Raw genomic sequence first — 144,179 nt, forward strand, 5'->3', positions numbered from 1 at the left:
CTCCATAACCGTATGAACTGTTACCTCACTGACAACAACTTTCTCGATCCCCTACAGTCTAGCTTCCACCCACAACACTGCACTAAAACTGCCCTACCAAAACTCACCAATGACCTACTAACTGCTAAAACCAATGGCCAGTACTACATAGTCTTACCCTTGGACATTTCTGCTGCCTTTAACACAGTTGACCACCTACACCTCCTTAATAAACTCCACTCCCTTTGCCTCCATGACTCTGCTCTTTCCCGGTTCTCCTCCTACCTATCTCAGCACACTTTCAGTGTCACATACAACTCCCTCTCCTCTGCATTTCTTCCTCTTTCTGTTGGGCCCCGCCTATTCTCTCTCTATACCTCTTCCCTGGGCCAGTTGATAACCACCCATGGCTTCCAATACCACCTCTATGTTGACGACACCCAGATCTATCTCTTGACTCCTCAACTGACTTCCTCACCCCTTTAATCTCCTCACGTATTACAAACTTACTAAGTGACATACAGTTTCAGTATAAATGTCACATCAATTCCTCAAACTCAAGCTTTCTAAAATGGAGGCTGTAATATTTCCTCCTCCCCAATTCCCTTCCCATGACTTTGTCATTGAGATCAATGGCACAACCATTGGTCCCTCCACACACACCAGGGTGCTGGGTGTAATCTTGGACTCTGACCTCTGCTTCAGCCCACACATCCAAATACTGGCTAAATATTGCTAACGTACCTCTGCAACATTTCCAGAATTCGCCCCTTCCTGACTAGGGATGAGCTTCGAGTTCGAGTCGAACTCAGGTTCGACTCGAACATTGGCTGTTCGCAAGTTTGCCGAACAGCGAACAATTTGGGGTGTTCGCGGCAAATTCGAATGCCGCGGAACACCCTTTAAAAGTCTATGGGAGAAATCAAAAGTGCTAATTTTAAAGGCTAATATGCAAGTTATTACCCTACAAAGTGTTTGGGGACCTGGGTCCTGCCCCAGGGGACATGGATCAATGCAAAAAAAAGTTTTAAAAACGGCCGTTTTTTCAGGAGCAGTGATTTTAATAATGCTTAAAGTCAAACAATAAAAGTGTAATATCCCTTTAAATTTCGTACCTGGGGGTGTCTATAGCATGCCTGTAAAGGGGCACATGTTTTCTGTGTTTAGAACAGTCTGACAGCAAAATGACATTTTGAAGGAAAAAACTCATTTAAAACTACCCGCGGCTATTGCATTGCCGACAATACACATAGAAGTTCATTGATAAAAACGGCATGGGAATTCCCCAAAGGGGAACCCCGAACCAAAATTTAAAAAAAAAATGACGTAGGAGTCCCCCTAAATTCCATACCAGGCCCTTCAGGTCTGATATGGATATTAAGGGGAACCCCGGCCAAAATAAAAAAAAAAAAATGACGTGGGGTTCCCCCTAAATTCCATACCAGACCCTTCAGGTCTGGTATGGATTTTAAGGGGAACCCCACGCCAAAAAAAAAAAAAAAAAACGGCGTGGGGTCCCCCCAAAAATCCATACCAAACCCTTATCCGAGCACGCAACCTGGCAGGCCGCAGGAAAAGAGGGGGGGACGAGAGTGCGCCCCCCCCCTCCTGAACCGTACCAGGCCACATGCCCTCAACATTGGGAGGGTGCTTTGGGGTAGCCCCCCAAAACACCTTGTCCCCATGTTGATGAGGACAAGGGCCTCATCCCCACAACCCTGGCCGGTGGTTGTGGGGGTCTGCGGGCGGGGGGCTTATCGGAATCTGGAAGCCCCCTTTCACAAGGAGACCCCCAGATCCTGCCCCCCCCCCTGTGTGAAATGGTAAGGGGGTACTTACCCCTACCATTTCACTAAAAAACTGTCAAAAATGTTAAAAATGACAAGAGACAGTTTTTGACAATTCCTTTATTTAAATACTTTTTCTTTCTTCTATCTTCCTTCATCTTCTGGTTCTTCTGGTTCTTCTGGCTCTTCTGGTTCTTCCTCCGGCGTTCTCGTCCAGCATCTCCTCTGCGGCGTCTTCTATCTTCTTCTCCTCGGGCCGCTCCGCACCCATGGCATGGGGGGGAGGCTCCCACTCTTCTCTTCTTCTTTTCTTCTCTTCTTCTCTTCTTCATTTTCTTCTCCGGGCCGCTCCGCATCCATGCTGGCATGGAGGGAGGCTCCCGCTGTGTGACGGCGCTCCTCGTCTGACAGTTCTTAAATAACGGGGGGCGGGGCCACCCGGTAACCCTGCCCCCCTCTCACGCACGGTGACTTGACGGGACTTCCCTGTGACGTCACGGGGAATGCCACAGGAAAGTCCCGTCATGTCCCGTGAGTCAGAGGGGGGCGGGGTCACCGGGTGGCCCCGCCCCCCGTTATTTAAGAACTGTCAGACGAGGAGCGCCGTCACACAGCGGGAGCCTCCCTCTATGCCAGCATGGACGCGGAGCGGCCCGGAGAAGAAAATGAAGAAGAGAAGAAGAGAAGAAGAGAAGAAAAGAAGAAGAGAAGAGCGGGAGTTTCCCCCCATGCCATGGGTGCAGAGCGGCCCGAGGAGAAGAAGATAGAAGACGCCGCGGAGGAGATGCTGGACGAGAACGCCGGAGGAAGAACCAGAAGAGCCAGAGGAACCAGAAGATGAAGGAAGATAGAAGAAAGAAGAAGTATTTAAATAAAGGAATTGTCAAAAACTGTCTCTTGTCATTTTTAACATTTTTGACAGTTTTTTAGTGAAATGGTAGGGGTAAGTACCCCCTTACCATTTCACACAGGGGGGGGCCGGGATCTGGGGGTCCCCTTGTTAAAGGGGGCTTCCAGATTCCGATAAGCACCCCGCCCGCAGACCCCCACAACCACCGGCCAGGGTTGTGGGGATGAGGCCCTTGTCCTCATCAACATGGGGACAAGGTGTTTTGGGGGGCTACCCCAAAGCACCCTCCCAATGTTGAGGGCATGTGGCCTGGTACGGTTCAGGAGGGGGGGGCCGCACTCTTGTCCCCCCCTCTTTCCCTGCGGCCTGCCAGGTTGCGTGCTCGGATAAGGGCCTGGTATGGATTTTTGGGGGGACCCCACGCCGTTTTTTTTTTTTTTTTTTGGAGCGGGGTTCCCCTTAAAATCCATACCAGACCTGAAGGGTCTGGTATGGAATTTAGGGGGAACCCCACGTCATTTTTTTTTTAAATTTTGGCCGGGGTTCCCCTTAATATCCATACCAAACCTGAAGGGCCTGGTATGGAATTTAGGGGGACTCCCACGTCATTTTTTTTTTTAAATTTTGGTTCGGGGTCCCCCTTTGGGGAATTCCCATGCCGTTTTTATCAATGAACTTCTATGTGTATTGTCGGCAATGCAATAGCCGCGGGTAGTTTTAAATGAGTTTTTTCCTTCAAAATGTCATTTTGCTGTCAGACTGTTCTAAACACAGGAAACATGCGCCCCTTTACAGGCATACTATAGACACCCCCCAGGTACGAAATTTAAAGGGATATTACACTTTTATTGTTTGACTTTAAGCATTATTAAAATCACTGCTCCTGAAAAAACGGCCGTTTTTAAAACTTTTTTTTGCATTGATCCATGTCCCCTGGGGCAGGACCCAGGTCCCCAAACACTTTTTATGACAATAACTTGCATATTAGCCTTTAAAATTAGCACTTTTGATTATTCATGTTCGTGTCCCATAGACTTTAACGGTGTTCGCGTGTTCAAACGAACTTTTTTCCTGTTCGCATGTTCTGGTGCGAACCGAACAGGGGGGTGTTCGGCTCATCCCTATTCCTGACTAACGACACCACAAAACAAAATTATTCGCTCCTTGGTTATTTCCTGCCTTGACTACTGCAACTCCCTCCTCACTGGCCTACCTTTACTCAGGTCATCCCCCTTCAATCTACTACTTCCCTACTAACCAATTCGTGACTGTTGCTTCTCTCTGTCAATCTCTTCACTGGCTTCCACTACACCATCGTATAAAATTCAAAATGCTACCCTGTTTCCCCGAAAATAAGACCTAGCGTGATTGTCAGTGATGGCTGCAATATAAGCCCTACCCCCCAAATAAGCCCTACCCTGTTTCCCCAAAAATAAGCAGTACCCTGAAAATAAGACCTACAAGGACTTTAACTAGGGCTTATTTGGGGGGGTAGGGCTTATATTGCAGCCATCACCGACAATCACGCTAGGTCTTATTTTCGGGGAAACAGGGTAACCACAACATACAAGTCCATCCACAACATCGTCCTCTCTGCTCCTCCCAAGACCTCCTGCTCTCTAGTGCCCTTGTTACCTCCTCCCATGCTCGCCTCTAAGACTTCTCCAGATCCTCTCCCATCCTCTCCACAGTATGTCTGGTCAGCTCCTACCCTATCTGCCTTTAGGCGATCCTTGAAAACTTACTTATTCAGGGAAGCCTACCCCACCTCCACCTAAGAACTGTACCCTAGTCAGATCATCCCCTGCAGCTATTACCTTTTGTACCACCTCTCCCTCCCTTTAGAATGTATGGGCCATGAACAGGCCCTCCTATTCCTTTTGTATTGAACTGTATTGTAATTGTACTATCCCCCTTTACATTGTAAAGAGCTGCATAAACTGTTGGTGCTATATAAATCCTGTATAATAATAATAATTTTCAGACAAAAACTATACTGATTAAACGAAAATTGTATGATCTGGTATCTTATGAGAAAAAAAATTGTGTTTGTCCCTTTGGAAAATTTGGGACAAAATCTGTGTACTAACGATCAGATTATCGTACGATCACTTCGAAAGCAGTATTTTTTGTACGATTTTCTGATCATGTGTACTAGCTAACAAGTAGCCTGCTGTAAGTATGTTTAATGGTTTCCAGACGCAGGCATATATTTTAACCACTTGCCGACTGTAGGCCATCATATGACATCCAGTGGTTATACCTCTGATGATGCATGCAGCTACAGGCATCATCCCAGTATCAGAATTTTTATCCAGCGATTCCCAGTAAGACAGAAGTGATTTGAGGGTCCACCCCCCCCCACCGCCACCTTTCCTGGGCTCTCCCGTCTGATTGTGGAACCCAGGAGCACTGTGGCTGGTGGCATAGCACAGAGAGAGAGGAACTGATGTTGTTCCTCCTTCTCTGTGACCCTGGAAAAAGGGAGTGATGAGTATTTCGTCACATCCGGTTCTGCCTCTCTGTTTCCCTGGTTGGTAGTGGCCAGGAAAGCAGCCGATCAAACTGATCTGTGTCTGATTGGCTTCATTGGAGGCCAGAGGAGAGATTTGGAGTCGAATAGACCCTAGATCTCTCCATAAAGATGACTTACCACGGCCCATGCTGTCACAAGGGATGTTGTTCATCCATTGTGATAGCAATAAAGTTAATACAAAAAAAAAAAATCGGAGACTATGTAAAAAAAAAAAGTTTTAGATAAAATAAATAATAAAAATAATTTTAAAAAAATTGAAGGCTCCCCCGTGCCTATGAGCAAATGAAAATGCATGCGTAGGTCCTGCAGGCATGTGTAATTCTAATGTCAGACCTTCTCTGTAACTCTTAACTGGTAACCTGTAAAAATGCTTAAACGTCGCCTATGGAGAATTATAAGTACTGTCGTTTGGCTTCTTTCCACGGGCATATGCAATTTTAAAGCATGGCATGTTAGGTATCTATTTACTTGGTGTAAAATCATCTTTTACATTTTATCAACAAATCGGGCATTATATTGTATTTGTGGGCAATAAAATTCATTAAAGTTGATTTTTTCCAAAAAATGGGTTTAGAAAACAGCTGCGCAATTACCATGTGACATAAAAAATTAGCAAAACACATAATTTTCTTCTATGGACCTCTGCTTAAAATATATATATATATATATATATATATATATATATATATATATATATATATGTTTTGGGGTTTCCAAGGAATTTTCTAGCAAAAAAAAAAAAAAAAATGATTTTACATGTACGAAGTATCAGAATTGGCCCGGGAAGTAGTTAAACAATAACAACAACAACAATAATGTTTGACTGAAAAACTGAAGCATTCAGTGGGATAACAACAAATGTATTCACTCATTTTCCATCTATACATTTTGGGGATAGGAGAAAAAGTATAATGACCAGTTGGATTGACACCACGATTTCATCAAAATAAGGGGTACACAAAGATGCAGATACATGACATGATTTGGTGCCTGGGTTTCCTAACACTAGAATGTTGTTTGATGCCTATGACCAATGTTACACAGCTACTGTTCACATGAATGTCCTATAGAGAACAAAAATAATAAAAATAACATAAAGGTAAAGTGAATCACTTCTCCTTTTAAATGTTTTAGATACCCATGTAAAGGTTCATTTTACCTGTAGTTGACGTAATTTTGACCTACATTTGACCAGATTCAAGTGGGTTTTTCATTGCTATAGGCGCATGATGTATACAAATCCCAGCAAAACAGGCCCCTTAAGAAAACTTCTTCTGCATTGCAGAAGGGGTTTCTGAAGCATGCAATGGCTATATTAAAAACAGCAACAGCAAAAATGTTTATTTTAGTTTGGCTGGGATGCCCATGAATGCATTCAATAATTGGCTGCCTATACATTTTGGGCATCCTAATGTAGGAGAGCTCCATCTCCACCTCCCCCTTCCCATTGTGGGGAGCCCCAGCTTAAGTACTGCTGTCAGGTGGCTAATAGAGATGGGCTAGGGCGTTTTCAGGATCCCACCTGTCTGATCCCGCCAGGAAGCCGACACTGCAGTGAGACATCGGTCTGTGCAGCTGCAGTGAGACACCGGTCTGTGCAGCTGCGGATCGGGAAATGTCTCACTGCCTGTGATTAGCGGTGTGCAGTGTCAGCTTCCTGGTGGGATTCGGCAGGTGGGATCCAGAACATGCCCAAGCCCATTCCTAGTGGCTAATGGTGTCATGTTAACCTTTTCAGATTGTTTTATTACCAATCATGGGTGTGGAGCAGTTTGATAAGACACTAGAAAATAGAAATTACTGGCACCCACCCATAATTGAGACATCACTCGGATTAATCCTTTCTGTAAAAATGTAAATTTGATGTAGCAACATAAATATAAAAAATATAAATATTACTGCTTCCAGTTTCTTTTACAATTTACTAATGCAGATTATTTATTTTATGTAAGATGCAATAGTGTCTGATACTGAAGTTTTTATAGATTGATATGAAATTGTTTTCCCAATAGTGTGTGATAACTTTATATTTTACATACCAATAACACCACTCTCTAAGACCCCATACACACTATTAGATTTTATGAAGATTTTTGTCTTTGATTCACCAAAACCATATAATATGAGGTCAAACCTTGAGAGTCTCAATTTGTATGCAATCAGGCAGCCCCTTGCACTACATGGTTTTGGTAAATCTGAAGACAAAGATCTGCAAAAAATCTAATAGTATGTATGGGGCTTAAGTCAACAATGAGATATTGCTCTGAAATTCTTGAACTTCAGTTAAACATGTCAAAGTGCCTTGGATTTTTTAAGAACTGCTATTGGCATTGCATGCAGTGGCCAAAATCATCGTTGAAGAATGTTAATAAGCATATTTGCAATAATAATCAAAAGCTCCTATTAATAAGGTATTGCCTTTTCCAATTAAAACAGGAAAGTATTTAAGTTACACCCCACTGCATATAGCCAACTACAGAGTGGCATTACAGGAATGAAGAGACTATAGTTTCAGTACATCCAGTTTATAGATATGAGCAGATAACAGTACTTGTGCCTGGGTCACTGGCTATGAGTCATTCACTGACATGCAATTAGCTTCCTATTGTATTATCGTATTACAAATAGAACATAAAGGAATAATTATCTACTGCAAAGCCTATCAAAGACAAGATTATATGGCTTGGGCTTTGAGAGAAAGTTTTCCCATGAATATCTGACCTTTTCTTAGCTTGCCCTTGTTAATTTAGAGACCCTGACAGTAAATCCTGTAAGAACAAAATATATTGCTTTGTTTCCAAGTTTAAATTCTTCACTCACCTTCAGTGCTTACTTTCTTGAACTGTAGTTGCCTTGACAATTACATAGTTACCTAGATAATGTTACATAGTTAATAAGATAGAATAAAGACTGATGTCCATCAAGTTGAGTCTCTTACAATTCTAGCAGTTTTGGTCCAGAACATAGCCAAACACACCACTGAGCAAATGTTTCTTATTTTGCAATTGCCATTATACTTGCCACCTGATACACAGATAAACAGGCCCATGGGATTATTTTTAAGCAAATAATGTAGCTTAAGAAAACTGTGTAAATCCCTATAGATATTAGATTTTTCCATCCCACAGATTTCAGCACAGTCGGGTGATGACTGCCATGTTTATAGATGGGGACAATAGGGGAAAAGTCTCTGACCAGCTGGATTGGCCATGGTTTCACCAAAGTAAGGAGTGACAGAGATGCACAACACGAGTTGGTGGGTGGATTATTTCATAGTGCATAGTTTGATGCCTATGACCAACTTACAGCTACTGTTCAGATAAATGCCCCATAGAGATCAAACATATTAAAATTAACTTAAAGTGAATCACTTTTAAAGGTACAGTTTCCTTTAAGCATATATGTATATTAAATATAATAGCACAGATGTGGCAAGTTGGAACTTACACTTGAGGTATGAGCTACAGCTACTTGACAGAATCATATAAATGCAATCTCTAACTTGTGTTCTTCCTTGGGTTTAGAGGATGATGGAATTGTGTACACTGCAGAAGCTTCAAACAGGACAAGTAGATACATTTGATACACCTGAATAAAATATGACAACAGGACAATTTAAAGGTACAAAGTAAGGTTGCACCAATACCAGCATTGGTATCGGTGCTGATACTAAGCATTTACACGAGTATCGGATGGTACTCGTGCAAATACAGCGATATTAGAAACCGATACCTTCAGGTATGGTTCTTTCATCAGTCAGTGGGATTCCCCCGCTAACAGATGAAATGTACACAAAAGAATGCCCACAATTATCGGTTGTTAAGGAGCGGGGCTGTCGCGTCCTTAACAACTGATGATGTTTCAGCTGTCTCCCTCCTGCTCTTCTCCTTCTGCTTTCTATTGGCTGTAATTGCTTTTACCCTTTCCCTCACCAATCCCCATAAATTTTTCCCGCCCACCTATAAGGCCGCAATCAGGGGGATACAACCAGTAAGGGGCCTGGGTATTCCAGCCAGTAAGGGGCCATGGCAGCTGCCGTCAGATCGGGCCTGCAGCCAGGATGCAGAGGAGGGTGGAAAGGTGGGCGGATCCCACATGTGTGCAGGTCGAGGCGCGCTATTGGGCAGGCTCTGCTCTGGTCAGGTACCACAGTGTGCGCTGGGCTGTGCGGAGTGGGTGAGGCCAGTTGGTGCCAGTATAGGGCCCCATGGAGGAGAAGGTCAGGGTGGAGGAGTGCCCCCCTGCTCTTTTTTGCAGCTGCCACCGGAGATCCTGGTGGAGATGGGACACAGGCTCAGCTGCCCCTACTGGCACTGCTGGACAGGTGAGAGCTGGGAGAACTGCTGCTTCCCAAGGTGTGTGTGACACTGCCCCCACCTGTTCTGCTGCCCCCAACCTGTGACACTGCCTCTCACTTGTGACACTGCCTCCCACCTGTGACACTGCCTCTCACCTGTGACACTGCTCCCCACCTGTCCTGTTGCCCCCCACCTGTGAGACTTCCTCTCACGTGTGACACTGCCTCCCACCTGTGACACTGTCCCCCACCTGTGATGCTGCCTCCCACCTGTCATGCTGCCCCCCACCTGTAACATTGCCTCTAACCTGTGACACTGCCTCCCCACCTGTGACACTGCCTCCCACCTGTCCTGCTGCCTCCACCTGTGACACCGACCCCCACCTGTCCCACTGTCCCCCACCTGTGACACTGCCTCCCACCTGTGACACTCACCCCCACCTGTCCTGCTGCCTCCCACCTGTGAAACTGCCCCTCACCTGTGACACTGCCCCCCACTTGTGTCACTGCCCCCACCTGTCCCACTGCCCTCCACCTGTCACACTGTCCCCCACCTGTCCCACTGTCCCCCACCTGTGACACTGCCCCCCACCTGTCCTGCTCCCTCCCACCTGTAACATTGCCCCCACCTGTGACACTGCCCACCACCTTTACCACTGCCCCACACCCGTGACACTGCCCCACCTGTCCCACTGCCCACCACCTGTGACACTGCCCCCACCTGTCCCGCTGCCCCACACCTGTGACACTGCCCCCACCTTTCCCACTGACCCACACCTGTGACACTGCCCCCATCTGTCCCACTGCCCCCACCTGTGACACTGCCCCCCACCTGTGACACTCCCCCCAACTGTCCCGCTACCCCCACCTGTGACAATTCCTCCCACCTGTCCCACTGCCCTCCACCTGTGACACTGCCTCCCACCTGTCCCACTGCCCCCTTCTGTGACACTGCCTCCCACCTGTCCCTCTGCCCCCACTTGTGACACTGCCTCCCACCTGTCTCTCTGCCCCCAACCTGTGACACTGCCCCCCCACCTGTGACACTCCTCACCTATATACCATCACCTCTGTAATTATACCTCCCCATCTATATACCATCAACTCTGTATATATACCTCCCCCTCCCCCATCTATATACCATCACCTTTGTATATATTCCTCCCCCTCCCCAGTCGATATACCATCACCTCTATATATATATACCTTCCCATCTATATACCATCACACCTCTGTATATATACCTCCCCATCTATATACCATCACCTCTGTATATATACTGTACCTCCCAATCTATATACCATCACCTCTGTATATAGTGGCTAGTGAAGCAACTGATCAGACCGATCTGTGTGTGATCGCCTGCATTGGAGGCCAGTGGAGAGATTTGGGGTGTAGTAGACCCCAGATCTCTCCATAAAGAGGACCTTTCATGGCCCATGCTATTACAAGGGATTTTGTTCATCCCTTGTAATAGCAATAACATTGATCAAAAAAAAAAAAAAGTTAAAGGTACAGTGTCTAAAAAAAATGTAAATAAAAAAATAAATAAATTCAAAATAGGTAACAGTAATCGGTATCAGCGAGTACTTGAGGAAAAGTATCAGTACTTGTACTCGATCTTAAAAAACTGATATCGGTACAAACCTAGTGCAAAGCGAGTGCCCAAAGGTAGATAGTAAAACAAGGTCCCTACATCCCATATATTAATACACAAAGAAGGATCAGGATTTTCTCTGTGCCCCATGAACACATAAAACCAATATTGTAAAAAACATACATTTTTATTACAAAAGTAATTATAAAGTAGATTGATTACATTCAAGACAAAAATGCGTACATATTTAAAAGGAATGCTCCTCTGATATCCTGGGGCAGTGACCCTTTAAATACTGTATGTATCAAAAGCTCTTGTTAAGAGCACTCCATGGAGCTTCAAAATGTATATATTATAATGAGGGCATAACCCCAGGTACAGTTAATCCTCAACATGTTTCATGGCAAAGCAGATTCCTCAGGACTTTTGTAATAAATACCGGTATTGATGTTTTTAACAATATTGGTTTTATATGTTGTTGGAGCACCAAGAAAATCCTGATTGTTCTCTCTTCATCTTTATGTACAGGGACTCTTTGCCTTTTCAATCGTGCTCAATAAAAATAATAAATGTAATATTATACTGTGAAAAAGTAAGTGAATCCCTGACCTCAGGAGAAGGTTTTGCTCCTTTAGCAGAAATTACTTCTAGAAGGCAGTTGGAATAACTACTCAAAGTCTTTGACTCTGACTTGGGAGAATTTATGATAATGCATACTTTCTTGTGGGATGTTTGTGGGTTTCTTTGCATGAGCTGCCTGTTTCAAATCTCTCACAACATTTTTGTGTGATTAAATTTAGGGCTTTGATTAGGCCAGTCCATAACCCTTAATTTCTTCTTTTTGAGCCATCCTTGGTGGATTTGCTAGTGTGCTTTTCAGATCGCTATTGTGTTGATTCACGTCTAGTTTAACTTTAATTTTAAGATAGATTGCCTCTCATTTTGATCAAGTACACTTTGACATGATACAGAATTAATAATTGACTCAATGACTGCAAGCTGACCAGGCCCTGGAAAGCTAAAGCCCTACCACATCATTTCCATCTCTATGCTTCACAATTGGTTCTCCTGAAATGCTATTTGTGCCAAATGCCTACTACCTACATGCCTACTGTTACTGTGGTCAAACCACTCTATATTTAAATCGTCAGTCTCTAACACATTGTTCCAGAGATCCTAGTCTTTGTCTATCTACAAATGGCAAACTGTAGTGTGCAAGAGTTACCTTCAGACCCATGATGACATTTTTAGGTTCTTGAAGACTTTTTTCAGCTTCACATAGTCAGCTCTTGGGCTGAACTTGCTTGGATGGTCAGTTCTGGACAAATTGCCATCTGTTTAAAATCCACATTACTTGTAGATTCTTTTTCTTACAGTGGAATAATTGTTTGCAAATTACTTGGCAATCTTTTTAAATCCCTTGGCAGACTTATAGACACCAACAATCTTCTTTCTGAGGGCCTTAGGGAGCCCTTTTGTTTTGGCAGGATGAAACCACACTTGTCAATAATAAAGAGAATACCAGGCTCTTGGCATTTAAGGTTTAAATAAGACAAGGCTATACCTCCATACTCCTTAAAGTGTTACTAAACCCACAACAGCAAAATCAGTCTGTATATACAGTAAAGCATGCTTGTTATACTCACTGCGGAACCTAATGGATTAATCCTCTGCATTGTGTAAAAAGGCTGCTTGATCTTGTATGCACAGATCCTCCCCTCCCTGCACTGTCCGCCTGAACAAGTCCAGATAAGACAGAGCCTTTGGAGTCAGGCTGCACATGCTCAGCTTGGTGTGTAATGCTAGAGAGTTTTTTTTTCTTGGGAGAGTGCGTGTCATCAGCACAGGGCCAATCAGCACTATCCAAACATGTCCAGACAGAGGTTCAGGAGCTCTGCAGCCTCATAGGACAGCTCAGTGCAGTATGAAAACTCCTCCTACAAGCTTCACCAGGAACTGATAGAAATCAGAAGACTGCTACATACTGCTGATGAGAAAAGGTATTTAGCAGTTTTTATTTACTAAAATGTATTTCCATGTTCTGGGTGCTGTGGGAGATCAGATATAGTGAATGCAGTGTCCTGGGTTTAGTAACACTTTAAGGTTCTAATCACTGGCACCTAATCTGGAAGACTTGATTCTAATTTCATGGATTTACAGTCTTGATAAATGAAGGGGAGTACTTATTTCCCCCGTGTGAAATATCTGCATTTTCATAATTTATATTATGAGAATAAATACACTAATGTCAACTATATTTATCAACTTTATCTGTAGCCTTTATCAGGCTTAACAACCACTTTAAATAAAAAAAAACATTGTCATCATATGACTGGTGTGGCATTTTGTTCAATATTTTAAACACTTTAAACAATCTTTTTTTAAGATTTCTTTTCTTTTTTTATGATTATGATTTATGATTTTTTTAAAAAATACTTTCATCAGAGTAGTTAAATGTCACCATAGTGACAGTGTAATTTTTTTTACACTGTTACTGCTTATAACAGTGATGATCACTGTTTTAAGCAATCATTTTAACTGTCATGAGTAGTTTTCATTCATGACAGCTTTTTTTTTACTATTGTGATGCTGTGATTGCCTACAGCTAATCACATGGTTCAGGGTGCCATGTACCATGTGATAGCTGTGGGTCAATCACAGCATCACAACAGTAAGCAAGCTTTTATGAATGGAAGCCATTCATGACTGTTCTGCTTACATGTAATCAGGTGTTCGATATGATTGGTCATAGCGATCACATAATACATCTGGGTACCGAGCACGGTGATCCGCTGTGTCCACCAACACAGTGATCATGAAAGCGGTCCACTGCATGCCCCTAGGGGGTGCACAGAGCGCATGAGCTGAAGCACTGTACCAGTATGTCGCTTAGCCTGCAGTGGCCCACCGGCAGTAAATCTACTGTGGGTGGGCTGCAAGCAGTTAAGCTCTATGTGGTGTTAATGAACTGTACAATTCTCATTTGCAATGTCAGCAAAAACATATTCTGACATTACATCATTTAATTTTCTTTTATTGCTTGGTTTTAATATGACAGCAGCATCACCTCAAATGTATTCCTTATAACTAGAAGAAAATTGCTTTTTTAAGTAGTTTGGTGTCTTTTTTAACGTATCTGCTGCAGACAGCACTGTTGTGGTCTACAGCACCAGCCTGCAGAGTATCAGCTGGGGTAAAAATTCCAGCAATTCGAGGACCAAATTTATGAGGAATCTCATGACTTTGCACCAAAGAACACAATGGGAGCTACCTCAATAATACAGGTCAGCAGTAAGGTCCACACCCAGTGTCAGGTCAAGATCCATGAATATCCAAGGAAAAAAGCTGTGAACTCTTTCAGTAGCATAGGTTGCAGGCCCTGCCCTTTTGGCACCCTCTTCCTAATGAAGAGCGCAAGGGGGCCACCTCCTCTGCCTACCCTCATCCCTGCCTTGACTGTACTCCTTCTCTACTCATTCCTCACTTTCTGATTCTCTATCTACTGCAACATCTGTGGCCTCAAGAAATATAGAGGAAAGTCTGAAAAGGAGTGTGGTTGGCTTACCTTACAGTACATCAAGCAGGGAAGAGGGTCAGCGATGGGGTCACACTGTGTAGGGCCAAGTGTAGGATTCAATCTTGCTGTAAGTCCCCCAACCCCACCCTCCCACTTCCAGCACCATCCTTGACCAGGCAGGTGTCTCTACTGCAGCTGCTGAAGTGGAAGCAAAACTGCCTGCTTTACAGCTTCTCCCATTCTAGTTGATGGAGCTGACCTAATTACATATGTTCTTATGTCCTGTACTGCATCACAGTGACATGGACCCAGATTCTATTTTTGGTAATGCCTCTGTGTTGCTGGACCATGCATTCAGTGGTAGGGAACCAGTATTCCCCCAAACACCCAAGAGTCTCTGCAATGGCCCAGGCAAAGTGCTGCCTTGCCATTTTACAGCTGTTATGCCTGGGGGACAGGAGCTATTCTGTGTGACAATGACATCAACCTGCTGGCCAGCCTTCGACTGCAAATTTTCAGATGTGCATATCTTGTACGTGTCCTAAATCTGGTGATGCAGAACTTCCTGGTTAAGTACTCTGGGTTTTTTTGGATGTGTTGCAGCAGGCCAGAATAGTTTGTGGCCACTTTAGATGATCATATCCATTAAATGTTTACCTGGTCAAAATTCAGCAGCCCCTCATCAAAATACTGTAGTGACTATAGGTACAATATGTAAATACTTTGACTAGGCCACATTTTGAATAGGAATTACACCAACCTTTACAACAACGGGGTGAATTTGTGAAAAGCAGCATATTAAAAAGCTGATTAGAGGGTGCATGTTTCATTCTGTGGTCACATTGTTATAGTGATCACAATTGGGAATTAATTGAGTGTCCCAGTTAGAGCACTGGCTGAAAGTAGCCCAAGATGTGCCTTAGGTACTAGATGTATAGACAGAAATATGGTACAGACTTGCTCACATTATGTAACCAGTTTTCCAAGGCCAAAATTCAAGAGGGAGAAACCAGCCAGGTAAATAATTAAGGAATCAAAATCAGAATGCATTATTTCACAGAAAAATTCCAAAAATATTGGACAGATTGGATGAACACTATGTAGGCAGCTTTAGTGGGCTACAGTTTTAAGAGGGAGACACCAGGCTTAAATCATGAACTCAAAATTAAAGTGTATTACTTTAGTGAAGAAAGACAGGAAAATTGTTCAGCCCACCAAGTAAGGAGTTTTAGTAAGTTACAGTTTCATAGGGAGACACCAGGCAGGTTTATAATTTAGGAATTCAAGATTAAAGTGTTCTTATTCACAGAAAAAAAGCCAAAAATATTGTACTTATTCCATGCACAATATGTGAACAGTCTTAGTAGGCCATATTTTTAACAGGACAGACACTAGCCTGCTTTTAAATAAAGAATTGACATGAGTATATTTATTTTACTAATAAAATCCCCCAAAATATTGTAGTGACTTTGTGTACAGTATTTAACAATATTTACTAGGCCCAATGTTGAACATAAAAGACACTAGCCAGCTTTTAAGAAAAAGAAAAAAGAGTTTATATGTCACATACCTGGTAGGAGACTGAATTGAAGAGGTTGGTCTCTCTTGTATCTCCAGCTCAGGCCCCTCTGAAGGTGAAACAGATGGTGCATAAGGACAGGAGGAAAACCAGTGCTGACAAGTGTTTATAGCAGAACTTGAAGCCGGAGATGCAGGTTTGAGAAGTCAGGCAAGACATCAGGCCAGGAACAGATGTGATACATGCTGGACCAGCCGAGGCTAAAGAGGCACTCTGCATGTACTGCAGGTTCTGGAAGCATTGCTTGTTGAAGCTTTCAGCTGGCTTTTGCCAGGAACACACTGTGATGACTGCAGCAGTTATGAAGGGCAGCTGAAGCAGATACTCAGAAGCAGGAAGAATCCAAGTCGGAAGCAGGAGTGAGGTCACAGTGGTAGCCGAGGTCAGTAGCAGGCGGGCAACAAGGTGCAGAAGCATAGGCAGAAGCGTGGTCAGGAACGATGCCGAGGTCAGGAACGAAACCAAGGTCAGGAACAGGTGGGCAGAGGCACAAGCATAATCCAGGATCAGGTCAGAAACAAGCTGGGTCATCAACGGAAATCATATACAGGATACACTCGGGACACAAAAAAAGCTGAAGACCAGTCAGCACTGACAGTGAGCAAGATCATTCATTAAATAGCCCATATGGCACTAAAAACTGTGGACACGCTCCCACATTCCTTTGAGCAATGCGCCTATGTTCATTTCTCTGAGCAATGCTATGTGCAGACACATACAGTATCTATGCACCAGTCTGGAATTTCCTTACATTATAATTTTGCTAAAAAAAACCTAAATATTGTAGCAGCTTTGTCTATGGGATTTAATCACTTTAACTAGGCTGTGTTTTGAACAGGATGCACACCAGCCATTTTTATTTTTTAATAAAGAAATACATTCAGAGTGTATTTATGCCACCCGCCCCCCCCCCCCCCAAATATTGCAGTGACTATGTGCAGAATCTGTAAAACTTTGACTAGCTGCATTTTGACCTGGAGCCACAGCAGCCATTTTTAATCACGCAAATCCATATCATAGTGTATTTACTTCACCAAAAAACTCCCTTAAATATTGTCATGACTATGTGCACAGTATTTAAATATTTTATATAGCCAGCATTTTGAAAAGGATTACACTAGCCATTTGTAAATAAAATAATCAATAATAGAGTGTATTAATTTCACTGAAATATGTGCATAATATTGAAACACTCTGACAACAACCATTTTTAAATCAAGAAATCAAAAATTTAGTGTATTTATGTCAGTAAAAAGGTCCCAACCTATATTAGTGGCCACAGTATTTAAGTGCTTTGACTAGGTGACGTTTTGAACAGGATCCATACCAGCCATTTTAAAATCAAGAAATCAACATTAGAGTGTATTCATTTGGCTGAAAAAAATCCCCATAACATTATAGCGAGTACATGCACAGTATATTAAAAACTTTTACTATGGTGTATTTTGAACAGAACCCATACCAGACAGTTTTTAATCCAAAAATCAACATTAGTTAGTATTTTATTTCACTGAAAAAAACACACAATATTGTATTGACTACTGTACATGTACACTAAACACTTTCATTAGGTCCTTTTTTTATAACAGGACTGACATCAGCTAACTTTGAACAGAAAAAAAATCAACATTGGTGTATATTTATTCCCAAAGCCCCCAAAGCATTGTAGTGACTATGTTCACAGTATTTAAGCACAATACATTGTCAGCATTTAGCAACAACACCTAGCCCTTCTTCAAACAGTCTGTGATTTTTCACTACAGGCATATCCCACTTTTAAGTACACGATGGGACCAGAGCATGTATGTAAAACGAAAATTTACTTAAAGTGAAGCAATACTTTTCATTTCTCAATGCATGTACTGCATTGCAGTAGTCATTTACAGGCATAACTGATAAAAATAATGCATTGATAACTAAAATAAACACAATATTAAAAGAAAAATTGTAAGCTTACCCCATCTGATTGTTGTCGCAAGGCCTGAGCAGCTGAGAGAATTTATTGTAGTAGGAAGGGTAAAGGCATACAGGTATCTTCTGTTTCACTAGTCAAATCTTCAAAGGCAAGACACTTTCTTGCTGGTGAATTGGGTGTACTACAAGTAGAAATCAGAGTAGGAGCAAGACTTGATGGTGGTGTCAGAGCTGGAAATGGACTGTCAGTTGATGTTGATGGACTTTTAGAAAAGTAAGTGTCTATGGAGGTTTGAAGCGTAGCTCTCTTTTTCTCCCTGTAGATTTCTTTGTAACAGGCATAAGCCACTGAAATGTTAGCATTGACTTTGGAACTTCTTTCAAAATCCCTATGATGCTTTTCAAAAATAGCCATGGCGCTATCAAGATGACGGAAAGCTTTAAAGAGAATTTTTGTAGTTATGCCTTCAGGCTGTTCAATGATCTCAACCCCATCCTGCACATCTTCTTCTCTCTCCACTTAAAGTTCTAGAAGATCTTCATTGCTGAGGGGCTTAGTGTGGGAAGCAAGCAGTTCAGCAACATCTTCTGGCTCCACTTCCAGCTCTAACTGCCTTGCCATCTATACAATATTTTCTGTAACCGTAGCTACTTTATCTTCAAAGCCTTCGGAATCATCAACCAACTATGGGCATAGTAATTTGTTCCATGCCCTTTTCATTGTGGTTTCCTTTATGTTATTCCAAGCATCTCTTACATTTTTAATGCAATACAAGATGTTGTAGCTTTTCCATAGTTTTGATAGGATTTCTTTACCTGCTCCTTCTTCTTTGTCTATTGCTGCAATACACTTACTGAATGTTCTTTTTTAAGTAGTTTAACTTGAAGGAGGCAATGACACATTGATCCATTGGCTGCAGTAGCAAGGTGGTATTTGGTGGTAGGAATTGCACTCAAATATTAGGGTTCAGCTCATCTAGTGTTCAAGGGTGTCCAGGGGCATTATCAACAAGCAGCAAAATGTGGAAAGGGATATTGTTGTCCTTGCAATAGACTTTCACCTCTGGAACAAAGCAGGCGTCAAACCAATCTTCAAAAAGGGCTGCAGTTACCCATGCTTTTTTGTTAGCTCTCCAATGCACTGGAGGTCTAGTTTTAACGTAGTTCTTCAAAGCTCTTGGATTTTGCCATCTGTAAATTAGCAAAGGCTTTAGCTTTAAGGTACCAGAAGCATTGCCACCCAACAGAAGGGTTATTCTATCTTTAGCTGCCTTGTAGCCTGGCTGGTGAGCAACTGTGGGCCTCTATGGTGGCTGGCGGCACCTCTGGGCTGGCAGGACCTCTGGGCAATGCTGGGCTTGCTGGCTGGGGCCTCTGAGCTGGCTGGCAGGCACCTCTGGGCTGCTAGGCAATGCTGGGCTGGTTGGTGGGCACCTCTGGGCCGGCGGGCAATGCTGGGCTGGCTCACAGGAACTTTACCTCTTCTTGCTACAACTCCAGATGGCAGCTCTGCCTCTCTGCCGCTCTGCCTCTGGGCCGGCGGGCAATGCTGGGCTGGCTCACAGGAACTTTACCTCTTCTTGCTACAACTCCAGATGGCAGCTCTGCCTCTTCCTGCCTTGTAGCCTGGCTGGCGAGCAACTGTGGGCCTCTATGGTGGCTGGCGGCACCTCTGGGCTGGCAGGACCTCTGGGTAATGCTGGGCTTGCTGGCTGGGGCCTCTGAGTTGGCTGGCAGGCACCTCTGGGCTGCTAGGCAATGCTGGGCTGGCTGGTGGGCACCTCTGGGCCGGCAGGCAATGCTGGGCTGGCTCACAGGAACTTTACCTCTTCTTGCTACAACTCCAGATGGCAGCTCTGCCTCTTCCGGGTCATACTGCGGCTGCGTGGCGTGGGAATGTCTGTACTTGCGAGGCACTTTACGCGCACTCCCGGGCATGTCCGTACTCGCGAGTGTACGTAAAGTGAGTGTCCGTAAATCGGGGTATGCCTTCATATCTTCTCCAACACACACTGAACAAAGGCTGCTAAGAATCCTGAGGGAGCTGGCACATAAAAAAAACCCAGGATTGGCCCTTCTAAGCTACCTGACTACAATTTAGGAAGTGTATTGTTGGTAATTGTTTTGCTATAGACATGAACAGCTTCATTAGTTTGCCATTTTGTTAAATTATAAATTACTTTTGTGTGGGTCAAACTTGTGGTTGACCCAAAGCTCATCCCTACTGTGTATAAACAATTGCTTTAATATAAAAAATAAAATATTGTTTTATTGCTTTTTTATCTTTGTTACATCTCTGTACTGCTGATCCCCTGTTGTCTTTTTGTCTATGTCTGCATAAAATGTGTTGAGATGGCCATTTATGGTCTCACTTGGAAATCAGTGTGGCAATACAGGAGCACAAATGGAAGACAGGGACAAACTAAAACTTAAACAAACTGAAAACAAAACAGAGTGCTAAAAAAATGGCTTGTATGGCACTCGAAAACCTATGCAACAAGGTGACAATGCTGGAGCACAATTAGGAGACAGCGACAAACTGTTGTCACCCTATAACAAGACGTGGCTATGAAAGGATCATCCCCACCAGATTTTATTTTAACGAAAATACATTTTGAAATCGCATTAACATGTTAAAGCAGACAGAATATGAGGTTTTAGTGGATGTGTTTCCTGTATTCTTTACGTTAATTAAACCTTAGATTGTAAGTTCCATGAGGGCAGGGACTGATGTGAATGTAAAATACATATGTAAAGCACTGCGTTAATTGTCGGCACTATATAAGTACCTGAAATAAATATAAATAATACATAAAAAAAAAATGTAGTGCCTAGTTGCTATTTCTTTAGGTTACAATGGGGTACATTTTTTTTTTTTTACAAATAAATGGTTTTACCCTTTTGCTACTGCTGTAACAATTAGTTTTTTTATATTTTTACTCCTGACTGTCAGCTGTCACATAGAAGTAACACCCACCCCATCACTTTTATACATTTGTAACAGAACCTTTCCTGCCCCTCCTGGGTGCCTCCATGGTGGGTGTCAGGATGGAGACCAGTGAACATCATTTTGCTAAACTCCCCTGGGTAGTATGGGGTAGTATGAGAGCACTGAGTATTTCCATGTTCAGAGCTATCAAACCCCGGTGCCGTTTGACAATACCATTGTATCTTTCATCACTTGTAAATACTCATTCATATGAAAAAATGGCATATGACGTCATGGGGTATGGGTTTTTATATGTCTTTTAGCTTAGTGCATGTACATTTTTTTGCCAATGATTAAATATCTAATAAAATGTAAAAAATGAAAGCTACCATAAAAAGATCACATTATACCAAATAATAGTAGAGATCGCTTAACAGCTTGCCGATCAGAGAGTTTTACTGCGGCAGAATGGCGCGGCTGGTCAAAATGACGTTACCTTACGTTGCTTCGCCTTTTGGTCACTAGGGGTGAGCGCACGCCCGGAGTCAATGCGAGTGCCCAGCAGGGACAATGATCACCGGGCACCGGCGATCGCTCGTGACAGAGCGAGAACCGGTATCTGTGTGTGTAATCACACAAATCCCAGTTCTTTCAGGGAAATAGAGAGAGAGATTGTGTGTTCATACCAAGTATGAAAACTGATCTCTCTCTCCTCCTAGGCAGTCCCATCTCCCCTACAGTTAGAATACACCTAGGGAACACAGTTATCCCCTTGATCGCTCCCTAGTGTTAACCCCTTCCCTGCCAGTGACATTTATACAGTAATCAGTGCATTTTATAGCACTGATCGCTGTATAATTGTCAATGGTCCCAAAAATGTGTCAAAAGTGTGCAATTTGTCTGCCACAACATAGCAGTCCCGATAAAAATCTCAGCTCGCCGCCATTACTAGTAAAAAAAATAATAAAATAAAAATGCCATAAATGTATCCCCTATTTTGTAGACGCTATAACTTTTGCGCAAACCAATCAATATACATTTATTGTGATTTTTATTACCAAAAGAATGTAGAAGAATACATATCGGCCTAAACTGAGGAAAAAATTAGCTTTTTTTAAAAACAATTGGGGATAATTATAGCAAAAAGTACAAAATATTGTGTTTTTTTGTTTATAGCGCAAAAAATAAAAACTGCAGAGATGATCAAATATCACCAAAAGAAAGCTCTATTTGTGGGGTAAAAAAAAAGGACGTCAAATTTGTTTGGGTACAATGTCGCACGACTGCGCAATTGTCAGTTAAAGCAACGCAGTGCCGTTTTGCAAAGAATGGCCTGGTCATTGAGCAGCCAAGTGGTTAAACAATGTGGTTCCGGGGCTGAAGTGGTTAAACAATGCTATTAGTATCCTAACAAAGTACCGATTTATCTGTTTTATTTATGTAAACTAACAATTGCAATTTAAGTAAAGTATTTTCCTGTACTGTTTTATTAGGCTTTAAAGGATTGTTTCTCATTATTTGCTGAGTAAAGAAAAAAAAAAACAACACATGCACAATTGAATAACCGTGCCCTCTCTGCTTGTTGTAATCCGCCGATGTTACAGTCCAGACCTAGCCATGCGGTCACCATCACAAATTGATTCAGCCATCAATTGCAGCAGTCATTAAAACTGCTAGAAGTCCCAGCCAAGCTGATGAATTGCAGCTGAATGTGAAATGAGACTCTGAGTCCCTTTCCCACCATCTAATATCAAAGGCTATTGTGTTCCTGAAAAGTAAAGGTCGAAGGTTCAGCATGAAGTTCAACAATAGACGCAGCCAAATGAGAGGGCCCTATTCACACTGGCATTCCAAAGTACACTTGCTTGTAAGTGTACTTTCCATATTTTGTTATGATGTATTTACCGATTCTGCTACACTTACATAGCACACATTTGTACTTTTAAGATTCATGAAATGTCATTTTGGTAGATATTGTACATAATAAACTGAACAAGTCTCTTAGTTATATGCTTAAAGTGAACTATTCCTTTTAAATATAATAACAGATGTGATATACTGTTGATGTTGTTGTTATTCAAAGATGTATAAAATGTATATGTTGTTATTATTACATAATATATAGTACTGTAGCTTATATACAAACCGTTTCTTGCCTGATTCTATTTACATTACATATATTTTTACAAAGTGCACAAACACACATACATTTACAATAACTGTTTAGATCTAAGTGAATCTGATTTGCTCTAATAGGGGCACGCTCATATTATGGGATTTTAGCAATAAAAATAAATAAAGTAGGAAAATAAAATTCCCATTCTTAATTTTTGAAAAGCCAACAACAGACATAATCATGCTAATGTATTGTATGGTTAACCTGTCCTCTACTTTAAAGCTTGAAAGTGAAACATGATTCTTATGAGCTTAGTGCTAATTCGCCACTCAGGTCACCAGCTGCAAAAAAGGCATATATCTCCCAAATGGTGCCTGAGATATTCATTTTACCTACAGGTAAGCTTTATTATAAGCATACCTGTAAGTAAAAGGAACAAAGCGGAGTTTAATACCACTTTAATTTATCACAAGCATTGTGTTTTTACATTAAAACAATTCAGAAATAAGGTAGAATTCAAACACTGTTTGCATTTGGTCAATCAAGCTACTAGTTTGAGGCTGGATTCACACCTATGCAAATTGGATGTGTATTTCTCCGCATCCAATTCACATAGCAGGAGAATGTGACCAGCTCTCTATGGAGGAAGTTCACATATCTCCGGGGTGACTGCGGAGCATATTGTACAGAAACGCTGTGCGTCTTTAGCTCCATTTCAGGGCCAAATTCAGGCACAGATTAGGCCCTGATTCGTCCCTGAACCAGAGAATTGGGATGTACAGCGTTCCTGTATGATCCGCAGCCGGTTCCAGTGTGAACCGAGCCTTAAGGTCTAGGTGTTTTTTTTCACAAAATTGTAAATTTCAGAAATTATTTCTCACACACAGCATAGGGATACTCTTGAGTGTGGCAATGCCACATGTGTGAGACTTTTTCACAGCCTGGCCACATAGAGAGGCCCAACATCCGATTTGCACCTTTAGGCTTTCTAGAGGCATAAATTACACATCTAATTTCCTGACTACCTATTACATTTTGGAGGCTATGGACCACCAGGTCAATGGAAGGATCCATAAAATGACCACATTTTGGAAAGCAAACACCTAAGGTATTTTCTAGGAAACATTGAAAATGTAATTTTTTTTTGCAACAGGTTTTTGGAAAATATGGAAAGAAAATGAAAATGTATTATTTTACAGAAAGGTGTCAATTTGTAAGACATTTCTAAAACACAGCATAGGCATACTTAGAACGAATTATGCCTCAAAATACATTCTGCTGCTCCTCCTGAGTATGGCGATACCGCATGTGTAAGACCTTTTCAGTGTCTGGACTGATTATGTACCTGACATTGCAGCATTGTGCATCACAAAAATTGACCACCACTACATAGAAAGCAATGTACTGTAATGGTTGCTTCTGTATGAGCAGTGAATATTGCATAGTGTAGCTTCACTTACAGCAGTCCCTATTCCAAAAAGGCAAGCAGGTATACCTACTGGTACGTAGCTTCCCCCATGCTATGATCACTGGCCAGGATGTACAAGAGGCTAAACAAAGGGTAAGCAAAGGAGTACCTGTGGTTCCAGTAGTACAGTTGTCTGCAGAGGATGGGTCACTACTGTTGCTAGGCAGAGACATGGTCAGCAAACAGGCAAAAAGAGTTGTTTAGGCTGGAGGCATGAACATGGTCCATAAAGAGGCCAGGGTCAGTACAGGCAGAGAGGTGGTCAGCAAAAAAGCCAAAGGTTTGGTCCAGGCAGCAGTCAGAAACATCAGTCTAGGGAGCTCAGTCAAGTAAGACCTGGATACAGGGGTAGAGGCTTCTTCCCACCCAAAGCTCTACGAAACCTCTAGTGACCCCTGTGTTGTCTTCAATCTCACTACTACAGTGGCAGGGCCTTGCACTGACACAACAGGCAAAAGATCAGTCCAAGTGGCAGGTGAAAAACATGGTTTATTAACCAGCCAAAGTCAGTTCAGGTATCAGAAATTATAAATAGGCCAGTGTCATGTGGCAGGCAAGCATTAACAAGCATGAGCAATACTAGGCTCCTGTAGACTCACAGGATAGCTATCTGCCTGTACCTCCAATAAGGGCAGGCAGTTACTCGAGAGCAGGAAGATCAAGGAAATGCAAGAGCGCTCACCAGCGCCCTCACAGTTCATTGCAAAGTACAAACCATCAGCCGCAATGGCTGATGGTACTTGTAGTCTATTCCTTTACAAGAAACTATGAATGAATGATGTGTTCAAATTGTGACAGTGAGTGTGGGGAGATGATCATCAGCCCACTGTGACAGGGAGGGGGGGTTTGGGGGGGGGAGGGGGAGCATGCTGAATATGTTACACCCTAAATATGAGTGTAACATGTTCAGAAAGGTGAGCCTTTAAAGCTTAACATTTTTGACTTTAGATCCATGTGTAGCTGTACCTGTTTGACAAAGGTTGATCGGCAGATCAACGTTTGTTGAACAGGAATGTTCATAAAAAAAAAAAAATTTCACAGTGCATTCTGACAGCAGAGAGTCAATTGCCAGAATATAATGTTCTGGCAGGAGGGATTCCTCCATCCACCTCGTTTGTGTGACAGAGAAATGTTTTCTTTTTTCATTCAGCCTCCTGGCTGAAATTAAAAAAAAAAAAGATCATCTATGACCAGCATTAGATTAAGAAATCAACTATATTTTGAAAAAACAGGATGCTCATCCTTATGTTTTGTATAAAGAATAAGTATTTGTTTTTAAATTATGGAGACAGAACTAATTTGAATGTGCAACTCCCAACACAATGACGTTGGACGAGAACTTAAACTGCGTACAGGGTTCTTTACTGTTAGGGTACTTCCGGTCTCGGCCGCGATCGAAAGTAACAACACCTGGCTCCTCCCTGACTTGTTGTGTCACTGCTCATGTGACTTCACGAGATCACCCTTTGATGAAGTCACGTGAGCAGTGACACAACGTGTCAGTGAGGAGCTAGGTGTTGTTATTTCCGGTCGCGGCCAAAACTGGAAGTATCCGCTCTACAGCCATTTTCAGTGATTTTTAATGTAAGTTACTACTTACTGTATTTTGAATAAACCTTTTTTAAACTACTACACAATGGAGCCATCCCTCTTCTTTATAACATGCCCTCACTTCATCTACTGAGCCTGGAGACTGAATCCATTCTCTAAAAATATCCTGGTTTTGCTGAGGTGATTGCTGGAGGCTTCTTCTACTGCTTATCCAAGCTCAACTTGACCCATAGGGGTCTGTACTAGAGGTGAGAGGCTGGGGGAAATGAGTGGCGCACTTCAGATGGTAATAGGGATTGGATGAAGTGGACACCGATTGTTTTTTGGCACATGCACTTTTCTATCTATATGAACTATTATATGAAGATCTGGGTGTTTTTTATACCATTGGAGTTGGATCACGTTGCTTCTTGGATATTGCACTATATTTTTTTGTATGCACTTTATTAGATATTTGGACATTTACTGTTATTTATTCACTTAGTTGTGCTATTTATCCGCACTTTTGTTATATTTTGCACTTTATAACATTGCATCTAGCAATTTATATTAGCACTGTTCCTCACTGAAGATTTGCATTATACAGTGTTTTCATTATTGCAACACATCACTTTGGCAGTTAAGGATAGCCCTTAATATCTGTCTTTATATTTTCCTTCACCTTGTTATATTATTATTGCTTTTTTGTTTTTCACTTTATTGAAGATTGGTCATATTGTTGCGACACATTCTTGTTAGTTGCTGATTGTTTGTGTGTCATTTTTCCTTTTATGTTAGTTAGCGCCACATACCTATCTATATTTCTCTTTGCTTTGCCAGACTGAAATTTATATCATGTGTAAATTACCCAAAGGCACTGTGCATCTGCTTCAAAACATCACTCTGTTTTCATGCACTAAAATGCAAATGAGGCCTCATTTTTAGCTTATGTTACTAGTGAAGACCAGGATTCAAAGCTTTCTTTCCACGGTATAGCTCAACAGTTGCCATGGAAACAAAGATCTTGTTTATGCTGTGGCTAAGGCTGTGATTGCAGGTGGTTTACTGTAAACACACACACACACTCATTTTATTACAATAAATAGGAATCCACGTATTTATAATAAAAGGTAACTCCAGGCAAATCGTGATTAAGGCCCGGTTCACACTAGTCTAATGACAGACATTGCATGTGTTTCACACTGCATTGCTGTGCAGATCACATGCGATGTCTGTGCAATGCAATTTCAGCCATACAAATGCTGAAATCATTTTGCATTTGCATCAAAATGGTGCAGGACCCTCTTTTTTTGGTCCACGTGGAATCGGATCTCATCGGTGTTCACACCCATTTCACAGTTCACACTGCGATCTGCGAACCGATCTGGGGGTGTTGTTAACTTTACATTGACACCTGCAGCAGTTCGCAGATCTCAGTGTGAACGACGGTGCAATTCAGGTGCAATGCAGGAACCCACGCCGGATTCGCAGGGTACTCACATCGCACCAGTGTGAACCGAGCCTTACACATGTCTTGCACATTGCAAAACCTGGAGGGTGGGATGTATATTTCCTGGTTCAAGAATGCAGGTTCCTATGTCCCCTCCCCGCCTCCAGACTGCTCATTGGACAATGAATAAACATGAACACTTCTCTCCAATGAGCAGGTAGATGACCCAGTGGGCAGTGGCTTACTAAGTGGGTTGAGGTATGCTCAGGGTGCACACTTAGTGGGGGTGCTGATATGCTCAGGGTGTGTACTCACTGGGGGTGCTGGTATACTCAGAGTGCACACTCACTGGGGGTGCTGGTATGCTCAGGATGCGCACTCACTGGGGGGTACTAGTATGCTCAGGGTGCACACTCACTGGGGGTGCTGGTATGCTCAGGGTGCGCACTCACTGGGGGTGCTGGTATGCTCAGGGTGCGCACTCGCTGGGGGTACTGGTATGCTCAGGGTGCCGCACTGACTGGGGATACTGGTATGCTCAGGGTGCACACTCACTGGGGGTGCTGGTATGCTCAGGGTGCAAAGTATAAGCAGAAAAGTTAGTGCTACTACCCATACAACACATAGATAGCAGAGCTCCCAGGTGCTTGATCCACAGTCGCTGGCTGAGTAGATTAATGTGGAAAAAATGATCCGCACACCGGTTGCTGCTCTTAAAATTTCTTCATTTTATTGAATAGCCACAGTGGACAAACTTGCTGGGGGTACTGGTATGCTCAGGGTGCGCACTTACTGGGGGTGCTGGTATGCTCTTGGTGCGCACTCACTGGGGGTGCTGGCATGCCCAGGGTGCGCACTCACTAGGGTGCTGGTATGCTCATGGTATGCACTCACTGGGGGTGCTGGTATACTCAGGGTGCGCACTCACTGGGGGGTGCTGGTATGCTCTGGGTGCACACTCACTGGGGGATGCTGGTATGCTCTGGGTGCGCACTCACTGGGGGTGCTGGTATGCTCTGGGTGTGCACTCATTGGGGGTTGCTGGTATGCTCTGGGTGTGCACTCACTGGGGGTGCTGGTATGCTCTAGGTGCGCACTCCCTGGGGATGCTTGTATGCTCAAGGTGCGCACTCGCTCGGGGTACTGGCTTGTGAGTTGGTACTGGACCGGCAGCCCCAGAATCAGACTGCTGGTAAGAGCCATCGTTTTGCTTGTGTATGTGAATAGGCCACCGTGCACAGCACATATGAACACTGCACACAGCTACACCCGTGGCTACAGGATGAAGTGCAGGGACAGCCAGAAGGAACGTGGCCACATAGAGAAACATGGTACAGATTTTACCTGTTGGGGTATATTATAACCGTGTGCTGTACACTGATCAGCTCCAGCTCCAGGAGGGAGGGGGGTATAAGGTGCCTGTACTGGGAGGTTCTGTATTGTGGAGGGGGTATTTTCTGTATTGGGGGATCTGTACTGAAAGGGGAGGGGGTTCTGCTTCAAGGAGGGGGGTCTGTACTGGGGGGGTGAGGGGTGTCTAAATTGAGAGGTCAGTATTGGGGGGATTGTCTGTGCTGGGGAGTCTGTACTGGGGTGGGGGGGGTTTATACTACTGAGAGGTCTGTACTAAATGGGGGGTATCTGTACTGAGAAGTCTGTACTGGGCAGGAGGGGATGTTGTCTATACTAAAGGTCTGTACTGGGGTAAGGGTGTCCTTACTGCTTGACTGGGAGTTGGGGATCTAATAGCGTGGTCTCTGTTGTGGGGGAGCTGGTCTGTGCTGGGGGGGAGTCTGTACTGAGATGTCTGTGGGTTCAGTGGTCAGTATGTGCTGGGAGGGGTTAGTACTGGTTGGTTAGTCCATGCTAGGGATGGGGGAGTCTGTACTGAGGTGTTTGTGCTGGTGGGTCTATCTGTACTGAAAGGTCTGTGTTGGAGAAGCCAATCTGTGTTGGGAGGGAAGTCTGTACTTAGGGGTTTGTGCTGTGGGGGTTGGCCTGTGCTGGAAGGGGAATCTTTACTGAGGAGTTTGTACTGAGAGTCTGTACTAAGCGGGTAGGATGGGAGGGGGTATTTAGAGATGTTAGGAAAGATCTGTATTGTGGAGGATATGGGTGTGTGTGTGTGTGTATGTGTGTGTGTGTGTGTGTGTGTGTGTGTGGGGGGGGGGGGATCTGTACTGGCAAAAGTGGGTTATTTTGCTTGTACCCTGTAAAGTTGCCTGTGTGTTACATACTCCTGACCCCTGCAATATAGACATTCATTTATCAAAACAGAAGACAGAATTTGGAGCAACTGTGCATGGGGCAACCAGTCCGCTTCTTGCTTTCATTTTCAAAGCTCAACTGAACAAGCTGAAGATAGAAGCGGATTGGTTGCTATACACAGCTACTCCAATCCTGTTCCAGTTTTGATAAATTCTCCTCACTGTGTTTTACATATCATACTTCTATAACGTAAATTAGAGGTTTTTCAGCTGTATTGGCCACATCCCTATTGATTGAATATATTGAGGATTAAATTCCCCCATTGAGTGGGACTTTTAAGGCTTAAAAGATCATTTTAAAAAAGTATGCAAATATCATAAAAAAAAATTCACATAAAAAGATATCAATTCACAAGATACAATATACATATGGTTGTTTCAAATTGTACATGCAGAGATTATACATATCCAACACGTTTCAAAGTCAAATAGCTCCTTCTTAAGCAGTATGATGAATTCTATAGTAGAAATCATAACATATTAGAGCATTTAAAATGGCATAACATGTTACAAGGTGCAGACTTCATGCAGTGTACTTACAAGGTATTCTTAGTTGGTGAAACAAAAAGAGACCTCAAAAAGCAATTAAAAGCAGTCAGTTGCCATAATTTCCATCAGAAAACTGGTGCCCCAATCTGGGATGGACATAGGTGTGGTGGGGAGACCCTTAAGAACATCAGGGCCAGCCAGGTATGCACTGGGACCACCTATTGTCAACATAGGAAAGGAGATTAGGAACCATTGTAGTTTTTTACTCAACTGGTAAAGTATATGAATGTACAAGAACCAGGTCAGATGGAGACTTTATTCAAAGAGAATAATCAGCATGAACACAATCTTAGATATACCAAAGGATATCTATAAATGAAATAAATTAACATATGGGCAGAAGGGATGAGCCGAACACCCCCCGGTTCGGTTCATGGCAGAACATACGAACAGGCAGAAAATTTGTGCAAACACCATTAAAATCTATGGGACTCAAAAAATCTAAAATGCTAATTTTAAAGGCTAATATGCAAGTTATTGTCATAAAAAGTGTTTGGGGGCCTGGGTCCTGCTCCAGGGGACATGTATCATGAAAAATGGCCATTTTTCCTGGGGCATTGATTTTAATAATGGTGCATTTTTCCCGTGTTTAGAACAGTCCCTGCATAAAATGATATTTCTAAAGGGAAAAAAGTAATTTAAAACTGCTTGCGGCTGTAATGTAATGTTGCCCCCCAAGCCCATTACCAGGCCCTTTGGGTCTGGTATGGATATTAAGGTAAACCCTGCACACAAATTTAAAAAAAAAAGGCGTGGGGCCCCCAGGCCTTATATACTCTGAACAGCTGCAGGCAGTCCCTGCGTTACAAACAAGATAGGGACTGTAGGATTGTTCTTAAGTTGAATCTGTTTGTAATTTGGAACAGGTGCATTTTGTAAGTGTAGCTCCAGCCAAAAAATCTATTTTTAAGCTTTTTGGATAACATAGAGAAGGGTTATCATCACCCTTGTAACATTTGTTTTGCTGTCTGTGCCCCTGTTCAGAAGATTTCACCTCACTTCCTGTCCCAATGATAATTGGATTTTGAAAATTTTGGGTTATTAGGGAAACAAGGATTTGTGATAAAGCATCAGTGGAGACACCCATATTAACTCTTACAGGAAAGAATTTCCCTTCCTAGGGGTAGATTTCCTCTCACTTCCTGTTGTCTCCCTCTGTTTGTAAGTAGGAGTCATTTGTAAGTCGGATGTTTGAAAATAGGGGACCGCCTGTATATACTATACAGCCTGCTCTATACACTCTGTGGAAAATTGGGCGTTAGGTGTTGGTGGTACCAGAACACTTTAAGCCCTCACAGATACTCTTGTTGAGCGCAGGAACAAGCCCTGCTGTTAAATATTTGATCAAAGATTGTAATTACGCTCCCCTGTTAAACAGGGGCAGAAAAATTGGGCCTTTGGTGTTGGTGTGGTGGTGGTGTCACAACACTGTAATCCCTCACAGTTATGCCCTGTACACATGGTTGGATTTTCCGATAGAAAAAGTGCGATTGGATTGTGTTGTCGGAAATTCCGATCGATCGTGTGTGGGCTCCATCTGACTTTTTCCTTCGGAATTTCAGACATACAAAGTTTGAGAGCAGGATATAAAATTTTCAGACAACTAAATCCGATCATTTAAATTCCGATCGTGTGTACACAAATCCGATGCACAAAGTGCCACGCATGCTCAGAATAAATTAAGAGACGAAAGCTATTGGCTACTGCCCTGTTTATAGTCCCAACGTACGTGTTTTACGCCACCGCGTTCAGAACGATCAGATTTTCCGACAACTTTGTGCGGCCGTGTGTATGCAAGACAAGTTTGGCCCAAAATCCGTCGGAAAAAATCAGATGGATTTTGTTGTCGGAATGTCCGATCAAAGTCCGATCGTGTGTACAGGGCATTACTCTTGGTGGGTGCAGGAATGGGCCCTGCTGTGAAATATTAGATCAAAAATTGTAATTACACGCCCCTGTTAAACAGGGGCAGAAAAATTGGGTCTTAGGCAGTGGTGGTGGTGCCACAAAACTGTAACCCCTCACAGATTCTGTTGTTGAGTGCAGGAACGAGCCCTGCTGTGAAATATTAGAGCAAATATTGTAATTACACGCCCCTGTTAAACAGGGGCAGAAAAATTGGGCCTTAGGCGGTGGTTGTACAACACTGTAAAGCCTCACAGATACTCTTGTTGAGCACAGGAACGGGCCCTGCTGTGAAATATTAGAACAAATATTGTAATTACATGCCCCTGTTAAACAGGGGCAGAAAAAATGGGCCTTAGGCACTGGTGGTGGTGACACAACACTGCAACCCCTCACAGATACTCTAGTTGAGCGCAGGAAAGAGCCCTGCTGTTAAATATTTGACCAAAAGTTGTAATTACATGCCCCTGTTAAACGGGCAAAAAAATTGGGCCTTAGGCACTGGTGGTGGTGCCACAACACTGCAACCCCTCACAGATACTCTAGTTGAGCGCAAGAACGAGCCCTGCTGCAAAATATTACAGCAAAAATTGTAATTACACGCCCCTGTTAACCACTTAAACCCTGGACCATTTTGCTGGCCAAAGACCAGAGCATTTTTTGCGATTCGGCACTGCGTCGTTTTAACTGACAATTGCGCGGTCATGGGACGTGGCTCCCAAACAAAATTGACGTCCTTTTTTTCCCACAAATAGAGCTTTCTTTTGGTGGTATTTGATCACCTCTGCGGTTTTTATTTTTTGCTCTATAAACAAAAAAAGAGCGACAATATTGAAAAAATGCATTATTTTTTACTTTTTGCTATAATAAATATCCTCAAAAAATATTTTAAAAAAAATTTTTTTCCTCAGTTTAGGCCAATACGTATTCTTCTACATATTTTTGGTAATAAAAATCGCAGTAAGCGTTTATTGATTGGTTTGCGCAAAAGTTATAGCGTCTACAAAATAAGGGATAGTTTTATAGCATTTTAATTAATTTTTTTTTACTAGTAATGATGGTGATCAGCGATTTTTATCATGACTGTGACATTATGGCGGACATATCGGACAATTTTGACACATTTTTGGGACCATTGGCATTAATACAGCGATCAATGCTGAAAAATTGCATTGATTACTGTAAAAATGTCACTGGCAGTGAAGGGGTTAACCTCTAGGGGTTAAGTGTGTCCTAGGGGGTTAAGTGTGTCCTAGGGAGTGTTTCTAACAGTGGGGGGAGGGACTGTGTGTGACACTACACTGATCAATGCTCCCGATCACAGGGAGCAGAGATCAGTGACAGTGTCACTACGCAGAACGGGGAGATGCTTGTTTACATTAGCATCTCCCAGTTCTTCCTCACCGCGAGACGATAGCGGGTATCCCTGTGGACATCGGGTCCGTGGGACATGCGATCACTGTCACGGAGCTCCCGGCGGGTGCACGTGCCCACAAGCCGCCTCTTAAAGGGCAACGAACAGGTACATTAATCTGCCTGTATGTGCCCTTCTGCCACAGTATATCTGCGTGAGGCGGTCGGGAAGCGGTTAAACAGGGGCAGAAAAATTGGACCTTAGGCACTGGTGGTGGTGCCACAGCACTGCAACCCCTCACAGATAATCTAGTTGAGCGCAAGAACGAGCCCTGCTGTGAAATATTACAGCAAAAATTATAAAAAAATTATAATTATAATTTAATTAAACAGGGGCAGAAAAATTGGGCCTTAAGCATTGGTGGTGGTGCCCTGAAACAAAAATGTTCTTAGAAGCTATCAACATGAACATTGAGGAGGAATAAGATAGTCACTCAGCATAACAGGATAGGCAGTCTTCAAGGGATCTCACATTCATAGAAAAATTAATCGGTTACATCAGCATTAGGTGCTTGGTAGCTGGTGATCCAAGACTGATTCATTTTCATGAAAGTAAGACCGATCAACTGAGTCTGTGGACAGGCGCATTCTGTGATTGGTTACAAAGCCTCCAGCAGCACTGAATGTTCAGAAAGAATGCTGGATGCAAGACAGGCCAGTAGCTCAATTGCATATTGTGCAAGCTCTGGCCAGTGATCCATCCTCAACACCCAGTAACCCAGTGGGTTTTCGGTTGGCAAGGTCTCCAAGTCTGATCTTGCCCCTAGGTATTCCTGCACCATGTAAATCAGACACTGGCGATGGTTGCTGGAACCGATCAGACCTTGGGGCTGCGGACTAAAGAATTGTCTGAACGCATCGGTCAGACAGCCACCTTCTCCACCGCTCCTTCTGTGACTGACTGAAGCCTTAGCAACACGTTGTCCAGCACCAGGAAATTGTAACCTCCCAGGCTCTGGAAACGCATTGCACAAACCTTTCTTCAAGGCCTTCCGAAGATGTTTCATCCTCTGCTCCCTCCACGTGCTGAGGATGTACCGTGTCCATGACCAGCACTGTTGGCTGTAGACACAGAGCCTGCTTGCCCTCTTTTAGTGGCCGGTAAGCATCTGCCTCTCCTTGGTGGCCTTCCAGACATGCTGTAAAATTTTATTAGCAAAACACCACCTGAAGTTTACTAAAAAAAGTACACCAGGAATGGCCTGCAGTCAGATATAGGCTTGGCTAGACTAGAATGCAGTGGATATATATATGTAGGAGACTGTATATATATTTAATGCACTGCAGATCACTGAATCACCTGCCTGCCTGCCTGCCTGAAAGTATATTTGAAAACGTACACCAGGAATGGCCTGCAGTCAGATATAGGCTTGGCTAGACTAGAATGCAGTGGATATATATATGTAGGAGACTGTATATATATTTAATGCACTGCAGATCACTGAATTACCTGCCTGCCTGCCTGAAAGTGCATTTGAAAATGTACACCAGGAATGGCCTGCAGTCAGATTTAGGCTTGGCTAGACTGGCATGCAGTGGATATATATATGTAGGAGACTGTATATATATATTTAATGCACTGCAGATCACTGAATCACCTGCCTGCCTGCCTGAAAGTATATTTGAAAATGTACACTAGGAATGGCCTGCAGTCAGATATAGGCTTGGCTAGACTAGAATGCAGTGGATATATATATGTAGGAGACTGTATATATATTTTATGCACTGCAGCTCACTGAATCACCTGCCTACCTGACAGTATATTAGAAAAAGTACGCCAGGAACAGCCTGCAGTCAGATCTAGCTACACTGGATACAGTGGATGTATATATATACAAGACTGTATATATATATATATATATATATATATATTAAATGCACTGCAGCTAGCTGAATCACCTGCTTGCCTGAAGGATATTAGAAACAATACACAAGGAACGGACTGCAGTCAGATCTAGCTAAACTGGATACAGTGGATATATATATATATATATATATATATATATATATATACATATATATATGAGACTGACTGTATGTATATATATATTAAATACACTGCAGCTAACTGAATCACCTGCAGTCAGATCTAGCTAAGCTGGATACAGTGTGTATATATATATATATATATATATATATATATATATATATATATATATATATATATATATATCTGGATGTATATATATATATATATATATATATATATATATATATATATATATATATATATATACTAAATACACTGCAGCTAACTGAATCGCCTGCCTGCTTGAAATGACACTCTTTCTCGTTCAACGCCAGCAACACACTACACAGGGCCGACGTGCAGGCGGCCTTATATATTGTGGGGCGTGGATTTAACCCCCTGAGCCATAATTGGCCAAAGGCACCCTGCCTTTGGCCAGTTATGGCTCTCTTTGCTGTGATTGGCCAAAGCATGCGGGTCATGGTGCATGCTTGGCCAATCATCAGACAGCAATGCACTGTGATGTCGCAGTGCATTATGGGGTGTGATGCACTGCTCGAATTAGGCGCGAAAGCCCCATAATGTTCGTATTTCAACGAATGATGGCATCTCTAATACGCACATGCCAATTATCAGTTTTTTATTTCTGAAAAATAGTTTTATGTATATATTTTTCAAATTTTACTTCACCAACTTAGACTATTGTGTTCTGATCCATCACATATAATTGAACTAAAGGCTACCCCAAAGCACCCTCCCCATGTTGAGGGCATGTGGCCTGGTACAGTTCAGGAGGGGGGGCTCTCTCGTCCCCTCTCTTTTCCTGGGGCCTGCCAGGTTGCGTGCTTGGATAAGGGTCTGGTATGGATTTTTTGGGGGCCCCCACGCCATTTTTTTTTTTAATTTTGGCGCGGGGTTCCCCTTAAAATCCATACCAGACCTGAAGGGTCTGTATGGATTTTGAGGGGGACCCCACACCATTTTTTTTTAATTGGCACGGGGTTCCCCTTAATATCCATACCAGACCTGAAGGGCCTGGTATGGAATTTGGGGGGACCTCCACGCAATTATTTTTTTACATTTTGGTTTGAGGTTCCCCTTAATATTCATACCAGAACCAAAGGGCCTGGTAATGGACTAGGGGGATCTCCTGCTGTTTTTTTTAATGATTTTTCTCTGTATTGCTGGGACTGACAATATATTATAGCTGCAAGTACTTTTAAATGACTTTTTTTCCTTTAGAAATGTCATTTTGTGCAGGGACTGTTCTAAACACAGGAAAAATATGCCACTTTGCAGGCATACTATAGACCCCCCCCCCCCCCCCCCCCCCCCAGGTATGAAATTTAAAGGAATATTTTGTTTTTATTGTTTCACTTTTAGCATTATTAAAATCACTGCTCCCGAAAAACAGCCATTTTTAAACCTTTTTTTTGCATTGATACATGCTTCCTGGGGCAGGACCTGGGTCCCCAAACACTTTTTATGACAATAATTTGCATATAAGCCTTTAAAATGAACACTTTTGATTTTTCATGTTAATGTCCCATAGACTTTAACGGTGTTCGCGTGTTCGAACAATTTTTTTTCCTGTTCGCATGTTCTGCTGCGACCTGAACCGGAGGGTGTTCGGCTCATCCCTATCCAGAACCATAGGTCCTAGGAGACCCAAATTATTCTTCAGAACATCCAAACAACCAAAGTTCGGCCCAAACGTATGCTCGGATTGAACCGTTTGCCGATCCCTATTTATAATATACGTGTAATATAAATTTCTTTTGTTGAATGTAACATTCCCTAAAATTCAATACTAAGAGAAAATAGTCATAGGAATGTTCAATCCTCAGAGCTAAATAACATTTGACTAATATACAAAATAGCCTAACAACTAGAAGGGGTCTATTTATAAAAAAAAAATTGCAGTGAAAATATTTCGAGTATTCGCCAATTTCCCATATTTTGCTTAATATGTTTATTTCTATAATCATACGCTCCATGTAGTAGCCATAATGCCATATTTTCCTAACTTTTCCTCAGTCAGAAAATACCACATTATGACCACTAGATGCCTTTTATATAGAATGCTTTTGTACAAGCATTTAGGAATGTTTAACATTTTTTTTCTGCCAGAAAACTGTTCTTAAAAATGCAAACCAGAAGGGTTTTTTTTCTACCTTTAAATGCTGAGCTTAAAATATGCCTCTAAACATCCTAATGTGCATGGACACATAGGATAACACTGAGCTGCTTCTACGGGCAAAACATAAAACTCCCTTAGAAGCAGTGTGTTTTAAGCCTAGTGTGCATGAACCCCTAAATTTCTTAGAGAAAATGGCGAGGTCGGAAAAGTGTTTCTTTAGATATAATGCCACATCTAATAATCTGAACAAAAGAGAATAATTACCCCTAAGTGGACTTTAAAGGCATAAATATCTACACAACAAAATAAGAAATACACAAAGGATGTTGAAAATAATGAATATTTCTTGTACAAAATACAACATTAAAATTATGGACCCTAAGGACCAATGAAAAATGGTAATGTATACAAATCTGTAGTAGTGACACTAAAATAACAGCACACGATTAAATGTGGTTCTTTACCCAACGCGTTTCAGTTACATTCTTTCCTCAGGGGTGTTCTTCAAGAACTCACAAATGTGCATCTATAGTATTATTGAAAATATACAGTATGAGTACATGGAATACATATGAGACCATAAGCATATATAGAAAAGTACTTGTCACAGCCCATCTGAGTACCTGTCACAGCCCATCTGAGTACCTATCACCAGCTCATCAGAGTACCTGAATACCTGTCACCAGCCCATCAGAGTACCCGGGTACCTATCACCAGCCCATCAGAGTACCCGAGTACCTATCACCAGCCCATCAGAGTACCCAAATATCTATCTCCAGCCAATCAGAGTACCTGAGTAGCTATCTCCAGCCCATCAGAGTGAAAACTCACCATGCCTCCTACTAAATACCTTGGACTGTCTACTTTTCAAAAAGGGGTCATTTGGGGGGTATTTGTACTTTCCTGACATTTCAGGGCCTCAAGAAAAGAGGTTGTCGGTACACCAGGTGTGATCAATTTTCAATGATTTGCACCATAGCTTGTAGACTCTACAACTTTCACACAGACCAAATAATATAAATATTTGGTCTGTGTGAAAGTGTTTTTTTTTCAAAATTTTCGCTCTTTTTTCACTTATGTCACAAAAAAATAAAAAAACCCATTGGCGATTAAATACCACCAAAAGAAAATTCTATTCGTGTGAAAAAAATGATAAAAATTTTGTTTGGGTATAGTGGTGCATGACTGAGTAATTGGCACAGTGTGAGATCGCTGAAAGCTGAAAATTGGTCTGGACAGGAAGGGTGTATAAGTGCCCTGTATTGAAGTGGTTAAAGAGTGTTAAATAAACTGAACATAATTGTTCTATTAATAGCTGTCTTCATAACAAATCTGATTTTAATCCTAATCTTACCAATAATCATTATATTGAGGTGTTTAAAAAGGATACCCAATGAAATTTATAATGATAAGGAGAAAAGAGATTATAGTGCATTTCATATCAGGAATGGTCTTCCTTAGTTCCCCCTCCCCCACGTTTCTTTTTCTAAGCTCATTTCTGCTTTTATCTCTCTAATGCCTTTTGTCTCTTGATTTGTGCTGCTCTTCTCAAAATCATAAACCAGCTCCATTTTTATATATGGAGCAAAAAGAAATATCTGATACCCTCTGGCCATTGTTAGGTTGGTTATTTGACTGGTACCGTACTAAGGATTATAAGACTATTTTTTCATGCAGTTGTTTTAAGTTATGTTTGACCCACCTGCAATGTTTTCATCTTACGAAGATGTACTTTGTATGTTGCGATATCAGCACCTTGAGCCTTTTGTTCCTTTTTTGGATTTAACCTGGCACAATGTCCTGTTCCTTTTTTCTATATACCTTGTTTCAAAACTAATAAAAATCTTTGAAATGGAAAAACGGTCTGATAAAAAAGGACAAAAAGGAAAGTCATTCATCCTGCTGGGACAAAGACAGTGGGGCTGTGATATTGAAAATGTGTGATTACATAAAAGAAAAGGAAAGACTTGTGTCTAATAATAATATAAATAATTGAGAGGTCTACCTTCATTTACATATCTGAAGGGATTGAGAGGTTCTTATTAAAAAAAGGGGACAGATCTTAAGATACAGACTTAAAAAGGAGCTATATAGGTATTTCTAAATTCCTATTCTATCATCCTGGTTATATTTTGGGGCCTTGTGGTCAACATATGCTATTATCCAACATCAAGATGGAATGGTTCTCTTAGTGACAGAAGCCTGGAGAGGGTCAGGGATACTGCCTCTAATCCAGATCTCCTTTAATGGCAACATTAGAGGCTCTTGAGGCTGTTATGATGGATGAATCAATGGATAGATTGCCCAGGAAGGAGCCAACCCCCCTAAATGTACAGAGTGCGAAGAGCAGTGGTATTGCAGCTCTGGGGGAGGAACAGGCTATAGGGGTGTGCTGCATTTGATGAGGAACCTACCTTCAGAGATTTGTTTAGTGTGGTGCAAGTCCTCATTACTGGCTTTGACTACTCAGTTCCAGCATCTTAAAGAAGATGTGACCTTTTTGCGCCAGGATATGCAAACAGCTTGTGAATGCACATCCCCCTTCAGAAGATCGTGTTAGCTCTCTTCAGGATGAGCTTATACCTGGTAAGAAAGATCTTAAAGCTACATGTTTAGCAATCACTAGCCATACAGCTATAGGCTGCAGACAAAATATACAGTATATACTCGCGTATAAGTTGACTTTTTCAGCAAATTTTTTATGCTGAAAAAGCCCCTCTTGGCTTATACTCGAGTGAGGGTCCCCTGCTGTGTCATGCAGTCTTAACTGTTTGGCAGCTGTCCACTGTAATAAAGCCCCGCCTCCTTCTCGTCCATGATAGATGGAACACTGAACACTGATACAATGCTGGGAAACTGAATCAGTGTTCCTTCTATCACGAACAAGGAGGAGGCGGGGCTTAGTTACAGTGGACGGCCGCTGAACAGTTAAGACTGCAATTGCATGACACAGTGGGAGACACCCGCTGTTTGTAATCAAAGGTACAGGTGGGCACAGTGAGGCTGCAGATGGGCACAATGAGGCTACAAATGGGCACAGTGAGCCTGCAGATGGGCACAGTGAGGCTGCAAATGGGCACAGTGAGGGTGCAGATGGGCACAGTGAGGCTGAAAATGGGCACATTGAGGCTGCTGGGCACATTGAGGCTGCTGATGGGCACAATGAGGCTACAGATGGGCACAGTGAGGCTGCAGATGGGCACTGATAATACAGGTGGGCACAGTGAGGCTGCAAATGGGCACAGTGAGCCTGCAGATGGGCATAGTGAGGTTGCAAATGGGCACAGTGAGGCTGCAGATGGGCACAGTGAGGCTGCAAGAGGGCATTGTTTACTAGTAGCTGCTCCATTTCCCACCCTAGGCTTATACTTGAATCAATAAGTTTTCCCAGTTTTTTTGTGGTAAAATTAGGTGCTTCGGCTTATATTCGAGTCGGCTTATACTCAAGTATATATGGTATACAAATTTTGGGATTGCCTGAACATGCTAAAGTAAAAAATCCTGTTGTTTTTGTAGAACATTTGATAACAAAAATTGTATTCCATTTTTTGTGGTGGAGTAAGCACTTAGAATACCTGCTAGGTCTCCTCTCATTGGTGCTCCACCTAGATTGCTCATATTGAGACTCTTACATTATAGAGATAGAGACTGTGTTCTCTCCATGGCTCATACTCAAGAAAATATACAATTTATTGGCTTATGCCGCGTACACATGAGCAGACTTTTCGACCGGACTGGTCCAACGGACCGAATCCGGCAGACAATCCGACCGTGTGTGGGCTTCATCAGACCTTCAGCTGACTTTTTCTGATGAAAGTCTGACGGACTTTAGATTTGGAACATGCTTCAAATCTTAACGTCGTAACTCCATCGGACCCAGTTCCTATCGAAACCGGACGGACAAAAAAGCGACACATGCTCAGAAGCAAGTTCGAGACGGAAGCGCTCGGTCTGGTAAAACTAGTGTTTATATTGTAGCTAGCACTTTCCTCACGCTGCAAATTCTGTGATTGTTGAATGCAGCGCATTAATATAATTTATAATGCTAGAAGAACGAGGTTGTTTTGCTGCTCATATTCACACAGAGTTCTCAAAAACTGATTTCTGGATTGTTTCTCTTGATCTCATAAATTATATTGTATAATTTAAAAGCCCGATCCCCATACTAATGTTTACACATTCGATTTTTGAAGTTTATTATTTTTTTATTTCATAAAGATCATTTTTTAGAATTGTTACAAAAATATTTTCTAGTGATCTCCAAATATATATATATATATATATATATATATATATATATATATATATATATATATATATATATATATATATATATATATATATATATATATATATATATATATATATATTTTTTTTTTTTGTAAAGTTATCACAAGAACCTTTTTTTTTATTTGTTTTTTTTTTGGTGTAAAGTTACCACAAGAACATTAGATATTTTTATTTTTTTTTTTAACCTTAAGGAGGTTGTTGTCCCTTGTTAATTTGACATTGTCTTTTAAAAATGTATTTTAATAAAAAAACATAGGCAAGTATTTTCAGAAAATAAAATATACATTTATTCTGGTTAACAAAATAAAGATGAAGTCAACGTTGGAGAAACTTTAGGAATTTGTGAAGCCTTTTGGCCCCAGGGCACACAACAAGTCTGTGGAAAAGAAAATTGGGATCTTAAGGAGTCCATAAAATATAGGGAGCACAATCTGGTCCAGGAATCCCAGAGTTCAAGAGCAGCAGCAGATGACATATATGTCCCCAGGCTGTGGTACTACACCAGCCTGCGTCTTCTGCCAGACCAAACTGAACCCAGGCCATCACTTTCTTCTCTTCGTTGCAGCCTTCCCTCCACGCTGCCCTGCAGCCTTCCCTCCACGCTGCCCTGCAGCCTTCCTTGGAGGATGTGGCTCTGGTGGTTGACTTGTGGCAGGAGGAGGAGGAGGGGCTTGCTCATTTATTAGGGTGTTGACAGTTAACTCGCCCTTCAGCCCCTTGTGAATGACATCTGAAAAAAGTTTTTCACTGAGGAGGCGTTGGCCCTTCTCCATTTCGAGCAACCTGCTGGCTAAATAACAGCCATAGGCCTCTTCAGGTTCGGGAGGGCTCTTGAGAAAATTTGTAGCTTCTCTCATGAGGCGCAGTGATGCCTCCTCTGTCACCGTCCTCTTCCTAGGACTTTTTGTATGAAGGCAGAGGGGAGGCACCTGTGATTGTGTGCTGCTCCTACTGGGCCCGGCCACCTCCTGGCTGACACTAACCCCTGCCTCTTCCCGGCTGACACCACTCCCACCCACCTCCTGGCTGTCACTGGGCCCGGCCTCCTCCTGCCTGCCACTTTCCACACCTTCCTCCTGGCTGAGCTCATACTGTGTATAAAAAAGGGACATAGTTTTAGTTTTTGGTTCATTAATCACACAAAATTTTCAGTTCATGACTTGCAAATTCAGTGTGGATTTTATCCAAAAAATGATGTCTACATATCAATTGACAGTAATGGCCAAAAATTGTTGTCACCGGCTTGAAAAAATGCTGGTGTCAGAATGATACTATTTTATATGTAATAGAACAACTAGTTAACATCATTAATATTAGGACACTAAATATACCTAAAAACCTAAAAATAATATACCTGGCTCCAGTTGGTCACATCCGGTTCTTCCAGGATGGAAGTCCCAGGTTGGTCCTCATCAGCCTCTGCTGGGGTGGAGGGAAGGGTGCAAGGAAGGGTGCAGGGAAGGGTGGAGGGAAGGGTTGAAAGAGATTGCCTGGCTTCAGTCTGGTCATCAAGAAAACGTAGTTTATCGAAGTACCACAGCCTGGGTCTATAAATATCATCTGCCGATGCTCCTGATCTCAGGGAAGTCTGGATCTTGTTATGCTCCCTCCTGTACATATTCCTCAAGATCCCAATTTTCTTTTCCAAAATCTCCAGGGTTGCTTCTGGGATGAAAGTCTGCACAAATGCCAGAAGTCTCTCCAGCATTGACTTCTTTAATGTTTTAATGTAATATTGAGGGTGTTTGACCTCCCACAGATTCCTCATCTCCCTGTACTTCTCAATAAATTGTGTGAGAAATTCAGGGTCCTTAAATTTAATATTCATTTTTTCTGTAAAAGACAATAAACACTAATGTTAGGCTAAACTCTCATAATCTTATCCCAACATAGGCCTCAATCTTTAAGCAGTATAGGCCACTACAAAGTTAATAAAATTTACTTTCATCTCTGACGCTTGCAACTTCAGTTCTGCTTTCCTCCACGCACTGAACGTACGTACGGCACATGCGTGCTAGCTTTATACACATTGCGCATGTGTGAAACATGTGTGACATTCTTTTTTAAAGAATATTCTCCGCCCCCTTCTCTCTAGGGTGTGCAGTAGGAGCAACAATGGCGGAGACACAGCAGGTATGTACTAATTCTTCAAGTAACGAGGAAAGCCCGGAGCCCGGAACGTCCCGATCCGGGAAGAGGAAATTTAAGGCCTCCAATATGGCCTTTGAAGAGATGGTGGAGATGGTAGCTATTTTGCTAAAAAAAGATTACGATGGGAAGTATGGACCATACGCCCAGCCTAATTTAAGAAACGCAAAAATAATGTCGAAAGTGGTGAAGACCCTGCATCATCATTTTGGGGTACGGCGCTCTAAAGATAAGCTGAGGAAACAATGGTCCGACCTAAAACTAAGGGATGATCAGGACAGACGAATCCAGAAAGTGCTGAAAAAAAGTAAGTACTTGTCGTGTGTTCCTATTCTGATTATTACCTAGCATGTTGTTCCATGTGCTTTTCTTTACTGTACAATTTTTAAATTGTTAAATGTTCGTAGGAAACATCGTTCGTAGTAAACATCGTTTGAAAAATATATACGATGTATTTAGTTAATACAGGGTTTAAATTACATTTTGGTCTTGGTAATTTGTCTTATTAAGAGAAGTTTTGGACATTGTTGTCTAGATGCCTTTGAAACTAGAATGAATAGCAAACTTCATTCAGTGGAATGTAAGGAGAGGACACTCAGCAGCTGTTTACACATCTGGACTCAGGAGCACTAGTGTGGAACACCAGAATACATTTTTTTGAGTAACCCACACAGGTGCTCCAGTGGATACTTGTTGGGGTGTCTCTATCTGTGAAACATGGCCAAAAAAGGTAAGTATTCCAGCTTGTTTCAAAGGGCATTTTAATCATGTCTTCAACTTGGAGCTCTGCCCAAACAGAGAATTGTACATCACGTCAATATAATGTTTCATATTCCTATTCCTGGACTCAAATATCTGTGTGCTAAGTATACCTTTTGTTTCATTCTCATAGGGGAGAAAAGACTCAAACAACCTGATCCCAGGGACCCCCGACCTCGCCTGCCGGATTGGGAAATCAGCCCAAGCCCCACTGAGGATGTGGAGGAAGGCAGAGGTGTCTTTAGCATGGGGCTATTGAGGTTGAAGCCCCGAATGTGTGGCCAATAGCCCAGAGTGTCCCCCGAGTGTCAGAGAAGAAAAAAAAATATTTCGCCCGCCGTCAGACTGAGACAGGCAGACAGCAGCGGCGGCAGTATACACAGACTCTGTGTGCTTTGATTGCGGCGCTGCCCACTGACTGACAGCAGGCGGAGTGATATGCCACAGGAGGTCAGGAGAATGACGACGCGGTGATGGCGCGGCGATGCCCCCTTCTCCCTCACCCTCAACTTCCAGTCACGCTGGATAACGGCCATGTTGGCTGCCTGTGACTGGGACAGAACAACGAAGAGTGAAGGAAAAGAAAAGGTGTTTTTCTCTCTCTCTCTCTCTCTCTCTCTTTCTTTCTCTTTTTCTTTCTTTCTTTTTTCTCTCTCTCTCTTTCTCTCTCTCTCTCTCTCTCTCTCTCTTTTTATGGGCACAGTGGCCTCATGTGATGGGGCATAGTGGCTACAATTGATGGGACAGTGGCCTCATGTGATGGCGCATAGTGGCTACAATTGATGGCACAGTGGCCACATGTGATGGGGCATAGTTTCTACAACTGATGGGCACAGTGGCCTCATGTGACGGGTCATGGCTGCAATTGATGGACACAGTGGCTTCATGTGACGGGGCACAGTGGCTGCAATTGATGGCACAGTGGCCTCATGTGATGGGGCATAGTGGCTGCAATTGATGGGCACAGTGGCCTCATGTGATGGGGCATGGTGGCTGCAATTGATGGCACAGTGGCTTCATGTGACGGGGCATAGTGGCTGCAATTGATGGGCACAGTGGCCTCATGTGATGGGGCACGGTGGCTGCAATTGGTGGCACAGTGGCTTCATGTGACGGGGCACAGTGGCTGCAATTGATGGCACAGTGGCCTCATGTGACGGGGCATGGTAGCTGCAATTGATGGCACAGTGGCTTCATGTAAAGGGCATAGTGAATGCAATTGATGGGCACAGTGGCTTCATGTAAAGGGGTAAGAGTGGCTAAAATTGACGGGGCACAGTGGCTGCAATTGACGGGCACAGTCTTCATGTGATGGGGCACAGTGGCTGCAATTGACGGGCACAGTGGCTGCATTTGATGGTGCAGAGTGGCTTCATTTGATGGTGCAGAGTGGCTGCATTTGATGAGCACAGTGGCTGTAATTGATGGGGCATTTATTTGTATTTATTTCTACGGAGCCTGCAGAGCATTGCACCCAGTTGTATTTTCCCTGGGTGGGGAAATGCAACCATGTTTTATATTGTACATCCCTATACACCATGTGCCCTATAAAAGGGGATGGGCATTAAGGTGTATATATAAACATCTCCAAAATCTTGATATACCAGACATGCGTGAAGGGCAATGGTGTGCAGGCAATTTTTTTTTATTTCTTTGTGTACATTGTAATGCACTTGCACTGAGCAATGTACACTCTGGGCTCAAGATGGGATGGGTTCTAGGACACTGTAACTTCTGTCTCAGCACATGTGCAGGATTGACATAATCCTGAACTTAATGTGTCTCTGGATTGCTTTTTAGTGGTGTTATCTGGGAGAACGTGTCAATTTTGAGACCTGGCCAAAAAGCATTGATAGAGACTGGGGACCGTAGTCCGTTTGGGGAGAATGCACCTGGACCTGCAGCAGAGGAGTCTCTTCATCTATAAGACACTGCGACAGTCTAGACTTGGAGTAAGTAAATAAAGTAAGTCTCTCTCTCCCTCTCCATCTCTCAGAATTTCTTGCTTTTCATGGGCACAGTGGCTGCATTTGACGAGCATAGTGGCTGCATTTAATGGGGCACAGTGGCTGCATTTGATGGGGCAAAGTGGCTTCATTTGATGAACACAGTGGCTGCAATTGATGGCGCACAGTGGCTGCATTTGATGGGGCATTTATTTGTATTTATTTCTTCGGAGCCTGCAGAGCATTGCACCCAGTTGTATTTTCCCTGGGTGGGGAAATGCAACCATGTTTTATATTGTACATCCCTATACACCATGTGCCCTATAAAAGGGGATGGGCATTAAGGTGTATATATAAACATCTCCAAAATCTTGATATACCAGACATGCGTGAAGGGCAATGGTGTGCAGGCAATTTTTTTTTATTTCTTTGTGTACATTGTAATGCACTTGCACTGAGCAATGTACACTCTGGGCTCAAGATGGGATGGGTTCTAGGACACTGTAACTTCTGTCTCAGCACATGTGCAGGATTGACATAATCCTGAACTTAATGTGTCTCTGGATTGCTTTTTAGTGGTGTTATCTGGGAGAACGTGTCAATTTTGAGACCTGGCCAAAAAGCATTGATAGAGACTGGGGACCATGGTCCGTTTAGGGAGAGTGCACCTGGACCTGCAGCAGAGGAGTCTCTTTGTCTATAAGACACTGCGACAGTCCAGACTTGCAGTAAGTAAATAAAGTAAGCTTGAATCAACGTAAAGAACCATTTTGATCATGTTAAGATTTACAGTATTCATTTTGTATAGCTGTCATAATTTGTTCCTGGTTTGTCTGTGAATGCCTAAACAGACTATTGGGATATTAATGGAGTACTCCAGTTAGTTACAGATAATTTTGCCATACTTAAAGCGAGATTCCGGCCAGGAAATTTTTTTTTTAAAAGTCAGCAGCTACAAACACTGTAGCTGCTGACTTTAAATAAGTACACTTACCTGTCCTGGGTGCCCGCGATGCCGGCCGCCCGAGGCCGACCCGTCCCTCAGCTCTTGGGTCCCGGCACCGCCATCCTAACTAAGGGAAACAGGCAGTGGAGCCTTACGGCTTCACTGCCCGTTTCCTACTGTGCATGCGGGGGTCACGCAGCACTTTGTGAATGGGACGCGATGTGTTCTGGGACACACACAGTTCCCATAACACACTGCGTCCCATTCCCCAGAAGACAACGCGGGGAGAAGACAGAACATCACCGCGGCATAGGAAGAGGCATTTTAGGAAGACTGCCTAGCGAACAGCCATTTCAGGTTAGTTTAAATTTTTTTTTTTAATTTTTTTTAGGTATTTTTTGGTGCAATTTTTTTTTTTGGGTGGACCTCCACTTTAACCTGTTGCCGCCCGCCCACCGTCATATGACGGTGGAGCGGTGCGGCTCTTGTTCTGGGCCGCCGTCATATGACGGTGACTGGTTTACACAGGGCATGCGCGCGATCACGGGCGCGCAGCCCTGCTCTGTCGGTGTCGCCGTGTCCCCGGGACACAGCGCGTCACCGACAGGGGTGAACAGCCATTGGGCATGGCTGTTCACCATGTGATCAGCCGCAATTACGTCATGGCCGATCACAAAGGGTATTCCCTGCTTTAGACCGCGCATGCGCGTGATCGGGAGCGCGTAGCGCGGTCACGACGTGGCGGCGTGTTCACAGGAACACTGCTCGTCACCGACAAGGGTAAACAGCCAATGGCTGGTGGCTGTTTACCACGTGATCGGCTGTGATCCATTCACAGCCTATCACTAACTGTAAACATAGACCGGTTACCACCTGTCACCGGCTCTTCTCTCCTCACACACCGTTTCCAGTGTGAGAAGAGAAGAGCCAGGAGCAGTGAGTGACCGATCTATGTGTGTTCTGTAGTGTACTGCACCAACACCACAAAGAGAAACTGTCACATCGCCCCCCCCAATTACAGCTGTCACCCAACAGTCACCACATCAGTACTTATAAAAGTGCACCTGTCACCCATCAGTGCCCACAAAGTGCACCTGTCACCCGTCAGTGCCCACAAAGTGCACCTGTCACCCGTCAGTGCTCACAAAGTGCACCTGTCACTGTCAGAGACTGCCGCAGCGGTGCACCTGTTACCCTTCAGTGACCGTCATTAGTGACTGTCATCAGTGACCGCCATCAGTGACCATCGTCAGTGACCCATCCGTGACCCTCATCTGTCACCTATCAGTCCAATAAAGTGCACCAGTCACCATCAGAGACTGCCATCAGTGACTGTCAACCGTTACCTGTCACCTGTCACCCACCAGTGACCGTCACACGTCACCGATCATCTGTCGCCCATCAGTGACTGTCACCTGTCACCCATCAGTGACCGTCACCTGTCACCCATCACCTGTCGCCCATCAGTAACCGTAATTTGTCACCTGTCACACAGCCCTTTAGAAAAAATGTCTAAAAGATTTTATACAAGTGAGGAGGCGTTCCAGATCCTCTCCATGACTGATGAGAGCAGCGGGGAGTTCTCATCAGATTCAAATGCCAATTCCGATTGTGAATCAAATTCAGCATTTGAACCGATCGAAAGTAGTGGATCGGCAAACGATTCAGAGGAAGAATGGATCCCTCCTAAAAGAGCACGGCGCTCTGGAAACCAGGCAGCCACCAGCAATATACCCCAGGATCAAATTCCCAGTACTAGCGCTGCTGCCAGCGATAGACCCCAAAACCAAAGGCCCAGTCCTAGAGCTGCCGCCAGTGAAAGGCCACAAGAAATGCCCAGTACCAGCACTTCCACAGCATCACGCCCAAATACCAGCACAGGAACTCCAACTACCAGCACTGGAGTGCCACGTCCCCCAAGAGCCAGGGCCGCTACATATCTCCCAGAAGGTCTTGCCAATCCAACATGGCTGCCTTCCAACTCAGGATCAGCAAGAATTCCCCCTTTCACCACACAGCCAGGTGTGCAGGCCAATACCCAACATTTTTCTGAAATTGATTGTTTTAATTTATTTTTGCCCAACACTTTGCTGCAACTCATCGTGGACCAGACCAATTTATATGCCCAGCAGCATATTGCCAACAACCCCCAATCTTCTTACGCCCGTCCATTCGAGTGGAAGGATTTGACTCTGGAGGAGATCAAAATGTTTATGGGCCTCACCATAAACATGGGGCTTACAAAAAAAAATGAAGGACATGCCTATTGGTCAACCCACCCCATTCACCACATGCCCATTTACTCTTCTGTAATGCCCAGGTCCCGATACGAAATGATAATGCGCTTCCTTCATTTGAATGACGCTCAGTGCCCTCCCCGCAATCATCCAAATTACGATAAATTATATAAACTTCGCCCACTCATTAATTTCTTTTCCCAATGATTTGCAGAACTCTATGTCCCTGATAAGCATATATGTGTAGATGAGTCCCTGGTACCCTTTTCAGGCCGGCTAGGAATAAAACAATACATTCCTAGCAAAAGGGCCAAATACGGAGTGAAATTTTATAAGCTTTGCGAGAGAGTCACGGGATATCTGTATGCGTTCCACATATACGAAGGAAGAGATTCCCAGTTCCAGCCCCCTGAGTGCCCGGCCTACATGGGCACAACTGGTAAAATTGTATGGGACCTGGCCTACCCACTGCTGAAGAAAGGTTACCACATATACCTGGATAACTTTTATACCAGCCTGCCCCTTTTCAAACACCTATACCTCGCACAAACCCTGGCCTGTGGAACCTCCAGAAAGAATAGAAAGGGCTTCCCACAAGCCATAGTAAACAAGAAATTGCGTAGGGGAGAAAGAGCAACTTTGAGATGCAACAAAGTGCTGGCCTTGAGGTGGAAGGATACCAGGAATGTGTACATGATGTCCACCATCCATGACGACACTAAAGTTGAAGTTCAGAGAAGACGAGGTCCCATTGTAAAGCCAAAATGTGTACAAGATTACAATCTGTACATGGGGGGGTGGATTTCAACGACCAAATGCTTCAGCCCTATTTAGCAATAAGGAGGTCCCGTTTCTGGTACAAGAAAGTAGCACTCTATTTAATTCATTTGGCCATTTATAATGCCTACATAATTTATACCAAATCCACCGAAAGCCCTGCCCTCTTCCTAAAATTCATTGAAGAAGTTGTCACGTCCCTCATCTACCATCAAAGACCCCCCCCCAGAAATCCTTCGCTCTGATGCTGTTAGCCGACTTCATGAACGCCACTTCCCAGACCACATTCCCCCATCTGAAGCAGGCCGAAGACGCCAAAAAAGATGTCGAGTATGCAACAGTAAAGGATTTCGAAGAGATACCAGCTACCATTGTCCCCAGTGTCCCCTTGAACCCGGCCTTTGCATTGGTGAATGCTTCAGACTATATCACACACCCTTAAATAGGGATGAGCTTCGTGTTCGAGTCGAACCCATGTTCGACTCGAACATCGGCTGTTCGATCGTTCGCCGAATTGCGAACGTTATGGGCCGTTCGCGCTAAATTCGTGTGGCGCGTCACGGCCCATAATTCACTGCGGCATCGCAGTGCATTGCTGGCTGATGATTGGCCAAGCATGCATTATGACCCGCATGCTTGGCCAATCACAGCGCCGTCAGTAGAGAGAGCTGTAATTGGCCAAAGCCAGGGTGGCTTTGGCCAATTATGGCTCAGGGGATTTAGTACACACCCCACACTATATAAGGCTGCCTGCACGGCGGCCCTGTGTAGTGTGTGTTCCGGTGTGCTGAGAGATAGAGAGAGAGAGAGACAGTGTCATTTGATTTGAGTTAAATAGATTAGGCAGAACAGTCAGTCAGTTAGCTGCACTTACAGTGTATTGTGTATATATATGCATCCCAGGTGTTGCATATATATATATACACTGTATTCAGTTTAGCTAGATCCGTTCCTGTTATCTTCTATCTAGACTATTTACATTTAATGCAGTGCGTCCTGCTCACAGTGTTCAGCTAGATCCGTTCCTGCTATTTACATTTAGTGCAGTGCGTCCTGCTCACAGTGTTCAGCTAGATCCGTTCCTGTTATCTTCTAGACTATTTACATTTAGTGCAGTGCGTCCTGCTCACAGTGTTCAGCTAGATCCGTTCCTGCTATTTACATTTAGTGCAGTGCGTCCTGCTCACAGTGTTCAGCTAGATCCGTTCCTGTTATTTACATTTAGTGCAGTGCGTCCTGCTCACAGTGTTCAGCTAGATCCGTTCCTGCTATTTACATTTAGTGCAGTGCGTCCTGCTCACAGTGTTCAGCTAGATCCGTTCCTGCTATTTACATTTAGTGCAGTGCGTCCTGCTCACAGTGTTCAGCTAGATCCGTTCCTGCTATTTACATTTAGTGCAGTGCGTCCTGCTCACAGTGTTCAGCTAGATCCGTTCCTGTTATCTTCTAGACTATTTACATTTAGTGCAGTGCGTCCTGCTCACAGTGTTCAGCTAGATCTGTTCCTGCTATTTACATTTAGTGCAGTGCGTCCTGCTCACAGTGTTCAGCTAGAGCCGTTCCTGCTATTTACATTTAGTGCAGTGCGTCCTGCTCACAGTGTTCAGCTAGATCCGTTCCTGTTATCTTCTAGACTATTTACATTTAGTGCAGTGCGTCCTGCTCACAGTGTTCAGCTAGATCCGTTCCTGCTATTTACATTTAGTGCAGTGCGTCCTGCTCACAGTGTTCAGCTAGATCCGTTCCTGTTATCTTCTAGACTATTTACATTTAGTGCAGTGCGTCCTGCTCACAGTGTTCAGCTAGATCCGTTCCTGTTATCTTCTAGACTATTTACATTTAGTGCAGTGCGTCCTGCTCACAGTGTTCAGCTAGATCCGTTCCTGTTATCTTCTAGACTATTTACATTTAGTGCAGTGCGTCCTGCTCACAGTGTTCAGCTAGATCCGTTCCTGTTAAATTCCTACTGACAGGCAGGCTTGTCTGGTTACAGTATATAAAGCTACCTGAAGAAAATTACAGGTGTTCTATTTGATCCTATTAGTACCACTGTCAGGCAGCTAGACTATTTACATTTAGTACAGTGCGTCCTGCTCACAGTGTACAGCTAGATCCGTTCCTGTTATCTTCCTACTGACAGGCAGGCTTGTCTGGTTACAGTATATAAAGCTACCTGAAGAAAATTACAGGTGTTCTATTTGATCCTATTAGTACCACGGTCAGGCAGCTAGACTATTTACATTTAGTACAGTGCGTCCTGCTCACAGTGTTCAGCTAGATCCGTTCCTGTTATCTTCCTACTGACAGGCAGGCTTGTCTGGTTACAGTATATAAAGCTACCTGAAGAAAATTACAGGTGTTCTATTTGATCCTATTAGTACCACGGTCAGGCAGCTAGACTATTTACATTTAGTACAGTGCGTCCTGCTCACAGTGTACAGCTAGATCCGTTCCTGTTATCTTCCTACTGACAGGCAGGCTTGTCTGGTTACAGTATATAAAGCTACCTGAAGAAAATTACAGGTGTTCTATTTGATCCTATTAGTACCACGGTCTGGCAGCTAGACTATTTACATTTAGTACAGTGCGTCCTGCTCACAGTGTTCAGCTAGATCCGTTCCTGTTATCTTCCTACTGACAGGCAGGCTTGTCTGGTTACAGTATATAAAGCTACCTGAAGAAAATTACAGGTGTTCTATCCCAGCTTAGTGCAGCTACAGGCCATTAGTATGTCTGGAAGGCCAAGAAGGAGAGGCAGACAGTCACAAGCCAATAAGAGAGGACAAGCAGGCTCTGTGTCTAGTGCTGGTCGTGGAGACGGTGCATCCTCATCAGCACGTGGCCATGGGACACGCTTGGCCTTTTTTTCGGCAGCTGGCCGTGTTGAGCCGCAACATGCGGAAGACTTGGTCGAGTGGATGACCAAGCCGTCCTCATCCTCCTCATCCTCTCTCACCCATGCCCAGGGTGCTTTGTCTGGCAAAGCAGCGGCCTCTTCCCTCAGCTCAATGTCATCAGTGACTCCTTCCCTAGCTCCACCATGTCCTCATGAGGATTCCCTCGAACTGTTTGACCACAGTGTTGGGTACATGCTCCAGGAGGATGCCCAGCGTTTGGAAGGCTCTGATGACGATACTGAGCTCGATGAAGGCAGTAACATGAGCACGGACAGAGGGGGTGCCCAAGAAGGACAGCAATCTGGCAGTCATGCTCCCCCTGCTGCAGCATACTGCCAGGTTTGCTCCAGTGATGAGGAGGGAGGGGATGATGAGGTCACTGACTCAACGTGGGTGCCTGATAGGAGAGAGGAGGAGGAGGAGGAGGAGGAGGCGGCGGCACATCACCAACGAGGCAGGATGCCCTCCAGGGGCCAGCCTAAGGGCAGCACATTGACTGCATCACACCCCAAAGCTCCACATGTGCAGGGCGCTGCAGTCTCTGCGCGTTATTCAAAAAGTTCTTTGGTGTGGGCCTTTTTTGAGACGAGTGCATCAGATCGCACCGCTGCTATTTGCAACATATGTCTCAAGCGTATCTCGCGTGGCCAAAACATCTCCCGCTTGGGTACCACATGCTTGACCAGACATATGTTGACCTGCCATGCAGTTCGTTGGCAAGCGTATCTAAAAGACCCACACCAAAGAACAAAGAGGATCTCTCCTTGCTCCTCATCAGCTGAGATTTCCAACCCCACTAGACCTTCAGTCCTCTCTGAGACCTGCAGTGAGAGGAATGAAGGTGTAGAATTAGGTGTGTCACAGCCAAGTACTTGTGGGCAATCTGCTTTTGGTACACCGACGTCAGATTGTACCAGGCAAATTTCCCTGCCCCAGCTGCTGCACCGCCGAAAGAAGTTTGCTCCCAGCCATCCACATGCCCAGCGGTTGAATGCTAGCTTGGCAAAATTGCTAGCACTTCAACTGCTGCCTTTTCAGTTGGTAGACTCTGCCCCCTTCCGTGAGTTTGTGGAATGTGCGGTTCCTCAGTGGCAGGTACCCAAACGCCACTTTTTCTCACGGAAGGCGATTCCGGCTCTCTACCGGCATGTGGAAGGCAATGTCCATGCCTCGCTGGACAGGGCGGTCAGCGGTAAGGTGCATATTACCGCTGACTCATGGTCCAGCAGGCATGGACAGGGACGTTACCTAAGTTTCACGGCGCATTGGGTAACTCTGCTGGCAGCTGGGAAGGATGCAGGACAAGGTGCAGTAGTGTTGGAGGTTGTTCCGCCACCACGCCTCCAAAATGCTGATTGTGACACACCTCTCTCCTCCACCCCCTCCTCTTCTTCTTCCTCCATGGCCTCTTCCTCGGAACCAGCGGTGCTCCGTAGGCGTTCAAGGGGCTACGCAAGTACGCAGGCCAAAAGATGCCATGCGGTGCTTGAGCTGGTGTGCTTGGGGGACAGGAGCCACACTGGGGCAGAGGTTCTGTCAGCTCTGCAGGGGCAGGTTCAGAGGTGGTTGACGCCACGCCAACTTAAGGCAGGAATGGTGGTTTGCGACAATGGCACCAACCTCCTCTCTGCCCTCCGACAGGGACAAATGACCCATGTGCCCTGTTTGGCTCACATCCTTAACTTGGTGGTGCAGCGGTTCTTGGGCAGGTACCCGGGCTTACAGGATGTCCTGAGGCAGGCCAGGAAAGTCTGTGTGCATTTCCGCCGGTCATATAATGCCAGTGCTCGGCTGACGGACCTCCAAAAGGAGTTTAACCTGCCCAAGAACCGCCTAATCTGTGACATGCCCACCAGGTGGAACTCAACGTTGGCCATGCTGCAGCGGCTGCACACGCAGCAGAGGGCCATCAATGAGTACCTGTGCGACTATGGCACCAGGACAGGGTCAAGGGAGCTTGGTTTTTTTTCCCCACGCCAGTGGGCCATGATCAGGGATGCATGCACTGTCCTGTCACCATTCGAGGAGGCCACGAGGATGGTGAGCAGTGACAGTGCATGCATCAGTGACACTGTCCCCCTTGTCCACCTGTTGGAGCACACGCTGCGTGGAATAATGGACAGGGCACTTGAGGCAGAACAGAGGCAGGAAGAGGAGGACTTCCTTAGCTCTCAAGGCCCCCTTTATCCAGACAGTGTTCCTGCGTGCCCGCCGATCACACAGGAAGAGGACGAGGAGGAAGAGGAGGAGGAGGAAGATTGTGTCAGTATGGAGGTGGAGCCTGGCACTCAGCATCAGCAGCAGTCTTTAAGGGATCAGTCCCAAGAAACACATGGACTTGTACGTGGCTGGGAGGAGGTGGCTGCGGACCATGTCGTTCTTAGTGACCCAGAGGACTCCGGACCGAATGCCTCAGCAAACCTACGCTGCATGGCCTCCCTGATCCTGCAAAGCCTGCGTAAGGATCCTCGTATTCGTGGTATCAAGGAGAAGGACCAATACTGGCTGGCAACCCTCCTTGATCCACGTTACAAGGGTAAGGTTGCGGACCTTATCTTGCCATCGCAGAGGGAGCAGAGGATGAAACATCTTCGGGAGGCCTTGCAGAAAGGTCTGTGCAACGCGTTCCCAGAGACTGGGAGGTTACAAACTCCTGTTTCTGGACAACGTGTTGCTGAGGCTTCGGTCAGTCAAAGAAGGAGCGGTGGAGAAGGTGGCCGTCTGACCGATGCGTTCAGACAATTTTTTGGTCCGCAGCCCCAAGGTATGATCGGTTCCAGCAACCATCGCCAGCGTCTGTTTTACATGGTGCAGGAATACCTAGGGGCAAGATCAGACTTGGACACCTTTCCCACCGAAAATCCTCTGGGTTACTGGGTCTTGAGGATGGATCACTGGCCAGAGCTTGCACAGTATGCAATTGAGCTACTGGCCTGTCCTGCATCCAGCGTTCTTTCGGAACGCACATTCAGTGCTGCTGGAGGCGTGGTAACCGATCACAGGGTGCGTCTGTCCACCGACTCGGTCGATCGGCTGACCTTCATAAAAATGAATGAGTCTTGGATCACCACCAGCTACCAAGCACCTGATGCTGATGTAACCGAATAATTTTTTTTGAAATCTCAGATCCCTTCAAAGACTGCCTATGCTGATGCTGAGTGACTATCCCTGAGTAATTATCCTCTTCCTCCTCAATCATCACGCTGATAGCTTGTAAGAACATTTTTGGTTCTGGGCGCCACCACCAGTGCCTAAGGCACAATTTTTCAGCCCCTGTTTAACAGGGGCGTGTAATTACAATTTTTGATGTAATACTTTGCAGCAGGGCTCGTTCCTGCATTCCAACTAGAGTGTCTGTGAGGGGTTGCAGTGTTGTGGCACCAGCACCAGTGCCTAAGGCCCAATTTTTCTGCCCCTGTCTAACAGGGGCGTGTAATTACAATTTTTGATGCAATACTTTGCAGCAGGGCTCGTTCCTGCGTTCCAACTAGAGTGACTGTGAGGGGTTGCAGTGTTGTGGCACCAGCACCAGTGCCTAAGGCCCAATTTTTCTGCCCCTGTCTAACAGGGGCGTGTAATTACAATTTTTGATGCAATACTTTGCAGCAGGGCTCGTTCCTGCGTTCCAACTAGAGTGTCTGTGAGGGGTTGCAGTGTTGTGGCACCAGCACCAGTGCCTAAGGCCCAATTTTTCTGCCCCTGTCTAACAGGGGCGTGTAATTACAATTTTTGAAGCAATACTTTGCAGCAGGGCTCGTTCCTGCGTTCCAACTAGAGTGTCTGTGAGGGGTTGCAGTGTTGTGGCACCAGCACCAGTGCCTAAGGCCTAATTTTTCAGCTCCTGTTCAACAGGGGCATGTAATTACAATTCTTGATCTAATATTTCACAGCAGGGCCCTGTGAGGGCTTACAGTGTTGTGGCCACAGCAACACCTAAGGCCCAAATTTCTGCTGAGTATATAGGGCAGGACCCTACTTTCAAACATCTAACTTACAAACGACTCCTACTTGCAAACGGAAGGAGACAACAGGAAGTGAGATGAAATCTACCCCTAGGAAGGGAAATTCTCTCCTGTAAGAGTTAATATGGGAAAACAATTTCTCCTTTCCACTGATGCTTTCCAATCCTTGTTCCACAAAAAAACCCAAATTTTCAAAAAACATTTTTCATTGGGACAAAAAAGTGAGGTGAAATCTTCTGAAGAGGAGGAAAGACAGCAAAACAAATGTCACAGGGGTGATAACCCTTCCCTATGTTTTCCAAAAAGCTTAGAAAAGATTTTTTGGCTGGAGCTAAACACGTTAAAAATGTTCAAAATTACAAACAGATTCTACTTAACAACAAACCTACAGTCCCTGTCTTGTTTGCACCGCCTGTATACTGCTGTTCAGAGTATATAGGGCCTGGTGGCCCCACACCTTTCCTTATTTTAATTTGGGTGCGGGGTTCCCCTTAATATCCATACAAGACCCAAAGGGCCTGGTAATGGACTGGGGGGTACCCATGCCGTTTGTCTCACTCATTTTCATCCATATTGCCATGACCCGACATGACATTAAACCCGCAAGCAGTTTTAAATGAGATTTTTTCCTTTAAAAATGACATTTGGTGCAGGGACTGTTCTAAACATGGGAAACACGCGTCACTTTACAGGCATACTATAGACACCCCCCAGGTACGATATTTAAAGGAATATTTCACTTTTTTTTTTTTTACTTTAAGCATCATTAAAATCACTGCTCCCGAAAAAACGGCCGTTTTTAAAAATTTTTTTTGCATTGATACATGTCCCCTGGGGTAGGACCCGGGTCCCCAAACCCTTTTTAGGACAATACCATGCAAATTAGCCTTTAAAATGAGCACTTTTGATTTCGAACGTTCGAGTCCCATAGACGTCAATGGGGTTCTAACGTTCGTGCGAACTTTCGGTCCGTTCGCGGGTTCTGGTGCGAACCGAACCGGGGGGTGTTCGGCTCATCCCTACCCTTAAATATTAGCCCATATTCTTAACCACTTCCCCATTTTCATGATCTGTGCTGACCATTTCCCATGCATTCTCAAATAACCATTCCACTGCCTTCTACGTGAACTGACCCTGGCCTGTTTTTTGACTATGCCTCTGCCAACCGTTTGGACTGCTTACATGTGAACCGACCCTGGCCTGTTTTACCAACTACGCTTCTGCCTACTGTTTGGACTGCTTTCATGTGAACTGACCCTGGCCTGTTTTACCAACTATGCTTCTGCCTACTGTTTGGACTGCTTACATGTGAACTGACCATGGCCTGTTTTACCAGCTACGCTTCTGCCCACCACTTGGACTGCTTGCACGTCATCTGACCCTGGCCTGTTTTATGGACTTTGCTTTTGCCTACCGCTTGGACTGATCTGTTGCCCTGCTACTGTAGGACACAGGGGTCTCACATGTGAGGGGCTCCAGAAATGTTTTTCCGGATGGAGAAAACAATTTTTTTTGTTGTCTCCGGGTTTCGTAATTTCCGGATTAGGGTCTGGAGTCCGGAGGCTTCATAGAGATTTGGGTGGGTCGAAGCCTCTACCCCTGTGCCCCTGTGCACAGGTCTTACCTGATTGCGGCCCTCAGCCTGCTGCTGACTTACTGCCGCCATCCCCCTGCCTGCAGCATAAACTGACCACACCTCTGCCTGCTACCTGGACTATGGAAATAATTAGTTGTAGCAAGAGGCAGTATGTTTATGAAGGGCTGGAGAGCGGTACAATAATGAGTGCAGGGAGGTAACGGTGTACCAGGACCAATATTATGGCTGTGTTGGCTGTCTCTGCCTGGACAATTTCTATGGACAAATGCTTTGGCTGTGCTGACGATATCCTTGTGCTGACTATAGACAATATTCCTGCCTGCTGCCTGGATAATTACTATTGTTGCTAAGCACATCCCTGCCTGCTGCCTGCTGCCTGCACCAATTCTCTCCTCTGGGGACACTACTAAAACCACAGGTAATACTTTTTTTTTACCCTTTCCTCAATAGAATTTATTTTGGAGTGTAATTTTTGGTATGTAAATGCAATGTGTTAGAAATATAAGGGCCTTCAAAAATAATAGGTTGTCAGGAAATTAGATGTGTAATTTATGCTTGTAGAACGCCTGAAGGTGCTACTTCAATGGTGGGCCTCTATATGTGGTCAGGCTGTGTAAAAGTCTGACACATGTGGTATCGCCATACTCAGGAGGAGTAGCAGAATGTATTTTGGGGTGTCATTTTTGCTATGTACATGCTATGTGTTGGAAATATCTTAAAAATGGACAACTTTGTGGAAAAAAAATGCGTTTTCATTTTTTTTCCACATTTTCCAAAAACTTCTGGAAAAAAATGAACAGTTCAAAAGACTCATTATGCCTCATAGATTATACGTTGGGGTGTCTGCTTTCCAAAATGGGGTCATTTTGTGGGCGTTTCCATTGTCCTGGGGCTCCAGGGCCTTCAAAACTGTAATAGGTGGTTGAGAAATGAGATGTGTAATTTATGCTCCTAGAATGCCTGAAGGTGCTACTTCTCTGGCGGGCCTCTGTATGTGGCCAGGCTGTATAAAAGTCTCACACATGTGGTATCGCCATACTCAGGAGGAGTAGCAGAATGTATTTTGGAGTGTCATTTTTGCTATGTACATGCTATGCATTGGAAATATCTTAAAAATGGACAATTTTGTGGAAAAAAAAAATGCGTTTTCATTTTTTTTCCACATTTTCCAAAAACTTCTGGAAAAAAATGAACAGTTCAAAAGACTCATTATGCCTCATAGATTATACGTTGGGGTGTCTGCTTTCCAAAATGGGGTCATTTTGTGGGCGTTTCCATTGTCCTGGGGCTCCAGGGCGTTCAAAACTGTAATAGGTGGTTGAGAAATGAGATGTGTAATTTATGCTTGTGGAACGCCTGAAGGTGCTACTTCCCTGGTGGGCCTCTGTATGTGGACAGGCTGTGTAAAAGCCTCACACATGTGGTATCGCCATACTCAGGAGGAGTAGCAGAATGTATTTTGGGGTGTCATTTTTGCTATGTACATGCTATGTGTTGGAAATATCTTAAAAATGGACAACTTTGTGGAAAAAAAATGCGTTTTCATTTTTTTTCCACATTTTCCAAAAACTTCTGGAAAAAAATGAACCGTTCAAAAGACTCATTATGCCTCATAGATTATACATTGGGGTGTCTGCTTTCCAAAATGGGGTCATTTTGTGGGCGTTTCCATTGTCCTGGGGCTCCAGGGCGTTCAAAACTGTAATAGGTGGTTGAGAAATGAGATGTGTAATTTATGCTTGTAGAACGCCTGAAGGTGCATCTTCCCTGGTGGGCCTCTGTATGTGGCCAGGCTGTGTAAAAGTCTCACACATGTGGTATCGCTGTACTCAGGAGGAGTAACAGAATGTATTTTGGAGTGTCATTTTTGCTATGTACATGCTATGTGTTGGAAATATCTTAAAAATGGACAACTTTGTGGAAAAAAAAATGCGTTTTCATTTTTTTTCCACATTTTCCAAAAACTTCTGGAAAAAAATGAACCGTTCAAAACACTCATTATGCCTCATAGATTATACATTGGGGTGTCTGCTTTCCAAAATGGGGTCATTTTGTGGGTATTTGTTCTTTCCTGGCTTGTTAGTGTCTCATGAAATTAGATAAGTCTTCAGTACATCAGGTGTGATCAGGTGTGATCAATTTTCAATGATTTGCACCATAGCTTGTAGACTCTAACTTTCACAAAAACCAAATAATATACACTAATAAGCCCTCATGCACAAAGACTGTTAACAAAAACGTTATGAAAACGCCAGTATCTTTGCAGTGATTTTTTTAAACTTTTTTCAGCTTTTTTCAGCGTTTTTGCAATAGCGTTTTTTAGCCTTTTTGAGCGTTTTTCCGCGTTAGCGTTTTTGAGCGTTTTTTTTTTTTTTTAAATTTTTTTTTTTTTTTTTTTCTTCAATGGATCAAAAACGCTAAAAAACGTTGGTGAATGACGTTTTTGAGCGTTTTTGAGCGTTTTTGAGCATTTTTCAGCGTTAGAGCGTTTTTACAGCTGAAAAACGTCTTTCAGAACCCACTGGTCCTGGGTTTTTTTTACAGCTTAAAAACGCCTATGCCACTTGCAGCTCAAAAACGCCTAGGTGGGCATGAAGCCATAGACTAACATAGACAGGCCTTTTTAAGCTGCAAAAAAAGCTCAAAAAAGCAGCTGTAAAAACGTCCGTGTGCATGAGGACTGGTTATTTTTACCAAAGATATGTAGTCGTATAAATTTTGGCCAAAATTTATGAAGAAATATTACTAATTTGCAAAATTTTATGACAGAAACAAAGAAAAAGGCATTTTTTCACCAAATTTTCAGTCTTTTTTTATTTATAGTACAAAAAATAAAAAACCCACTAGTGATTAAATACCACCAAAAGAAAGCTCTATTCGTGTGAAAAAAAGGACGCAAATTTCATTTGGGTACAGTGTTGCATGACTGAGTAATTGTCATTCAAAGTGTGAGAGCGCTGAAAGCTGAAAATTGGTCTGGGCAGGAAGGGGGTGAAAGTGCCCTGTTGGCAAGTGGTTAAAGGGTTCCGGCCTCCCCTTTTAAAGTTAGCTACTACACATACTGTAGCTGCTGACATTTAATATTAGGACACTTACCTGTCCTGGAGTCCAGCGAGTGTCGGCACTGAAGCCGATGTTTCCATCAGCTGTCGGGTACTGCCTCCGCCATTGCAGGTGAGAACTGCGCATGCGCGAATCGTGATGCGCTCTCCAACTGACCTGCAACTGCTCTCCAACTGGCATTTCTTCTTTAGGACATCATAAAAAGGCCAAATGTTTGTATCTTGTTGTCCATTCAGAGCTCCATTGGGATAATCTGCAGTTCAAGTCCAGAATGCTTTCATTGCAAAGACTAAGTTCTCTGTATTTACAGTTACAACAATTAAAGTTTCACCTGCATCTCTTTTATTTATTTTTTTTGTTGGTTAGAGCTCACATGTAATAATAACAAAGGAGTATGAACTAACGGCTTGCTGAGGATACCCATATCAAACCACTGCAGTTTGCTTTAGCTCTGCCTCTCCTAAGCATATTCCCTTAAAATAAATCCTTAAAGCGTAACTTTACACATAACAACCTGATAAAATATATAGTTCTTTAGCAAGGAACATATATTCCACATTAATAATTATGCTACCAAAATTAGCGTGTGCTGTAAATTGTCTCCTGCATTGCTCCTGTTTCTTCTTGCTGGACGCGGCCATTTTGCTGAAGCCCAGAGTCCCAGCAGTAAATCATAAAGCAAAACTAAACCCATCAATTTAATGGTTTAAAAACAGTTACATTCCTGTAATGTCAGGATTGCTAAACTGTCACATTTGCTTGTGTCCTCAGCCAAAATGTTTTACCATCAAATTGCTGGTGTCATAACTAACATCTGCAGCACCATGGTAGTTGCAGATCAAACAGAAGGAGCATCCTTGGCCGTAAAGCTAGGAGGGTTTAATTAAGGCTTTCAGCAGATCAGCCTCTACAAATTCAGCAGTGCCTAAAAATGGAGAGCAACTCAGCATGTGTAGTGTATTATTGGATTTTATACAGTATAGGCACTTATTTTCAATGTTTTACATAGCTATACCTGCAAAAGAGGCAGCAGAAAGTGATTTTTCGGGACATAATTTTCTTACTAAAGTTCCACTTTGACTATAGTGCCAGATGTGAGGGTAATGGCCTAAGGGTTAGGCTAAAGTGATTCCTAAGATGCATAACTGGTAAATATCGGTATTGAAGGGGAAAGTGGCTGGGGAGAGGGGGTGATAAGTAGGGAATGGGGAAAAAGGGAAGGTAGGAGAGAGATCGTCTCTGCCGCAAGAGTTCAAAACCAACAAACAGAGGGAATGTTGATTAGAAAATGAATAAACATGAATAGTGGCAGTAATCTGTTCAAGGCATTTTTCTTGACAGAGGTCCTCCCAGACTCAACCCTTATTTAGGGTTGGGAGGCCCTTTATCCAGAGAGTGAGAAGGGGTACAGGTAAAAGGGTCTTTCATATATAGTCAACTGATTATTGTGTAGATCCAACCGGATTCTGTTCTGTCAAAGCTGTGTATCTGTCTGTGGTTTGGAAATGATTCCAGCATGCCCAAATGTGTGATAATTTGGCTGTGGAATCACAAGCAATATGAATCAAATTTTCCATCTCCATGATTTTACAGATGCATTTAAGCCATTCAGAAATATTTTGGGTGTGGGATGATCGCTAATGTACTGGAATCAGGGCCGGACTGGCCTACCGGACATTTTGCGGGCATGTGCCGTTTCAAGGCTAGCTGGTCTCTGGAAAGCCGTACATGCTTGGCCATTTTCGGAAGGCTGGCGCATGCGCAGTGATGTAATGGTGATGGGTGGCGCCATTTGTCCCAGGGCGACAAAGCAGTCGTCTCAGCGGTGGCGGCGGCATGCGCCAGTCTCCACATCACGACCGCATCGGCCAGGTAAGACCAGATCCCTCCACAGCCTCTGTCTGACCTCTCTCCTGTACCATGTCTGACCAACCACATGTCCTGGGATTAAAATATATAGAGTGGGTGAGAAGGGGACAATGGCACAGAGTCTATAGCAAATGTCCTATAGCAAATTGAAATGCTGATTGGGAAACTAATAGTTACGGGATCTTTTTTATAATTTTTATAGGTCATGGATATTAGAAAATTTTTCCTCACCAAGGTTTCAGCAGCAGAATCATCACCGTCAGTGCAGTCTCAGCAGGAAGAAGAATCTCTTACCTCTGAACAAATTATCGATTTTGATGATGATCCCTTAGATGCTGAGGAAGGTTCAAGGTCATCATGTCTAGGAAGCCGTGAAGAACTGCCAGAAAGAGCAGGGAGTAGCTCTGTAAATCTGAGTTTAGCATGTGAGGCTACTGATTTAGGGGATGTTGAAAAGGGTCCAGTACAGCCTAAACTGGCACAATATCCTTATGAATATTTTTGCACACAAAAACGTTCATTTCAGTTTCATTGGTTAGAAAAATACAGCTGGTTGGAGTATTCAATACAAAAAAATGCCTCATTCTGTTTTACCTGCAGAAATTTTGGTACAAAACAAGGTCGGTCACACTTAGATTCACTTATGTGCAAAAGTGGATACAAAACCTAGAAAAGAGCTCTAGATTCATTTAAGGAACAAGAAAAATCTTCAGCTCATAAGTCTGGTATGCTGGCATCGTCTGCATACAAAGATAATATACTCCGTGGTAATGTGCTTGAGCAGATACAAACAGGTAGTGAGGTTCAAATTCAAGAAAGGAGAGATTATCTTAAACGTCTTGTGGCTGTTGCAACGTTCCTTAGTAAACAAGGAATTTCATTTAGAGGTCATGATGAATCAGAAAATAGTCAGAATAGGGGTAATTTTAAGGAATGTTTAAATTTGATTTCTAAATTTGACACCTTTCTCAAAAATTATTCACCACCTGCAAACGCTACCTATACTTCTCTCAGAATACAATTATTCAGTGCTGCTCTGAGGAAGTTAGCAGTAAGATAGTCAGTGAATTAAAGGATTGTGGTCTTTATTCGGTAATGGCAGATGAGGCAAGAGATCATCAAAAAGAACAATTAGCCATATGTATCCTCTACGTTTTACCCGAAAATGGTGAAATAAAAGAACATTTTCTTTCTTTGAAGGAATTGAAAGATTTCTGTGCGGATTCAATCACTGAATCTTTGCAGTAGTGTTTGAAAGATTATGGGCTAGATAGTCTTTTATGCGTTGCACAAACTTACGATGGTGCAGCAGTCATGAGTGGAGTGAGTGGTGGCGTCCAAGCAAAATTCCAGAAATACCACCCAGAAGCTATATACAGTGGGGACGGAAAGTATTCAGACCCCCTTAAATTTTTCACTCTTTGTTATATTCCAGCCATTTGCTAAAATCATTTAAAGCGGGGGTCCACCTATCTATCGTTTTTTTTTTTTGGAGTTCATTCACAAACTTTTCTTCTCATGATTATCTACTCACATGTTCTGTGTAATAAGTCCGCCTGTGTCCGATTTCGTTGTAAAGAATAACTTATAAAATTCACTGAAGGCTGTTTCCATCTTCATTGTGGGCATTTGAAGCCCACAAGCATGTATTTCCTGGATGCGGTGAATGCTGTGCTCCCAGCATTCACCGAGATGTTGTGATGACGCTGTTGCACAATGCATGCTGGGAAGCCTGAGACTAGCTCCCAGGGGACTGTGGGAGGTCTGGGAGAGGCTAGAAACACGCCTACTCCCATGGGAGGAAAACCAGGAAGTGCTAAGAAGATTAGAAAAAAAAGGTAATTACGGCGATTTAAATTTTTTTACACAGCATGTCAGCATCTAGGCAAGGAAGAGAATGCATAGAGATAATGTTCAAAATTTGGGTGGAACCCCGCTTTAAGTTCATTTTTTTTCCTCATCAATGTACACACAGCACCCCATATTGAAAGAAAAACACAGAATTGTTGACATATTTGCAGATTTATTAAAAAAGAAAAACTGAAATATCACATTGTCCTCAGTATTCAGATACTTTGCTGTGACACTCATATATTTAACTCAGGTGCTGTCCATTTCTTCTGATCATCCTTGAGATGGTTCTACACCTTCATTTGAGTCCAGCTGTGTTTGATTATACTGATTGGACTTGATTAGAAAAGCCACACACCTGTCTATATAAGACCTTACAGCTCACAGTGCATGTCAGAGCAAATGAGAATCATGAGGTCAAAGGAACTGCCTAAAGAGCTCAGAGACAGAATTGTGGCAAGGCACAGATCTGGCCAAGGTTACAAAAAAATTCTGCTGCACTTAAGGTTCCTAAGAGCACAGTGGCCTCCATAATCCTTAAATGGAAGACGTTTCGGATGACCAGAACCCTTCTTAGAGCTGGCCGTCCAGCCAAACTGAGCTATCGGGGAGAAGAGCCTTGGTGAGAGAGGTAAAGAAGAACCCAAAGATCACTGTGACTGAGCTCCAGAGATGCAGTCGGGAGATGGGAGAAAGTTGTAGAAAGTCAACCATCACTGCAGCCCTCCACCAGTCGGGGCTTTATGGCAGAGTGGCCCGACGGAAGCCTCTCCTCAGTGCAAGACACATGAAAGCCCACATGGAGTTTGCTAAAAAACACCTGAAGGACTCCAAGATGGTGAGACATAAGATTCTTTGGTCTGATGAGACCAAGATAGAACTTTTTGGCCTTAATTATAAGTGGTATGTGTCGAGAAAACCAGGCACTGCTCATCACCTGTCCAATACAGTCCCAACAGTGAAGCATGGTGGTGGCAGCATCATGCTGTGGGGGTGTTTTTCAGCTGCAGGGACAGGATGACTGGTTGCAATCGAGAGAAAGATTAATGCGGCCAAGTACAGGGATATCCTGGATGAAAACCTTCTCTAGAGTGCTCAGGACCTCAGACTGGGCCAAAGGTTTACCTTTCAACAAGACAATGACCCTAAGCACACAGCTAAAATAACGAAGGAGTGGCTTCACAACAACTCTGTGACTGTTTTTGAATGGCCCAGCCAGAGCCCTGACTTAAACCCAATTGAGCATCTCTGGAGAGACCTAAAAATGGCTGTCCACCAATGTTTACCATCCAACCTGACAGAACTGGAGAGGATCTGCAAGGAGGAATCGCAGAGGATCCCCAAATCCAGGTGTGAAAACTTGTTGTATCTTTCCCAAAAAGACTCATGGCTGTATTAGATGAAAAGTCTGCTTCTACTAAATACTGAGCAAAGGGTCTGAATACTTAGGACCATGTGATATTTCAGTTTTTCTTTTTTAATAAATCTGCAAAAATGTCAACAATTCTGTGTTTTTCTGTCAATATGGGGTGCTGTGTGTACATTAATGAGGAAAAAAATTAACTTAAATGATTTTAGCAAATGGCTGCAATATAACAAAGAGTGAACAATTTAAGGGGGTCTGAATACTTTCCGCCCCAACTGTATGTGCACTGCTATGCTCACGAACTCAATCTTGTATTGTGCCATACTTGCAAAGCAATAAAAGAAGCCAAGGATTTTTTCAATACAATGTAAAATCTATATACCATTTTTAGCACATCTCTAATTCACCATCAAAAGTTCAAAGATGCACAATCCACATTAGGCTTGAAACCAGGTGAACTAGTTCAGCTATCAGATACCCGCTGGTCTTGCCAGATACGCTCTGTGAATGCACTGATTACCAATTTTGTTCCTGTCTGCAAGTGCCTTTCAGAGATAAAATCAAGACTGCATCTGGTCTGTTGTCAAATTTAAAGAAAATCTCTGTAATTTTTTGCCTTTTTATGTTCCAAACTTTATTGAGCACAACAGAGGGATTCCATAAAACACTCCAAAAAGAGAATCTAGATTTAGCTAAAGCAGTTGACCTTGAAGAGGCAGTTTGCAGTACTTTAAAATCCATGCGCACAACTGAAAAAGCCTCAGAGCTGCTTCAGAAAACCGAAATCTTATTGGCTAGTGTCAACACTGAAGGTGAAGAAGTGGTTGTGCAAAGGAAAAGACAAAAGCACATGGAAGACTCTTGTGAATATGTCAGTTCCAAAGATGACTTCAGAACCAAGATATTTTTCCAATGTGTAGACCGCATGCTATCTGAACTAGACCATAGATTTTCTAGCATCAAAAAAGAACTGATAAGAGGGATTCAGGCCTGCAGTCCACTTTCCCCAAACTTTTTGTATGAGCCGGATTTAGCAGAGATTGCTAGGCATTACAAAATTCAACTCAAAAGAGAGGAAGTGCTTGTTGCCAAAAATTTCTTTGCACAGAAACAACTGGATGGTGAACAAATGTCAATGGATCAAGTCCATCAACAGTTAGATCCTTTAATGTTCCCAACTGTAAAAAAAAATTATTCAAATTGCTCTATCTATTCCTGTGAGCAGTTGCAGTTGTGAGAGATCTTTCAGTGCACTCAGGCGACTTCACAATTGGTTGAGATGTACAATGGGACAGCCTAGATTAAACAATCTTGCAGTACTTTCAATAGAAAAACAGGTTTTTGACTCTGTTTCGGAGGAAGATATAATTGATCGTTTTGGTCGTAAACAAACAAGAAGACATGCACTAACAGTTACTAGGTTAAAAAAAAGTTAATTCAGAGTTTACAGTCAGTCTTAATGCACATCATTTACATTTATTTCAATTATTTTTATGTTAAATTGTTTGGAAAAAAATAAGGGGGCTGTATCGCCTGTGAATGAAAAGAATAAAGCATGATTGAAAATGATCTATACGTTGCCTTAGCAGTACTGCAAGCAAGCTATTGCCTTAATTTGCAGAAATTTTTTTTTAAAGGTGTCTGGGGAGTCTTCTGTTTATGACATCAACTGTGGCCTAATAGGCACATTACATATTTCCAATTGAAAGCCAGTTCATTAACTTCTCATTTATAATTTTTCTCCTGATTTATGCATTTACTTGCAATTTTGCTAACACAATGTATAGACATACAGTGCCTTGCAAAAGTATTCACCCCCTTGGCATTTTTCGTGTTTTGTTGCCTCATAACCTGAAATTAACATGGATGGATTGAGGATTTGCATCATCTTTTAATTTACAGGATATGCCCACAACTTTTAATTTTTTTTTCCATTGTGCAGCAAACAACAAATAGGACAAAATAACAGAAAAAGTCAATGTGCATAACTACTCACCCCCCTAAAGTCAATACTTTGTAGAGCCACCTTTTGCAGCTATCACAGCTCCAAGTCGCTTTGGATAAGTCTCTATGAGCTTGCCACAACTTACCACTGGGATTTTTGCCCATTCCTCCTTGCAAAATTGCTCCAGCTCCTTCAAGATGGTTTGCACTTGTGAACAGCAATCTTTAAGTCTGACCACAGATTTTCTATTGGTTTGAGGTCTGGGCTTTGACTAGGCCATTTCAACAGATTTACATGTTTCCCCTAAACCACTCAAGTGTTGCTTTAGCAGTGTGTTTGGGGTCATTGTCCTGCTGGAAGGTGAACCTCCGTCCTAGCCTCAAATCACACACAGAGTGGTACAGGTTTTGCTCAAGAATATCCCTGTATTTAGCACCATCCATCTTTCCCTCAACTCTGACCTGTTTCCCAGTCCATACTGCTGAAAAACATCCCCACAGCATGATGCTGCCACCACCATGTTTCACTATGGGGATGGTGTTCTTTGGGTAATATGTGTTGGGTTCGCACCAGACATAGCATTTTCTTTGATGGCCAAAAAGTTCATTTTTAATCTCATCAGACCAGAGTACCTTCCTTCATACATTTTTGGGAGTCTCCCACATGCCTTTTCGCAAACGCAAAAACGTGCCAGTTTGTTTTTTGCTGAATGTAATAGCTTTCTTATGGCCACTCTGCCTTAAAGCCCAATCCAATAGAGCGTACGGCTTAATGTCGTCTTATGTATAGATACTCCAGTCTCTGCTGTGGAACTCTGCAGCTCCTCCAGGGTTACCTTAGTTCCCTGTGCTGCCTCTCTGATTAATGCCCTCCTTGCCCGGTCTGGGAGTTTTGGTGTGTGGCCATCTATTGGCAGGTTTGCTGTTATGCCATGCTCTTTCCATTTGGTTATGATAGATTTTATTTATAACCTAACCCTGACTTGTACTTCTCAACAACATTGTCCCTAGGGGTGTTGAAATTAATCGTAGCATTGATGCATCACGATTCGACCACCCACGATGCGGCATCGATGCACCCGTGCGCCGCTATATGCCCTGCCTCAGAGTCTGAACTGAACCGGAAGAAGCCGTGGGTGTTGGCCGCGCCTCTTTTCCCACCCCCCGCTGACCTCATCCCCAGCCGCACGGTATCGCCGTGTTGAGCTGGCTGCTGCGAGGCACATGGGGAAAGTGTCCCCAACTCCCGATGAGTCATAGCCCAGTCCCCAGAGCCTTCCTCCTTGGCTCACCTCACACTGTGCACAGGCTGCCTCCGTCCTCTTTACAACAGGCTGCTGTGGGAGGCCCTAGATGCCAGACGGCCACAGTTGTCCTCTGTCCTCCTCACAGCCTGCTGCTGCGGGCATCATCATCAGGTACTTTGGGAACCAACCACCATCTTACTGTAGTATAAAGAATGGGCTGTCTCCTGTGGGCAGCCCAGCACCATCGTATCTCTTGTGGCCTAAAGAGTGGACTGGGCATGTGAAGGAAAGCACCCAAGTCTTATCATTTGTGACCATGAAAAGTGGGATAAAGGGTTGGCTGTGTGGTGCTGGGAACCTACCTACCCCTGTATAGTATACTACATACATAGTCAGATGAACAATAGTCTCCACTTTAAATAAACGACTGCCAGCAGTGGTAGTCTTTGTGCAAGGATTTGTAAGAGGAACTCATAGGAGGGTAGGTGCAGTGTCTTGTGTAGCTACAAAAGTCTCTATCCATCTCTTGCATCATATCTGCAGTCTCTGATCCTCTCTTGTAGTATTTTGGGGTCAGTCAGTCTGGAGCTTCTCTTTAAGTTGTCTGCTGTGTTTACACTTTGCTACATGCAGGGAGTGTTGTCTTTTTTATTTTATCCGTTCTTTAAAAAAAAGACAACACTCCCTGCATGTAGCAAAGTGTAAATCCAGCAGACAACTTAAAGAGAAGCTCCAGACTGACTGACCCCAAAATACTACAAGAGAGGATCAGAGACTGCAGACATGATACAAGAGACGATCAGAGACGGCAGACCTACTACAGGCGATTGTAAGATACTGCAGACATGATACTAGAGAGGGTCAGAGACTGCAGACTTGATACTAGAGAGGGTCAGAGACTGCAAACATGATGCTAGAGAGGGTCAGAGACTGCGGACATGATACAAGAGAGGGTCAGAGACTGCGGACATGATACAAGAGGGGGTCAGAGACTTTTGTAGCTACACAAGACACTGCACCTACCCTCCTATGGGTTCCTCTTACAAATCCTTGCACAAAGGCTACCACTGCTGGCAGCTGTTCACTTAAAGTGGTGTAGGAGGTCTATAACAGCTCACAACATTTGGATCCTTGCACAAAGACTACTGTTCATCTGACTATGTATGTAGTATACTATACAGGGGTAGGTAGGTTCCCAGTACCACACAGCCAACCCTTTATCCCACTTTTCATGGTCACAAATGATAAGACTTCGTTGCTTTCCTTCACATGCCCAGTCCACTCTTTAACCACTTCAGCCCCGTAAGAATTTACCCCCTTCCTGACCAGAGCACTTTTTGCGATTCGGCACTGCGTCGCTTTAACTGACAATTGTGCGGTCGTGCGACGTGGCTCTCAAACAAAATTGACGTCCTTTTTTTCCCACAAATAGAGCTTTCTTTTGGTGGTATTTGATCACCCCTGCAGTTTTTATTTTTTGCGCTATAAACAAAAAAAGAGCGACAATTTTGAAAAAAACGCATTATTTTTTGCTTTAATAAATATCCCCCAAACATATATAAAAAAACTATTTTTTTCCTCAGTTTAGGCCGATACGTATTCTTCTACATATTTTTGATAAAAAAATCGCAATAAGCGATTACTGATTGGTTTGCGCAAAAGTTATAGCGTTTACAAAATAGGGCATAGTTTTATGGCATTTTTATTAATTTTTTTTTTTTTAAATGGTGGCGATCAGCGATTTTTATCGTGACTGCATCATTATGACGGACACATCGGACATTTTTGACACATTTTTGGGACCATTGTCATTTATACAGCCATCAGTGCTATACAAATGCACTGATTCCTGTGTAAATGACGCTGGCAGTGAACGGGTTAACCACTAGGTTGCAGTGTAGGGGTTAAGTGTGTCCTAGGGGCGTGTTTCTAACTGTGGGGGGGTTGGACTGTGTGTGACATATCACTGATCTCTGCTCCGATGACAGGGAGCAGAGATCAGTGACACTGTCACTAGGCAGAACGGGGAGATGCTTGTTTATGTTAGCATCTCGCCGTTCTTCCTCCCCGTGAGGCAATCGTGGGTATCCCCGCGGCGATCAAGTCCGCGGAACCCGCGACACAGCTCACATAGCTTGCCGCGCGCGCACGCTGGCCACCTCTTAAAGGGGAACGTACAGGTACGTTATTCTGCCTGTACGAGCCCTTCTGCCGATGTATATCATCTTGAGGCAGTCGGCAAGTGGTTAAGCCACAAGAGATAAGATGGTGCTGTGCTGTCCACAGGAGACAGCCCATTCTTTATACTACAATATGATGGTGGTTGGTTTCAAAAGTACATGATGATGATGATGATGCCCGCAGCAGCAGCCTGTGAGGAGGACTGGAGGACAGAGAACAACTGCGGCTGTCTGGCGTCTCGGGTCTCCCACAGCAGCCTGTTGTAAAGAGGACGGAGGCAGCCTGTGCACAGTGTGAGGTGAGCCAAGGAGGAAGGCTCTGGGGACCGGGTCATGACTAATCGGGAGTTGGGGACACTTGCCCCACGTGTCTCGCAGCAGCCAGCTCAACACGGCGATGCCGTGCGGCTGGGGATGACATCAACGGGGGGCGGGAAAAGAGGCGCGGCCAACTCCCACGGCTCCTTCGGCTGCTTTGGGTTCAGCTCAGACTCAGAGGCAGGGCATATAGCGGCGCGCGGGTGATGTCATCAGAAAATCGATTGTGCAAGTTGTTACGTCGATGCTGCATCAAGGGTGGTCAATTTGCGATGCATCAGTGCTACGATTAATTTCAACACCCCTAGTGTGTATATGTAATGACAGATCATGTGACACTTAGATTGCACACAGGTGGGCATCATTTCACTAATTATGTGTCTTCTGAAGGTAATTGGTTGCACCAGAGATTTTTATGGACTTCATAACAAAGGGGGTGAATACATATGCACATGCCAATTTATCAGTTTTTTTTATTTTTGAAAAATAGTTTTATGTATATATTTTTCTAATTTTACTTCACCAACTTAGACTATTGTGTTCTGATCCATCACATATAATTCAGATTAAAAAACATTGAACTAAAGGCTGTAATGTAACAAAATATGTAAAAAGCCAAGGGGGGGGGGGGTGAATACTTTTGCAAGGCACTGTATAATTTACAATAAATTATTTCCTCTTCATTCACAGTAAAAACAATGTCTAGGTGATAGAGCCCTACACATAAATTTGTTTCTGATGACGATACTCATTGTTTTGCACAATCTTTTTGTTTACATGTTACCTCAAGAATTTAAATTGCACTACAAATTAAGTTGTTTGTACCAGACCAGGGGTAGGCAACCCCCGGTGCTGGTGCCGCAAGCGGCACTCAAAGCCTCTTTTGCCTGCACTCAACTCCCTCCCCATCAGCAGAGCAGCGCAGGGAAGTATCAGTGAGACACTAATGCATTCCAATTTAACAATTCCCCACACCACACCTGCACTGAGGGGGAGGCACTGTGTCCCCACACATTGTAAAAGATGGGAAACATTGTTTGGTTCTCTAATTTTTGCTGTAGCTGTGATCATCAGCTTTTGTGATGGGGAAGAGATTGGGTGCAGTTCTGCTAGGGAAGGTGGTGGTCCCCGTTTCCAGGAGGAGGAGGACTGTCATTGGCCACTGCTAAAGCCAATCACAGTCCTGCTAGCCCCACCCACCATCTGGAGGAAGATGACTCGCTTGGTTGCCACTACCAATCTCAGAAAGAAGGGATTTCACTGTGAACTTTATTGAAATTATTCCTGAATCTTTTGCGTCACTTACTTCTGAACCCCGGCACTGTGTGTCCCTTTAAGCCACAGCCAGTATTCAGCGCAATGAAAATCACACCCAACTTTTCCTGTGGTGCAGAGCGCCGCACTTTTTCTCAGCTGCAGGGGCCCAACTTATGATCCTGCACACAGGGCTGGCTGCGAGAGTTGTATCAGTAGGATAAGTGTACCGGGACAGGTAGATGTCTCATCTCTACTTCCTTTGACTACTCTATCACAGATGAGAAGAGGGTACAGCGTTGGAGCAGATAATCAGGAGGTACAGGGGTGGGGAAAATGAGTAGGAGGGGTTCAGAGGTGGGACAGATTAGCAGGAGGGTACAGCGGTGGGGCATATGTGCAGGGGAGGTACAGTGATGGAAGAGTTGAGAAGGGGGTTCAGCAGTGGGACAGAAGAGCAGGGGGTTCAGTGTTGGGGCAGATGAGCAGGGGGGTTCAGTGTTGGGCCAGATTAACAGAGTGGTTCAATGTTGGGGCAGATGAGCAGGGGGTTACAGTGGTGAAACAGATGAGCAGGGTGATACAGTGATGGGACACATTTGCAGGGGGGACAGTGATCTGAGGTGTGACGTTGCATGAATTGGGGCTGATCTGAGGTGTGAGAGTGCAGGATGGTAATTTCTCACTACTAATGTAGTTTACAGCATTTACTTTATAAAAAATTTTCATGATTGAGAGTGTGAAGTTGACATTTTTTTTGTTAGAAAATCTGCACTCTCATTTTTCGGCACACTGTGCTTAAAAGGTTGCCTACCCCTGTACCAGTCTATTTAAAGATATTAAAATATATTTATTTTATGTGTGTGTTTGATGTTATGTCTAAGTATTGATATTTGCTTAACTTTGGAAACGAAAACACCTTTTTATGAAAACATTTTTTTGAGAATTGTTTTATTACATTTGTGCGATATTATTAACATATTTTTATATATATATATATATATATATATATATATATATATATATATATATATATATATATATATATATATATATATATATATATATATATATATCATCATAATCTCTTGACTGGGATGTACAACATATGCAAATGTAGAAGACCATTGTTTACATATGTTTATTCATAGATCTCCTTTCTTAAGTATTATCTTGGCAATTTTATTTTAAATAAAAAAAAAACTGAAGCAAATAATTCTTGCTTTATTTTCTTCCTGCATATGAAATTTATATATGGTAAAGGTGGTTAACAGCTGGGTTTCTATATTCCTCAGTCACATATGTAGGTACAGATCTTAGTCGAAATTAAAAAATCTGAAGTCAGATATATTGTGTAAATATTGTTTAATTATATTAAAGTGACAATCTGCAAGTGGTGGAAGGTGATGTGGCAAGTGGAAATCGGCAAATGGTGGCAAGTGACGTGGCAAGTGACAATCTGCAAATGGTGGCAGGTGATGTGGCAAGTGACAATCCACATCTAGTGGCAGGTGACAGTGGCAAGTTAAAAAGCTGCATCTGGTGACAGGAGACGGTGGCAAGTGACATGCTGCATCTGGTGGCAGGAAATGTGGCAAGTGACCAGGGCTCCCACTGATTCTGCATTATGGTGAGTTGAACCACTTCATTATATATTAGAATGTAACAATAGAAACAATGCACTTCAATCACCCTGACAATATATCAACTATGGTGCCATGATGATTGAAACGCCAATACCAGGCTTTGCCCGCGAAAAATTGCTTACCACCGGCGTGCCCACCCCCGGGCCTGTTGGTGACTGCTGCTATGGGCTCTAGCCCCAGATCTTTGGCAGACCTAGCAACGCCCCTGGAGGAAGGAGAGGTGGAGGAAGTGGGTGACATGGGCACCCCACCAGGTGAGTGTCTGACACCCCAGCTTATGGTAATCTATGTATGCCTGCATATTTCTAAATACATCTTTTTTTCATCAAATTTAGGTGATTTGGTTGTGGAAGGGGAAGAAGCGGTGGAAGCATGTCCAAGTACAAGCACTGCCCCCCCCACGAGAATGTGGAGGAAGAGGTGGAGGAAGTGGGCGACATGTGCACCCCACCAGGTGAGTGTCTGACACCCCAGATTATGGTAATCTATGTATGCCTGCATATTTCTAAATACATCTTTTTGTCATTAAATTTAGTTGATGTGGAAGGGGAACCATTTAGCACGGACAGTGCACAAAGATTAATTGGACAGATCATGGCCTGGAATGGGGATATTGATGCATGCGCACGAGCCTGGACCTAATGCGTAATCAGCTGGACAATATGCAGCAGGAAATGAAGAACATGATCAATGTTTTGGGGAGAATCTAATCCCTTTTTCACAAAAAAAACATTGATGTTCTTCATTTCCTTTTTTGCTGACCCCATTCTGGGCTTTGACTTTGAATAATTTTATGCCTGTTTGTTAAAAAACTTTTAAAAACAAAAAAAAATAGAGGCCTGTTTGCTAAAAAAACAAAATAAAAAAGAGAGGCCTGTTTGCTATAAAAAATAAAAAAAAAAATAAAAAAAATAGAGGCCTGTTTGTTCAAAAAAAAAAAACATTAAAAAAAGAGGCCTGTTTGTAAAAAAAAAAAATACAAAATACAAAATAATTTTTAAAAACAAAAAAAAATTAAATATATTTTAAATAAAAAAATTTTAAGAAACGCACATGTGAATGTGCACAGATTAAAAATTCTATTAATCAACAAGATGTGTGGCTTCTTCTTTCAATGCTCAATACCAGTTTTGTAAGTTATTTGGTTTTTACAGTGACAATTGGGCTTATTTACTAAAGGAAAATACCCTTGGCACTACAAGTGCACTAGGATAATAACCTAGGAGACAGCCAAAAAGAAAGGCAAGCAATACATACATTTCTAGATTTTATCTAATCATAATTTTTTATTAAAACAAATTATAGATTGTCTGGCATTGGCCCCCCCTACCCGTAAAAAATCAACATATTTATCCCGAACTTGACAGGCGCTTTGGGGAGCCAAGCCAGTATGGCCAGTATCCAGGCCCATCAGAGGATTTTCTATAAGTCCGGCCTCAGGCCCAAGTGATGCAAGATAATTGCTTGAATGTTTGTGTAAATAATTCTGCAGGATGCAGTACGCTAGGAAAAGGTGAATTAGTTTGTAGTCCGCCATGTGGATAGCTGTCTGAAAAAGGCGTAACCGGCTGGCCATTATCCCAAAGGCATTCTCCACAACTCTTCTCGCTCTGGTCAGCCGGTAGTTAAAAACCCTCCTCTCTGGGGTGAGGGTCCTTTGGGGGAATGGCCTCATCAGGTGCTCACCCAGACCGAAGGCTTCATCTGCAATGAAGACAAAGGGGAGTCCTTCCACGTTATCCACATCAGGTGGCAATCCTAGGCCACCACTCTGGAGACGCTGGTAGAACTCCGTCCATTCTTTCCCACATCCACATACAGAAATTCATATTGTGCCGACACCACCGCCAATAAGACAATACTATGAAACCTTTTATAATTAAAATAGTATGACCCCGCATGGGGTGGTGGCACGATGTGGACATGTTTCCCATCTATAGCCCCTCCACAGTTGAGAAAGTCCCAATGGGTGGCAAAATGGGATGCCACAGTCTGCCTTTCCTGTGGCGTTGAAGGAAACTGGCTAGTCAAACAAGAAAAAACAAAAATCAGTTATTTTGAACATAACATTGCAAGCACGTTACACAAAAAGCATTATTGCTCAGCATCAGTATAACATTAATTGTAAGTATTATTTAAAGACTAAAATATAAGGCCCACTTATCAGATTCCTCACCCCCTCTGATGGTCCATTGATAAATTTTAGGGGGGGAGGGGATTCTAAATCAATTTAAGGATACACAGACCATTTGGAGAAATTTGGGGGGGGATTCTAAATCAATTTAAGGACACACAGACCATTTCGAGACTTTTTTGGGGGGGGGTTTAAATCAATTTAAGGACACATAGACCATTTGGAGACATTTTGGGGGGGGAGGGGATTCTAAATCAATTTAAGCACACACAGACCATTTGGAGACATTTTCGGGGGGGATTCTAAAGCAATTTAAGGACACACAAACCATTTGGAGACATTTTAGGGTAAAGTACTACAATGGAGCTGACAAAATACATTGTTAAGTGACTAGACTAGGTGTACATGAGCCCAGCATAGCATGCTGAGGAGGTTAATGAACGCAAATATGCATGCAGGACAAAAAAAGAGCATTAAAAAATTACTGCATGCATGAGGACAAAGGGGACATTCACACTATATTGCAATCATGGTAATTAGTGTTTGAGTAAAAAAATACATTACATTAGCAAACATTAAATACATATACATATAAATTCTTACCTTAATATAGTCCTTCTGCAGGACCTGGATGATGGCAGAACAGGTCTCTGGGATAATTATCCCCAGAGCCTGGGGGGAGATGCCTGTCGAGAACTTAAGGTCCTGCAGGCTTCTCCCCGTCGCCAAGTACCGCAATGTGGCGACTAGCCTCTGCTCCACAGTGATGGCTTGCCTCATGCAGGTATCCTGCCTGCTGATATAAGGGGTCAGCAAAGCCAACAAACGGTCAAAAACGGGGTCCGTCATCCGGAGAAAATTCCTGAAATCCTCAGGGTTGTTCTCATGGATCTCATGGAGCAAAGGCATGTGATAGAATTGGTCACGCTGGAGCAACCAATTCTTGGTCCATGAACTCCTCCTCGCCCTGTTCATGGACTGGGCTTGGGCTGAAGAATGAACTACAGCGCCATGCACATACAAAGCACGAGCTCAACAACGAGAACGTACCCGCAACATGGCTTTAAAGCGGTCGGCTGGTCAGAACGAACTTAAAGCGGTTGTATACCCACTGAAATTTTTTTTTTTTTCCCCTGTAAAGCAAAAGGTATAATGAGCTAGTATGCACTGCATACTAGCTCATTATGAAATACTTACCTTAGAACGAGGCGTCGGTATATTACCTGGTCCACGCCGAGGGAGCTGTCATGTTGCCTCGGCATGTCTTCCGGGTATCGCGGTTCCAACGCTGTGAGTGGCTGGAGCTGCGATGTCATCACTCCCGCGCATGTGCGCGGGAGATTTCTTACCCGGCAAGGTCCGGCGGTTGCCGGGCCTTCAGCCGAGAATCCCCTGTGCGCATGTGCCGCTGCAGTCAACGGCACAAGCACAAACTGAACAACAGTTAAACAATCTGAAAAATACGAGTCTCACAAGCACGAATCGTCTCTCACCAAACTTCTATTAACACGAGATTAGCAGAAGGGGCCCAAAGGGTGACGCACAAGCTACTGAACTTCCATTTTATAGTCTCGTCGGACCTAGTGTACATCACCACGTACTAGACAGTCGGACTTTGGTGTGAGCATGTGTGTGCAAGTCCGTTCCTTCAAAAGTCCATCGGAAGTCCATCAAAAGTCTGATGAAAGTCCGCTGGAATGACCGTCGGACTTTTGTTGCTGAAAAGTCCGCTCGTGTGTATGCGGCATCAGAGATCTCATTCTATCTGAACTTTTCCGTGGAAATCCAGAAACAATGGGTTCAATATGCAGATGTTAAAAAGAGACTTCATTGTTTACAAATTTCCTATGCTATGCTCTATCCAGCCAGGCTGAAAGTGGTGGCTAGGGGGGAACCCTACTTTTTGACAACCCTAAAACTTCTATGCAATGGCTGGATATGAATAAAAAACAGTTAAATCCCTCTAATAGCTGCTCTTGAATTATGCCTTTTTTTTCTGTATTTAATGGTCTAAATGTTCTTTTTGGTATTCTAACAACCCCTCTGGAGGCTTGGGCATTTTTGTTTTTTTCCCCTCCATGTTGGTTTCTGTGGGAGATCTGTCTTTTGTGTGTGTGTGTGTGTGTGTGCTTTTGTCAAATTGTAAATTTTTTTCTTTTCTCTCTTTACAGTTTACATATTATCACTTTGTATTTGGACCTTGGACAAATCTGTTATTTACCTGTGTCATTTGAATTGTTTTTAGTATGTCTAAATGTTTGGTGATTACCTCATGGAATGTGAGGGGGGGGGGGGGTACAAATTCCAATAAAAAGAGAGCCATGTTTACTACCTTACTGCTCTATCCATCTGCAATTGTTTGCCTGCAGGAGACACACCAACTAGAGAAATTGTTTCTCTGCTATAACATAAGGATTTTCTGATTCAATACCATTCAGTTTCCCTAAATATGCAAGAGGTATGCGTGCACTTATATCAACTGCAGACGGGCAGTGCTTGATCTATTGGGTATATATGTTTCTTTTTTATATAAGTTAACTGTATTTGAATGTTTAATTCAGAGTACCCCCCCCCCCCAAAAAAAATATTCATAAGGTTTTAAGAGTAGCAACTAGTCTTATGCGTGAATACCTGGATATCAACAGTTCACGTGCAGCAAAAGGTACTTATTGGTTCCTTTCTCGCATAGGTCTAGCACTAGGAATAGATACCGTTCTCCCTTGTGTAATGACATTGTTTTATCATGCAAGGGGGCTTTCCAGCCATTCCCTAATGGACATAAACGTATCATTTATGCAACAGCACATTCTTTTACCCTGGAAAACACATCAATTTTGGCTTAAAGTGCTCCCACAGCCAGACCTCATAACTCAGTTGTTGAGTTAATTATTTGGCTATAACTGCTAGTATGTGATGTGATAAAAGCATATTTGAGAGGGGTGATAGGTAATGGAATACAGTACATCTGGAAAGTATTCACACTTTTTGAATGTTCACTTTTGTTATGTTACAGCCTTATTCCAAAATGGATTAAATTCATTATTTTCCTCAATATTCTACAAACAATAACCCATAATGACAACATAAAAGAAGTTTGTCTTTTGAGTATGATGCTACAAGGTTGGCACACCTATTTTTGGGCAGTTTCACCCATTCTTCTTTGCAGGACCTCTCAAGCTCCATCAGATTAGATGGGGAGAGTCAGTGCACAGCCATTTTTTAGCTCTCTCCAGAGATGTTCAGTCTGGGCTCTGGCTGGGCCACTGGGCCTGTAGCCATTCCTTTGTTATCTTGGCTGTGTGCTTAGGGTCGTTGTCCGTTTGGAAGACGAATCTTCAACTCAGTCTGAGGTCCAGGGTGCTCTGGAGCAGGTTTTCATCAAGGATAACTCTGTACATTGTTGCATTCATCTTTCTCCTGATCCTAACTAGTCTCCCAGTTCCTGCCACTGAAAAACATCCCCACAGCATGATGCTGCCAACACCATGCTTGACTGTAGGGATGGTATGGGCCAGGTGATGAGTGCTGCCTGGTTTCCATCAGACATGACGCTTGCCATTCAGGCCAAAGAGTTTATTATTATTATTATTATTATAATACATGATTTATATAGCACTAATAGTTTACGCAGCACTTTACAATGTAGAGGGGGACAGCACAATTACAATATAGTTCAATACAGAAGGGACAAGAGGGCCCTGCTCGTAGAGCTTACATTCTAAAGGGAGGGGGTGGTGGTACAAAAGGTAATAGATGGGGGAATGATTTGATGGGGGTGGCTCAGGGACAGTTGTTAAGTGGGTGAGGGATAGGCTTCCCTGAATAAGTGAGTTTTCAGGATATCCTAGGTGGATAGGTTAGGGGCTGATCGGACATCCTGGGCAGGGAGTTCCAGAGGATGGGAGAGGCTCTGGAGAAGTCCTGAAGGCGAGCATGGGAGGAGGTAACAAGGGAGCTAGAGAGCAGGAGGTCCTGGGAGGAGCGGAGGGGCCAATTTGGGAGATATCTGCAGATGAGGTTGGTGCTGTAGCTGGATGTTTTGAATTGCCTTGTATGTTGTGGTTAGCATTTTGAATTTTATACGGTGGGGTAGGGGAAGCCAGTGAAGGGATTGGCAGAGAGGGGCAGCAGTCATGGATCGGTTAGTGAGGTGTATCAGTCTAGCAGCAGCATTCATAATAGACTGAAGGGGGATAGCCTGCGTAAGGGTAGACCATTAGAGATAGAGTTGCAGTAGTCAAGGCGGGAAATAATCAAGGAGTGAAGAAGTTGCTTTGTGGTGTCATTAGTCAGTAAGGGCCAAATTCTGGAGATGTTGCAGAGGTTAAGGCGGCAGGATTTAGCCAGTGATTGGATGTGGGGGTGAAGGAGATGTCAGAGTCAAGGATTACACCCAGCACCCTGGCAGGTGTGGAGGGACCAATGGTTGTGCTGTTGATATTCAGTCTTTGTTTCATCAGATCAAATCATTTTGTTTCTCATGGTCTGAGGGTCCTTCAGGTGCCTTTTGGCAAACTCCAGGCAGGCTGTCATGTGTCTTTTACTGAGGAGTGGCTTCAATCTGGCCACTCTACCATAGAGGCCTGATTAGTGAAGAGCTGCAGAGATAGTTATCCTTCTGGAATATTCTCCTCTCTCCACAGAGAAACGCTGGAGCTCTGTCAGAGTGACCATCAGGTTCCTGGTCATCTCCCTGACTAAGGCCCTTCTCTCCCGATCACTCAGTTTGGCTAGGCAGCCCGCTCTAGGAAGAGTCCTGGATGTTCCAAACTTCTTCCATTTCTAGATGGCGGAGGCCAATGTGCTCATTGGGACCTTCAATGCTGCAGACATTTTTTCTGTACCCCTCCCCAGATCTGTGCCTCAATACAATCCTGTCTCGTAGGTCTACAGACAATTCCTTGGACTTCACGGCTTGATTTATGCTCTGACAGGCAGTGTTAAAGTGGTTGTAAACCCTTACAGACCACTTTGACCTACAGGTAAGCCTAGATTAAGGCTTACCTGTAGGTCCAAGAAATATCTCCTAAACCTACACGGTTTAGGAGATATTTGCAAAAAGACAAACACCGCTGTCTACGGCGCATGCGCTGTAGACAGCAGTGTGCAGGCACACTGAGCATGTCGCTACTAACAGTGATATGCCATTAGTGGCGGCTCCCATGCGCATGCACAGGAGTGATGTCATTGTGGCTCCGGCCAATCACAGCGCCGGAGCCACGATACCCGGAAAGAAGATGGACGCTCCGTAGCAGAGGGAACAACGGGGACAGCGGTAACATCGCAGGCTCCTGTGTCAGGTAAGTGACACATAATAGGCTACTATGCGGTGCATAGTAGCCAATTATGCTTTACCTTTGCAGGGAAACAAAGAGGAAGTAAACCCATCAGAGTTTACTTCCTCTTTAAAGTGGATGTAAACCCCCTAATTTTTTTTTTTCCAGGTCTGAGCAATCCTCTTATCTTTCTTCAGTAAGATAAAAACAGACACAAAGGGAAATAGGTGTCAGTTTTTCCCCCTTGCTGTGAATGACCGATGATTTCCTTATCTCATGCATGAGGGTGAGAAAGGCATTCTGTGTACTTCACATCCCCCTCCTTTCTTCTCCAGCTCTCCAGGGTTGGCTGCTCCACACCTCAGCATGATTGGACATGCTGAAGTCATGTGGTAACTTTCCTGGGTTTTGACTGGATATTAGTGATCATGGGGCATAATCCACGAGACCAGCAGAAGTTCAGTGTAAGAAATATCAATGCCTGGCCAAGGGGAGTGTAGAGGTGGGCAGGGAGTCTACTGACCTCACAACTCCACCAACCGAGCCCTGGACAACAGACCTGCTCACAGAATCTGGAGTATTGCAGGGCTCCAAACAAGGGGGGAAATTTGACAGGTAAGGATACATGCAGGAGGCATGTATATCCTTATAGATCAGCACTATGGAAGTAATTTAGAAATCACGAGAGTGGGTTCACATCCACTTTAACTGTGGCACCTTATATAGACAGGTGTGTGCCTTTCCAAATCATGTCTAATCAACTGAATTTACCACAGGTGGACTCCAATCAAGTTGTAGAAACATCATAAGGGTGATTAGTGGAAACAGGATGCACCTGAGCTCAATTTTGAGTGTCATGGCAAAGGCTGTATGACTTACAGTATGTACATGTGATTTTTTAATTTTTAATAAATTTGCAAAGATTTCAAACAAACTTCTTTCACATTGTCATTATGGGGTATTGTTTGTAGAATTTTTAGGAAAATAATTAATTTAATCCATTTTGGAATAAGTATGTAGCATAGTAAAATGTGGAAAAAAATTGAAGTGCTGTGAATACTTTCTGGATGAACTGTATGTTACTGTAAGCCGAAATCTGGGGAGTAGGAGGACTTTTTAGCTAAAGATGTGCAAAAGTTTAAGGGTCAGTTCACACCAAAAAAACGTAGTCCGAATATGTTGCAGATGCTTTTCTGCATGCAAGTTTTTGATGCGTTTTTGATGCAGTCCAGTACATTTTCCCCCCTTTTTTTCTTAACCTTAAAAAAGGACATGTGTGTTCCAGTGTGGTTTTGGTGTAGTTTTGGTGCATTTAGGTGCTTTCTGGTGCGTTCCAGTGTGTTTTTGATGCTTTTTACAGCGTTCCAATACAGTCCAGTGCAGAAAAAAATGCAGCATGTTTTACTTTTTTTCTGGAACTGGAACGCATTGGAACTGCAAGCACTGGTGTGAACTATGCCATTGGAAACTATATAAGCTACTTTCCATGCGTTTATAATGCAGAAAAAAAATGCACTCGGACAATGATTTCTCGGACAATGATTTAGAAAGGAGAACAAGGAAAATGAAATTATCAGCTTTAAAGTTGCCGAAAAATAGAGGGGATCTTGCGGTGCCACGTATCAAGTTGTATTTTATAGTGGCCCAGTTACAGCATTTTCCTGGATGGGGTAAAATGAATAAACAGGATTCCATTCAAACTATTCTCCTAGACTATATTTCTAAATACCATCTGATAGCACAGTTAGAATTGAGTAACTTTACTAAGTTGTCTCAATTCCAATAATTACCCTTATGCAATGGATATGGACAGAAATTAAGAAAATTATAAATATGGAGGTTTTACGATTTACATCCCTTTATGGGAGAATATTTTTTATGCGGAACAAGGTAAGCTAAACGACTTTGGTTTTTGGCACTGGATGGGGATTCAGTTTGTTTATCAAGTATACACTAGAAATACCTTAAAAGGCATTGTGTGATTTACAAGGGGGATATAATTGATCTGATTAAAGAATTTTTCAATATATTCAGCTTTACCATGCACTTATATCACAAGCCAAAATTAGATTTCACTAATAGATGCACTTCCAACAACATTTGTTAAAAAAGATCTTATCTTAAAGATTAATCAAGTTCTTCTGGGAAGTCATTTTGAAACCTTTACCATCCCTAGTATAAAAGGAATGATGACCTGGGACCACCGTCAGAAGAGTCTTGGCAACGTATTCTGGAAAAGGTTGAAACTATATCTTTATCTCCCACACAGAGACTATCCCAATAAGGGAAAGTCCTGTTTGCATGAGATGTCAAGGTCTTGTATGACAGATACGTGATTGTTTGTGTTTTTGGGGTTGTATTCGATATGTGTAAGGAGAGATCACACAAATACAACCCCTGGCAAAAATGATGGAATCACCAGTCTCTGAGGATGTTCCTTCAGTTGTTTATTGTTGTAGAAAAAAAGCAGATCACAGACATGGCCAAAAACTAAAGGCATTTCAAAAGGCAACTTTCTGGCTTTAAGAAACAGTAAAAGAAATCAAGAAAAATAATTGTGGTGGCCAGTAACAGTTAGATTTATAGAACAAGTACAGGGAATAAATTATGGAATCACTCAATTCTGAGGAAAAAATTATGGAATCACCCTGTAAATTTCTCACTCTTACGTGAGACTGAGGTCTGGCTGTGGTAATATAGGACTTGAGTGTAAGGGAATGCCCAACCCATTCCCCTTGGAGCAGTATGAAAATGATACATTCCTGAAAGGAGATTAGTGGGCTGGCTTGTTCATATAGTCAGTTTACAATAACATTCCTTTTGTATGAGTCAGCAAAGGTAACTGGACTTTGTCCTGTATGGACCCTTAGCCAAGGCTTGGAGCCATTCTTAAATATTATGAGACAATTAGACAACACATTTAAATGAGAAAGATGTAATATGCAATTTCCCCATCACAAGGGGACCCAGCAGATTTCGTACATATGGTCTGGTGGTGTCTGAAATTATTTAGGTACTGGCAGTCTATTATAGATACTGTTTTTTTAGCTTATCAAACGCAAATTGTTCTAGATCCCGGGTGTGTATTTTTGGGAACTTAGATGAGGAAATATACCTTAATGAGATAAGGGTGCCAATTTCCAGGGTTTTGTTTCTTGTTTCAGAATTATTGCATTGGAGTGGGTTTCTCCATATCCTCCTATATAGGAGGAAAGGCAAGTGCAGGTTTATTTGACACTTCTCAAGGAACATTTGATATACAGTATCTAACAAAATGAGTACACCCCTCACATTTTTGTAAATTTTTTATTATATCTTTTCATGTGACAATACTGAAAAAATTACACTTTGCTACAATGTAAAGTAGTGAGTGTACAGCTTGTATAACAGTGTAAATTTACTGTCCCCTCAAAATAACTCAACACACAGCCATTAATGTCTAAACTGCTGGCAACAAAAGTGAATACACCCCTAAGTGAAAATGTCCAAATTGGACCCAAAGTGTCAATATTTTGTGTGGCCACCATAATATTTCCAGCACTGCCTTAACCCTCTTGGGCATGGAGTTCACCAGAGCATCACAGGTTGCCACTGGAGTCCTCTTCCACTCCTCCATGATGACATCATTGAGCTGGTGGATGTTAGAGACCTTGCGCTCCTCCACCTTCCGTTTGAGGATGCCCCACAGATGCTCAATAGGGTTTAGGTCTGCAGACATGCTTGACCAGTCTATCACCTTTACCCTCGGCTTCTTTAACAAGGCAGCTTGGAGGTGTGTTTGGGGTCATTATCATGTTGGAATACCGCCCTGCGGCCCAGTCCCTGAAGGGAGGGGATCATGCTCTGCTTAAGTATTTCACAGTACATGTTGGCATTCATGGTTCCCTCAATGAACTGTAGCTCCCCAGTGCCGACAGCACTCATGCAGTCCCAGACCATGACACTCCCACCACTATGCTTGACTGTAGGCAGTGTCAGGGCTGAGCTCAGCCCTTCCTTCTCAAATCTGGACGCTCAGCTGTCAGATAATTACAAGCTCCTATCTCTCCATGGTGACTCACCTGTTAATGATATCCTGCTTGTCAGTCCTGCCTACTTAAGCCTTCCAGTCCAGATGATCTCTGCCTTCGCCTTGGTCACATCTCTAGAAACGCTCTCCTGTGTTCCTGTTAAAGACTTGCTTGGCTGATATTCCTTCTGGCTCCAGATCCTGCTTGCTGTTCTACTATGCATCTCTCTGGCTCTCTGACGTTTTGGCATGTCTGACTATCCATTCCGATTCTTGAACTCTGACTTTGTTTTGACTATGTTTACTCTGTTTACCTTTTTTTTATTATTATTAAACAAGTGTGACTTAACTGTACTTCTGTCTCAGTCTGATTCATGGTTTCTGACAGTAGGCGAAGGCCATGAATTCAGAAGATATTCTTTCCAGATTGAATGAGCAGGATCACCGTATGGATCAGTTTGTCATGGTGTTACAAATGCTCCTGAATCGCACGGCTCAACTGGAATCTCCCACTGTGGCTGCTCTGGGACAACCTGTGTTGCAGGCTGTCCCTGCTGCTGCTCCAGTCTCTGTGCAGGCACCCGTCTCAAATATTACCTCTATAAGAGGTATGTCTGGTTCCTCTCCACTTCCCCAGTGATTTGGGGGCGATCCAGTCCAATGCAGATGGTTTTTCAACTGTACTCTGGCAGCAGAGGTTGCTTGGAACAATGAGGCCCTCTGCCTGCTTTTTCTCATGGTCTCTCAGATACCATCAAGGATGAGATAGCAGCCCGAGATATACCCACTGAGCTGGAGAAGTTGATCACGTTTGCCATCCTCATTGACTCCAGACTCAGAGAAAGACTCCCTTTTAAGGAGTGCTTTGTGGAAGCCTCCTGTAGATTTGTCTCCGAACTTTGCAGTCCCACCCTTGCCTCCCTCACCTCCGATGCTTCCTGGTACCGAGTCATTCTGTGAAGATGAACCCATGCACTTGGGCTTCACGTGTCTCTGTGCGGATGAGAGAACCCTTAGGAGGAGGGAGAGATTGTGCCTTTATTGTGGCCAAGCAGGTCACTTTTTGAAGTCTTGTCCTACCTGTCCAGGGAATGCCCGAACCTTGAGGTCCTGTCACAGACACAGCTTAGGTGGCGTTGTTTCGTTCCCAGTTATCCAGAAGGATAAGCCCCTGGTTTCGGTTACCCTTTCTTGGGCTGAGTCGTCCGTCGAGATATAGGCTCCAATTGACTCTGGGGCTACAGGCCTGTTCATTGATGCTGCCTTCGTATCGAAGCACTTAATTCTGCTGCAGCTGCGTGACACTCCACTTGCTTTTGAGGCTCTTGATGGGAGACCTCTACAGCCTGCCCATGTGACTCATGAGACTGTTCCATTGTCCATGACCGTAGGGGCTCTTCACCATGAAATAATCCAAATCCAATTTATTTCCTCACCTAAGTTTCCGCTGGTTATTGGTTATCCTTGGTTACAGAGGCACAACTCCTCTTTTGATTGGCTCCATGCTGAGGTTCTCTCCTGGTCTCCACAATGCAATAAGACATGCTTCCAGAAGGTAGCCAAGGTCCTGTGCACCTCTTCACTCTCCTCTCTGCCAGAGGAGTACAGTGATTTTAGCGTTGTCTTTGAAAAAGGTCAAGCCGGTAGTTTGCCTCCACACCGGTTGTATGATTGCGCAATTGACCTTTAACCTGGTGCCATACCCCCTCGTGGCCGGGTTTACCCTTTGTTGGTCTTGGAGGATAAGGCAATGGAGGAGTATGTTGCAGACACACTTTCTCGAGGTTTCATCTGCAAATCCTCGTCTCCTGCTGGTGATGGTTTCTTCTTCATGAAGATTAAGAGTGGTGAACTGAGACCTTGTATTGATTATAGGGGTCTCAATCACATTCTCAAACTCAAATTTCACGATTAAGAATGCCTATCTGATTCCGTTGATTACGAGTTATTTGACCGCCTCAAGGGGGCAACGGTTTTCACAAAGCTTAATTTGAGAGGGGCATACAATCTGGTCAGGATTAAGGAGGGCAACGAGTGGAAAACTGCGTTTAATACCAGAACAGGCCATTATGAGTACCTCGTAATGCCTTTTAGCCTTTGTAACGCCCCAGCAGTTTTCCAGGAATTTATTAACAATGTCCTCTGAGATTTATGCAGTTATGTGTGGTGGTTTATCTTGACGATATCCTCATATTTTCTAAGTCCTTGGAGAGCCACCACAAAGATGTCTGTCATGTGCTTCAGAAACTAAGAGAGAAAAATCTGTATTGTAAATCGGAGAAGTGCGAATTCCATTGTGAACAGGTTAAATTCCTGGGTTATGTAATTTTCACTGCTGGTTTTTTGATGGACCCAGAGAAACGTTCAGCAGTCCTACAGTGGCCCTGACCCATGGGTTTACGTCCTCTGCAGCATTTTCTTGGCTTTGCCAACTATTATCGGAAGTTTATTCGTAACTTCTCGTCTTTGGTCAAGCCCCTGAGAGTCTCAAGGCTGCCTTTGTTTCTGATCCTGTGTTGACATATCCTGATCCTACGTTACCTTTTATCCTTCAGGTTTATGCTTCTCAGACTGGAGTTGGCGCCCTTCTGTCTCAATGTCCTACCTCTGAGAGCGCTATGCATCCTTGTGGCTACTTTTCCAAGAAATTGTTACCTGTGGAGTGCAATTACAAGATTGGTGACAGAGAGCTGTTAGATCATTTTAGCCCTGAAAGAATGGAGACATCTCCTCAAAGGTACAACTGTGCCGGTTCTCATTCTTACTGACCAAGAAGGCTAAGAATCTCACATTCTTGTTTGAAGCTAAACTCCTTTCTCCTAGAAGGGCGCAATGAGCTCTTTTCTTGTCTAGTTTCAATTACATTGTCTCATTCTTATCCAGTACTAAGAAAGGGCTGATGCTTTGTCATGACAATTTTACTCCACTTCCAAGATGGAGTTGGTTCCGGTTCCTGTGATTCCACCTGATCGTATTCTGGCTACGGTTCACATCAGTCTCACTTTTCCTTTGGGTGACAAAATTCTTGCTGCTCAGGTCCATGCTCCTCCTGAGAAACCTTGTGACCACTGCTTTGTCCCAAAGAGTCTCTGTACTGCCGTGCTCCAGACTTACCATTCTCCCAAGGCTGCTGGCCACAATAAAATAAGAGAAAGAGTTTTTTTTTTCCTTGTTAGTATGGGTCTGTATGTGATTAACATGTAGGGCTATTGCTGAGGTTTATTTTGCATATTGCATTTGGATATTTTGTTACAATACACATAGTAGTGTATGTTTCATATGTTTAAAAATAAAAACTAAAGAGAAAAAGGTGGGATGGTAAAAGTAGGACTTTTACCTCAGGCATATATTTTTTTTTTTTGGGGGGGATGTTACTTACAATTAGCATGTTTCAACATAAGCACTAAATTTGTCCCCATCAGGCGTAAGGTAAACCAGATTCCCAGCACCAGAAAACAGTGCGAGCTCATGCTAATATTCGTGCGCATGTGCATTGTTGACATGCTAATACTTCTAGGCAAAGATGTACTATAGAGTTGTATAATTATTCCCACGCTATCAGGTATGTAAGCAGCTAAAGTGGGAAAAGCTGCCTGCACCGAATCGGGTACAAACCTGACCTTGGAGGTAAAAAATGGTATGAATGGGTGGTGCTGCGCTAATCCTAGGTGTACTAACTAAACATAAGATATATATATATAAAGTGGCTTTGAATCAATCGTGCATCAGCAAAGTCTAGAATTAGCTTAAGTGATATGTGACATTGGCCATATAAAGCTAAGTACTGATACGACAAACAAATTATAAACGTGAGAACATAATCATCAGTAACCACATAATAAATAAGTCAATATCACCATAAAAATATGACTAACTGGCAGTATTGTGAAAGTATCAACAGCCACCGCAATACACAATATGGGACTTCGGGAAAATGGCCGCCCATTACCGGCCATTATTAGACTATTTAAAGACACTGTTTTAGCCTGTACGCATACCCTGATGAAGTCACGTGTGGAGTGACGTCACGTGTAGGGACGGGACAGGCTGTACATGCTGTTAGAGGCTTACGAGTTCGCTGCTCGTTGGATCAAGTCCTTTTACCATTTGTTTTTTATGTGAGTACCATATTTTCTCAATAAAAGCTGTTATTTTTAACCAAAACGATATTACACTATTGGGATCCTTCCTGCTTTGTCGTTCTCTATACTCCCCTGTAATACACCTGAGGGAATCATACCCCGGATTTAGGACTGTGAGGAAAGCGCTGGAGCCCATAGGAGGATATCCTCAAAGACTTTTGGTCATATGAATTTGCCCTATTACCCTAAGGTAAGGGGCCACTACCCACTTGTGTGTTTGAACACGAAGATGCACATTATGTGATCTATCTTGAGCACCACACTGCAACGATTGCATGTTAGGACGTTGCTGTCACAATTCTAGAAAAAAGAAGGATTTTATGTTGGAGCACTCTGAATATATATTTTTTTTGGACATTTATGCTGAATTTGTTTGGATGCACTGCTGCACATTGTCATTTTATGAGTTGTATGTCTTTGCACACAGTGTAAACCACTGGTTTTATTGTAATTTGCACCTTATTAAGAGTTGATACTTTAACAATACTGCCAGTTAGTCATATTTTTATGGTGATATTGACTTATTTATTATATGGTTACTGATGATTATGTTCTCACGTTTATAATTTGTTTGTCGTATCAGTACTTAGCTTTATATGGCCAATGTCACATATCACTTAAGGTGATTCTAGACTTTGCTGATGCACGATTTAATCAAAGCCACTTTATATATATATCTTATGTTTAGTTAGTACACCTAGGATTAGCGCAGCACCACCCATTCATACCAAAGATGTACTATTCCTTTTCAACGTGCTAGCATTCATGCGCGCACACGTGCACATACGAATTAGCATGTATACTTGGTGCAAAACTGCCTATTTAAACTGGTCTGTCACCATGAGCAGTTGCTGAATGGTCTTCAGCTTGTACCTGATCCATTGAACCTGTTTACCTGTGTTTGACCCGGATTCCACCTGGACTCTGCCTTTGCTCCTGCATTAACCTTGTTCACCTGATTTCTTTGACCCCGGCCTGTTTACTGGACTTGTCTTTGCTTGCTGATTCTGTACTGCGCTGCCTGGCTGTTACCGACCTTGGCCTGCTTGAACTTGCTTTGTCTGCTGAGTCGGTTCCTTGTTACCCAGCTGCCACTGGTCACTGCCTGCATATTGGCTTTGCTACCATCTCCTGCTCTGGTGCCAAGCTGCTTCAGTATCCTGTTCCTAGGACTGCAATCCCCAGCTCCATCCACCTAAGTGCAGACTTCACCAGCCAGCTATTCTGGCACTCATGCCACTCCATGCCCTCACACTCTCTGTCTCCACCTTCAGGAGTTTTGGGCAGGAGGTCTCCACAACATTCCAGTTGTTACCAGGTATGGGATATCAAGGGAGACTGAAGCTATTTTTGCTAAAATGTTTGGTAATTTGCTTTGCTAGCGCTGGTATATCAACATTTTTCTGAACAGGGAATCAGGAGAGTTTAAATAATTTTCCAACAAATAATGATAATAATAATAATAATAATTAAATCAGTATTGTTTTCCTATCCAATTTTGATACACAGCAATTCAACTTTTTAGATCCTGTAATTTATGCTAAACTGTTTGCCTGTACATTTTTTTGTTGTATACAAACTTTTTATTTAGAAAAATATAGTGGTACGAGATAATATTGTACATCAAAAATACAGTGTAAAATACATTGTATGCATGTATTATAGGGATTATTGAAATAAAAATGTTTTTTCAATAGAAAGGAGATAAATACAAAATATAAAATTGTATGAGTAACAAAAATTCTTGATACAATATTGTAAAGAATATGATATAACTGGTAAATTAATATTTCTAACCATATAAATGGTATATTATAATTATAAAGTATTTGTATTATAAATTCTCAACAGGAATCTTCGATAATTTGAGATTAATTATTTATGGGTTGAAAAAGAATGTCAGCATGTCTAAACCAGGTATCCCATTTTTTTTTCATAGAATTGTGAAGTATTATATAATGTATGGAATTTTTTTTCCATAAGATTGATTGTGTTCACTCTCGCTTTCAATTGAGTAATAGGGAAAATGTGGATTTCCAGTAAAGAGCGATAAGCCAGTAGATGGCTACACTTATTGTGTGAATAAGTCTCATATGTGGGATAGAGATGCCTGGGATGGATGTGAATAATAGACAGTTAGTTAATGAAAGCTTAATACGAGAGCTGGAAATTGTTGATGCAAAATTTTCGAATTGCCGCCAAATATGTGAGCTTTTATCACAGTCTCAGAAAATATGATAGAAGGATCCCAGGGATAAACACCCTCTGAAACACATTTGTGAAATGGATGGGAAAATGGCAAGCAATCTGATGGGTGTAAAATACCATCTCGTAAAGAGTTTAGTAGCAGTTTCTTTTATTGCGAGTGATCTTGTACATTTACAAAGATTTATCATACACTTATTCCATTCGTCAGTAGAAAGGGATAGCTTGCATTCAGATTACCATTTTTGCATGTAAAGCATTTTGTCCTGTGAGTCGAAGTTCACTAAATTATAATATATTTCTGAAATAAGCCCCCTTCCTCTTGTGCTTTTTAAACATATTATTTTGTAAAATGTAGAGGGATCCATAATTGTTGTTTGATAATGAGTATTGTAAAACTTCCTAATTTGTAAGAAATTACAATGTTCATTGTTTGATATGTGATATCTTGTTTTTTGGGTTGCGAATGAGGTGAATGTAGAGTTTTTAATGAATTTATGTAAGTTTATTATGGTTCTTATCTATCCACCAGGGAAAATTATCTAGTCTATGTATTCCTGGAAGAAATTATGGATCACCTAAGTATGTAGCATGGGGTGAGGTTTTGGAGATTACTGTCATGGTTATGCAGTAATGCTTGTCTGTCAGCTTACCTCTCCATGTGTTCAGATTAAGAGGCCAGCCACTCTCACCTGGCTGCTTAAGTAATTTCTCCTCAAAGCATGGCTCCACCCCACCCCCCTATCAAGGAACTCTATATTAACCTGTGTACTGCAAGCCAGCTCTGCTGATCAATATTGTGTGTTTTGGCTTCCGTGTGCTCATTGCTCTGTATCCTACATCTGATCCTGTTTACCGACCTTGGCTTGTTCTTGACTGTCCTCGTCTGCTTCATATCCTGCCCTTTGGCGTGTTCTTTGACTATCCCTATGTGCTTGTTGCCCTGACCTTTTGGCTTATCTCCTGACTATCCTTTGTTGTCGCAGTCTGCTGCTCCCTCTCTACCATCCTGTACTCTACTGTGAGCATGAGCTGTGAGACACTAGGGGACAGAACCTGGAGCCAGACTGCAGCGAAGTCCATCCCCACCATCAGGGGCCCTGGTGAACACCCGCTGGCTCTTAGATTCCACGCCCTGGGAAATCTCATGCTCTAGTTTCAAGTGTGATCCGTGTTGGTGCTCTAGAGAACCTGCTTTCCTGAACCACCCAGGGCTCCATCCGCAGCAGTCAGCCGTAGGGTCCACTACCTAGCTGTGCACTCCAGATCCCCACAGGGTGCATCTGTCACCTGGACTCAGGTGACCTGACAATTACATTGTATTTCTTTTTATATAGTCTCCATAATTGCAAGGGATTTAAAAATTGATTTAGTGAGGTTAAATTGTTTTGTGGAGTGTTTTTGGACCATAGGATTCCTGAAAGTGAGTAGGGATAAATGGACTTGCATTCAAATTTAACCCATGGGATCTTTGAGTAAGACATGTGCCATTGAGAAATTTTGGATAGATGTGAGGGTAAATAATACAGCAATAAATCTGGGAGGCCAAATCCACCTCTATGTTGTGATGTATATAATACTTTTTTGGAAAAGTGAGGGTGTAAGTCGGCCCAAATAAATTTGTTGATTTTTTTGAAAGTTAGTTATATAGATTTTATTTATCCTGATGGGGATTGCTCTGAACAAATATAATAATTTTTATCATTCTTCTTAGTTTTAATAGTAATTGAATACAGTTTTTGGAAAATAAGAATTTTATGTCTGGGGTAAGACGGATCCCTAAGTAAGAAAGAGAATCCATGGAGCATATAAAGGTAAATTAATTTCTAAGGGCGTTAAATTGTGTTGTAGGTATATGTATCGGTATTCCAATGGATTTTGATATATTAACTGTTAATCCTGAGAGGGATGAGAAGTGTAGTGTTTTAAGTAAATTTGGTAATGAAATGATAGGTTGGGTAATGAATAGGAGCATATCGTCGGCATACATGCTCAGTTTGTATGAATTATTAGATGAGGTGTATCCTTTGATATCTGGATGTTTTAGAATGGCGGTGTCTAGGGGTTCTATAGTGAGAGCAAATAGGAGAGGGGAGAGAAGATACCCTTGCCTCGTCCCTCTACCTATCTTAAAAAATTCTGAGTTGCATCCTGGTAGGCAAATTCTCGTTTGAGGGTTGTTATAAAGTGACTGAAATGCATGAAGAAATTCTCCCTTGAGCCCATATTTTTGTAAGATGATATTTAAGTAATTCCAAGTGACACTATCGAAAGCTTTGTTGATATCTAGGCTCAAAAGTAGTAGTTCTTGGGATTTTATGTTTGCATCTTGGATTATATTAGTTGCTAAACGAATGTTTTCAGTTATCTGGCATCCTGGGATAATTCCTGGTTGAAAGGGGGATATTAGTGAAGAGATAACTGAGGATAGTCTATTGGCTAGTAGTCTACTGACAATTTTAAGGTCATTGTTTAATATTTATTTGGCTCTAGTTTTGGGGTAGGGTATGGTCTTTGTCTGGTTTCGGAATTAGAGACATATTGGCTACCAACATTTAATCCGGAAATACGCCTCCTTTAAGGATGTTATTAAATAAGGAAGTTAATTTAGGAGTCAAAAGGGGGGGCTAATTGTTTGTAGTAAAAGGAAGTGAACCGTCTGGACTCGGTGCTGAACCCTTTTTAAGGGATTTTATCATTTGAATAATATCCTCTTCTGTACAGGGGGTGTTTCATATTACCCGTTTAGGATGGGGATATAGATGGAATAGGAACTTTATCTAGCCATGAAAGATCAGAGGCTGAAATAGAAGATGCAGGGCTTGAATGGAGATTTGAGTAAAATTAATGAAAAATTGAAGGATATCTTTTGGGTTTGTGACTATTTGGTTAGAGGTGTTCTTTAATTTGTAAATATGAGGGGGTCTAATAGATCGGTTGCATTTCCTTGCAAACATCGTAGAATAGGAGCTACTTGATAGAAAACATTTAGCTTTAGACTACCTAAGTGCTTTTTCTGCTTTATGTGAGAGGAGTAAGTCCAGTTCCACACGTATACGAGAGATTGTGTCAGCAATTAAAGGATCATGTGTATTTATATGGGTTTTGTAGATCCTTTGGAGATCATTTGTGATAGCTAGGATCTTCTTCCACTTTTCTTTATTATGAACTGCTGCTAAGTTAAGCAATCTCCTACTGACATACAGGATCTGCTAAAATGGATTTGTTGAGTCTCCAAGAATAAGGAGTGGGAGAGAGACCAATGAATTGGGTGTTAAGAGTATTTATTTGATGGTCTGACCATAAGCATGGATGTATTGCTGCATCTAGTGCGTTTGATAGTATTATAGGTGTGCAGAATATAAATTCTAGGCACGAATAGGAATTGTGAGGATGTGCTTAAAATGTACATTTACAAGCTCCAATATTTAATGCTCTCCGAGAATCAATAAGCTGTAAAGTATTGAGATGTGTGCATGTAGATTTAGAGAAAGCTTTGGAGTCTGGGGTGTGTTTGCTACAATCCAAAAGTGATTGAGAGACAGAATTAAAGCCTCCTCATAAAATGATATGTGATGAATGATATCTTTGCAGGATATCAAAAAAATGCGCAAAGAAGGTGGCTTGAGCACCATTAGGTGCATATGCATATACATTAGCAATGGTCAATTTTCTACCAGCTAAGTGACCCTTAATTATAATAAATCAACTTTCTGTATCTTTGTACACCTGCTGAACTTCCATCGGAAAGGAGTGATGTAAGAAAATCACCTGTACATGTTTTAAGGTTACAGACTAGAATTGTATAACAAAAAGCGATAGTACTTACTGTTACCACTTTTTGTTATACAATTTTATTGGTGTGCACATAGTGGGGAGTACATATTTAACAGCTTGCCTGGAGCACCTATTTGAATACCTGGAGTGTAACACCATTTTTGTATCCATACTCATAATGGACATCATGCCAATTGGATAAATATTACCTAGACGGGCCAGGTAATAGGGAAGAATTGTACTACAATAAATACATTTTAAACACAGGTAGAAGTATGGAGGATCCTTTTTTGGAAAAGGATTCAATAAAATTAATATTATTAAAATCTAGTCTAATTAATTTTGTTAATCTAATTTTGAATATGATTTTTTTCTGATTTTATTATACAATATAGAACACTAGAGGCCATTGTCATAACCTTTATACTTCATCATATTACACCTACTTTTCTGGATAAAATGCTTCTTTCTGATGGTGAAGATGTCAAAAATGTTAAAAGTCAGCCAGGTTCAGATAGGAAGCACTTCAGAATTAAATTGATATCAATGGACAACAATTTGAGATTAAATACCTTGTTTAATGTGAGACAACCCATATGATGTATTTGCTCCAATGCCCTTGCAGCTTCCAGTACACGGGTCATACAACTGGAAAATAAGGGACCGTTAAGGGAATATTTTAACAATATTAAAAAAAAGGTCTTAAAACTATAGTTTATCTTGATATTTTAGACTGGAGGGGCTCAAATCTCACTGGAGAGTTATCTAAAAATGAAACATTTTAGATTTATCAATTAGATATGATTTGTCCTAAGAGGCTTATTAAGGGGTTTGGTATTTATTGTTTCCTGGCTAATTTCTAAAAGACTTTGGATTACTGTTTGTATAAATGTAATATTTATATCCATTTCTGCCACTGTTATTATTATTATTATTATTATTATTATTATATAGTATGTTATTATACAGTATGTGGCTTATCTATATATCTTGAAATGTGATTTTATTGTCACAGTATGAGGACACCCACGTGTTATATTGTTATTATAAGTTTTTTTTGGCATAGTATTGGATTACTGCATACCTTTGTTACAATAATAATAGTGCTATACACCAATGTTTTTCAACTCCAGTCCTAAAGTACCCCCAACAGTTCATGTTTTCAGGATTTCCCTCAAATTAAACAGCTGTATTACTAAGGCAGTGAAACTGATCAAATCACCTATGCAAAATAATGGAGAGCCTGAAAACATCACCTGTTGGGGGTAATTGAGGACTGGAGTTGAGAAACATTGCTATACACAGTATTTGGTTATACCCGATATAACCATTATGCCACGTACAAACGATCGGAATTTCCGACAACCAAACCGTGGATTTTTTTCCGACGGATTTTGGCTGAAACTTGTTTTGCATACACACGGTCGCACAAATGTTTTTGGAAATTCCGATCGGCAGTAGCGCGTTGACGTACAACACGTACGACGGGACTAGAAAAAGGTAGTTCAATAGCTAGTGCACCACCCTTTGGGCTCCTTCTGCTAATCTCGTGTTTATCTTGTGTTAATAGAAAATTGGTGAGAGATGATTTGCGATTTTCAGCCTCATGCTTTTTAGATCGTTACTGCTCTTCAGTTTGTGTTTGTGGGTTCGTATCTGTTTTTCAGTGCGTGTAGTCAGTTCATATCTGTTTTTCAGTGCGTTCTTTTATAGTTCATATCTGTTTTTCAGTGCGTTCTTGTCCACTCATTTCTGATTTTCAGGTCGCTCTTCTCAGGCCTTTCTGATTTTTAATGCGTTCTGTTAGCTTGTTCTGACCATCCGACCGTTTTCTAGCCATGTTGCAGGTATGTACTCATTGTAGAGTTTGTGCTATGCGGGGGCTTGGTGCTGGGGTTCTTACATTTGACCCAAGCCCAGTCCATGAAAAGGGAGGAGTTCATAAACTGAGAATTGGTTACTCCAGCGTGAACAATTCTCGCACATGCCTTTGTTGCGGGAGATCCGTGAGAATAATCCTGATGATTTCAGGAATTATCTCTGGATGACAAACCCCGTTTTTCACCATCTATTGGCTTTGCTGTCCCCTTATATTAGTAAGCAGGACACCTACATGCGGTAAGCCATCACTCCCGAGCAGATGCTCGTTGCCACCTTGCGGTACTTGGCGATGGGGAGAAGTCTGCAGGACATCAAGTTCTCGACAGGCATCTCTCTCCAGGCTCTGGGGATCATTATTCCAGAGACCTGTTCTGCCATCATTTGGGTCCTGCAGAAGGACTATGTTAGGGTAAGTTTTCTACTTTAACATCACATTCTATGTATTTAATGTTTGCTAATGTATTGTATTTCTTTCATCATTCCCTAATTACCATGATTGGAATAGGCTGTGAATGTTCCCTTTGTCCTCATGCATGCTGGAAGTTTTTAAAGTTCCTTTTTTGTCCTTCATGCATATTTGCCTTCACTAACCTCCCCAGCATGCTATCCTGGGCCCATACACACTTAGCCTAGTCACTTAACAATGTATTTTGTCAGCTCCATAGTAGTGCTTTACCCTAAACACCCCCTAAAATGTGTACAAATGTGATTTTTGTCCTTAAATTCAGGCAGAGTGCGAGAGGCTTTTTTTTGGGGGTCCCAAACTCATTTGGAACCCTACCTCCCCCCAACCGCTAAGTCAACCAATACCAATCCTCTATCTGCTGACTTTGCCAAACCCATACACACTATACCTACCTCTTTTGTGTTCATATTTATGAATTAATTCACCAAAGCACGTAGTGCAAGGATCTGCCTGAATACTTTCAAAAAGTACTGTTTCAAGTTTTGTTCTATTATCTTGATAGGTAATTGTGCTTCAGTTTGTACAGTGTGCATTCATGTTTTTGTATTATGACACTTCTTACCTGTCCAGTGGGCTGCCAATGGTGTAAGTAAGGAGGGCCTGGCCAAAGTAACACACATTATGTATGCATTCAGCTCTCAATGAAGTGGAGAGGGTTACCTGTCAAAAACATCTACCCCCCTCTTTAAAATTTTTAAATGGGCCATCAGAAGGGGTGAGAAATCTGATAAGTGGGCCTTATATTTTTTCTTTAAATACTCCTTAAAATAAATGTTATACTGATGTTGGCCAAGAATGTTTGTGTCTAATCTGCTTGCAATGTTATGTGCAAAAAGTACTATTGTTTTTTTCTTGTTTGACTCCACAGTTTCCTTCAACGCCACAGGAATGGCAGACTGCGACATCCCACTTTGCCCAGTGGTGGGACTTTCCCAACTGCGGAGGGGCAATTAATGGGAAACATGTCCACATCGTGCCACCCCCCAACTCGGGATCATACTATTACAACTATAAGGGGTTTAATAGTAGTGTGATGTTGGCGGTGGTGTCGGCGACATATGAGTTTCTCTCTGTGGATGTGGGGAAGAAAGGCCAGATGTTGGATGGTGAAGTCATCGCCCAGACCGAGTTCTACAGATGGCTCCAGAGTGGTGGCTTGGGATTGGCACCTGTAGAAGACAACGTGGCTGGTCTACCATTCGTCATTGTCGCTGATGAAGCGTTGGTGAACACCTGATGCAGCCATTCCCCATGAGGACCCTCACCCCGGACCAGAGGGTTTTTAACTACCGGCTGGCCAGAGCCAGAAGAGTGGTTGAGAATGCGGGGACTTTAACCTATCCCACTCGGTCGGTCTAGATCACCATGTAATGAACCCTACAGACCCACAGACCCGAGCTGTCAGGGACTCCAAATTATTTCGCCAAATCACTAGACGTTATGCCCTATTTGACACATGGCGGGCCCTACACCCAGGAGATAGACAATATACATTCTTTTCTGCCCCTCACCGCATGCACTCCCGCATAGACTACTTTTTTTTCAACAATACTACCCTTCGTGCCACTAGGGATGCCCAAATCCTGCCTATTTCCTGGTCTGATCACGCCCCCGTGGTGATGACCTTGGAGGTGGGTACCCTTACCCGCAAACCATGTAACTGGCAATTGAATAATTTCCTCCTCCAACATATTCCCTCTAAATCGGAAGTAGAGTCTACTTTGCAGAACTATTTCCTTGAAAATGATACCCCTGACATTTCCCAATCCATTCTCTGGGAGGCCCATAAGGCGGTCCTCAGGGGGCGCTGTATAGCGATCTCCTCGGCCATGAAGAAGGATGCGAAAGCTTCTAAACTTCAAGCCGAAAGAGGCCTCAAAGCTCTAGAGCTACAATTACAAACCTCACCGTCCATACCACTCCTTAAAAAAATTGTCTGCTTACGAACTACCCTTCGAGATCTGGCAATAGGCCAGGTAGAGAAGGCACTCCTTAGATTAAAACAATTCTACTATGAGCTATCTGAGCGTTCTCACATGACTACTCCACACCAAGTAAAAGACAGAAGGGGCATTCTCCTAACACATCCTCAGGCTATAGTCCAAGCCTTTGAGGAATTCTACACAGCCCTATATAATGACCCCGAGATCCCACATGAACCTCTTCCCCACGACCTGGCTGACTGCTTGCAGCAATACCTGGAGGATAGTGGAATTCCCAAACTTCAGGCGTCGGACTTACTATCCCTCAACGCCCCTGTTACAGCGGAAGAATTGACGGCCACCATTAAAATCCTGCCATCACATAAATCCCCTGGCCCAGATGGCCTCCCCTACGAATATTACAAAGCATTTCTCCCGATTCTTTTACCACATTTGTGTAAGTTGTTTAACGCCTTTCTTCAGCTAACCCCTATTCCCTCGGACATGCAGAGATCATTCCTTACGTTGATCCCCAAACCTGACAAAGATCCTTCATTATGCGCTAGTTACAGGCCAATTGCGCTCCTAAACTCTGATCTAAAAATTTTCACTAAGCTCCTCTCGATGCGATTGAACCTAGTACTACCTTCTCTGATACATAAGGATCAGGTGGGCTTTGTCCCCCTCCATCAAGCAGGGGACAACACAAGACAGATTATTGACCTAATAGATGTGGCGAACAGGGACAAACTGGAAACTCTAGTTCTTGGGCTTGATGCCGAAAAGGTTTTTGACCGCCTTGGCTGGCCCTTCCTGTTCGCCAAGTTGAAATACATGAGGTTCCGGGGTCCCCTTCCTATGAGCTATCCAGCACCTATATACAAATCCCACTTCACAGGTTAAGACCCCCTTTGCCCTGTCCTCTACCTTCCTGCCAGGGGTGTCCACTCTCACCTCTGCTATTTGCACTCTGTGTCGAGCCCCTGGCAGCTTCCATTCGAAGAAACCCGAACATACATGGGGTCCCGGTGCGGGAAAGGGAATTTAAACTAGCACTGTTCACAAATGACATCATACTTACCCTGACCCAACCTAGGACCTCACTTCCCAACCTACACACCGAACTTGACCTCTATAGATCCCTCTCTGGCTATAAAATCAATGCGGCTAAATCGGAAGCTTTACCTATCAATATCCCGGCAGCGGAGTCACAACATTTACAGCAATGCTTCCCATATCACTGGAAGGCAACAGCCCTGAAATATTTGGGAGTCCAGATCACCCCTTCTTACTCTACCCTATACCGAATTTTCCCCACCTGTTCAGGTTCATAATGAATCTGCTACAAAAATAGAAGGCTCACCATATCTCCCTTCTGGGGAGGGTGGCCTCTATTAAAATGACCATCCTTCCTAAACTTCTTTATCTCTTTCAAACGCTACCCATTCCAATCTCACAAGCAGATTTAAGAAAACTTCAGGCAGATTTAGTACGATTCGTTTGGAATTACGGAAGGCATAGAATATCTCACTCAGTTCTGACTGCGTCACGTTCAGACAGGGAGTTGGCATTCCCTGACTTAAATAAATATTACCAAGCCGCCCAACTGCGTGCCCTGGCCTCATGGTTTCCTCAGAGATCTTACAATAGATGGACAGAAATCAAAAAATATGAATGGTACCTGTACATCCAAATAGCCTGCTCTGGAATGCAAATGTGGAGGTGGACTCAGCCTGGCTTTTGGGTCCCATGTTCCACCTTAGATCACTTTGGCGCAGACTATCCCGAGTACATAAGCTGGGATCGGAGAGATCACTTTTAATGTCCTTCCTTTATAACCCCAGAATGCCTGCAGGCCTTACACATCAGATGTCTTCCCCATGGGCAACACGGAATTTATTTCACTTTGGCCATTTAGTACACCCATGTACACATAGAATGTCCTTATTCCTTGAACTTCAAAAAAAATTTGACCTACCTTGCCAGGTGTTCTATGGGTACCTGCAAATAAGACACTATGCTCAATCTTTTACCCTGAACCTACAATTCTCAGCGCCGATGCCTTTCGAGGGCTTGATGTTAGAGGGTTCTGCACACCGAGGCTTAATTTCAGATATATATCGGATACTGAACTCCCACTGCTTTACCACCCAGGGTAAGCATGCATACATGCTTCGTTGGGAGAGGGCAATGGGGGAGGAAATCCCAGAGTCGACATGGAGGATGGTCTGGTCTCAGGCAGCAAAGAGCTCCTTCTGTACGCTTTACAAGGAGAACGCCTACAAATCATTCCTCCTTGGAGTTAATACTCTGCAGTTTCCTAAACATTCCAAAAAACTACTCAGACATGTCCTGACAGCCATGAGATGCCTTGTTGCCCTCCATTGGAAATGACAGGACCCGCCCACTCAAACAGACCTATACACCAGAATAAAAGACATAGAGCTGATGGAAAAAATGACAGCTAGACTGCAAAATAGATTGGAAGCACATGATAAGGTCTGGGCAGAGTTCACGAGAAGACCCATCCTGAGCTGATGGCTGAGCCTCCTCATCCCTCCCCCTCCTTCCCCATCTTGCCCTCTTTTTCTTTTCTCTACTGTGTTTTTTCCTCTCTCTTCTTTTTGAAGTCTGCTTCGGCCCATGTTGAAGTTTACTTGTTAACTAATAATTCTTATAAGGAGCCAGCTGTGAATCTTTTATATTTGGTTTATTATTTACTGACACTTGATATATATTGGATTTATTGCTGGATTGTTGCAATATGCACAACACAAAGTCAGTTTTATCTTTGAGGACAGAATTAGGACAGAATTAGGAATATGAAACATTGCTTGGAAGTGACGTACAATTGTCTGTTTTGGCAGAGTTCCAAGCTGAAGACATTATTTTTTTCCCTTTCTAAAGCTAGAATACTTTACTTGTTTTGTGCAAGTTTCACAGATGGAGAGACCCCTAGTATCCACTGGAGCACCTGTGTGGGACACCCTAAAAAGGGTGTTCTGGTGTCCCACACTAGTGCTCTTGCGTCCAGATGTGTAAACATCTGCTGAGTGTCCTCTCCTTACACTGAATCAAGTTTGCATTTCATTCTAGTTACAAACCCATCTAGACAACAAACTTCTTTTCAGACAAATAGGCATGAACAAATGTAGTTAACCTGCATCTGCCAAAAAAATTATATTAGTGGGCGAACAAACGATGTTTACTACGAACGATTACTGTGCCCGCGAACCTGAAACTTGCCATTTTAAATGCCATGTTAAACTGTACAACAGTAAAGAAAAAGCACAGGGAGCAGCACAAACGTAATAATAATAATAAGAACAAACAACAAAATATTTACTTTTTTGCAGTACTCTCTTCATTTTTCTGTACTGATCCTGCTCCCTCAATTTGAGGTCTGACCATCATTTCCTCAGTTGATCCTTGGATCGCCGTACCCCAAAATTTTTCTGCAGACTTTTCACAACTTTGGCCATGATCTTGGCCTTTCTCACATTTGGGTTTCTGTATGGTCCATATTTCCCATCATAGTTGGCCCTCTTCAAGATGTCCACCATCTCCACCATCTCTACAAAGGACATATTTGAAGCCTTAAATCTCCTGGATCGTAATGTTTGTGGCTCCGGGCTTTCGTCATCCTCCTCATTGCTGCTCTCCTCTACATGCACTTGCTCTTTCTTCACCATGTGCTCTCCCACTGCGCCAAAAGAGAAGGGGTGGGGAATATACTAGAAAGAAGGTCAGGGGCGGGTGGAGTTTCACGCATGCGCAGTGTATATAAGGCATAACACGCGTGTGTCGTACGTATGATCTGTGAGTGGAGGACAAAGTAGCGTAAGCACCGATCATATTAAGGAAGGTACCATTTTAACTTGGGGCATCAGTGGCCTATACTGCTTTTATATTGAGGCCTATATTGGGACAAGATTAGGAAAGTTTATTCTGACATTAGAGTTTGTCTTGCAGATAAAATGGATAGATTCAATGATCATGACTTCCTCCCCAACTTCATTGATAAATACAGGGAGCTGCCCTGTCTGTGGCAGGTGAAACACCCTTTTTATATTAATAAAATAAAGAGGAAGGCAGCGCTGGATCAATTGCTGGAATTGGTGAAGCCGGTGATTCCCACGGCAACCATCCCCTATTTGAAGTGCAAAATTGGTGGCCCGAGGAGCACATATAATAGGGAGCGCAAAAAGGTCCAGGATTCCATGAGATCCAGAGCATCAGCAGATTACATTTATGTCCCCAGGCTCTGGTACTACGACAGACTGAGGTTTTTTTCAGACCAGAGTGAAATCAGGCCATCACTCTCAACCCTTCCTTCCACACTTCCTTCTACCTCAGATGACACCAGAGCCACAGCCTGGAAGCAAGTGTGGAAGGAAGCGTGCAAGGAAGTCTTGAGAGTGATGGCCTGGGTTCAGTCTGGTCTGACAAAAGACGCAGGCTGTTGTATGACCACAGCCTCGGGACATATATGTCATCTGCTGCTGTTCCTGATCTCTCGGAGTCCTGGACTGGATTGTGCTACCTATTAACCAATTTTGCCTGTCAAATAGTTGATGTGTGCCCTGGGGTACAAAGGCTTTGCTAGTTTCACCAGTTTATCCAGCGTTGCCTTCCTCTTTATTTTGTTATGACCCCTAATAAATGTCTATTTTTTTAGCACAAATACTTGGCTATGTGTTTTAGTTCAAAAAGGACAGTTTTTTGCGAGTAGGCAGGTACATTTCAAAAATACAATGTCAAATTAACAAGGGACACCAAAACCAACCAATCCCCTTGAGGTTAAAAAATACAAGATAATAATGGTGTTGTGGTAACTTGACACACAAAATGAGAAAAAATATTATGGAGATCACTAGAAAAAAAAAATCAGGAGATCTTGACCAAAAAAAAGTAGATCACTATAAAAAAAAATATAAACATTATTATGGAGATCTGGCGACAAAAAAAAAAAAAAGATTATTCAGGAGATCACGAGAAATAATAAAGAAATCAGTTTGTCAGAACTCTGTGTGAATATCAGCAGCAAAACAACTCCATTATTCTAGCATTATAAAGAAGAAGAGAATGCGCTGCATTAAAAGATTAAAAACTTTGCAGCGTGACGAATGTGCTATCTCAATTACGAATGCTAGTTTTACCAGACTTTTGTGCATCGGAATTGTCTACACACGCTCGGAATTTATGACAATGGATTTTGTTGTTGGAAAATTTGAGATCCAGCTCTCAAATTTTTGTTGTCGGAAATTCCGAAAGAAAATGTCTGATGGAGCCTACACACCGTCGGAATTTCTGACAACAAGCTTGCATTGAACATTTGTTGTCGGAAATTCCGATCGTGTGTACGCAGGCTTAGAGGTCACTAGTGAGCAATACTCTGGATCAGATTTTGAAGTAAGAGGGTTAATGATGATTAGCATATAGAACTTAATAAATCCTCTATAGAAGATGAATGGACATCGCTGGACATTTTAATTTTTTTATTTTTTAACAAAGGACTTGTCCTAAGCTGTCTCTTGTCTTTTTTACCATTTTTGACACTTTTTTTGTGAAATGGTAGGGGTACAGTGTACCGCATTACCAATTCACATGGTGGCGGGATCTGGGGGTCCCCTTGTTAAAGGGGGCTTCCAGATTCTGATAAGCCCCCTGCCCGCATACCCCCACAACCACCTGGCAAGGGTTGTGGGGATGAGGCCCTTGTCCCCATCAACATGGAAGCAAGGTGCTTTGTGGGGCTATCCCAAAGCACCCTCCCCATGTTGAGGGCATGTGGTCTGGTACGGTTTGGGGGGGGGTGCTCTCTTGTCCTCCCTCTTTTCCTGCGGCCTGCCAGGTTGCATGCTCGGATAAGGGCCTGGTATGGATTTTGGGGGGACCCCTACGTCATTTTTTAAAAAATTTTGGCACAGGGTTCCCCTTAAAATCTTCAGGTCTGGTACAGATTTTGGCGGGGACCCCTACGCCTTTTTTTTTAAATTTGGCTCTGGGTTCCCCTTAATTTTCATATCAGACCTGAAGGGCCTGGTATGAATTTTAGGGAAAAACCCAACGCAATTTTTTTTTTAAATTTTGGTTCGGGTTTCCCCTTAATATTCATACCAGACCCAAAGGGCCTGTTAATGGACAGGAGGGGGGGACCCATGCTCTTTTTTTCAATGAGTTTTATCTATATTGCCGAGACCCGACAATTCATTACAGCTCTCAAATTTTTGTTGTTGGAAATTCCGACAGAAAATGTCCGATGGAGCCTACACATGGTCGGAATTTCTGACAACAAGTTCACATGGAACATTTGTTGTCGGAAATTCTGATCGTGTGTACGCAGGCTTAGAGGTCACTAGAGAGCAATACTCTGGATCAGATTTTGAAGTAAGAAGGTTTTATCTATATTGCCGAGACCCAACAATTCATTAAAACTCTCAAACTCTGAAAAAACGGAAAAATGCACCACTTTACAGGCATACTATAGACACCCCCCAGTCACACAATTTAAAGGAATATTTCATTTTTATTGTTTCACTTTAAGCATTAAAAAAATCACTGCTCCCGAAAAAACGGCCGTTTAAAAAAAAAAAATTTGCATTGATACATGTCCCCTGAGGCAGAACCCAGGTCCCCAAATACTTTTTATGACAATAACTTACATATAAGCCTTTAAAATGAGCACTTTTGGTTTTTAATGTTAGTGTCCCATAGACTTTAACGGTGTTCCGGCGGCTTACGAATTTCCCGCGAACACCGCATATTGTTCGCTGTTCTGCGAAACTTATGTTCGACTCTAACATTGGGCTCATTCCTAATAATAATAATATTAATTGTAATAAATAAAGCCATACATCTGAATGTGACCCCAAGCTTAGAGTAGCTTTAACCACAGAGTGTTTGGATACTGCTGGCTAGAAATAGGTCATGTCTGCACCCCAGGAATGCTGCAGCACTCAACAGATTTGTGCCTTGGAGTGATCTCCATATTTTTCTCAGTAGTTCGATGGTTTACAATGCATTTCATAGGAGAATTACTTCACTCTAAGCATAGGGTCAGCTTTAGGTTGGTGGCTTTAACCACAGAAGATTGAGATATTGATGGCTGAATCGTACGATTGCATGATAGTACGACTGCTTATGCTTTGGAGCAATCCACACTCAATCCTTATTTTAAAGTATGACTGGCAACATATCACTTTAATTACTGATGTATCTGACATACACATTCTGTGGTTATTTCCATAAGGAAAATGCTAAAGTATCCAAAATCATCAAAACACCTCACCAAGATATGTATTAGACTCTTACAGATTAACTCCAGGTAACAAGAAAAAACATTCTGGAAACTGCAAATGCAGTGCAGGAAAAAATACATTATGTTGAGGTTCTCTCACAAAATGATCACTAAACACAACAAACGAGGTTGGCAGAATTTTATTAGATTTCCTATGAAAAGTTTTTGTTCCATAGATAATATTTTAGCTTAAACAAGTCTAATGAAGACCTCAGGAGAAAAATAAAGCAGCTGGTAAGTTTTCACCTTTCATTCACTAGGAAGTCAAATGGAAATTGCTTACTATGGGCAGCTGTTCCACTCTTAAGAAGACTTTTCTGTTCCAGAATGTATATATCAAGCCAATAATCTTTTCAAATTCAGTCGTATATTTTGTAAAGAGCAAGGAGTTCATTCAACTGTTTCAATCCACCTTCATTGTGCATTTAATTCTTTGCAGCAATACAACAGGGTACATTTTCTTTTTGGCTGTCTTCCCATGCCATTAAAAAAGCTGAAGCCTAAATGTAACCATATTTTTACCTCACCTTCAAGGATTTTATTAAGACACTGTCTATGCACTGTAAGTGAAGTTTGGAGTATATTTACATGTTTGACCCTCAAAAACCTATGGTTGAACTCAACATGTGTCTTTTTTTAACTGAGATAACTATATAAAAATTGTATTTGAATTGTATCACCCCTTTGCATTTACATCTATATTGATTTATTGTGAATATTCCAACCTATGGAAAAGGAAAGGGGAAACACTAAGGATTCTGCTGGTCTTGGGGAAAACAATATAGATAGATGTAGAAAATTCAACCCTTTTTACTTGAGCATGCTCTGCCAAATAGGACCTACAGTCATGAGATTCATACCCAATCCAACTATAACACTGTATCATACATTCTCTGATGTCTATATCTACTGACCTGGACATTTTTATAGATAGGCAACTCCTATCCTCAAATTGATTAGTGGTTCCAAATGAATAATAACTACTGCCGTAGGGAACAGACACGTTCAGCATCTTTCCAAATAACTGTTCTGCTTTATTATGACACAATTGAAGGTTTTTATACACATGATTATGTAGGTATCACATTAATATTACAATTGTATGTTTATGGTAAGAAGGGGCGTAACATAGGCAGGCTAATTCTAATCAGGACTTGAAAGAATGCAATCATGTACTGAAAACATTATTAGTGCCGTGTGTACAATTATATACAGAACTTACAAATTTCCTTTAGTAAAAATTGGGGTGGATGGCGCTCCCTTAAGGGGGAATAAATAAAGTGTGTATAAATTACCAATGTATACGTGAAATTGGTGAATAGATTAAATCCTCCCCCTACACACATATACCTGTGTAAATGCTATTAATAACGTGCAAGACTCCTATTAAAGACACACAGTAGATGGTGCACCATCAGTAACAATAAAAATAAAAATAAAACATCCCATCCACGTATACACTGAGGTGATATATGGTGCTGACCATATGTACAAAATGTGCCAGCAACAAATTATATATTGTTATAAATGTCTCTATATATAAAGGGTCCAACGTGCTCCAAAAGATCATATTAAATTAACAAAAATATCAAAAATAGTTCATAATAATATAAAAATTATACAAAATGTAGGTGTCAGAAAAGTTCCAAATACTCTGGTGACTGTTGTGCTCAAAAAAAGGAAAGTCCGTGACTTCTGTGCTCCCCCTTTTGGCTCCCCACTCACCGGCTCCTTATACCCCTGCAGGGGTGACAGGCAATCTGAGATTCATAAGCAGTCTTCACAGATGGTGTCCTGTAGTCGCTGTAGTGTGGCTCTCGTTACCCCTGTATCCCCTATCCCAGGGCATCCGGATCAGTCATCTAACAGTGCAACCTCCACCACCACATCCAAGAAGGGGATCGCCAGAGATCAATACTCATAGGAAGAAATACCACTTCATAGTGTAGTAAGTAATTAAAAGGCTTCAATAAAACAAATAATTCCCATAAGGGAACAAATAAAACCAGCACTACACCATCAATAAAAAGCGATCACCAGGAAGAGCCTTCCCACGGCGTGTGGTCCAGCTGCGTTCCAAGCTCGCTAGCTCCGAACCTGGAAGTGACGTAAGTACGTAGCCCTGACTTACGTGTTTCGTCATCGACATTTTCAAAGGCCTTACGCACACCGACATCCACCCCAATTTTTACTAAACTATATACTTTAGCCCCTCGTGGGTCTAACAGGGGAGGCTGCATACCTTTTTTTTCCTTTTCTTTTTTCTTCTTCTTTCTTCTTCCTTTCTCTTCTTTGTCTCTTCCCTCCTTTTTCTTCTTTTTTGTTCTTCCCGCGGCGTGCGGTAGAGCTGCGTTCCAAGCTCGCTAGCTCCGAACCCGGAAGTGACGTAAGTGCGTAGTCCCGTATTAGGTGTTTCATCATCGACGTTTTCAAAGGCCTTATGCACGCCGTGGGAAGGCTCTTCCTGGTGATCGCTTTTTATTTATAGTGTAGTGCTGGTTTTATTTGTTCCCTTATGGGAATTATTTGTTTTCATAAAGCTTTTTAATTACTTACTACATTATGAAGTGGTATTTCTTCCTATGAGGATTGATCTCTGGCGATCCCCTTCTTGGATGTGGTGGTGGAGGTTGTATTATAGGTTATAATTTTTATATTATTATGAACTATCTATTTTTGATATTTTTGTGAATTTAATATGATCTTTTGGAGCACGTTGGACCCTTTATATATAGAGACATTTATAACAATATATCATTTGTTGCTGGCACGTTTTGTACATATGGTCAGCACCATATATCACCTCAGCGTATATGTGGATGGGATGTTTTATTTTTATTTTTACTGATGGTGCACCATCTACTGTGTGTCTTTAATAGGAGTCTTGCACGTTATTAATAGCATTTACACAGGTATATGTGTGTAGGGGAGGATTTAATCTATTCACCAATTTCACTTATACATTGGTAACTTATTTTTTACACTTTATTTATTCCCCCTTAAGGGAGCGCCATCCACCCCAATTTTACTAAACTATATACTTTAGCCCCTCGTGGGTCTAACAGGGGAGGCTGCATACCTTTTTTTTTTTACTTTTCTTTTTTTCTTCTTCTTTCTTCTTCCTTTCTCTTCTTTGTCTCTTCCCCCCTTTTTCTTCTTTTTTGTTCTTTTTTCAGTCCTAAGTGCGGAGCTTCTGTGTCCTTTGTTATAAATTTCCTTAACACTACTATCACAGTTGTCTGACAGTTTAAATAAAAACTGGTAAGAACTAATGCCGCGTGCACATGATCAAACTTTCCGACAACAAAACTGTGGATTTTTGTTCGAAGGGTGTTGGCTCCAATTTATCTTGCATACACACGGTCACACAAATGTTGGCCAACAATTATGAACGTAGTGACGTACAAGACGTACCTGATATCTCTATTACGAACGCTAGTTTTACAAGACCGAGCGCTTCCGGCTCGTCCTTGATTCCGAGCATGCATGGACTTTTGTGCGATGGACTTGTGTACACACAATCGGAAACAAACATTTGTTGGCGGAAAATTTGAGAACCTGCTAGCCAATATTTGTTGGCGGAAAGTCCGCCAACAAATGTCCGATGGAGCATACACACGGTCGGACTTACCGCCAACAAGCTCACATCCAACATTTCCTGTCAGAAAATCTGATTGTGTGTATGCGGCATAAGAGCAGCAAAGGTAGGACATTATCACCAACTTTAATACAAAAGGGAAACTACTTAAAGTGTGTGTAAACCCTGAACATTAACTTTTATTTTCTCCCTGTTTGGTCTGTTAAATGTAACATCAGAAACTCTGTTAAATAGATCTCCACTTGCTTACTTTCTTGGTGAGGGTATTTTTAGATAGCTGTATAATAAGTGCAAAAATGACTGTTGATCCTGCCAGAAATCCAGTGAGCTTATAACTTCCTGTAGTGACAAACTAACAACACAGGGTGTGCTGCCTATAATCGCAGGAAGTTATATCTGCCTTGCCAAGGTTTCCTCTGTGGATTACAGAACTGTTTCCCCTTTATGTTATGGAAATGAGTAGTAGGGGAAGTGTTCAGTCAACAGCAAGCAGCCTAGGATGGCAACGTTGTTCCTGGATAGATAGAGTACAGTGACTGAGTGCTCTCACCCCTAAAAAGAAGAAGGTTACTGGTAACACGATGAATTAATGAATGAATGATTTGTAAAGAGCTGCAAATGCAAACTGAATCGCCTCAAGGCGCTAGATGCATTCTCTGCTGTCAGCTTCTTAGAAAAGGAAGGTCTTTAGTTTTTTTCCTGAAGGCCTGATGGTTTTTTTCCATGCGGATGTAGGTCGGAAGAGCGTTCCATAGCCGAGGTCCTTGGACTGCGAATCTTCATTCTCCCTTTGCTTTGTAGTGGTATTTGGGAATGATGAGGAGGTTTTGGTTAGCTGATCGAAGACTGCGATTAGGTGTGTAGTGTTTTATTTTCTCCCGGAGATATATCATAGTGTTTCCTTGTTTACATTTGTGGGTGAGGCAGAGGGTCTTGAATGTGATCCGATTCTTTACGGTTAGCCAGTGTAGGCTCTTTAGGGATGGGGAAATGGATTCCCAGGGTTTTTTTCCTGTTAACAATCTTACCGCCGTGTTTTGGATGAGTTGTAAGTGCGCAAGCCGATATTGGGGTAATCCTACGTAGAGCGAATTTGCGTAGTCGAGTCGGGAATTGATGATTGTTCCAACAACTGCCGCTTTGTCCTCTTCTGGGATGAAGGGGATGAGTCTACGTAGCAGGCGGAGGAGATGGTGGGATCCACTAACTACTGATCCTATTTGTGCATCCATTGTCATTCCTGAGTCAAAGATGACTCCGAGACTCTTGGCTTTGGTGCTTGGAGAGATGGTCTGTCCGAAGATGGTGGGAGGTGTCCACGGAGTTTTAGTTTTGGAATTTTTGTTAGCGTGTAGGAGAAGAAGTTCTGTTTTTGAACCGTTAAATTTGAGGGAGCTAATGGTCATCCAGTCATCTATTAAAGTGAGGCATTTCTCTAATTGCTGATGATGGTCTTTTTGTCCGGTGATGCGAAGGTAGAGTTGGGTGTCATCAGCGTATGAGTGGAAGCAGAGGTCCGTTTTTCTGATGATATTGAGGAGTGGGTGGATGTAGATGTTGAATAGCATTGGTGACAAGGGTGAGCCCTGAGGGACTCCACAGGAGATTGCCCGGGTTTCCAAGGTGAATGCTCCTAGTTTCACTATCTGAGAGCGATTCTCTAAGAAGGATGCAAACCATTTTGGAGCAGAATCTGTAGCTCCTGCTACTTCTGCGAGGTGGACAAGTAAAGTATTGTGGTCCACTGTATCAAATGCTGCGCTGAGGTCTAACAGTACTAGGAGACACGATTTTCCGTCATCTGCTGCTTCAAGGGCGTCGTACCATATTTTGAGAAGTGCTGTTTCTGTGCCATGGCCTGGGCGGAAGCCTGATTGCAGAGGGTCCAGGAGTTGGTGTGTGTCCAGGTGGCCTTGTAGCTGATGTACTACTGCTTTCTCCATAATCTTGGAGATGGTGTTGAGGCTTGTTATCGGTCTGCGGCAGTTAGGGTCCTTAGGGTCGAGATTGGGTTTCTTTAGCAGGGGTTTGACGATGCCTTGCTTGAGGGTGGTTGGCACAGTCCCTTCTTTGAATGATTGATTTATGAGGTGTGTTATGGTAGGGGCCCGATAATAAAGGAAAATAAGCCTGCAAATACGAATGTATTCACTTCTCTAACAAAGGGATTGGGCTTGACATACACTTCTAAGGGACTTTCCATCTTATTATACTTTTTTGTGGGTATACACTTTGTGAGTACTTTAAGCAAAAGTAGGACAGCCATTCAGTTGTTGTTTACAAACAGATTTAGGGAGGTGAGGACCCCGCTGTTCTGTACCTAATAGAGGCCAGGTTGATGATAGGGCTTCCCTTACACCTCTTGTCCAATACCCCCTGGAGTTGGTGACAATATGTAGCAGGATGAGGAGAGGGGAGGGTGAGGACACTAGCGAAAGTCAGCAGCAAGAGATTTAGATGCAGCAAAATCAGGAGGCAGCTCAGGTCAAATATAGGATGACATATAGGATCACATCAAGCAACTCTCCTTAGTTGTGCTGCGCTTCAAATAGGACACTTGGCTCCAAAGCCAGTGCCATTCATGCACTTGCTTCTGAGGACATTCATGAAAACACACGGATCTGCACCCAGCTGTGACCACGCACACTGAGCAAAGGGCTGTAATGTGTGCACATGCAGGTCTTCAGGCCTGGCCATATGCTCAACTTTCCTGACACCTACCTGTCCTACAGGAGGAACTTAAGGCAGATAGGAGATTTGCACCTCTAAGCACATGTTACACATTATTTTATATAACTAAAAATGCGGCACCATCTAGATATCTAAGACACAGCAATACTGTCAAGATGTTTGAGGAAACCATTTAGATTTTTCTGGTTTTGTAAATTGGGGCATCTTAACACCTGCTCTTATAGCTCAGCATGTAACCAACATCACTGTTTGTATGAAAGATGGATGTTACATCTACTGCTTATGAAAAATTAAATATATGACCTATCACAGATAAAACTAATAAAGGAGTGGAATCCTAAGAGAGGGATCTGTATTCCTTCATAGTTTTGGGGATTTGTAGGTAAAACATATTGTAAAGTACAAGGGGATCTTCAATTATTTCCTTAAACCTTTCTACTTTATATACCTTAAAATAGTTTAATTGCTGCCTGTGTGTGTGTTAATTAAACTGGTTGTTGGCTATAGGCAAGAGAATGAATAAGTCCGTGCTGGTTGCTGTAGCAACATCCTTTTTTAAGCAGCTGTTGACTGGAGTGATATTGATTTAAGCGTTCATGCTATTTTTGCTTTTAAGATCAAGCAAGCCATGAAAAAGCTCTTAAGCAATGCTTCATCACATACAGTAACATTGACAAGAACGGCAATGACAATATGTTGTTTCCCTGAAAACTTTGAACTCTCACAAGTACCATTTATTTTCACACACACTGTGCACTGGATATGTTATGACTATCTCAGAATTCAAGTGTACATCTCAATTTGTGCAGAAGTGATATTAAATTGATGGCCATGCACAGTATAAAGACGAACTGAGGAATAATTTATGTGAAGACATCAGTCTGATCCTATCCATTGGGATAATCTGTACAATGCATCTGAAGTGGGATAACAGTTCACACTTATGTTATGTTTTGACCTGCTCTCAGAGAGGTTTTATATCAAGAAAAAAATGTCCTCATCTTTCTCCACTGCTTCCTATGTACTGTCCTTTTCACCTTGCATACTGTTACACTGTCACAGACACAAAAAATATATATATATAAAAATTAGATATAATGATACAAATGATCTGCTGCAGTTAAAATATCCTATACCGTAGATTTAGGAAAAAAATGTATTCAAAATAATGTAAATGCGCTGATCCAAACAAGTGCTAATTCAATGTTACCACTAATACGGTGTTTATACCTTATATACCAACCTTACTCTTTAAACCTATAAAGTGCAACGTGACAAAAAAGTGCCAAATATAAAGTGCAATCTATCACAACTTAAAAAACCATAAGCATATGATATCAATCCCCAAAGTCCATTGCCATTTGTCATATATATTCAGTGTGCTCATATGCTTCAATTTCCATCCATGCTTTGTAACAGTAACTTTTCACCGCTTCACGTGACACCATCACCTTCTAAAATGGGCACTCACCAGAGCCTAGAGACAGTTTTGCCTTTGGTTCATATAGGGATAACCACTCCACTATCCTGGGTTTCCTCCAACTAATCAGCCGCTAGATGCTCCTCATTTCTCCATGCCAAATGTTGGTATCTCATAAAAATTGAACATTCATCATTGCACAATATATTTATATAAAAGATTTATTTTTAGCCAGAAAAAATATATAAGAAATCTGCACTCACATTTTATAGTGCCTTAGAACCGGGACTAAGTCTATCCAGCGTTTTGCTTTGGGGATCTGCTATGTCACTTCGTTCCTTGATCCCGGCGGCGTTCATAGACATGTGCAGAACGAAAAAATTAGTTTTGTTTCCCTTTGATTCGATATTTACAACAATTCTTTTAGTTAAATTTGTTTCATTCATAATTTGTTTTCAGAATTTGTTTTGTTTATTCGTTTTCTTATCGAATAAACATTTCCGTATCGATTTGAAAAGTTTCCAAATCAATTTAGAATAGTTTTCAAATTCGAATCGTTTTTAAATTCGAAAAGTTTTCGAATTGCAATAGTTTATGAATTCGGAAAGTTAACAAATTTGAATAGTTTTCCAATTTCCAAAGAGAATAAAATAGAATAGAAAGTAAAAGAATAGAATAGAAAAAAATAGAATAGATTAGAAAAGAATAAAACAGAAAATAAAAGAATGTGATATAATAGAGTAAACCAGAACAAAACAGGATAGAAAATAAAAGAACAGAATAGAATGGAATAGAATATAACAGAAAGGAATAGAAAAGAATAAAAATAAGAATAGAATAAAATAGAAAGATTATAACCATATTCTGAAATTGAATAGAATAGAAAAGAATAAAGTTAAAAAAACAATAGAATAGAATAGAAATAATTTAACCATTTTCTAAAATTCAAATAGAATCAAATTGAATTTGAATAGAATAGAAAAGAATAGAGTAGAATAGAATAGAAAAGAAAATAACACAATAGTATAGAAATAAAACAACAGAATAGAATAGAATGAATATAACCATCTTCCTAGTCTAATCTATTATTTTCTATTCTATTCAAATTTGAACTGATTCTATTTGAATTTTCGGGAAATGGTTATATTCTTTCTATTCTAATAGGCTATATGGGTAGAGATCAGTGTTTGCAAACATTTTTTATGTGTGTACCATCATCCCTAAAGTAGTAAACCAAAAAATATGTAGAAAATGGGATTTTAAAGGTACCCCTGATATAGGAAAAGACATTATCTACTAAAAATATATCAAATATTTATTAAAGCAGTTTTACAAAAAAAAAAATGTACGATAAAATGTTAGAACAGTTTTACATTCACAGTCAAAGGTATACATCCTTAACCTAATATTGACAATGAAAAAAACTGTGGTCACCAAGAGTTCAAAGCATAACCACGTCCACATAATTTCAACATGTTTCGCCAAGAAAGGTTCCGTCAGGAAAATGGACGAGGCTTTTCAATTATTCAACAACAATATTCACGATAAAAACAACCTTGGATGTTCAAAAGAGAAAGAGAAAAAAAAGGTAAATACACAGAAAAAATATACATAAAACATTCACATTTATGTAGCTTGAAAGCTCTTTAGCTTGTGCAACCATAACTCCACCAAAACCACCCTCCAGAAACAAAAACAGGAACAAAAACCATCCCACTCTCCCCCCCAAAAAAACACCCAAACACCCCCCATCACACAGGCTCACACCCAACCCTCCCCTAGTACTCCCACCCAACACAACCACCGCGACAACTCCATACCTCTGTTATAGAGTTCTGGGGAAGTCGCAGGATACGAGGCGTCAGCTGAGAGAAAAGGGGAGGAGGGGTGCCCCTAGAAATGACTACCCCCTGTGTAGTCCAGATGGATGCCTGATCACCCGTAGGGAGGGATGTATATTCTCATGGATGAAGATCATCACAAGCAAAAAGGATGATTACGGTATCTGTAACAGATATCATAGATCATAAAATTTCACACATATTGCGGGTTAAGAGAGAGGTAGACCACAAGTCAAACTAGACAGTGGACACCACTCACCAACCCCCCGAGGAGTAGAAGAGTGTTTATATTGGGAGCTCATGAGGACTGAATGGCACAATATCAATTGTAAAAAAGCACCTGTGCAGGTGAAGACAAAGCTGCTCCATAGTTTCTGAAAAAGTATATAAAATGCATGTAGCTATGTTAAACTTCAATGCAACGAGGAACATATGTACGCTGCAGTTTTAAATCTTCAAGAGCACCTGCTCACCTTGAAAAGATATCACATCGTTATGTAAGAAGCTACGTCACATTTCTATTGGCGCTGCTGAAAGGGCACCCTAAAGTAGTGGGCCACAAAAGATAATCACTTCCTATATTTAGAGAGAGAGAAAAAAAAAGGGGGTTTGTTTAAAAGGAAATAGAGTTCACCAAAAGTGGTGCTTTAGTTTACAATTAGACATATCACAGAGTGCTAGACCGATTAACGGTCAATGTTTAGTTTTACCTGGTGCCGGCGTCCATGTTTAGCATGAGCTCCCTGACTGCTAGCAAGCATCTGAATGTGTGGGGTTTAAATATCCCTCCCCATGGCACCAAAATGCTGTGCGTGTCATCACACTGCACCTGGAGCCAAGCGGACGCAAAAGGGAAGTTCCTGGTCCAAGGACTGATGACCCGGAACCGGAAACGACAGACCGGAAGTAAAACTACTTCCTGTGTGCCCAAAACAGCACTAAGACTCCCTTTGGAGACAGTGCTGAGCCAAGAAGGAAAACTTGGACAGTTGGAAAGATGGCTGTGGGATACGGTTATACCGGTATGCCAAAGACTGTAAGGAGACCTCAAGGCGGGCGTATACCGGGTTGGCAACCCCCAGGAAAGAAAAGCCCAAGGGGGATGTGTGTCCAACCTAGTATACACCCTTGGGCGTCCATACGGAGATCAAATGGCACTGAACTGGGGGGGGGTAAATACGAGGGAAAATAGAGCCTGGGGAGGGGTAAAAAAAAAAAAAAAAAGGGAAGAGGGGTTCCCCAAGGTTTGGGTGTGGTCATGATTGCACATTACAATAATTCGTCTACAACATTGTACCACTAATTTACATCCACATATGAAAAGCTGTATCAATATGCACATCATTGCAGCTGACTCAATATATGTTAGTATCCCATTTCTAAAAGATGTATTGTTTCTAATAGGGGCAATTCTGGCCTAGACAACCAATCTAGAATTAGTCGCGAGAGGAATCGTAAACGTCTGGTGATCTCATGGTATTCAAACGCAGTAAATGTTAACAAAACAAAGGAGGGGAAGACACTCAATGGGGCACATACTCCCAAGGAGACAGGAGTGACCAGATCACAAAATGGGGGTGATGTTTATAGAAAAGGCTTATAGCTAATCCCCTCATTGAGGCCGGGGGACCGAGTGGCCTGTAAACAATAGATCCATCTCGTCTCCAATTGGAGAAGTTTATTGTCTATATCACCTCCTCGTTCATGTTCTGGTATGTGTTCAAGGCTGAAAAAGCCGATAACTTTTAAATCGAAATTGTGGTATAGCCCCACATGACGACTAATAGGTGTTTCCATCCTATGTTTGGAGATAAGGGACACATGGTCCCTGATTCTACAAAAAAGTGGGCGCTTAGTTTTTCCCACATAAAATGCCCCGCAATGACATTTCATTAGATAGACAGAACCAACCGATTGACAGTTTGTTCTATGTTTGGGGGTCCAGACGTTATTGTTGGGAAGGATAACAATAGTTGCATCTGCCACAAGGGTAGGTGCCTGGTGATTTGGACTTGAGTGTAGTCTGATTGCGATAGTGGCTACTCACTAGAGTATACCTCAAGGAGCGAGAGCGTTTGAAGGTGATCTCTGGATAGGGTCTAACGAATTTGGAAATTTCGCTCCTTGTGTCCTTGTATCACTCTGTGATATGTCTAATTGTAAACTAAAGCACCACTTTTGGTGAACTCTATTTCCTTTTAAACAAACCCCCTTTTTTTTTCTCTCTCTAAATATAGGAAGTGATTATCTTTTGTGGCCCACTACTTTAGGGTGCCCTTTCAGCAGCGCCAATAGAAATGTGATGTAGCTTCTTACATAACGATGTGATATCTTTTCAAGGTGAGCAGGTGCTCTTGAAGATTTAAAACTGCAGCGTACATATGTTCCTCGTTGCATTGATGTTTAACATAGCTACATGCATTTTATATACTTTTTCAGAAACTATGGAGCAGCTTTGTCTTCACCTGCACAGGTGCTTTTTTACAATTGATATTGTGCCATTCAGTCCTCATGAGCTCCCAATACAAACACTCTTCTACTCTTCGGGGGGTTGGTGAGTGGTGTCCACTGTCTAGTTTGTCTTGTGGTCTACCTCTCTCTTCACCCGCAATATGTGTGAAATTTTATTATCTATGATATCTGTTACAGATACCGTAATCATCCTTTTTGCTTGTGATGATCTTCATCCATGAGAATATACATCCCTCCCTACGGGTGATCAGGCATCCATCTGGACTACACAGGGGGGAGTCATTTCTAGGGGCACCCCTCCTCCCCTTTTCTCTCAGCTGACGCCTCGTATCCTGCGACTTCCCCAGAACTCTATAACAGAGGTATGGAGTTGACGCGGTGGTTGTGTTGGGTGGGGGTACTAGGGGAGAGTTGGGTGTGAGCCTGTGTGATGGGGGGTGTTTGGGTGTTTTTTTTGGGGGGGGTGGGATGGTTTTTGTTCCTCTTTTTGTTTTTGTTTCTGGAGGGTGGTTTTGGTGGAGTTATGGTTGCACAAGCTAAAGAGCTTTCAAGCTACATAAATGTGAATGTTTTATGTATATTTTTTCTGTGTATTTACCTTTTTTTCTCTTTCTCATTTGAACATCCAAGGTTGTTTTTATCGTGAATATTGTTGTTGAATAATTGAAAAGCCTCGTCCATTTTCCTGATGAAGCCTTCTGGGCGAAACATGTTGAAATTATGTGGACGTGGTTATGCTTTGAACTCTTGGTGACCACAGTTTTTTTCATTGTCAATATTAGGTTGAGGATGTATACCTTTGACTGTGAATGTAAAACTGTTCTCACATTTTATCGTACATTTTTTTTTGTGTAAAACTGCTTTAATAAATATTTGATATATTTTTAGTAGATAATGTATTTTCCTATATCAGGGGTACCTTTAAAATCCCATTTTCTACATATTTTTTGGTTTTCTTTCTATTCTAATCTATTCTATTCTATTGTTTTTTTTAATGATATTCTTTTTTATTTGTTCTATTCTTTTCTATTCCATTATTTTATTTTCTATTCTATTCTTTTCTATTCTATTCTAATCTATTCTTTTCTATTCAAATTTAAGTTTATTCTATTTGAAATTCAAATTTCTAAAGATGGTTATGTTCATTCTATTCTATTCTGTTTTTTTCCATACTATTCTGTTATTTTTTTTTACATACTTATCTATTCTTTTCATTTTTTTTATTTCAGTGGTGCAATACGTAGTATCCATAAATCTCCTGAGGAAGCCAGTGATTGGCGAAACATGTTGATTTGAAGTAACTACATGTATAGACCACATGGATGTTTCTTGATGGTTCTTAAAGTTTAAAAACTTTTTTAGTGTCTTTTTATATTGTAAGTCTGGCTGTGTAAGTCTATGGAGCGTGGCTCCATAGACACACAGGTCGGAGAGCGCACAGACCACATTTCTCCGCATAGCAAGCGGCTGGCTATGGTGGACATAATAAAAAGAGAATGAGCCAAGATTGCCACCCGGGACCCCAGAAGAGGAGGATTGGGGGACGCTCGGTGCAATACCACTGCACAGAGCATGTAAGTTTAACATTAAAAAAAAATCTGACTTTAGTAACACTTTAAGTTAGCAGCATTACTTTTTGTTTTCTATTGTGGGTGACAGGCTGAATTCTGGGACCATAAGAATTCTGGGACCATAAGTTTCCTGATTCTGTAAAAGCCCCTTTTACATGCAAGGATAAAAGTAAAACTAATTTGGGATTGTCTAAGGGCTGCACCATGGCAGCACACCTTTCATGGGCATAGGATTCCTAAAAACATTACATAACAACTGAAAAACATTATCTAGTATACACCTTTTGTTTTTTTACAATTGTAAGACTTGAATTGATTTTCCCAGTGCAGAAGAAGCAATCAAAGCGGTATTTGTATGGATTAATTTACCAAATATTTGTAGTGTGATACACATGACATATTATATTTTTTATATCGTATGCCAGCATGTCTTCTCCTACGCTTCTCATTAAAATTTAAAATTTTGTTTTACATTCTGTCAAATCTCCGTGCATCCTCCTACATGTTCCAAACATAGAAAGCTTTCTGCGTCACTTTGCATTCCCTGTCAATCTGAAGGAAAGGACAAAAACATTACTATAGTGAAATAGTGATTATTTCAGTCATCCCCATTGATAGAGAACAGACTGCAGTATGATTATTTCACCAAACACATTTATATGGAGAGGATTTAAGAAACAATATAGTTTTGTTTTCACAAATAACCCCAGGTAATCTGAATAGCTTAGAAGGTCTTTTCCTATAATATTCGGTATGTTTTCCTACAATATTCGGTATGTTATTTTTCATATATATATATATATATATATATATATATATATATATATATATATATATATATATACAGTATCTCACAAAAGTGAATACACCCCCTCACATTTTTGTAAATATTTTATTATATTTTTTCATGTGACCACACTGAAGAAATGACACTTTGCTACAATGTAAAGTAGTGAGTGTACAGCTTGTAGAACATTGTAAATTTGCTGTCCCCTCAAAATAACTCAACACACAGCCATTAATGTCTAAACTGCTGGCAACAAAAGTGAGTACACCCCTAAGTGAAAATTTCCAAGTTGGGCCCAATTAGCCATTTTTCCTCCCCGGTGTCATGTGACTCGTTAGTGTTACAAGGTCCCAGGTGTGAATGGGGAGCATGTGTATTAAATTTGGTGTTATCGCTCTCACTCTCTCATACTGGTCTCTGGAAGTTCAACATGGCACCTCATGGCAAAGAACTCTGTGAAGATGGCTTAGGCTATAAGAAGATTGCCAAGACCCTGCAACTGAGCTGCAGCAAGGTGGCCAAGACCATACAGTGGTTTAACAGGACAGGTTCCACTCAGAACAGGCCTCGCCATGGTCGACCAAAGAAGTTGAGTGCTCATGCTCAGTGTCATATCCAGAGGTTGACTTTGGGAGATAGATGTATGAGTGCTGCCAGCATTGCTGCAGAGGTTGAAGGGGTGAGGGGTCAGCCTGTCAGTGCTCAGACCATATGCCGCACACTACATCAAATTGGTATGCAAGGCTGTCATCCCAGAAGAAAGAGTCTTCTAAAGATGATGTACAAGAAAGCCTGCAAACAGTTTGCTGAAGACAAGCAGACTAAGGACATGGATTGCTGGAAACATGTCAGCCATCAGCAGGACCGGTATCTGTTACCTGAGCACGTGACAGACATGAAAGGGTCTGGAGAAGCCATGGGGAATGTTATGTTGCCTGTAACATTGTTTAGCATGACCGGTTTGGTGGTGGATCAGTGATGGTCTGGGGAGGCAAATCCATGGAGGGATGCACAGACCTCTACAGGCTAGACAATGACACCCTCACTACCATTAGGTATTTGGGTAAAATCCTTGGACCTATTGTCAGACCCTACGCTGGTGCAGTGGGTACTAGGTTCCTCCTGGTGCACGACAATGCCCGGCCTCATGTGGTGAGAGTATGCAGGCAGTTCCTGGAGGATGAAGGAATTGATACCATTGAATGGCCCCCACGTTCACCTGACCTAAATTCCTTAGAACATCTCAGTCTGATCAAGAGCTCAGTGATGCCCTGGTCCAGATCTGGGAGGAAATATCCCAGGACACCATCCATTGCCTCATTAGGAGCATGCGCTGACATTGTCAGGCATGGATACAAGCAGGTGGGTGGCCATACAAACTACTTTGTACCATTTTGAGTTGCTGCAATGCAGTGGCGGCTGGTGCTCAAAATTTTTGGGGAGGCACAAACAAACTGAAAAATACTGAAAAAAAGACATCAATTGCAGCCACTGTGCCATCAAACGTAGCCACTGTGCCCCACAAATGCCGCCACTGTGCCCATCAATTTTAGCCACTGTGCCCATCAATTGCAGCCACTGTGCCCATCAAAGGCTGCCACTGTGCCATCAAATGCTGCCACTGTGCCCATCAAATGCAGCCACTGTGCCATCAAATGCTGCCACTGTGCCCATCGAATGCTGCCACTGTGCCATAGAATTCTGCCACTATGCCATCCAATGCTGCCACTGTGCCATCCAATGCTGCCACTCTGACACCCCCGCCCACTCACCATCTGTCCGGCACCTACCTTGTCTCGGTGGGGCATCGGGTCACGGTGGCGAGCAGTGTCCTCCGAGCGGTGTCCTCTAAACAGTGTCCTCCATGTGTTTCTTCCCGTCCTCTCCTCCCATCCTCTCCTTCCATCAGGCATCCAATCACAGCGCCTGTTTTAGCTAATCAGGTGACAGGTAACAGACCCGAGCGCCTGATTGGCGGAGAAGTGGTTCAGTGTTAGGACAGCGAATATTTATTCGCTGTTCTTACACACCTTGGTGAACTGCGAGCGCCAGGTATGGCGCTCGCAGGTCACCTTTTTTGACTCACTAATTTACATTGTAGCAAAATGTAATTTCTTGAGTGTTGTCACATGAAAAGATATAATTAAATATTTACAAAAATGTGAGGGGTGTACTCACTTTTGTGAGATACTGTATATATATATATATATAGATAGATAGATAGATAGATAGATAGATAGATAGATAGATAGATAGATAGATAGATAGATAGATAGATAGATAGATAGATATTTATCTATCTATATATAGATAGATATATCTATCTATATATATTAAAAGTCAAATCTAGATTTGTCAAAGGTAATGCTAACCCTAAAACTAAACTGGACCCCCCCCCCCAGCCCCTTACTTTCCCCATTGATATGAGTATAACCATATACTGAGGATCTCCAATCAAACCAATGGGGAAAAGAAAATCAGGGCACCCTGCAGCTGTGCAAGGGAGGTAGGTAAAGGGTTGGGATTGGGGGGAGGATTAGTCCAGTCTAGTGTAGAAGGGATGCAGAGGTAGCATTAGTTTCAGGAAACCTGGACTTGTTAAGATTTAACATTATTCCCTTATGATTGCTACTTTTCTATTTTTCACAATTTAGCATAATGTAAGCAAAGTAGAAATGTCCTCTGCACATGCTATTAAGACTTGTTTACTAAGAGGACAAGGATGATCTGCAAAATTTGAGATCAGAGTGACCTGACCTCTAAAGCTTAATGTGTGTGCTTCATTACTATAAACAATGTATTATGAAGATGATGATGGAAGTCAGTTAACAAGTACTTTTTGTAGCAGGATCCATACAGTGTATATTTTTTTATGCATCTAAAAGCAGCAGTATCACATATTATGGGCCCATGTATACAGCTGTATTATGCTCAGTAATCTTGCACTGCATTTAGCTGCGTAAAAGCAAAATAGAAAATTCTGTGTTTATGGTCACTATTTCTGCACAGTTTTCCATGTACATGCATACAGGCTGGGACTGAAAACTGAATTAGAGGAATGGAAGAAAAAATTTACAAATGTGAGTGATTTACAGACTTCTACACGTATAAACCTGTGTAAACAGAAGCAACTTTACAGACGAAGAAGCATTTTATAGGTAGGATCTTTCTGTCAGCTTTCTGTCAGCAAGGACTTGTTAAGATAATGGTATGTCATTATGTCCATGTGTACAAGCCTTTATATTGCAACTTATTATCTTCTTGGCAAGCAACAACATTTAAAAACCCATTGTTACATTGGTGAACTGTTAGGCAATGCTAAAGCCAGTGTCTTGCCGAGAAAGTTCCCCCAGCGGATAAGGACCCCCCTGTACTGCGCAGGCGCAGCGCTTGCGCAGTACGAACGACTAGGAGCCGCCAAAAATAGCCGAAGCTGAAAAACTTCAATCAACTGTACTCGGCGCCTGCGCCCTATGTCCAGGTTCAAGCCCCACCATCCAAGTGGACCTAGAGGGAGAATAAAAAAGTGGCAAGCGAAGCGAGGCCATGCCCGAAGCGTGGCGAGCGAAGCGAGCCCGCGAGGGGCCCTCTTACAGGCGCCGTGTACAGCTAATTTCTATCCTATTCAGCTTCGGCTATTTCCGCCGGATCCTACTGCGCAAGCGCTGCACCTGCGCAGTAGTGGGGGGTCCTTATCCGCCGAGAGGAACTTTCTTGGCAGAACACCGGCCATACCTGGATCGAAATTTGACTGGTTGAACAGGGACCGGCTGAAATGCAATCCATGTATGGGCAACCAGCCTGTCAGGTTTTTCCCGATCGATCATTGCTGTCAGCTAGCGTATTGGTATTCTGACTGCGGGGATGCCATCAGAACACAATAGCACAGAGGGAGGATTCCCACGTCCACATCAAATGTGTGGATGGGGGAATCAGATTATTTTCAACCCACTGGTTGCACTATTAGACTATTAATATGATTAAAATCACAATGTACCATAAACAGGGCACCCAAATAGACAGTGCATGGGGCAGCAGGTTTGGAAGGGCAGCCCCAAACCTCAAAATTTACAAACTGTGATAGCTTTTTGGTGCTCTGTACAGGTAAAAAATTGTTCTCAATTTTAACAAAGACATTCCTGGATTTCAAAACCAAAAAGGAAAAAGAAACAAGGGATTGTAAAGGTGCCCAAAAAACCCCAGGAACTGGACCCACAACAATATTATTAAAAATATAAAAACATACAAAAGTTAAAATCCAATCTGATAAGAACATATCAGTATCAGGGTGTGCGTCACTAATACCCCCTAAACAACATCCATTGTTATCCTCTACAATTAGAGCAGACTTCCTATATAATATAAAGTAGTATCCATGTACAGAATCATATAGGTAGTTATATAGGTATAAGACAATTTTCATATGGGAGCTTTTGCAACTGTGTAATGTGCAGGGGATTATCTAGAGGTCCCAACGCATTTCACACTGTGTTACTTCTTTAGGACACCCTGGGATGAAACACAACAAGGTGTGTCTGGAATTAGTGCTACACCTTGATCAAAAATGGCCAGTACACTTCCATAGGGCTTTTGTATAGTATAGGAAAAAAAAGTTCAGTTGGATGGTTCTTTTTCTCCCTTGAGGTCACAGTTGCCAAGTTGCTGTCAATCTCCTATAGCGTACCTGTCTCTCTCTTTTCCATGTTTGGGTGTTGGGGACATCATTTTGAGTTCTAGACTCTGTGTAGCCATCTGTGTGACCTTTACATATATTTGTAGATTAGGATGGCCCTTTGGACAGGCTCTTTTGCTATCCATATGTATTTTCTACAAATTGGGACTGTTTTTTCTTTGCTCCTAATTTTGCATATATTGTTTATTTGCAAGTTAGGCTTTCTGTTACTTAGTTAGGTTGTTTGTTTGTTAGGTATATTGTCAGTTGGTTATGGTTCACTTGTATTTTCACTTTTGCTGTGTTTTCTGTTTGCTGGTGGTTGCATGTGTTTTGTTTCATTGTTAATAAACTTGCTTAAAGCATATATAGTCTGGCCTAGGTTTTCTACTGTAGCTACGCAGATTTGGCCATCCTAGCCTTTGATTCCTGACCGTGTATGTACATTCATTCTGTGCCAATAGGGCAAACAAATTTATATTATTAGGCTATTTCCTGTGGTCGTTGAATGTGTTTCTCTAATTGGATGACGTGGAATGGCGGAAGAGTGATGTCACGATTTTCACCTTATCTAGTCAAAGAACACTCTGGGGTTGATTTATTAAAACTGGAGAGTGCTAAATCTGGTGCAGCTGTGCATGGTAGCCAAACAGCTTCCAGTTTTTTTTGTCAAAGCTTAATTGAACAAGCTGAAGTTAGAAGATGATTGGCTACCATACACAGCTGCACCAGATTTTGCACTCTCCAGTTTTAGTAAATCAACCCTTATGCATTCACTGAGATAATACAAAGTGTTCTCTAAGGAATGCTCATACCAAGTGAGTGACCTTCTCTATTTACTAAGCAGATGGGAGAAAACTGCTTGGCACCGGACCTGGAAGCTAGCGGTTATCACTGTAATAGCAGTGCCTTCTGCAGTGATTTCAGTTTCCACTGGGATTGGCCAGGTATTGCACATGCATGCTTACATAGTCCAAGCTGGACCTATGTAACTATGCAAAAATAGTCATACCTGGAATTCAGTTTTGACATGTAGACAAAGACAAGGTCTTCCAGAACAATCTCCAAATGAAAAGAACTCACTGTTCCAGGTGTAACATATGCACCCACTGGAACACACACCTGAAGGAAGAGAACCTCACACCAGCTCGACCTTATACTGAAGCAAGATTGTAAAATTATATTGTTTGGGGTTGCTTTGCTGCTTCAGGGTCTGGGCAGCTTGCAACCAGCTTGATTGGAAAAATTTCAGAAAGTGCAAAAATGCGTGGGTAGTGCATAGTAGACCATTGCACCCATTGATACCATTGATGTTTTTATTAAGTCAGTTATTAAAAAGGCAAATTCTTCCTGTGTTTTTTTGTTTAAAATTTTTTGTGTGTTTTCTTATTCAGTGTTACGTATAGTATAAGCACAGTTTGAATGAAGATCTAATGTTTGCCTGTTCAAGTATGCTGAAAAAGTTGACAATTTCCATGGTGTGTACTTACTTTTTCTCATGACTGTACATAAACACCTTACAGACTTTTTATTTATATGCAGGTTTATTTGCACATTGTTGTATAGGTGGTTGAGTGGCTCTGCAGACTTTATAACAGAAGATATATTTCTAAACAACAGTGCACATACTTAAGCAAAAGTATTTATGAGGGAAAAACATATTCTGCAAAAAATATGAGTCTTAAATAAAGCTTCTGCATCTGCTTGCACAGGTGGGCACTGGCTACTCTGAATGTTTACTATGCCTTGGCTTTTTTCCATATTGGAGAAGATTACTTAAACTGGTGCCAGAATAAAACATACATCTTACTCAACTGTGATGATGGGATATTTAAGTCAGTGCGGTAATGCAGACACATTTAAAGACGGTAAAAAATCTGATTTAATAGTAGAAATTAAAGGTCTTTAATTTGTTAATATGTTATTTCAACTTTCTTTAAGCTGCACATTTTGGTGATTGTTTTTCACATACTGGCAGATGACAGTTTTTATGTTGGTTATTTTTTTTATACACTGGCAAATAATCTTAATATCTTTTTGGTGTTAGCAATCCTTCATTGTCTCTGTTTAGCGGAATTTCTGGTAGTTTTATGGAAAAAAAATCAGGGACTAGCAAGACTAGATTGAGACATTGATGATATTAAAGGATATCTTCCCTTTTAGTGTAGTTGCCATGTAAAGGCCCTACCTTCTTCTCCTCACTGTAACGACCACTGTAAAATACTTTGCTTTAATCTCTCTCTGAAAATCTGCACTTTACAGCCATGCTTGATGATAGTCTTCATTTTTAAGGCATGGTCAAGCTATGCATGTACAGTAAAGTGGTACCTATGAGCAGTGAACACACACAACTGGCCACACTTCTGGTCACAACTATTTAAAAGAGTAGACATTGGTGATGTAGGGCGGCTCCACATAGTAAAAATCTCTGAAGCAAAACTAAAGGTAAGTATTTTACTATTTTACAATGGTTGTTATGGTGAGGATGTTAAGGAGGGGGGCTTTAGTGGATACCTTCAATAAAAATAAAGTTGTTCCTTAAAGGAACTCTATAGAACTGTCTTATATCATTTCTATTTTTATTATGTTTGGAAACCATAGGAGCATGAGTTTGGCTGAAATATCAGCACCACATCCCTAAAGTCATTACAAAAACACATATAGAAAGGTAGGACTTTAAAGGTGCTGAGAAACTACTCTCAGAATAAATGCCAATACATATATAAAGGTAAAACAGATTTAATTACAAATACAATATAAAAGACAGAATAGGGGATATACCCCCTTAAAAATATGAATTATTTCCACATATCTTGTTGCAACCAAGAAACCCCTGAAGATGGAGGTTCTTCCCTATATACATACAGTGCATAAAATTGATATATAACACATGTATTATTTTTACTGTATAAAGTACACATCAACATGGGAAATGAGACCCATTCCAACGCGTTTTACCTAGTTGGCTTCTTCAAGGGCTCAGGAAGGTGCACGGTTACAAAAACAGGAAAAATTAAAAATATCTACACATTATATACAGCCAATATATCCATCCGTCTCTGCACACCATCTAGCTATGTTGGAGGGGAATACATGTGCACCTCTTGGATACTCCTGTGATAAACTGTTTTCACACCAATTGTAAATTAGTTGAAATAACTTAAAGCAATATAATTAAACATCGAATATAAAATGTACGGGACTCTACGGGACGCTACAAGACTCTAAGCAAGTCTCAAACAGCATCTAATGTCTCTTGCACTTGTTGTGCAAAAGTTGAATGTCTGAAAGGTGGAACAAGATCCCTTTCCACAATGTAGAGGCACTACACCAATAGTGCTGCTGAGGTTTATTGTTAGAAATCTCAACAGGCTTTGCAAACGGGGTGGGGGGGTGGGTTTACTAAAGGCAAATCCACTTTGCACTACAAGTACACTGCAAGTGCATTTGGAAGTGCAGTCACTGTAGATCCAAGGGGGACATACAAGGAAAATAAAAAACAGCATTTTTGCTTGCACATGATTGGATGATAAAATCAGCAGAGCTTCCTCCTCATTTCAGATCTTCCCCTCAGATTTACAGTGACTGTACTTCCAAGTGCACTTGTAGTGTAGAGTGGATTAGCTTTTAGTAAATCAACCCCATAGTGCTGCAGTATGCATAAAAACAATATATCAAATACCAATAAATAACAATAAAATATCAGTTTATAAGCGTGTTACATTTAAAAAATGTCTAAAATAAATTCTAAAATAAAACTGACCAAAATCCAATATCCTTTTTCTTTAACCTTTTGACTGCCAAGGATGGCTGCTCCATCTCTTTGCTGAGCTCTGGTGCATGCAATGTGTTACGGCAGTCAAATGGTTAAAACAAACTCATGGCCTCCCCACTAACTGTAGAAGAGTTTTTAGGCAGCTACACAGCCACCCAATCACGTGAATAAATTGCAGCCTTACTGATAGCCCTACTGAAAACCCCCCAGTGGAAAAATCAGTATCTCTTTCCATTGGCAGACCATTCCATTGGCAGACTTATTGATGCTTTTGCAATTGACGAGTGGGGAAATGAGTAAAACAAGCTTACAGCCTTCACAGCCTTTAAAGTTAAGTGAGAACTCCAGCCTTTAGGTACCTGTCCCTGCTTCAGCCCCTCCCCACACAAATAATTTTTTAAACAATTAGAATTGTTTTCCCAGTAAGTTTCTAGTATGCTTACATCTAGCAATCATTTAAAAGGTGCACCCACAAGGGCTGTAATTTTGATGCTGGCTTCACTACCTATTTAACCACTTACCTGGAGGAAGCATGTTACATTGGATCTCAGACTTTTTCAGACTTCACTGGCTGCATTCTTGTACTAGATCAGGGATTCACTAGATAGTGATGCACACATCAAGTTGGTAGTCTTACAGCCTGCACCTTTCAAGCCATATCAGCAATAACAGCAACAGCCATACTATGCAAATAATTCCCCATTACAATGAAATTGTGTTTACTTCAATTATGCAACCATAGCATATTTCTTTATCCTTAAAGAGACCCCGTTGCCAGACCATTCATTGAAACAAATATCTTCCCATAAGATTATATGTGAATTTAAAATATTTCATGCCTTTTTTGTACCTTTGTGTAGACATTCGAAAGGTCTGAGACTGTTGCAAGGCGTCACCATCTACGATGTTGAGATTAGCAACCCAAGCAGACTCACAGCTGTCACCCTTCATAATATTACCCTTTGCTACTTCCCCAGCAGCAACATAACAGATTTTGTAGTGAGGGGGTTAGAGGAGCTAGGCCAACACAGACAGTAATTTGACACTCCCAGAGGGAAAAAGAGCTATGATATGACAGGGTGGAGGGGGCTATGCTCAGTGGCATCTCCAGCTTTCATATTTAGGGGGGGCACATGGGGGGACATGAACAAAAGTAGGGGGGCCAACTATAAAACACAATTATAAATACAGTATCTTTACAAAAGTGAGTACACCCCTCACATTTTTGTAAATATTTTACTATATCTTTTCATGTGATAACACTGAAGAAATGACACTTTGTTACAATGTAAAGTAGTGAGTGTACAGCTTGTATAACAGTGTAAATTTTCTGTCCCCTCAAAATAGCTCAACACACAGCCGTTAATGTCTAAACTGCTGGCAACTAAAGTGAGTACATCCCTAAGTAAAAATGTCCAAATTGGGCTCAATTAGTGATTTTCCCTTCCCGGTGTCATGTGACTCGTTAGTGTTACAAGGTCTCGGGTGTGAATGGGCAGCAGGTGTGTTAAAATTGGTGTTATCGCTCTCACTCTATCAACATGGTACCTCATGAGAAAGAGCTCTCTGAGGATCTGAAAAAAAATTGTTGCTCTACATGAAGATGACCTAAGCTAAGAATAAGAAAATTAAGAAGATTGCCAAGAACGTGAAACTAAGCTACAGCACGGTGGCCAAGACCATACAGCAGTTTAACAGGACAGGTTCCACTCAGAACAGGCCTCGCCATGGTCGACCAAAGAAGTTGAGTGCACGTGCTCAGCATCATAGCCAGATGTTGTCTTTGGGAAATACACGTATGAGTGCTGCCAGTGCTGCATTGGTCAGCCTGTCAGTGTTCAGACCATAAGCCAAACACTGCATCAAATCAAATTGGTCTGCATGGCTTTCATCCCAGAAGGAAGCCTCTTCTAAAGATGATGCACATAAAGCCTGCAAACATACTCTCGCTGGAGTTACGGCGGACTTTCAGAATGAACAGACTTGCCCACACACAGACAAGTCCGTTCATTTTGAACGTGACTCAGGTACGACGGGACTAGAAAAGGAAGTGAATCTCGCCACTTTTATCGGCGACATTGACACCTTGCGAGCCCCGTCGTTGGGCATACCAGGCCCTTAAGTCTGGTGTGGATTTTAAAGGGTACCCCCTACACCGAAAAAACGGCGTGGGGTCCCCCCTAATATCCATACCAGACCCCAATCCGAGCACGCAGCCCAGCCAGTCAGGAAAGGGGGTGGGGACGAGCGAGCGCCCCCCCTCCTGAACCGTACCAGGCCGCATGCCCTCAACATGGGGGGTGGGTGCTTTGGGGGGAGGGGGCGCCCTGCAGGGACCCCCCCACAAAGCACCTTGTCCCCATGTTGATGAGGACAGGGACCTCTTCCCGACAACCCTGGCCGTTGGTTGTCGGGGTCTGTGGGCAGGGGGTTAATCGGAATCCAGGAGCCCCCTTTAATAAGAGGGCCCCCAGATCCCAGCCCCCCACCCTATGTGAATGAGTATGGGGTACATGGTACCCCTACCCATTTACCTAGGGAAAAAGTGTCAATAATAAAACACACTACACAGGTTTTTAAAGTAACTTATTAGACAGCTCAAGGGGGGGCTTCTTCCGGCTTCGGGGGTCTTCTTCTGGCTTTGGGGGTCTTCTTCCGACTTCGGGGGTCTTCTTCCGACTTCGGGGGTCCCTCCGGTTCCTCTTCTCCCGGCGTCCGGTTGGTTCTTCTCCGCTCTCTCTGGCCTCTTCTCCCGGTGTTCCAGTTCTTCTGCCGGCTCCTCCGCTATCTTCATTCTTCTATTGCCAGCGGAGGCCCGGACTTCTGGCTTCTGGGCTTCTTCTCTTCTTCCGATGTTGACATGACGGTCTCTCAGGCTGGAATGCTCTCTGAGCGCTCCGATGTGACTTATATAGGCGGAGACCCTGCCCCTTCCCTGGGCATGCCGGAGCCTATGCACGATCGGATTGTGTGGCGGACTCTGGTCCGCTGGACCAAGTATGCCGGAAAGTCCGCTCGTGTGTACGCAGCATAAGGTGGGCTTTGAGCAATTAAATCACTATCATATTTAACATTAGATTTGACTAGGAGCATCACCTGGATTGCATCTCGATCAGAATGTCAGAGAAGGCTCCATTGCTGCTAACCCCCCAAGGGGTTAAATGAGGAACTGAAAACATGCAGTTTAGTGTAGAGCTGGTGGTACGCTGGATGATTATTAGAATAATAATGAAATTTTGAAATGAGACTGTAAAGAATTTTTAATAAGATTTTCTGAGAGATTTTTTAAAAAAAAGGGAAAAAAGGGAAAGAAGAGAGAAAAAAATAAAAAAAAATATCTTTTTATTATTTTTTTTAGAAAATACCTTTTTATTTTTTTAGAGAATATTTTGTGACAATTAATGAAAATGTTTTTCTTGATTGTATATTAGGTGTTTTCTAGGATTTGTACCCTGTTAGTAGATTTTAATATGTATATTCTACTGTGTGTTTTTCCATTGTTGGGTTATCTGAACAACAGGGGGTTAACATCAGAGACTTTGTCCCCCCCACAATGGGTTAACTATTTTTTTTTTCCCCTCCCATTGCGTCCCCTTCCCTAATTCACATTTAGGTATTTAAACTTTGCGAGTTGCCTACTCCCTTGACTATGACAAAGCGCTCATGCGCGAAACGCGTCGTCAAGGCAACCCCATGACAGTGGTCCTATTCAGAGCCATGTCACGGTGATCATTGATCCATCCATCTATCCATCCATTATTTTTTGTGAAGCTCCTCATCAGCCAGCAGTGTTTTTTTCTCCAGCATCATCATTTCCACTATCTCCTTCGGTTTTGGCTATTTATGATCAGTCCCTTGTTTGTTCCATTCATTCACCATTAATTCATTCCACTCCGAGGAGCCTCAGGCCATCTAGGCAGATGTGAGCTCCATCAGCCTGCCGGCATAATTATTTCCCCCCCTGACTGGCCTCTCAGATCCATCCTTAGATCCTGTGTAGTGTCACCACCACCATTGAGGATCTTTTACTTCTGTGGAGACACAGTCTGGAAAGCTAGCGGTCTGCTTCCACCCACTGACATCTCGGCGGCTCCCCCGTGCTGACGTCATCATCCATCACCACAGAGCCCCGGTCAGGCTGCTCTCCCCACGGCGGAGCATCGGCTCTGTCTACGCCACGGATTATCACACAGTTTGTTGGAGCTGGTGAGCCGCTCTGCACGGTGCCAGAACTCCTCAACCAATGGGGAAGTTGTGAGTTTTCTTTCCTCTTGTTTTGAGCACTTTGTTCCGCTCTTACCACCTCACTCATTGCCTTTTGTTGGGGCACCTTTTGGATGGATCTCCTGTGCTGGTCTCCTGTTGTTCAAGGACTGTCTGTCTTTTATTTCAAGTGTCATTCACATGTTGTAATTTAGTGCAATATAATAATTTAATATTGTGTTACTGTGGGCTCTATTGTAACAGTTTCCTATAACTTGGTTTTGTTATTCACCAGTTATTATTGGTATTTTACAATCATTATTGACTGTTGCAGTTTGTACAATATCCTGAGTGCTGGGCTATATTTGTTCTTCTTTTGTTATCACCCGGTGAACATGCCCCCCTAAAACGTCACCCACCCCCCATGTTGAGGGCATGCGGCCTGGTACGGTTCAGGAGGGGGGGGCGCTCGCTCGTCCCCACCCCCTTTCCTGACCGGCCGGGCTGCGTGCTCGGATGGATTTTAGGGGGGACCCCATGCCGTTTTTTCGGTGTAGGGGGTTTCCTTTAAAATCCATACTAGACTTAAGGGCCTGGTGTTTTTCCTATTGCAGCGAGAGCGAGATGCAATACACTGGCCTTGCGTCGTATCTGGTCCGTCAGATGAGCATACAGACGAATGAGATGAACAGGCTTTCTGTCAGGAACTGAGTCCGGTGGGGTGAGATTTGAAACATGCTTCAAATCTAGGTACGGCGGACTTTTGGGAAAAAAAGTCCGCAGGAGCCTATGCACGATCGAATTGTGCGGCGGACTCTGGTATGCCAAGTATGCCAGAAAGTTCGCTCGTGTGTACGCGGCATAAGATGTGGGCTTTGATCAATTAAATCACTATCATATTTAACATTAGATTTGACTAGGAGCATCACCTGGATTGCATCTCGATCAGAATGTCAGAGAAGGCTCCATTACTGCTAAGCAACCTGCAGGGAGCTCAAATTTCTACAACCATTAGAGATGGACTTGGGTGTGTTTGAAATCCCATGTGCCCGATCCCGTCAGGAAGCTGACACTGCACACAGCTAATCACAGGCAGAGAGACATTATCTGATCTGTGCAGCTGCGGACCAGGAAATGTCTCACTGCCTGTGATTAGTGGTATAGGATTTCAAACACACGCAAGCCCATCTCTAACAAACAATTGTGCATGAGCCCATCAGCCCCATAAAGTAATCAGCACTGGATCCTAACGCGCTGCCGCCGCCGCTGCCATGGGGAGAGAGACCAGTGCTGTCAATAGCCAGGACAGCAACTCTGGTAGTTCTGCCACTGGTCCACAGTGGGAGGATTCCCCATCCACCTGTAATGTGTACATGGGGGAATTGGATCATTAGTTAGATAGTTAAATGAAAAAAAGTGATCAATGTATGGGCTGCCTAAGAGCTAAGGCCAGCCATAGACAGTTTAAATCTCGGCTGGTTCTGCAGGAACTGGCTGAGATTTGAACCATTAATGAGCAGGCTGAATGTACAAAGTTGATTGATCAACTTGGGTACAACCAGCCTGCCGGATACTCTTATGATTATCGTTAGCGATGCTATAGCTGCTAGTGATAATCACTGTTTGTTGGGAGAATACAATTGCTGGGCAGGAGGGATTCCCCTATCTGCACTGACTGTGTTGATGGGGGAATCATGCAACGTTCTTTCCTGCAATCTGTGGTTGCAGGAAAGAAATTTGCACCATTTATGGGCTGCCTAAATGGAACTGAAAGTTTGTGAAGGTCTTGGAAGAACAGAAGGGGGAGGGAGACAGATGGGGGAGAGGGTGGGAGATAGGGACAGTTCATTGATCACAATGTACTGCAGTGTGCACACTCACCCAGGGTCCAGGCTCAGACAGGAAACACCAGGAATCTTCTACGGCTGACATTTTTCCCGCCCACACATCCCCTCGCTTTCATTCATAGCTGCACGCTGGGGATAGCAGAGTGGGCGGGACTGGAAGACACAGAAGGAACAGAGGTGGGAGGAGGATGAACTGTATTCCTCTTTGCTCTCCTGTGAGGGGAGTGGCTGGGCTCGCTGGGCAGTGTTATGCCCCGTACACACAATCAAACATTGATCGGACATTCCGACAACAAAATCCATGGATTTTTTCTGACGGATGTTGGCTCAAACTTGTTTTGTCTACACACGGTCGCACAAAGTTGTCGGAATTTCCGAACGCCAAGAACGCGGTCACATACACCACGTACGACAAGACTATAAAAGGGCAGTTCAGAACCTAGCGCGGCACCCTTTGGGCTCCTTTTGCTAATCTTGTGTTAATAAAATGTTGGTGAGAGACAATTCATGCTTTTTCAGACTCGTGGTTTTCAGATCGTTTTCTGCTGTTCAGTTTGTGCTTGTGGGTTTGTATCTGGTCTTCAGTGCGTGCAGCGAGTTACCCTTGACTTTGTTATTGTGTTCTTGTTCGTTCGTGACTGATTTTCAGGTCGCTCTTCACAGGCCTTGCTGTTCTTCAGTGTGTTCTGTTACTTCGTTCTGAGCAGCCAACCGTTTTCTATGTTGCGTGTACGTACTCATCGTAGAGTTCGTGCTGTGCAAGGGCTTGGTGTTGGGGTCCTTACTTTGACACAAGCCCAGTCCATGAACAGGGTGGGGAGGAGTTCATGGACCAAGAATTGGTTGCTCCAGCGTGACCAGTTCTGTCACATGCCTTTGCTCCGTGAGACCCGTGAGAATAATCCTGACGATTTCAGGAACTTTCTCCGGATGACGGATCCCATATTTCACTGTTTGTTGGATTTGCTGACCCCCTATATCAGCAGGCAGGATACCTGCATGAGGCAAGCCATCACTCCAGAGCAGAGGCTAGTCGCCACCCTGCAGTACTTGGCGACGGGGAGAAGCCTGCAGGACCTCAAGTTCTTGACAGGCATCTCCCCCCAGGCTCTGGGGATCATTATCCCGGAGACCTGTTCTGCCATCATTCAGGTCCTACAGAAGGAGTATATTAAGGTAAGACTTTTATCCTTTAACATCACATGTTATTGTATTTAATGTTTGCTAATGTATTGTATTTCTTTCCCACTCCCTAATTACCATGATTGTAATATGCTGTGAATGTCCCCTTTGTCCTCATGCATGCTGTAATTTTTTTTTTGTCCTTCATACATATTTGCCTTCACTTACCTCCCCAGCATGATCTCCTGGCCCTATATTCACCTAGTGTAGTCACTTAACAATCTATTTTGTCATCTCCATAGTAGTGCTTTACCCTATATACCCCCTAAAATGTTTAAAATTGTGATTTGTGCTTTAAATTCAGGCAGAGTGCCAGATTTTTTTTTTAGGTCCCAAAATCATTTGGAACCCTCCCTCCCCCCAACTGCTAACTCAGCTGATACCAATCCTCTATCTGCTGACTTTGCCAAACCCATACACACTATACCCACCTCTTTTGTGGTCATATTTATGGATGAATTCACCAAAGCATGTAGTGCAATGGCCTGCCTAAATACTTTCAAATGGTACTTTTTTAAGTTTCTGTATCCCATTATTATCTTGATAGGTAATAGCAGAATGTAAAAATGTGATAAAATGTGTACAGTGTGTATTTATCTCTTTGTATTGTGACACTTCTTACTTGTCCAGTGGGCTGCCAATAGTGTAAATAAGGAGGTGCTGGACAAAGTAATACATATTATTTAGGCATTCATCTTTCAATGAAATGAAGAGGGTTACCTGTCCAAAACATCTCCCTCCCCCCATAAAATTTATAAAATGGCCCATGAGAGGGGGGGAGGAATCTGATAGGTGGACCTTATACCTTTGTCTTTAAATACTCCCTAAAATAAATGTAATACTGATGTTGGCCAAAAATGTTTGTGTCTAATCTGCTTTCCATGTGCAAAATGATTAATTTTTTTTCTTGTTTGACTCCACAGTTTCCTTCCAACCCACAGGAATGGCAGACTGTGGCATCCCACTTTGCTCAGCATTGTGACTTTCCTAACTGCGGAGGGGCAATTGATGGGAAACGCGTCCACATCGTCCCACCACCCAACTTGGGGTCATACTATTACAACTACAAGGGGTTCAATAGTATTGTGGTGTTGGCGGTGGTGTCAGCTACTTACGAGTTCCTGTATGTGGACGTGGGAAAGAAAGACCGGATGTCAGATGGTGGAGTCATTGCCCAGATTGAGTTCTACAGGCGTCTCCAGAATGGCAGCTTGGGCTTGCCACCTCCAGAAGACAATGCGGAAGGACTCCCATTCGTGTTCATTGCGGATGAAGCGTTTGCGCTGGGGGACCATCTTATGCGGCCATTCCCTATGAGGGCCCTCACCCCGGACCAGAGGGTTTTTAATTACCGGCTGGCCAGAGCCAGAAGAGTGGTGGAGAACACATTTGGAATAATGGCCAGCCGGTTCCGCCTATTTCTTACACCCATAGACATGGCGGAGTATAAACTCAATCACATCATCCTGGCTTGCTGTGTTCTCCACAATTTTTTAAGGAGAAATTCTGTGAACTATGCTGGCTCAGTTGGGCCTGAATTCAGAATTAATCTCAATGAACCAACCCTGACGGCGCTTGAAGCTGGCCGTCCTGGCTTGCCCCCCCTGAGTGCCCACGAGGTCCGTCTAAGATACATGGCATACTTTGCGGGTAGGGGGGCCATCAATATGCCAGACAATGTCTGAGACATTTTTTAAATAAAAACAAATTTGTAACTACTAAAATATTTGCTGATATTTATTGCTTGTGTTTCTTTTAGCTGACCCTGACTGAAATTTGGAGAGTCCTGAAAATGGCATGATTGTGTAACATTAGAAAGCACTGTTGGGTGTTATTTCCTAAAGGCAAAGACACTTTGCACTACAAGTGCACTTGAGACTGCACTGAAACAGCACTTGTAGTGCAAAGTGGATTTGCCCTTAGTAAATAACCCCCATTGCCACAGAAAACACCAATTTTACCACACAAAAAGTTTAGGAGCATTGAAAGAAGAAGCCACAAATTGTTGATTATCAATCTTTTTAATACATGCACAATCACATGTGCATTTATAAAAGGTTTTTAAAACAAACCAACATGTTTGTTGTATAACAATTTTTTTGGTCACATTAATAAAAGTAGAAATGTCCATTTAAGGTAAAACAGGCATGTTTAAAACCAACAAGAAATACACAAATCTGGAACTTACAATGTTCAACTTTGTTAGAAATTGAAGGCAATATCAGACATGAGTATTTATAAACTGTGTTTGATATTGCGTTCAGATGGGGTGAAGTCACCCATGGAAAAGCCAAATTTTGAAGCTGCACACAAATTGCCAAATGTCAACATGTGCTAGCTGCCATTACAGGGATCAAGGGATGTGTTTTGGGGGTGCAACCCCTTCCTCTCAGCTACTTTATTATTGAGGAAGGGGTTGCACACCCAAAACGCCTACATTGATCTCCCGTGATGGCAGATAGCACATGTTGACACATTGTTTGCATCTTCAAAATTTGGCTTTTCGACAATATGTCAAAAAAATGAGAAAAATATTTTCTGTAAAAAAAGGACAACTAAGTAAGGGATTTCAAGGGGTTTTAAACTCTCCCTAAAATATCAGTGATGTTCTTCATTTTGTTTTGAACATCATTGATGTTTTGCTTGATGTTTTCCAAGTCCCTATTACACCCCATGATCTCCCCGATCAGGATCTGGGCACTTTCACTGGTGAAATTACCTTCATCCACAACATCCCGATCACCTAAAAATATAGACAAAAACACACCATGTATTATAAATATGCCGTCATCCATCTCTTACCTGAGCCTGTGGTCCCAGACACTCACCTGTTGTGGTGACTATTTCGATTACATCTCCCTCCTCCTCCTCCTGTTGGCTTTGGGGGATTTCCACTTCCTCATGAGGTGGGGGGTCCGTGGTCTCCTCTGATGAGTGGTGTCCTCCGAGTCTTTTCTCCCCTATGTTAAAAAAAAAGGTATACTTAACACACAGATATTTGATGGCAGAAATAGGAATATGAAACATTGCTTGGAAGTGGGGTACAATTGTCTGTTTGGTCAGAGTTCCAAGATGAATAAATATTTAAGATGAATAAGAATTCAAGCTTTGTCAAGCTTGAATACTTACCTGTTTTGTACAAGCTTCACAGATGGAGACACCCCTATAGTATACACTGGAGCACCTGTGTGGGCCCCTTAAAAAAGGGTGTTCTTGTGTCCCACACTGGTGCTCCAGCGTCCAGATGTGTAAACAGCTGCTGAGTGTCCTCTCCTTACACATAATCTAGTTTGCATTTCATTCTAGTTACAAACCCATCTAGACAACAAACTTATTTTAAGAGAAGTAGACTAGCAAAAATGTATTGAAATGCATCTGGCCAAAACATGGTGTTTTCTACAATGTTTTCTACAATGAGCAATGTTTCTTACGAGCGAATAATGTGTCCATGAACATGAAAGTTGCCATTTTAAACTACAACAGTAAAGAAAAGCACATGGAGCAGCACGAACGTTCTAAAAAAAACGAATAGGAACACAGGACAACTACTGTACTTACTTTTTTGCAGCACTCTCCTGATTCTTCTATACTTAATGTGAGGTCCAATCACCGTTTCCGGAGTTGATCCTTGGATCGCTGTACCCCAAAATTCTTCTACAGACTCTTCACAACTTTAGTCATGATCTTGGCCTTTCTGACATTGGGGTTGGGGTAAGGTCCATACTTCCCGTCATAGTCAGCCCTCTTCAGGATGTCCACCATCTCCAACATCTCCCCAAAGGACATATTTGAGGCCTTAAATCGTCTCCTCTGGGATCGGTGACATTTCTGGCTTCGGGCTTTCCTCCTCCTCGTTGCTGTAATTAGCACGCACCTGCTCTGTCTCTGCCATGTGCTCTTCCCCCACTGCGCCAAACGAGAAGGGGCGGGGAATAGACTAGAAAGAATGTCAGGGGCGGGCGGAGTTTCACGCATGCGCAGTGTATATAAAGCGTAACATGCGTGCTTAGTACGTACGATCTATGAGCGGAGGAAGGAGTATCAGATTGTGATAACGAAGGTAACATTTAAACTTGGGCCTATACTTCTTAGAAATTGAGGCCTATATTGGGACAAGATTAGGAGACTTTAGCCTGACATTAGGGTTTGTCTTGTGTTGTGTCTTGCAGAGAAAATTGATATATTGAAGGATCAGGACATATTCATTGATATGTTCAGGGAGCTGCCCTGTCTGTGGCAGGTAAACCACCCCGATTATAAGAACCAAACAAAGAGGAAGGCAGCGCTGTATAATTTGCTGCAATTTGTGAAGCCGGTGATCCCCACGGCAGACATCACTTATTTGAAGGCCCTAATTGGTGGCATGAGGAGCACTTATCTAAGGGAGCGCAAGAAGGTCCAGGATTCCCAGAGATCAGGAGCAGCAGATGACATTTATGTACCCAGGCTGTGGTACTATGACAGGCTGCATTTTCTGGCAGGTCAGACTTAACCCAGACCAGACTCTCCAGTCTTCCTTCAACGCTTCCTTTCCCCACAGCTGAGGTTTCAGACGCCCAACCTGGGCCTTCCAGGCAGCAACATGTGGAGGAGCCCAGCTTGAGCCAGGTATAGCATTCTTCTAAATATTGTCAAATTAATGATGTTCAATCTATGTGTAGCGCTGGTAGATTTATGATCTACCATCTGATAGGTAAATTTAGTGAATTGCTCGTTAGGGGAGTTAGATTTGCCTCTGTTCCAGCTTGGCTGGTGTTGGAAGGGCAACGTGTCGAAGCATATGGGTGCTCCTCTGTCCAGGAGACAACTCGGTGGAGATGGTCCTCTGAGTTGCATTCTGGGAGAGGGTATTTATGGGACAGACGCCATGTTTTGGGGTTCATTTTACAGCCACCTGTTGGCCCTCCTGGCCGACAGGT

Source organism: Aquarana catesbeiana, linkage group LG04 (genome assembly GCF_042186555.1).
Source record: "Aquarana catesbeiana isolate 2022-GZ linkage group LG04, ASM4218655v1, whole genome shotgun sequence".
Lineage (NCBI taxonomy): Eukaryota > Metazoa > Chordata > Amphibia > Anura > Ranidae > Aquarana > Aquarana catesbeiana.